General features: G+C 40.2%; 9 protein-coding genes, 1 non-coding gene and 1 pseudogene across 18 annotated transcripts; 5 read left to right on the forward strand and 6 right to left on the reverse strand.

Annotated features, from left to right (window-relative positions):
* Window positions 1-12,610: 12,610 nt before the first annotated feature.
* LOC139622823 (otoraplin-like) lies at window positions 12,611-13,972 on the reverse strand. Its single transcript, XM_071480441.1, has 4 exons — window positions 13,747-13,972; window positions 13,448-13,587; window positions 13,047-13,157; window positions 12,611-12,914 (listed from the first exon to the last, which is right to left on the reverse strand). The coding sequence occupies exons 1-4, from the start codon at window positions 13,859-13,861 to the stop codon at window positions 12,891-12,893; spliced, it is 390 nt and encodes a 129-aa protein (XP_071336542.1). The 5' UTR covers window positions 13,862-13,972; the 3' UTR covers window positions 12,611-12,890.
* A 1,737-nt stretch (window positions 13,973-15,709) lies between these two features.
* On the forward strand, window positions 15,710-25,581 carry gtpbp2a (GTP binding protein 2a). The gene is made up of 12 exons (XM_071480432.1): window positions 15,710-16,136; window positions 17,235-17,261; window positions 17,714-17,898; window positions 18,018-18,126; window positions 18,229-18,426; window positions 18,758-18,932; window positions 21,949-22,168; window positions 22,259-22,394; window positions 22,521-22,579; window positions 22,676-22,847; window positions 23,127-23,291; window positions 23,379-25,581. The coding sequence occupies exons 1-12, from the start codon at window positions 15,939-15,941 to the stop codon at window positions 23,559-23,561; spliced, it is 1,827 nt and encodes a 608-aa protein (XP_071336533.1). The 5' UTR covers window positions 15,710-15,938; the 3' UTR covers window positions 23,562-25,581.
* Window positions 20,062-20,144, reverse strand: trnal-cag (transfer RNA leucine (anticodon CAG)). Its single transcript has one exon. It is a non-coding gene; the product is annotated as a tRNA-Leu (tRNA).
* Window positions 25,582-26,467: 886 nt separating the features above from the next.
* On the reverse strand, window positions 26,468-31,014 carry polh (polymerase (DNA directed), eta). Of its 2 annotated transcripts, none has more exons than XM_071480429.1 (10): window positions 30,741-31,014; window positions 29,830-29,964; window positions 29,468-29,700; window positions 29,168-29,346; window positions 28,955-29,058; window positions 28,693-28,812; window positions 28,188-28,311; window positions 27,978-28,043; window positions 27,695-27,867; window positions 26,468-27,600 (listed from the first exon to the last, which is right to left on the reverse strand). In XM_071480429.1, exons 1-10 carry the CDS (start codon window positions 30,875-30,877, stop codon window positions 26,640-26,642), a joined length of 2,232 nt encoding a protein of 743 aa, XP_071336530.1. In that variant the 5' UTR covers window positions 30,878-31,014; the 3' UTR covers window positions 26,468-26,639. The 2 variants fall into 2 exon arrangements, with proteins under 2 accessions (XP_071336530.1, XP_071336532.1); XM_071480431.1 differs by lacking the exon at window positions 30,741-31,014 and adding an exon at window positions 30,134-30,734.
* A 170-nt stretch (window positions 31,015-31,184) lies between these two features.
* Window positions 31,185-37,218, forward strand: LOC139622821 (polymeric immunoglobulin receptor-like). Of its 3 annotated transcripts, none has more exons than XM_071480438.1 (9): window positions 31,185-31,923; window positions 32,223-32,546; window positions 32,690-33,019; window positions 34,145-34,277; window positions 34,667-34,758; window positions 34,849-34,883; window positions 35,678-35,764; window positions 35,851-35,919; window positions 36,047-37,218. In XM_071480438.1, the coding sequence occupies exons 1-8, from the start codon at window positions 31,875-31,877 to the stop codon at window positions 35,911-35,913; spliced, it is 1,113 nt and encodes a 370-aa protein (XP_071336539.1). In that variant the 5' UTR covers window positions 31,185-31,874; the 3' UTR covers window positions 35,914-35,919; window positions 36,047-37,218. The 3 variants fall into 3 exon arrangements, with proteins under 3 accessions (XP_071336539.1, XP_071336540.1, XP_071336541.1); XM_071480439.1 differs by having other exon boundaries at window positions 35,854-35,919; XM_071480440.1 differs by lacking the exons at window positions 31,185-31,923; window positions 32,223-32,546; window positions 32,690-33,019 and adding an exon at window positions 33,201-33,404.
* A 56-nt stretch (window positions 37,219-37,274) lies between these two features.
* LOC139622820 (polymeric immunoglobulin receptor-like) lies at window positions 37,275-53,351 on the forward strand. Of its 5 annotated transcripts, none has more exons than XM_071480434.1 (10): window positions 44,070-44,402; window positions 48,729-49,049; window positions 49,208-49,507; window positions 49,645-49,699; window positions 49,923-50,029; window positions 50,133-50,167; window positions 50,627-50,680; window positions 51,547-51,603; window positions 51,749-51,820; window positions 52,111-53,351. In XM_071480434.1, the coding sequence occupies exons 1-10, from the start codon at window positions 44,357-44,359 to the stop codon at window positions 52,171-52,173; spliced, it is 1,110 nt and encodes a 369-aa protein (XP_071336535.1). In that variant the 5' UTR covers window positions 44,070-44,356; the 3' UTR covers window positions 52,174-53,351. The 5 variants fall into 5 exon arrangements, with proteins under 5 accessions (XP_071336538.1, XP_071336535.1, XP_071336537.1 ...); XM_071480435.1 differs by lacking the exon at window positions 44,070-44,402 and adding an exon at window positions 47,421-48,483; XM_071480436.1 differs by lacking the exons at window positions 48,729-49,049; window positions 49,208-49,507; window positions 49,645-49,699; ... (4 more) ...; window positions 51,749-51,820; window positions 52,111-53,351 and adding exons at window positions 44,514-44,834; window positions 45,064-45,363; window positions 45,501-45,573; ... (3 more) ...; window positions 47,108-47,185; window positions 47,366-48,649 and having other exon boundaries at window positions 44,081-44,402.
* On the reverse strand, window positions 40,973-42,469 carry LOC139623433 (piggyBac transposable element-derived protein 4-like; annotated as a pseudogene).
* Window positions 53,352-53,610: 259 nt separating the features above from the next.
* Window positions 53,611-56,472, forward strand: LOC139622437 (polymeric immunoglobulin receptor-like). Of its 2 annotated transcripts, none has more exons than XR_011691259.1 (8): window positions 53,611-53,686; window positions 53,811-54,131; window positions 54,297-54,596; window positions 54,830-54,899; window positions 55,113-55,210; window positions 55,327-55,382; window positions 55,459-55,505; window positions 55,648-56,472. XR_011691259.1 is itself a non-coding variant. In XM_071479752.1 (8 exons), the coding sequence occupies exons 1-7, from the start codon at window positions 53,641-53,643 to the stop codon at window positions 55,474-55,476; spliced, it is 885 nt and encodes a 294-aa protein (XP_071335853.1). In that variant the 5' UTR covers window positions 53,611-53,640; the 3' UTR covers window positions 55,477-55,505; window positions 55,648-56,468. The 2 variants fall into 2 exon arrangements, 1 of the variants encoding a protein (XP_071335853.1); XM_071479752.1 differs by having other exon boundaries at window positions 55,327-55,358; window positions 55,648-56,468.
* A 2,460-nt stretch (window positions 56,473-58,932) lies between these two features.
* On the forward strand, window positions 58,933-64,680 carry vdac2 (voltage-dependent anion channel 2). Its single transcript, XM_071480444.1, has 9 exons — window positions 58,933-59,074; window positions 60,342-60,413; window positions 60,530-60,579; window positions 61,199-61,351; window positions 61,485-61,537; window positions 62,347-62,574; window positions 63,122-63,272; window positions 63,374-63,431; window positions 63,677-64,680. The coding sequence occupies exons 2-9, from the start codon at window positions 60,347-60,349 to the stop codon at window positions 63,766-63,768; spliced, it is 852 nt and encodes a 283-aa protein (XP_071336545.1). The 5' UTR covers window positions 58,933-59,074; window positions 60,342-60,346; the 3' UTR covers window positions 63,769-64,680.
* Window positions 64,681-65,836: 1,156 nt separating this feature from the next.
* Window positions 65,837-69,060, reverse strand: LOC139622824 (neurofilament medium polypeptide). Its single transcript, XM_071480443.1, has 3 exons — window positions 68,039-69,060; window positions 67,809-67,933; window positions 65,837-67,511 (listed from the first exon to the last, which is right to left on the reverse strand). Exons 1-3 carry the CDS (start codon window positions 68,927-68,929, stop codon window positions 66,239-66,241), a joined length of 2,289 nt encoding a protein of 762 aa, XP_071336544.1. The 5' UTR covers window positions 68,930-69,060; the 3' UTR covers window positions 65,837-66,238.
* A 1,065-nt stretch (window positions 69,061-70,125) lies between these two features.
* comtd1 (catechol-O-methyltransferase domain containing 1) lies at window positions 70,126-72,749 on the reverse strand. The gene is made up of 7 exons (XM_071480445.1): window positions 72,593-72,749; window positions 72,376-72,494; window positions 71,643-71,748; window positions 71,237-71,355; window positions 70,707-70,761; window positions 70,484-70,617; window positions 70,126-70,361 (listed from the first exon to the last, which is right to left on the reverse strand). Exons 1-7 carry the CDS (start codon window positions 72,747-72,749, stop codon window positions 70,209-70,211), a joined length of 843 nt encoding a protein of 280 aa, XP_071336546.1. The 3' UTR covers window positions 70,126-70,208.
* Window positions 72,750-120,664: the final 47,915 nt, after the last annotated feature.

A 120,664-nucleotide genomic window follows, 5' to 3' on the forward strand; every position in this document is an offset into this window, starting at 1 on the left:
AGTCTTCTAGTTCTGCTATTAAAGACTAATCTATCTCCAAAGCTGCCAGACTAAAGTCACTGTGGAAGGAGGATTTAATTGCAGCTACTCTATAAGCAGATTGGGCTGTAACACTGTGTTGTACAGATCTATTACTTCCATCAGGCCAGCTGGAGAGGCCGATAGCAGGGAGCAGAGGGACACCATGAGGTTATGCTGGGCTTGATGTGCTGTGAGGTGTGGCAGACAGCAAGGCCAACTCAGGTGGAAACACCGGCTCGATTTATCATGGACCACACAACCCGGCACAGACGAAGATTAAATTGAACCCATCACTCATTTTCTACCTCACTCATCCACAGATTTTATATTCCTCTGTCCTCTCTCTCTCTCTCTCTCTCTCTCTCTCTCTTTTCTTCTGCAAATCAGTATATCATTTAACATTTCCTCTCCCCTCCATCTCCTGAAATTGTCATGTTGCCATGTAAGTGCTGTTTACACGCTCTCCCTGCAGGTCTGATGGCGTCTCGGGAAAGACTAGGAAACATTTTAATTCATGTTACCACAACCCACAGCTTGTATTTGTGAGGTCCAGCACTACACTGCTGTGTTGTTTTGATTTCTCTCTCTGTGGGGTGCCCGCTAATATGGACACTATTGATATTCCTGCCTGTGCTTCTGCTTAGCCCTGTGCTAACTTTGATCCTAACAGTACCTCTTAAGTACTGCAATACTTCAGAGAGTCTATCATGTAGCCTATTCATAAGTTGAATAGGTAGCCTGGGTTTTAGTGAAACAGCACATGCAACCTAATATAAATAAATAAACAATTTAAAGTGATTAGGGTAAAAACCTAAAAATGTGAAAGTAAGTTGTGATTCAGCACTAACACTAATATATGTTATGGCAGTTTGTTGTAGTGAAAGTTTTTTTTTAATTGATCGTGCAGTTAAACTGTTCTCCAGCGCTGACATACTTGCATATGTCATATTTTTAATTATTTTTTATTCATTAATATTTGGCCACTTGGGCACAGTAGAAACAAGCTGTAAACACAACACTGACACGTTATCGCCTTCTAACTTGATGAGGTAAACTTGTTAGCAAACAACTGCCTCTTTACTGAGCAAAATTTTAATATATTTGGATGATGTTCACCATCTTAGTCCCAATGTTCTGCTGTTTGGTGCCAAGCAGGCAGGCAGTGTACAGTGGGGTGTGTTTGTTTGCTGCTAGAACAGTTAGAGTGAACAAAAACATTAAAGTTGTATGCAGAGAAACCAAAAGGATGAGCTAAAAAGCTCTGTTGTGGTTGGTTGATAACTCTCTGTGGGTTTGTCACAATGAGTGACATTCACATGTGATCCACTGCAAATATGAATGACACTGAACATAGCCACTTTAAGAGCATACATTAGATTAGAAAGTTAGTGACAATAATCTATATTTGAGATCAAAAACTGTCATCAGTGAGCATTATATTAACCAGTTTATTACCAAACAAACCACGAGCCTAATAATATTAATCAGTATTAAATATGACTACCAGCACAGGGCAACAATAATGCATCAGTGGTTTACTTGGGTAAAATTTAAATAGTATTTAAATCACCTTCAATCTCAATCACATGAATCATACTAATGTGTTTAATATGATTCATGGGCATCACTATATTTACATCTTTTATATTTTGAAAAGCGGCAAACAAATGTACATCCCATCGTAGTATTATTTCACCAGCAGCATTATGTTTTATTCACCAACTGGAAAGATGAAGTATGTGATTGTTTTCCTTTCTAGAAATGAAAAAAACAGTCATTTCTTCTCTCTAGCCTGCTCCTTCTATAAATCCCTGTACAAATGACACGTAAACCCGCTGAGTTCGTGCCAAAGCTCGGCCACAATATGGAGGAAAAAATGTGCTTTATTATTAATAGTCTCTGGAAACAAAGTCCGCCATCACAGCCTGTAGCAGTGCAGTTCTCACACAGCGTTCCTCACAAGCAAGCGAGAGAATGGTACCACCTGCTTTTTTATACAGAGCATATTCTGAATATAGATTTTCTTTTAATTGGAAAAGAAAAACAACTGTGCGGGCAAAGATTATGCGTAATCACAATAATTATTTCCCCCTGTGTGTTACTTATTTGGAGGTGAGTACGCTGTGCTGTCTAATGAATGCACGTATAGGGGGGAATAAAAGGACATGCAAATTAACTTCAGAGATGAATCATGTTCATTGAGACAGAGAGAGGATGAAAAAACATCAAGTCTGATTTGATTAATTAGCAACCTCACTCTGACTTTGAAGGAAATGGCATCTTTCACACTGCTGGAAAATAAAATATCTGCGTTATAACATCTACAGAGACATTTCAAGATAGCAGGGTTTTTACCTCACTTGACCAATTTGTATCCAAAGTGTATAAAGAGTTTGTTTTAGAGAGTTTACTCAACACTATCTTCTTTCAAGAGGTCTGTGGGTAATGAAACATGTCCGCACAGTGTTAGCACCAAGTTGCAATAATTTGATTATTGTCACTGTCGCACACGCTGTCAGATTGGCAGTTCGGAAAATGTGTTTTGACCTTGACTCTGAGGTACAGCATTGTTTGTGCTGTATTTTGAGCAGAGCTCCTCTGCCAGCAGCTACAACTCTGTGTCAATGGGATGATTTGTCAGAAGCACAACAGTAATCAGCTAAATGATATCAGCGGGTGCTTTAGAGTTTACAGTAAGTTTGTGGATGGGCATGGCTCGTCTCTGAGCCAAGCATTCATGCCCAGCATGTATCCAGAAATTATGTTGATGTCATGACTGCAGTGGTTTAATTGCCATTACAAGTGTATCATGCTGAGTGGCCCCCAACATGCCACAATCAAACACCTCAAACACATTTGCTGCTGATGATTTGGATTGGACACTGTGGAAAACATTACCTCAAAGTTAATTTTTCTAATCAAGCCTCCTGAGCTGGTCCTAGTCCTCAGCTGTTCACGGCACTGCCAACTTTCCCATTTCCTTTTATATGCTCATTAAGTCGTCAGTGAAGTCAGCCACCTCCAATCTGATGTCTGAGCAATTATCAGCTTCGGTTGGGCTGTGACGTTTGACGACACAGCATTCAACATCGCCTGCCTTTTCAGAGAGTCTGATGAGACAGCCTGACCTCTGAGGCACAACGGGAAATAATCACCATGTAAGCAAGGTGACTGTCACAAACCGTGTTGAGCTCCATGTCTGAGCGAAAGAGGTCATCCTTTCCATCTGTTTTTGTTAGGTTACAGTCATTAGAAAAAGTGAGTTGGGTGTGTGTGTGCATTCCAAAAGCAAGCACTTGATTCCTATTTTGTCAAAAAATCGAAATAGCCTCTTAACCTAGGAGATTGTGTCATGACTGCACAGCTAAAATTAGCTAAACACTGGGGATGTTGGGAATGGAGTGTAAAATGTTAAATGTCAGCACATCAGTTTGAGAAATGTCCCTGTTTTGCTAAGAGGCTAATATCTGATGGGACTGTGACTAAAGGAAAGGCACAGGCCAAGTGACCTTGGCAGGAGATGATGACAATGGGACTGTATCACGCAAACGGCATAAACAGCATACACAGCAGTCTCTCTGTGTGGGCTCTGATGCTCTTTCCATTTTAAAAGGACATTAGGGCTAATGGTAATGTTATCTTAGAGGTTTCAAAGCCTCTTTCCAGTACTGCCCTATACACTAGCAGCCAAAGAGCACAGTCCATTAAGAAAGCAAACAATGGATAGTTTTCATAGGCCACACAGGGCACTGGGTAAACATGACTATGCCACAAGCAATTAGCAACATGTCATGTGATTTAGCTGTTTAGCAATGCTAAAAAGAAATGCTAAATGCGAAATAAAGTACTGACATTGTTGTTAAATAACACAAAAAGCCAACTAATGAATGAAGGAAGATATTTTTGGAGGGAAACGGTGATAGGAGTAAATATTTCCAGGAATCTAGACACAAGTCATTAACATGACCACTTGACATTTAAGCACTAGTTGCTAGGAACAAAGGTTACAATGGATGCAGAGAAATGCTGTATAAACAAAACAAAAGCAGTCTTTTGTATGTGTGAATATGCATTATGCGCATGGATGAGCATGTTTTTCCATACGTCACTCAGCTGACTGAGACTGAGGCTGAGTGACTCTCACGGAAAGATGGTGTTTAACACCTTTCATTAGATTCTTAACACCGATGTGAGAACCTGCACCATTTGATCCAGCGTGGGATTAGAGGCTGCCACAGTCTCTTTGTGGCTCAGCAACTGCACCGAGTTGACAGGAGCTAAGAGATAAGCCTGCCATTCTGCCTAGTGACTGTGAAGTCAGCACCGCTAATTAGCAGTTCTGTACTGTGCTGATTAATTTATTTAGTGTAGCCTCATTTATTTAATCGAGTAAAAGTAACTCATTTGCAAAGAGTTTAATTGTTTTCACTCACAAGTTTACTAACCAGAGCCACTTTATATCAGACATTATTAAAATCTGTTCACTTCATTATAACCAGTCAACTGTGCACTGGATGATGGGCAATACTCCCCCCAACACCTTCTCAGATCCATACTGCCATTGTAAAAACAGGCTGCGAGCAGAGTGTGTAAATAAACTCCGCACTGCCCGCTCCAAGAGGGTCAATAAAACTGCAAGCTGAAATGCGTTTAGAGATCCTCATTGTTCATTCTGCCCCTGCGAATTTGCAAGGATACCCCGGCCAATCAATACAAGGACCATTAGGCTTAACAAACCTGGTTCATCTATAAACTGCCCACAAGCTCTGCAAAGCAACAACGTGTACTCTAGGACAGCCTGCCTACCTGTAATGGCTCAGAGGCACGTGGTTTGTACAAAGCAGGATGTCATTTTATTCTTACATACTGTATTCTGACACTCATTTGCCACTTAACACCAAGAACATTTCTCATCTCACATTCAGGTGATTCAGCTACATGCAGTAATACCTCTACTGTATGTGTGTGCATGCGCTCTGTTTATACCACACTGTTTGCTATGATTTGACATTTAGCAAATTGAGCAACACATGACCATTTTTTTTCCCCATAATAAAACGTTCTATTAAAGCAGTTTTTTTTTAAAAAAAAACACTGTCTGTCATGTCACTTTCTGGCAACGAGCTTCTGGTGGCTGCAAGACTGAGATATGAAACTTGAAAGAAACAGGACAAAACCTTATAGACGAACCACAGCCTCATGCAGCGTGCTGACACAGTACATCAAGATTTGACATTCAAAAAATAAGAGCTGCTATGTTGATAAAGCCCTACTGTAAATAATAATTCAATGATCAAAAGCTACTTCTGTTAGTGGCAGCAGCACCGCACAGCTTGGAAAAATAAATGTGCACTTAATTGTTATTCAATCACTACTGAACTTTAAATTATTCTGTTTCAGTGGTGTGTTGTAATCTAATGAGTCAGTTAGGACCATTCTTCCTGCTTGTTATGCATGACAATGTCTATTCACTGTAAATATATTGTTTATAATTTAATTAAACAACATCACTTTATGATTACTACCACTATAAAAATGATGTCTGCAGTAGACAGTTTGATTTTAAAAGACCAGGAGAGCATAGAAGTAAAGCACAACACGGAAAATGTTCTAATAAAAAAATTCCCCTCAAGAACTGTTCACGCACATACACGTGAGCAGAAACACACTGAGAAATCCTGCAACACACAATTTTGTTTCACCACTTAATTGCCTTACTTAGCCTCACTGCTTTTGTAATGGGTAATTGGTTGTCATGACAAACACTCAGTCTATTCATAGCTTAGAGGCTTGTGCAAAAACCCCTCTGCAAAAACGTTTGAAGACAGGACGTAAAAATTTTCAGATGGAAGCTTTCCACGCCTCCAAAAGCTGAATGATGAAACAAAATGATAGCCTATTATTTCTCCTCTTCCCAAGTAACCTGTCAGCCTGATGTAGGGAGACTCCTCAGGATAAAATGGACCCCATCCTTTGGTTACATATGAGAAACCAGTGTGACAAAGAGCCTGACTTGTATACAGTACTCTTGTATTAAGAGGGAACTAAATCATTCCGTCTCTGCTGAGAGAAGCTAAGTAGATTTTTTGGTGTTTATATGCAGAAAGAAAATAAAGAAAATGAGCAGAAATACAGTGTCACTCATTGTTTCATTAGTGTTTCATTAGTGTCATTGGTATCACGCTGATATAATGCTAAACAATGGAAATCGTGACTACTGGGATTTTTCAAGTGTTTTTCTCTGCGAGGTGTAGACGATGCCATGACATGTAAGCATCAAACACAGTAGACAGCTTTCTCCAAGACCTCCAGCCATGTGTTACCTAAACACATGAATTATTTATGTTACAAGGAAATTAATGGAGAAGTCTATGAGCTATCTGTGACCTCTCAGTCACAATCATATAACTGAAGGAATGAATAGAGTAGGTCTTTTGTTGACGTCCATCAGCCACGGCTTCGTCGCTTTCAGTTTGTTCAACAAGGTTAGAAGATATGCTCATAATAGAACTTTTCAAAGCTTTGTGAGACCCAGACATGCTTGTAGGATAGCATGTTCATACTGTCTATATCCAAAGAGATATCTTTACAATGGACAGAATAATACCTTGCTTTCTGTTTCAGGAAATATCCACTGGCTTAAGGTTAAAGAGAGGGTGATCTACAGTCGTTCAGTCTTCTGAAAATTTGGAAGTTGCTTGATGACATCAAGATTTTTTTTGAGGCAAAAATGTAAAAATCTTTTTTCAGCTTTTAGTACTCAGACTGTATACCAACCCCAGCAGGCAGATCGCTGGATAGGTATCCAGATAACTGTTAGAATTGCCCCAAGTGCATTATTTGATTAAAAGGTTTAAAATCAGAATCGGATCAAGCTTTAAACACAACACTGACATATCATTTTAAAGTGATAATATACTGTATGTAGTTGGCTATTATTGTGGTGAACATGTTACCAAGCAGTTGTCTAAATATACATTCAACAGACATACATCCATTCGTCTATCCATTAATTATGTATACCTATACTTACCCTGGAGGGTTGCCGGGGGACCCCTGACATTCCCTGCTGAAGCACAGAAACATACAACCGTTCACATTCATTTACACCTTGCATTTACACTCTTGCCTGCACTGGGAGGACATGCAAGTGCCATACAGAAAGGCCTCAGCCAGCCAGCACCCACCCCACAAACACATTATGCGTAACACATTATATTTCATTCGGCGTCATGTTTCTGGCCACTGTTTCTGTGGGTCTAATTCACTCAGGCATGTGCAGAGAAGCCCTGACAACCTCACACTTTTACGTCTGCTTGAAACAGTAAAGCTTTTAGTTTTTCTACAGTATACTCCACTGCCAAGCAAATGAATTTCTGACAAGACAAACCTTAGCCTAATCCTCTGATGGCTGGATTATTTCTTTTCTAGCCAGTCTTGACACACACCATCATTTTATTATTAAAGCTAACCACTTCTTGGACCGCTAATTATGTATTAATCCATGATACATAACTAATGTATCAAACTAGTCTCAGAATGAGGTCTCTAGATTTTCATTTGTTAAAAATTACAGGCTAATGGCCGCATCTAATTTCCTCATGGTATCATTCATTTCCCACCTTTTTCTTTCAGCTCTATGACCTTTGACTTGCAAGAACATCATTAGCAAAATAGAGATAAAGCATCTCTTGAACCATTGTTGAAGGTCTTCTTACACACTGCTAACCCCCCAAACACACACACACACACACACACACACACAGCTACCTTTCCCTGAATCGTTTTGGTAACCATGGTGATGGGCAAAACAGATGGGGGGGGGGGGGGGGGGGGGGGGAGTTGGTTCGGGGTTGAAATTGCAAGAAGCCGTTTATTCAGGTGCGACAGAAATGTAGGTGACTGCTGAGACAAGGGACAGAAGTGGAACAACATGAGAATCATCAACTCACTTCCACCCAGGAAAGATGTTTTTAATTTTTTTCAAACAGTTTTCTTTGCACACACATACACACACACACACACACACACACACACAGACACACACGCATACATACTTTTCAGGAGACATTGGTAGACTGCTCATCAGAGGAGTATACACCCACAAGCACTTTATTAGGAACACCTGTGAACCTGCTTATTCATGCAACTATCCAATCAGTCAATTATGTGGCAGCAGTCCAGCGCATAAAATCATACAGATTCAGTTATTGTTCAAATCAACAAATGGGGAGGAAATGTGATCTCAGGGACTTTGGCCATGGCATGAGAGTTGGTGCCAGACAGACTGGTTTGCATATTTCTAAAACTGCTGATCTCCTGGGATTTTCACACACAACAGAGTCTTGAGACCACAACAGCAGAAGACTACGTCGGGTTCCCCTCCTGTCAGCCAAGAACGGAAATCTGAGGCTGCAGTGGGCACAGGTTTACCAAAACTGGTTAAAGACTGGAAAAACATAGCCTGGTTTGATGAATCTGAATTTCCACTGAGGCACGCAGATGGTAGGAATTTGGTATCAACAACATAAGTTAATAGACTCAACCTGCCTGTGTCAAGGCTGTGGTAGTGGTGTAATTCTGTAGGGAATATTTTCTTGGCACACTTTGTGCCCCTTAATACTCATCAATCCTGGTTTAAATGCCACAAAATATTGTTGCTGACAATGCACATCCCTTTATGGCCACAATTACTTCCAGCATGATAATGCACCACCTCACAAAACAAAAGTCATCTCAAACTGGTTTCATGAACTCCTCACTCGACAGATCTGAAGCCAGTAGTTCATGTTTGGGAAGACTGGCGACATAAATGTGCAGCTGACCAATCTACAGAACTGAAGTGATGCAGTGTTGCCAACAGGGACCAGAATCTCAAAGGAATGTTTTCAACATCTTGTGGAATCCGTGCCACAAAGGACTGAGGCTGTTTTAAGAGCAAAGGGAGGCTCTACCCATTAGTATGGTGTTCCTAATAAAGAACTTATGAGTGTATGTGCTTTTAACTGAAAATGTCAGTGTGGAGTGAAACAAACGGACTCACTATGAAGAGTAACATATTTAACTATTTTTCCATTTAGCAACTTTTTTCCTTGTTCTAAAAAAAAAATGCAGGTTTCAATTCCTCCTCAAATGTCTTTTTTTTTTCCTCTAACAGAAAAGAGCATTAACCCTCAAGTAAGTGATATAATGGAGTGCTGAGCTGTTTGGAGGGTTGAACATACAAGAAATGAAATCAATGGTTTCTTTGTGTGGATGTGTGACAGAGAAAATGGGTGGAATTACACTCGCTTGTGCAATTATATGAGTCAGAGATATAAAACAGACACACATAGCCGAAGAACAAGCGAGTGAGATGGATAAACACTGAAAGAGAGAGAATATTGTTGAAGTGGCACTTTCTTCTTGATTAATCACTTTTCTTTTTCACTCTATCCTTGAAATATGGCAGAAATACACATGACGTGTCCAGTTGGTGACACAAAACTAGAGTGACAAATACAGTTTTAAATGTATAGGATATTAATCAAGTGAGTAGGACACCGCTGGTCCTCAGGCTACAGCAGTGACTGATTCATGCCGACTGATTGATTGATTTAGTTCAAACAAGCAGTGAGCTGGCATTTACTGACACTCTTGAAGAAAATCTGTACAGACAAACCCTATCATTCCAGCACCTTTAAGACACTACCGATTAAGTCAGTTGCCTCAGACACCCACACACTCAGTCGTGCTTAGCCCCTCGTCATGCATGCATAAAGCACAGAGTCTTCCATCACTCCAGAGGATAAGAGTTCAGGTTTTCTGTCTGTCGTTGTACCTTTTCTCATGGGGACAAAGCCCAGAGTTTCCCCATGGAAAGAAAGTAGCTGTTTCATCAAACACATTCACACTGAGTCCTCCCGTGTTCAAGACAGTATGACCGTTGCTCTTCAAATGTTCTTCCAACCTCTATCTTTTTTTTCATTCTCACAACAATTCTGATCAATCTAAGTTTATATAGTTTTTCAGAGCCAGACAAGACAGAGATACGCAGTAAAGTGCTCTGGAGTGTTTTGTTTATCCAGGAACCTCTCTCACACAATTGAAATGATCTTTTGCTGATTATAATTCCTCCTCCCTTTTATAATTGCTTCAAATTTGAAAAATAAATCAAATCCGCTGCAGTTGTGGGTTGTTCTGATTAAGAGCTGTTAGACTCCATTTGTTAAACAGGATCACAATTTGTTGCGTCACACAGACATGCCAGACATGAGTTTTTGGGATGTAAAAAAAAAAAAAAGAGAGAGAATCATGTTTCCCCAGTCTAAAATGTCATGCTCAGATCCTAACCAAACCTGAGGCTGTTGATTTCTCAGCCACGCAGGGTGCTATGCTGCTGGAGGGTAGAGGTGTGGGTGTGACACCGGATGGAAAAAAAAAAAAAAAAAAGAAATGCGTCTGCTGTAGCCTGCATTTGGCAGCTGCTCCTTTAAGCTCACACACAAACATGCATGCACATCAATCTCTTCTGTCACGGTATCCCTGCTTGTCACCATGGTAACACCCTAAAGCTACAGCTGTCTGATGGAAGATTGACTTCAGACAGGAGTAACTTGCTGTGATTTGCAGGATTTTGACCTGCACATACATACACATACAACAACTGCAATTGGCAATCAGAAGAAAAGGTGCTGAGCAAATCACCTCTTTGGGACAATTGTTGGCAATAACCCCTGGATTCAGAATTTAGTTCCTCTGTGCATGATTTTATTTAGATGTTATTTATTCTGAACTGAAATGATTCAGGAAATATTTCTTTTCTTCCCTTCTCTTCTCTTCTCTTGTGAATCCCTGCTTTAACATGCGTCAGGTATGTTTTTCCTGAGCGGCAGTTTGTGGTAGATGTCCACATTTGAAACAGGTTTGTATTGATCTGGGCTAAGAATGGGACAAGAGATTGATCGTAATGTGTGGCAGACCTATTTCCTAAACTCATAAGCCTGCCTTTCTAAGAATGCCTCAGGTCAGACAGAGAAATAAACTAATCAAAATTACCTGTTTGCAGCGGCAGCACAAATCAATGCATGTAGCTGTCATGTCAGAGACTTCCGCAAATGGCAGAGAAATGGAATGGAAGCTCTGAGGAACATTAGCTAAATCACTGACTCTTCCTTGATCCAAATGAAAGGTCTTATCCTTTGATAATCCCCCATCGTAAATGGGGGACGTTTGATTGAGATGTTATATTCACTACAATCCCTCTATCTGGGTGGGTGCGCTGATGCATAAAGAAGAGATACTGATGATTCAAAATCAATCAAAGAGAGATTCAAATCATTCCGTGGAAAGAGTCTTAGCTATGACAATATGTCAGGCCATGTTTATTCATAACAGCTCTCTGGAAGCTGCGTGTGTATGTGTTTGCTTGAGACAGACGTAGGAGGAATTGATAATCTCAGATCTCATATCATTTTGGACGTTTTAAAAACAAAAAATATACCAGACTTATGTGTGGCATGTATACATTAATACAATTTAACTGAAAGTAACATAAATATAAAGTAAATTCATCACAATTAAAATCAAAGCTTCAAAGGTCAAATTACGCTAAGAGGTGGGCTTTTAAGGAGGTCCGGCCTGGAACACTTTGATATACTTCAAAGCAACATGAAACATCTTACCGAGCTTTTAGCAAGACTACAGGTGTATCGGTCTAGATTAAAAAAAAAAAAAAAAAAAAAAAAAAAAGCTAAATTATTACGATTCAGTTAATTGCTGTCTCATATTCTCATATACAGAGAAAACAAGCGTCATCATTTTAAAACGCTTTGAGCAAATTGTTTTGTAGATTGTTGTCATTTCATTTGATGTATGTTTGAAAAAGTCATGTCAGTCGATAAAGTGACATAGAGACGTGAGTCATGAGTCTGTGTCACCTTATCCCTTTTAAGCTTCCTTCCAGATGAAGTCCCACATAAAAAAGATAAAAGTGTCTCTCAGCTTTTTTTTATTCATGAGTGTTTTCCCATTGCTGCTGTAGTCACTAGAGTTACTGAGTTATCTTATTTATCAGTCATAGATTCACCTCAGTGCTACTGCACGGTGTGCCCCTCATTAGATTTATCAGAGTTACTTCAGAAAGGTCTGTTCAGCACAGTTGTTTTTGAGTGTGTCAAAGAAAAGAGGAATAGAGGCATATTAATTGGCTACAAAATATTATTATTAAACTGAAAATGTGTTAGCATGAATAATTCTGGAATTGAATGGATTTTATATGCAAATGTGCTATTGTACAATTATTTCCCCTGAAGATTGCATTCATTTTGAAAAAAAAGAAAAGAAGTAGAGACTTCTTCATCTGCTCTTGTAGGATGAATCATAAATCACTGTGAAATACAGATAGTTTATGGTGTAACAAAAAAGTCTCTTACGACATCAAGAAATCTTTATACTTAAAAAAAATTACAGATGGAATGTGATGATATATTAACAACAGGAGAGTCAATGTTTCTGCAGATATGTGCAATAAGATTGCAATTACCAATCCTGAAACATCAAAGTAATGAGCTGGAAAAAAAGAAATTCTTAGCTATTCAAATAATCAACATTTTGCATTGACATGAAAAAGGGTTTATTGAGCAAAGTGACCTGTAAATACAAAGCAAGGACAGATAGGACTAGTTCACTCAACAGCGGGGTGTCAGACTGCGGACTGCGCTGGGCTAAATGTGTCCAGGTTTTCATTCCAGCTGGAGACAAAACCACAGGATGTAATGGCATATAGTCTGGCACACCGGCTCAATACAAGAACAGTCTATTCTTCTTTATAAAAGCCAGAGTTACTAAAAGCAAGACTTGAGAAGAGAGAGGCTTCAGCCTGCCATGCCTTAATCACAGTAGAAGTCCATGCCCTGAAAGAAAGGAAGGAAAATAAATAAAGAAGTAAAATGAGATACTGTAAATGTTGACCAACACCTATTACTCCAGAAAATGAAAAGAGAATGAAAAAAATGATGTCTTATAAAAGAGATGGAAATACTCACAGTTGTAGGAACCTGAACTGTGCCTTGTGTGAACTTCTGCGTCTCCTTCACCACAGTTGCGGGGAAGTATCCAATAATGCCCATCTGGTCCACATACCGCTCACTGTAAACCTGCCAGAGAAAATAACAGGGCCTCTCTAACAAATTAACGTGCATCACATTATATATGCTGTATGCATTTAACCTTCCTTACTAAACTTGACATGATGAAAATGCTTGCTCATTTCAGATGCAGTGAAATATTAACCAAATGTCTTTCTTGACATTTTGCTCTTGTAAGAAAAGCCGGAAAGTTCACATTTTTTTTCTCCCGGCTGCTGCATATCCTCTGTGCCCTTAGTAACTGATTGCAGGTGTACAGTGCTACACTCCTACATAACATGAAACAAACATCCACATACGCTTCCAGACCAGAAGACTCCGGCGCCCTCCTCTGGTACGAGTTTAGAATACACATAAACCATCTGACCCTTCTTGATGTTGATGAATCTGCAGTCAGGGGCTATGAAGTCATCCAAGGCTGTGGCCACGGAGAGAACATCTGATAAAGCACAGAAAACGACAGAGGAAAGGTAAATGCGTACGATGGAAAGTTAACAAACACATTGCATTTTAATGCCATGATTTTAATTTGTAGGCCTACTACATTTCAGCATACACTGCATGCTCTGCCATGCTTCTCTTTCGTGCTCTGACTTACGTGAGCATTCTGCATCTCCACAAATCTTGTTGTCTGCTAACTTATCCATGATGACAGCCCTCGCAGTCTGGTGCAGTAGTCCCACACAGAGCAGAATCACCAGTGGATAACTCATGCTGACCAAAAGAGCAGAACCAAGGCAGTGTTGGGTGTGTGTGTGGTTGTGAATGTGGACGTTTGAAGGAACTTAAGGCTATAAAGATCGCAAAACACTTCTCTCAGCCAGGACAGAATGGGCTGAGCCCCTACATCAGAGGTCGCCTAGCCAATCAGTGTTGAGTTTCACTCTGAAACTATTCATTTACCCACAGGGGAGTTGGCTGACTTTTTTTTTTTTTTTTTTTTTAACTACTCAAATCTTGGTTTCTTTGCAGGAACAGGCAGTCACAGTTCACCTGAGCTGTGTGTCTTGGGCTCTGTAAACTTCATGTGTATAAACACAATATGGTGTTCCTTCAACAGGTCATTTAGTAAGTCCAATATTTCTGGACAGACTAAAATGTCCTATGCAAGAAGCAGTGCGATAACTTTTATGATATTTTATGTAACTAGAAGTAAAATCTATGGATCATTTTGTGTAAAAGTGCAACAAACTGACTTTGGAAAATGTTGAGCTGAGTTACATTTCGCTCTGATGATTCTCTAAAGACACTCTAAAGGCATGAGATCATTTTAAATAGAAAAAACTGGAAATTGTACACACAGCAATTAAAAAATAAACAAGCCCAGGCTTAAAGAGATGAAAAACAATAACTCTGTACGGGACATGATAATGTTGGGAAGTACACTACTTGAACCTGAAGAGCATAAGAATGATGCCACCATTAATAACATATGTGTAAAGCAGCAGGAGCATATGTGATAGAATGAAGTTTGCTGGCAACAACTATAGTTCCTCTTGAAATCTAGCTCAGGTGTGACTTTAATACATTTGCAAAACAAAGTCTTGAAAAAAAAAAAAAAAATTACAAAACAAAATGGAACCAAATCTAGTCTGAGTAACATTTTCAAAAAGTCTACACAATGTAGAAATGGTTAAACAGACTAATGGAGAGTCTCAAATTGTGTCGAAAACAATGGCCAATTTTGCACTGCAACCCTCCATGTCCTCATCCAAACACCTGATGGCACTCTTATCCCCTAGCTGTGGTCAATAGACCTACTACTACTACTACTCGGGATTTGTTAGTTGGTTGTTTTTGCCAAGTAAAAAAAAAAAAAGATATTATGGCATAACCAAGTATTAGCTATCTGTTTTTGTGGGGATTTCATGGGTTAATACTTTACTGTAATGCTGGATGATAAACTAGATAGAGGCACATTGATGGACAAGCCAATATAAACTCATAATTGAGGAATAATAACTTCAGCCTTTAAGTATGCAATAAATAAAGAAAGAGACAGGGCTTCAGCCACATCAAACTGATGTGCAGTGTCATTTTGTAGGTGAAATAATGAAGCAAAACCTGTTTGGAAATAAGCCAGGTTTTATATAATTTTGTGGCTCCCTGTGTTAATGTTTGTTTTCGGGTTTTTTTTTTTTTTTGCGTGCTCATCATTTTTGTCCCTCTTGTACCACATTGTCGGTATGAAAACACAATTGAAGAGGTATTCTCCTTTAAAGCCTATAAATGCCAACTTATAGGTCAAAGTCTTATTCAAGGATCTATACGTCTAAGTTGGTCACATATTTTTCAGTCTTGTTGCATCAGGTTTTGTGAAGGCTACGCTTTCAAAGTCTACTGTAAACAAACGTGCAATTATTTCCTTTTTCGACTGATGCAAAGCGATGCAAAACTGTGTGTGTGTGTATACGCTGTCGAAACCTACGTGGCTAGGCGGGTGGTGTTTAAATGTACAAACAATCTCGCTCAAGCCAGGAAGCAAAGAGACCCGCCCGCTCGCACTCTGCTGTACTTTAAATCAAGCACACCTAAAATATTTAGGCCTGTGACGTAGGCGCACTGTAAACTGAAAGCGACAGCCTCGGACGGGGCTGTTATTGTTCGGTTTGAAGAGTTTGGGGGTGGTCGGCGCTTTGGTTTTCTCTTAGGGGCTGTAAGCTACCACTGGCGGGCTAATTACACTCAAATGCAAACACCTGCTTGCTTCGGTCGAGGTCTCTTTTAACAGCACAGCATCATATTTATAGGTAGTGTGGTAAGCTAACAACTTAGGTCCCAGAGTAGCTGATGGATGCGCGGGTATCGGACTTATTCGGCTCAGGAAATGGACACGGCTCTGGATCTCCAGGTGTCGCCTCCAGCGTTAAACCTGGAAATGGGTATGGCGTAGCCCCCAGAAAAGCTAGTGCTAAGAACAAGAAATCAAAAACTCGATTCTCTCGCACCTTCAAACCAAGCAATAACACCCCGTATCTACCTCCAGAGGTAAGAAGGAAAGCAGTGCAGCAGTATTATTTACGTTTTAAAGCAATGTACGGTAAAAATAATGTAAACTTAATTGTGCGCTTTCTGTGTTTTGTGCCGAATAACGCAGATGTTTCGTTGCATTTCCTGTCGTCGGAGTTAGCTATCCGAGCCTGGCTCCGGTTTGAACTTGCAGTGACACGTAGCTAGTCGGAAACAACGAAAAATGAATGAGATGCTAACATTAGCAATCAAATATTTGATGACAGTAAACGGTTCCCACAGTAGTTTTACAGCACCGACCCAGTGTGTGTTCAGTGAAAAGCTGCCTGTTACAGCCGGGCAGTGTTTTACAAGCTAGCAGAAGAGGAACAGCTGTGTTTGTAAATATGTAGCAGGGGGGCGGGGGTATACTCGGCCGACCCACCTAGCTAATGTTATTACAGTCTGACATTCACTCAGCCAAGGACTGTTATTACACAGTAACGAATGATTACTTAGCCAGTTTGTTTATAACATTAGTTGCCTAAATTAAAACTCAAGTAAGAGTTCATATGATCATTATTATTATTTTTTTTCGCGAATTGTGTTGACCTCAAGCTAATGAACTTAACCCTCAGTCAAATAAAAGCCATTTAGGTTCAGGATTGAATAGATTAAATAGATGAGCAATAAGCACCATGGTCATAAACTCATGTCTTGTTAATGGACAAGCCTCAACACATCCCATGGCTTCAGTGTTGTTTCAGCTGATCTCCAGCTTTTAACCCGCTCCACTCTCCTGTAGTGATCATAACTGCTTGTATACATTTGAGATATTTGTCCCACTTGGAGGAAACTAGTTAACTTTAAATGTATGGCGATTTTTTTTTTCCCCACACGAATGCGTTTGGTCTTATAACACATTAAGTAGCTGTGTATTAAAGCCAGCAAGGCAGTTAGTCGGTTTGTGTGACTACCTATTCACATAAGTGCACTGACTGCGCATTCAGTCAGATTGCTTTTCTTTGTGTCTTTTAACAAATCAATAGCCTGTTGTTTCACTTCTCTACAGTCTGACAGCTATTGTTTCTGTTCTGTGTCTGTCTGTCTCTCTTTGTTTCCCTCCCTGTCTCTTAGGCTGAAGAGGGAAATATAGAGTACAAGGTAAGCAAATTAGCTGTCATGTCATGCAAGGACACTGTTGTGTTCAAAGGGTATTTTGGTTTCCTTCAAAGTTAGCTAGTTGCTTCATATAACACCACAGCAATGAACAGCTTATGGTTAGGTCAGCCTCTCAGTCATCATCACAATAAGCTTCCAGTAATATGTAGGTAATATGTCAGAATATTTAAGTGCACTCTCACATGGTCTGTGATGGAAAATCAACACCCCACTGGATTAGCGAGAGCTTTTTTAACCTACGGACAGCTGCTTCCCCCTCCACATCAACACAGACTTTATTGAAGACTTTTATTGCCTCAGTCCTACAGTAATCAACTAAAATGCTACTTACTTACTTTGCATCAGAATAATTTAATCATTGACTAGAACCATTTAACTTTCCGTGATCTTGGTTTAAGTTCAGCACTGATGTCTAAAGTCTCTCCCTCCCTCAGCTGAAGCTAGTGAACCCCACGCAATACCGCTTTGAGCACCTGGCAACACAGATGAAATGGCGACTGCAGGAGGGCCGAGGTGAAGCTGTCTACCAAATAGGTGTTGAGGACAATGGCATGCTGGTGGGACTATCAGAGGAAGACATGAGGGCATCACTGAAGACACTCCATAGGCTTGCAGAGAAGTAAGTCCAGAAAGTGTCCTTATTTATTTTATATTTAGACATAGCCCAGTTATGTGTAAATGGAAATTTTGTGATAACACAATTCAGTTTTTCTTTTGCTTTGGTTTTTTTAATGACAGAGTCGGAGCTGACATCACTGTTCTCCGAGAGCGAGAAGTGGACTACGACTCTGATGAGCCTCGTAAGATTGCTGAAGTTCTCATTCGCAAGGTGCCAGATGACCAACAGGTTAGTGAGGCTGCTATGAAGGCACACTGTTTTTTGGCTGTTGTTCTCTTTCTGCTGATCTGTTCATTTTAAATTTTTTTTGCTTTTGTGTTTTTCCTGCAGTTCTTGGACTTGCGAGTAGCTGTCCTGGGTAATGTGGACTCGGGCAAGTCCACTTTGTTGGGTGTTTTGACACAGGGCGAGCTGGACAATGGACGGGGAAGAGCGCGGCTCAACCTTTTCAGACATCTTCATGAGATCCAGACTGGACGTACTTCAAGCATCAGCTTTGAGATCCTTGGCTTCAACAGTAAAGGAGAGGTTAGAAAAGATCCAACACCAGAGAATAAATTATGTGTAAACTTGTTATATACTAAATATTTTGTCAAACATATCAGCATGAGTTAAATATACATAATGTTATGGTTATCACAGGATTTCCTTATCGAGATGTTCCATTAGATCAGACAAGAAAATATGGTTGTGCCAATGATCTAAAGAGGAAAGAAAGTTTCACACAATGTAATATTAATGCTTTAATGTATTACTCACTGAAGTACTGCATCTGGTTGTTTGTAACTGATTTCTAGCCTGACCTATACTTTCAAAGCAATAACTGAGGAATGTGTTTTTGCTGTTGCTTTTGTCTTAGGTCGTGAATTACAGCGAGTCTCGGACAGCAGAAGAGATTTGTGAGAGTGCATCTAAAATGATCACATTCATTGATCTGGCGGGTCACCACAAGTACCTGAAGACCACCATCTTTGGCCTCACCAGCTACTGTCCAGATTTCGCTATGCTGGTCGTGAGCGCAAATACTGGCATTGGTGAGTATTGATTGATGAATTTAATTTTCAGTTTTATTTGATAAGAACTCATGCAACATTGTATTTCAGTTAAAATGTAATCAGATAAGACAGGTTGAAAGTGGCTGTGTCACTGGTGATAGACACTTGTAGGGCCAGTCTGACAGTGAGCCTATGTTTATGTACACCACACCTACAGACTGTAGTAGTGGGCTTGTCCAGCCGTGGTTTAGCACTTTGCAAGCATGTGATATCTGAGCTTATGTAACACACCACCCTCCCAACCACAGCCGCTTTACCCCTCCTCCTTGACCCTGCCTGCTGCTACTAGTCCAAAAATATCTCAAATACCATTCATTCATGTCAGAGTACTCTGACCTACTAGAGGTAGTTCTATGGTTGATCTCATGCAGGTGTGGTAAACCCGACACCTGTAAAGGACTCAGTAAGCTACAGCGCATGTGAGCACTACAACACTTGCCAGTCACTTAAAGTTATTCCCCAAATATTTGCAGGGGTAATCTTTGCATATGAGTAAGGCTTGTTGATTTCTGTAATGAAATACGCTGATTTTTAAAAAAAAATGAAGCAGATCAATTTCGACGGAATTCCACTCAAGAAGTTTTCAGCAGTTTACAGTGTAAACAAGGTTGTTTGGTGGCAGAAAACAGTTCAAAACATACTTCTGGTTCTAGAACTGAAGAGGAAAATGACCAGAAAATTTAAATAATCCAAAGTCCTTCAAAATACAGTTTAAAAAAAAAAACAGTCAATTTAAGTTCAAAATATTTTCTGATAAATTTCAGATTTTCTTCTTTTAAAAAACAAAGTTGCCTTACCTGGACATTATATTTGGACAGCTTGTTTTACTAATAGAGTCTATATTAGTGCATTATATTTCTTCACCACTCCAGATCTTTTATGATAACATGAAGTGAGATAGAATGCAGGAAGCTTGTACAATACTGAGATCCAGGAATGATACACACTGAAACCTGAGCTGTTCAAACTTGTGGGACAGGCTGGGCAGTTCTCTGCTTTGCTTGTGAAGAGGTATTGTTTTATTACTTTTGTTCTTGTGAAAGACAAAGAACTTCTTTTGATTTAGTTCATAGGATTATAGTTTAAAAAAAAAAACAAAAAACATTGTTGTCAGAAGTGGGATTCGAACCCACGCCTCCAGGGGAGACTGCGACCTGAACGCAGCGCCTTAGACCGCTCGGCCATCCTGACATGCTTATCATGCTGCTAGCTCTGCCACATGACCGGGAGGAGGGAGCGGAGGGGGGCCTTGACAGCCAGAGCAAGTGGGCCCAGATAAGAACCCCCTGTTAAAACCGTGTGACCTTCTCTAAAGACTATCTGTTTGTGTCTGCACTTTTGAAAGCAATGGCTGTAAATAACATCACATTATGAAGACTTGTAGTTTTTCTTTCCTTTTGCAAATGGCAGGGAGGCATGTTGATGAAATCTGAGCCATGGAGACAGCACTGGTTACTTAACAATCCAGCACACAGCCTGCTAGAGTTATCAGGCAAACTAAAATCATCTGCTGCTAATGTATGGCTTGTAGTTCTTTTCAAGGTATATTTAAAACATGCACACACATACATATACACACACATCCAAGTTCTGTGTCCCAAGAGAATTTAAATAGGTTTCAGAGATGAAAATATATGAAATTTGAGTGTGAAGCACAACCTGCAATGCTACACATTTTTAAAGCATACTCTTAAATTCATATGCATTTATGGGTAAATTTCTGTACTTGTACTGTAGACATTGCTGTGTTTATGGTTGCCTGTTCTAAAATAGGGCATGCTGGGGGAAATGGGGTCAAGAATGAGGACCACCTTAGCTACGCAACAGACAGAAACGGGACATAGCGTCTGCAACCCAAGAGCTACAGCTTTAATTATGAAACAGAGTAATGGATCTGTGTAATGCATAGGCCTCGTCTTGGGTTGTGTCTGTGACAAGCCCAAAACCCAGCGTGAGGGGAATCACATTGTATCATTATGTAATGCTTTATTAAATATTATGACACTTCCTCTACACTCATCATTATTTACACAGGATAAGGAACTTTGAATTTTCATATACACCGTTACCGTAGATGCACTGAAAATAACACAACTAAAAAAACTATCTGCAGCTCAGCTGACGAGGGGTCAGGGTATTTTGTGTCTCTGTCAACCTTTAAATGTGTGTTATGGGTCAGTACCCTTGAACTCCTCAATGATGTAGGCTGAGTTGAGACCTGTAACCTATATCTGAAACATAATCTGCTTTACATATATATTGCTTTTCTCACGTGCCAGCTTTGTTTACAAAGAAACCTGATCCACCAGGCGTGTATGAGACCACTCAGTTTAGAAAGGGTCTGATTTGGCATTCTGGACAACCTAAGCATTAGTGACATAATTACTGCATGTGGTTGAATATTCCCTACCCTTCTATCCTAATCTACTTTCTCTGATGCCATAATAATCATACGTCATGGGAAATTCTACCTGGCCTTATCAGTTTGCTTACGTGGTTTCTTGACCCTCAGACTCTCAACAGTGTTAAGTTAAGCAATGTTATCTTAGGTCACAGCTGTGCTTAACTGTGGACTGAGGACAGCTATTGTATTTGTATGCAGAATACATTTTCTTTCTCTTTCTCTGACTCAGTATTGTATTTGATATCCTTAATATCATATGAAGCAGTGTCTTGGTTATTGTCTTTAGATAAATATTGGAGGTTCAGAGGTTTGATTCTACCAGAGGTATAAATGTGTGCATCAGTGCTGTCTTTTCTATTTTTTCTATTAATGTTTGTTTAAGTAAGTGACTTGATCCCTTCTTACTTATTTAATGCAAATTTCTCCAGATAAGAGCATCATATTGAATACATCAAATAAACCTGGCCTTTGTGTGCTTGCATGTAAAAGCTTTTGCAATCATGTGAAGCAGAGCAAGGCAAGATGTACGTGATGTGGTTGAATAGACATCGTAGACATAACCTAATTCCTCTCCTTTCTTTCCTTTTCCAGCTGGAACAACACGGGAGCATCTTGGGCTTGCCATGGCCCTGAAGGTGCCCATCTTCATCGTCATCAGTAAGGTGGACCTTTGCACGCGGGCCACTGTGGAGCGCACAGTGCGGCAGTTGGAGCGTGTCTTGAAACAGCCGGGCTGCAACAAGGTGCCCATGGTTGTAAGCAGCACGGACGACGCCGTCACAGCAGCACAACAGTTCGCCCAGTCACCCAAGTATGAGACAACTACATATACATAATTGAATGAGTATATGAACCAGATTTTTGTTCAATGTTTTTCTGATGTTTGTGCTGTTCTTGGCAGCATCACACCCATCTTCACCTTGTCCAGTGTGTCTGGAGAGAGTCTAGACTTGCTCAAGGTCTTCTTCAACATCATCCCTCCTCTCAGCAACAGCAAAGAGCAGGAGGAGCTTATGCAACAGCTAACTGAGTTTCAGGTAGGTCTGAGATGAAGCGAGTGTATGCACGTAAGCGATCAACTGGGTCCTACACGTTCCTCCTCATGTAGCATAAATATATAAAGGCTTTGACACTGTTTGACAGCGGTGTACATCCTATTCCAGGTGGATGAGATCTACACAGTGCCAGAGGTGGGGACTGTGGTGGGAGGTACTCTGTACAGGTCAGTGTGTTGAAGAGCTTACTTCATGTTCTTCCATTTTTGTTAGTTTGTTTAGCCTGAACTCTCTTTGAGCCACTATTCTCTTTGATTGTGCAGTGGTATTTGCCGTGAGGGAGATCATCTTGTAGTAGGGCCCACAGACTCGGGCCAGTTCCACAAGTTGACCATCGGGAGTATCCAAAGGAACCGCTCGGCATGCAGGGTACTCAGAGCTGGCCAGGCTGCCACACTCGCTCTGGGCAACTTCGACCGATCACTACTACGCAAGGTTAGACACTTAATGTTTGTGCCACATTTGTGTAACTCGTACTTTTCCTCCATACTTGTCAGTATACTTTTTTTTTCATGAAAATAAATTTGGTACCTGCTCAATGGAAAAAATAGAAGATATCAGTAGGTAGCATGAGCAGTGTGGCAGACAGAAGGTCAAAAAGGTTTTTCTGAAATATATTTTTAATATTATGTCAGTCATTATAACCAAAGAACATGTTACACACAGAATTCAAATCTATTTGTGTACAATGTTTATGTGTTTTTGCACTTAAAGGGCATGGTGATGGTGAGTCCGGAGATGGATCCTACCATCTGCTGGATGTTTGAGGCTGAGATTGTGCTGCTTTTCCATGCCAAGACCTTCCACAAGGGCTTCCAGGTTACTGTGCACATAGGCAATGTGAGACAGACAGCCACTGTGGAAGCTGTGTATGGCAAGGTTAGTTCATCCACTTGGCTACAATTGTCTGAAGACTTTATTATTCTTAGATGTGTTTTGTTCTTATGATACATCACTGTCCCACAGGAGGAGCTGAGGACAGGGGAGAAAGCAGTGGTTCTCTTCAAGTTCATCAAGCACCCAGAATATCTGAAAGTGGGAGCTAAGGTGCTCTTCAGAGAGGGTTTGACCAAAGGTATTGGCCATGTCACCAAGTTGCAGCCCCTCGCCCAGTACCAGCCATCCCAAAGTGAGGATGAGGAGGCCTAAAGTTTTTCAGACAACCACAACAGAAAACACCGTCCCACCCCAAAACAAGGTGCTTTATAAACCCCTCCTGCTTTCTCCAAAGGCCTCTCTGCCCTGTCCCCAGCACAGTAAACCCCTTTCACAGAATTTTCTTCTATTGTCTCCCTTTTCCAAAGCCTTGTTGTCACTATCTTCATCATTTGTCCTCTTCAGCCTTTTAAATAGCTGATGATAGATTAGTCTGTTTTCTGTCGAGGTTTAAAGAGTGTTGCTTTTCATGGCACTGATAAGAGGAAGCTTGTCAGCCACCTCAATAACACGTTCAAAGCAACATCTACCAAAGTGATATTGAGTGTCAAGAACACACAGCTGCAATGCACAGATCAATAAGTGGCAACTAGGAACACCTATGTTGAAGTTCTGCCTGCACAGTTTACACCTAAATGCACTACCCTAACACACTTCAAAAAAGATGCACACACACTTGCACTGAAACATATATGCCAGTGTTGATAAACAGGACCAATCAAAAGTCGGGACACACTTTCCTATAGTGTGTCCAAACTTTTGACTGGTACTGTACCTTTGGCAGATAATCGTTTACAAACTCGGCAGCTGCAAGTATGAGATGCTTGGACATTAAGGTGTATCCTGTTTCTTTCTCCAATGTCATTGTTGTCATCACCTCACAGCAACTTGTCTGTGATACCAGCACAGTGCCTGACTGATAAGAACAAGCCTCTGATCTCACTATATTTGATTACTCTTACATCATATCCTTTTCTTAGTAACTACTAATGAATTAGGTGAGATATTTGTTAAAGCAATGAGATGCATTTGTGGTTCTCAGACACATCTTGTCAGTCGTATATAAGCTTCGCCATCTTGCTTCAAGCTGTATTGCTGATAAAGGCACTTTATGAAGGTAAAGGAGAGAATTGCGAGGTATGCAAAGATAGAACTTGACCCAGTTTGTATGTCGGCCTGCCAAGCTAACTCACATTGGCAATCACCTTAAAATTGTTACGTGTCTGTGAGAATTATGTTTTGTTTTTTTGTTTTTTTTGTTTGTTTTTTTAATTCACAAAAAATGCCTCACGATGGTGCAGTGAGATGGTAATGATCTCGCTGCCTATCTTTTAAGTGCTTTAGTTACTCAGGTCAGTGTCAATATTGTATTAGACAGCATTCCACTCTCACAGAAGTACTCCAGCGAATGTTTCTGTTGCTGACTTTGGGGGGGAGGGGTGACTCCTAAAGAGATGTGTTTGATTATGCATTATATAGTATGTGAAGCTGCCTACTGATGCAGCTTTGTTTCAAAGCAATTATGTTTGAGGTACTTGATGTCATCTCTTCACTGAAGTTACTGATGTCACTAACTTTGAAGGGGTTTAACACAGTGCCTAACGGGGCTACCATTTGAGTAGCCTTCATTATACCCCAAAGTTTTACAACTAAGTAAAAGAAAACATCCACTTAAGTTGGTGCTACTACTAGAAACAATTTTTGATATCTACAAGACGACTTTGAAAATGAATGTTAATTGCAACTCTGTTCGAGGCTGTTGTTGGCCTTACCATCTGTTTTATCATTGCATGTTGTGATTTCTACACACACTGTTGTCCCACTTACATCACTGATGCAGAGGACAAGTGAAATGTCTGCCCTGTTTTGTTTCACCCCTGTTGTTATGCACAGTTTGTGTGCACTCAAAGAGAGGAAAACTTAGACAGCATTTCAACCAAAATATTTTATAGCATTTATGAAGTTATATCAGGGGTTAAAGTTTCTTTTAATGCATTTGAGAAGTATTTTATAAATTTCTAGTAGTTCTAGATTTTACAATTCACCCAAACACCTTTTTCACTGTTAGTCTTCTTAATTACACCAATACAGCTTCACTTCTTTGAAATCACGTTCAAGACCTGTGTTCCTTCAAACTGAATAGTCATCATTATTTGGGTGAAATGCAATATTTATGTACAGATCCAATTTGTGTATCATGATGTACATGAATAAAACCTTTATTGTCTCTTTAGCAGGTGTTTAATTTAGTTGTCTTTTAATAAACCAGAAGGTTGCTTAATGTTTTCAACCATGCCATACATCCAGTGTTTTGTCTATGGGCTCACATGTCACAGAGCCATGAGTTTCATTTTCCTGCTATAGCTCCTCCTGCTCCCCAGCTGATGCAAGACAACGCAAGAGTAATTTACTCATTCAACTGTCTTTCAAAGCTCAGGCACTTCAGAACAATAGCCATTCACCACTGTAGAGAAGTGTAAACAAAACAGGATGACACGGCTCTGACTGGTGTAATTGTGCTCATCCTACTGGCAATCATAACAGGTCTAACAAGCCGATGGCTATTGTGTGTTATTAAATTGTAAAAGCATCAGGCAGTCATTTTTATATCACAGGCTTTAGAATAAACATTTCTTGTTTGTTGTTTGTTTTTGTGAAAACACGACAGGTTTGCGACTCATATGTTGTATTAGTTTTTTAAAAACTTCAGTCTGGTAGGCAGTTCTGCAGGCGTTATCAGTGAGACTGGTGATCTGTGTATGTCTGATTAGCATTGGTGTCTTGTGACAACCATAAACACTGACGAAATTTTACTCAGTTTTGTTTGGCTCCCAAGTTCTATTTGCATTTAATAGTTTTTCATATATATACAACCTTCTTGTCTTACAAAACCTTTTCTTTGTCTCTCGAGTTCGCTAGAAAATTTCATATTGACATTTGAGTGTGGACTTTTGCTCTATATTAACTGACTAGTGGCATCTGCTGGCAGGTCAGAATACTACAAGATCATGAACACTAGTACTGCTACACAATGTAAAAAGTATCTTTAATGAACTCTGGTTCACAAAGTGGCTGCTTAAAAATACTGCCTTTCCCTTTATTAGAAAAAAAGCGTGATGAAACAAACATTTTCTTTAATATGTACACATTCTTATAATGAGCTCACACACATCAATTATTTAAAGTAAACTCTTACAATATGGCTTTCCATTCTTTGAGCTAATGCTGACATTTACCCGACATTTGTATATTATTTAATTTTCTTTAAAAATGCTATACTAGGGTACATCTTCATTTCCTCTTGAAAAAAGAATCCAGAGTGCCCGTACTGCCACCTTGAGAACAGTGTCTTTTTGGCTGGGGTCCTGACTGGCCTCTGTGTTTTGCTTTCCCCCGGGTGGACTGGGCTGTGCCTGCTGCTCTGAGAGGAGATGCAGAGGAAGAAGAGGAGGTAGAGACAGTTGCTAAACTTGTAGATGAAGAGAGTGAATTCTGGAGGTCCAGGGCAAAATGATAGTCATTGTGTTCAGGCATTTCCCAGACCAACACCTCCTGGCCACAGCGTTCGCACTTTAAGAGGTCTTCTCCGGCCACACTGGGAGGGTGGTGATTTTCCTCTGGATCGACGTCCAGTTCGTCTCTTAACTCTTCACGTGGTGAATGGTGAGATGTAAACTCTGAGCTGGATTTATCCTGCAGGCCTGACACAGCAGCAACAGTGTCATAACAGTCATCCGATCCTTGTTTTTCATTGACAGTCCCAGGCCTGAGTCCTGTTTCAGGTTTGCTCAGTGTTGATGCTGAAGCATGTAGGCTTCTTTCAAGACTCTTCTTGTGGAAGAAAGAGGACATGCCAGAATGGGAGCTGGATGAACCATTTTTAGAGTGAGATGAAGGTGTGGAGGAAGTATTGTTATCTACTTGACTACCAGTTGCAGAGTTTTTGTGAGAGGTGGAGGAACATGAGAGAATTCCTGTAGAGATTCTCTCTTCATCCTCTTCCTCTACCTCTTTTGTCACTTTCTGTCTTTGCTTCCCAGCTGCCTTTTGAAAAAAGGACTGAATGGTGCCAGGTTGATTGCATGTTGAGTCATTTTTCAGTTCAGAGGGCGGCTGTGTGGTGGACTGAGAGGTGGAGAGAAGGCTCTGTGTTGAAGTGACATCACTGGAAAGGAAACCAGCTATCCCCCCTGCTGATGGAGCATCACTGAATTTGCTAGCTGAGATGTGTAGCAGGGTGAGGGGTGGAGTCCTGCAGACACGTCGCAAAAAAAGTGCAGTCAATCACACAGGATTCCCTCGACCCATGACTTAATATTTTACTGTGCTATTGTTATTCTAATTACCATGTAGCCTGGTGGCTTGCTGCTGTGTTGAGACTCTTGATTATGGCAAAGCTGTCACTGGATATTTTGTTCGCTTCGTAGCGCACTAAAGCGCAACAGCGAGAGAAGCTGCTTGGCCTCTTATCCCCAAGCTGACGTACACCAACTGTCAACAACTTAGCCACTCGACCATTCTGTCATGTGGGGAGAAACCAATAATGTGACACCCGGTTATATTTACTGTAGATGACTTAAATGTAAAACCCAGTCGAGGAAATAGTTAACCCTGTTTGTTTTTTCTCACCGCTTCCCTGTCCTTGGTCAGCCTCTCCTCAAGCTCAAGAGCCAGTTGATGAAGCCAGTGCTGTACCTACACAGAGGTTATCAATAATCAACATGAAAAAAATTTTATATTCTTTTTAAATTTCAGTCAAAATGAGCCTAAAAATTAAAGCCAGATTAAAACTTTAATCCCTGATGTACCACAGGAATAGCAGAAAAAAATGGTCCATACCTGATCTTTTGTAGCCAGCGATGTCTTCCCAGGGAAGTTTTTACTGCAGCCGATGGACTTAGGAAGCTGTCTGGGTTTCACTGCCTCAAACTCAATCCCCCGACACAAGTCATACAGCCACTGACTGCAAGGCAAGAGATTCAAAGAGACGAGTGTGCTTCGTAATCAAGTACAAAGAAAATGCTAAATTATTTCCGCAGCACTTTTTTTTTTTCCAAACAGGTTTGTCTTTGTAGGAGAAAACCTTTGCCTGAGCCATTTTATTTCATGATACATGGAGCATCATGTATGCTGTGCCCAGAGACAAAAGGTGAGTAAAAGCGTTCAAGTAGAAAAAATATATATATAGAAGGCCATGTATGTTAAGACTTTGTGATCAAAATGTCAGCTTCACTTAAAATTATGATGGCGTCTGACATAATAGATGCAAATACTAAGCAAGACTTCTGTTTGCCGTCATCTAACGAGACTTTTGACTTTTAAAGGAATATCTGGCTTGTCTTACCCAGTTTTTTCTCCAAAGTGCTGTCCCAGTTGGGCCTGAGAGAAGCGAGTCAGGTCTCCCATGTTCTCTACTCCCAGAGTTTCTGTAATAGAAACACCCAGCTTACCCCCCAGGTTACGGCTGCATGGATGAAATAAGCAATACATGAGTACAGTATATTGTAAGTCACCTTCTATTTTTACACTTTTTTTCAGATTATGCGAAAAAAAAAAAGAATTGTGATGAATGAATCCTTTACGGGAGAGTTATACTTTGAACTCACATCTTGCTGATGGGTAGAGAGTTGAAAAGCTCTGTTACAGAGTCCAGAGGCAGAACAGTTTGTCGATTAGGTTTGTTCAGTCCACAGGCTAGTTTGGACAGTACCTGGAGAAACAGACAATCATCTGTGACCATAGCAAAGATAATTATTGCTCTCTAAAGTAGTGAACTAGCATTATATTCATAGGAATAAAACAATCAGAGGTTTTTCTACCTTATTGTGTGAAATCCCTGCTGAACAGCGGAAACCTGTGTGTTTCTCCACGGCTGCTCTCATTTCCTCGACAATGAGCGCCCCCACAGTTAGTTGCAGGTCAGCAGAGCTCTGCTCCCCTGACAGAGGGCCAGGTAAGGATGCCAGCCACTGCTGGAGACCTCTGGACCTCTGCTCCTCTGGGGACAAACATGACGCTGTTAGTCGGCTACATCCTACCTAGTTTTTCTGGTGTGCCTCCTGTGTCCAGCCCTGAAACAATGACTTGAATAATCAGCAAGTTTTCATTGCAGCCTTTACCTTTATCCAAGACAGCGTCCCCTGAAGATACTTCCACTTCAGGTGAACTTTGTGGGTACCCCTGGATGTAGGTTGCCTTCAGCAGGTGAGGCTCTATTTGTTTGTCGGTCATGGTTTTCAGCCGCTGCTGGACCGCAGTAGTCAGATCCATGTAAGCCTCATCAATGCTGGCTCTTTCAATCACGGCAAAGCGAGACATCACCTCAATCACCTCCACACTCGCCTCTCTGTAACTATACAAGGAGTGAGTAGGTTATTTATCTTACGACTGGTCACAGGAGGCGAGGTATTAAATAACATATACTGTTCATGCCATCAAAGACGGGAAGATGGAGATTCTATAGCACATCATCAGCACTTACTGTGTTAGGTCTGCCTTGCCATGAGACTCACGCACTCGTGCCACCTGGAGATCTGGACACAGTTTCTTTGCATCGTCCACCCACATGTTCCTGGTGACACCATGGGCCCTGGCCTCGTAGCTCACAGCTATGATACTAACAGAGGATGAGAACTGCATCAAATCATGTGTACAAACCATAAGCTAACAGTTAGTCCAAGGTGGTTATCTGCGGGAGATGATGTGGGCGGGTGAGTTGCCAACACAGAGACAGCGATTTAAATGGTCCATGCAACTGAACAGACACAAGCTGGGTGTAGTGTCACCTGTGTGTATACACAGTGTGCGCTGGAGAGAGAAGTCTTTACAGTCACCGTCTCATCTCCTGCTATCACAGCATCTACTGGGAGGTGATAGAGTCATTGACTGAAGGTTGGTAAGCAGCCACATCAAGGAGGCTATTCACATCCAGGTTCTAGAAGGGGTGGTAATGATCCCCTATTAGTTTCATAACTAGGTCATATGATGAGACTTGAATGCTGTGGGTGGAAAAAACTTCAGATCGTTGCATAAGGCCACTATCTCTAAGTTCAAGAATGGACTTTCACGCTGAAGTCCAGTCATTCTGGGCAGATATTTCCCGTCCTGTTATTGATCTTAATCTGCAGATCTTGTTTTGAGTTTTGTTTTTCTGATGTCATTCAGATTAATTTGTCCAATAATACCCACCTGCTACCTTTCAGGAGAGTCAGGGTGCTTTACCAATAGAGTCTCTCGATAACTGCACAACAGCACTGTGTGAAACTAGGAACAGCCTTCTGATACCGAGGGACTAGCGGGGGCAGCGATGTCACCCAGCTGTGGCCCGGTCTCATCGACAGCGATTTCAGCTGCATTGCTCATAAAAACTGTGTCTCTGTGTCAGAAACTCACCTGCCTCCTTTCCACGTCTTGTACTGGGCCACCACACAGGGAGTGCTCCTCAGAGCTGGATTCAGCCTCTGTTCCACCTGGACGTAGAAACAGTCCATGTCCACTAACGCCACCACTCTCTCTTTTCCGTAGTCCATCGCCGAGGAGGAGACTCGGTCAGCGAGGACAAAATACACCCGCCGCGGACGCTCACTGAAGTTGAACCGGGCGCCGAAATACAGGTGCTTCCGCTCCCCTCGCTTTCCATTTCACGCAGTTATTTGAAAGTTACATAAAAACGTCATCAAAAGTCGACGAATACAACGTCACAGATCACAGCCATAGACAGCCATGAATGTGTTACATGGGTGTATTATAAAACCATGGAGACAACAGAGGTTGGCAAACATGTCGGCCATTGTGGTGAGGTCGTCGCATGGATGTATTATAAGACCATGGTCTTATAAAGAAGCTACTAAGTGCACAGCCATACCCTGTAAAACAGGGGCGGGTTTATAAGTGTGTTCATTTGTTATCATAAACACTTGTCTGACTAACTAGTTTACTATACATGGTAGTAAAATACACTTCTAAATATGTAAATTTTTGTATCTGTATATTTTGTACATTATTATATTGTTATTATTTATCTTTCCAAATATTTGCTATTGCAGTTTCTTGCAGCTTTCCTCTTCTCTGCGCTGCCACTTGCTGCTGTAACACTGTGAATTTCCCCACTGTGGGACTAATAAAGGCTATCTTATCTTATCTTATCTTATCTTATCTTATCTTATCTTATCTTATCTTATCTTATCTTATCTTATCTTATCATGGGAGTTATTAGCTAAGTATATTATTTCTGTTTAGGGCAGGAACATTCAGTGTATTGAAGAGGGTACGGATGGTCAGAGTTTAGGGTATTGGTCGGTCCAATTTTTTTTTTTTTTTTTCATTTTGTAATCAGAAGAACTTTACTTTCAGTACAAAATTAGCCATCTGGTGGTTTGTGTAAACAGGGTGGTGTGGGATGGCGTCAAATCCTTCAGTCTGCACCTGGCAGGAACAAAAGAAGTGCTAAAAATGAGGAAGGAACTCAGCTCGAGTTGCCTACAGTGATACTGAAAGAGCTCATTCATTTGCAACATTGATACCAGTATGACTTTGCCATATATTCCTCACTTAATAATATTCACTGGGCTCATGGGTAAGTCAGCAAAGCCTTAATAAGAATTCCATGTATAAATTATAGTCAGATTTATGTTTGAAGCAATATTGTTGTTGGTGGTATATTGATGTTCATTAATACAATTTGAGTCATAAATTTAAAGTGACATCAAGCCACTAGTATTAATCATTAATATTGTATTAAAATTAAGTCATGACCATAACTTGTTACATATATGTTATTTACCTGTGACGCTGAATAACCTGAAGCTGTTGGTGTTATACACAATGTATTTGAAGTCACCGCTATAGAATACGTTTCTGTTGTTGTTTTATCAGCAATTCACAGTGAAATTATGACAGTGCATGAAGTGTCAGTCAAGACTGGAGGCTCCATCTCTATCCCATGTCTCTATGAGCCTCAATACAGACACCATGTGAAATACTTGTGTGAAGGGCGGCTTTTTATGTTCTGCACAATAGTAGCTCAAACACACCAACCACAAAGCAGTTCAGGAAGATTTTCAATCTGCGATGACACAGACAAATGCATCTTCACTGTATCAATTAATGATCTGACGTATAAGGACACTCATTACTGGTGTGCTGTGGAGAAAAAAAAGAGAGATGTCGGACAACATTTTCATCTGTCAGTTACCACAGGTAAAATCCCTTAAGTGTATATCTGACACATATGAAGTCCTTTCTGTGAACTATTTGTTGGGAGAAACAGATGTCCTATTTTACTCACATTTCTCAGATAATGAAATCAGAATACTTATTTTTGTTCTTTTGTTTGTTTTAAGGTATGTCAAGTCTGTATGTGGACCAACAGAGTATTACAGCATTTGAAGGAGGAAGTGTGACTGTTTCGTGCCACCATAAATATCCAGAAGTGGCAAAGTGGTGCAAAGTGGGCAGGAACTGTGTGACAGATGGGAAGAGATCAATAGATGGAACACCGGTGACCATCAATACAAGTGTCCCTAATGTTTTCAGTGTGACTATGAGTGAACTGAGGACAGAGAGCAGCGGCTGGTATTGGTGTGCCAAAGGACACTTACAGATGCCAGTGCATATAACTGTTCATGAATTAACCTCAACTACTACAGCTACAATGAGCCCCAATGCAGCACGTAAGAGTTAACCACAATATAAAGTAGCCTATAAGAAATATCATAATGTCATAGGTCCATGTAATGCTTATTAGTTAAATTTTTATATATAAAAATAAAAAATTGATAATGAAAAATTGAATTGAATTGCATTTTCTAATTTTGGATTTTGCATTCCTCATATCAATGTATAATTAAAACTTTGAAGCTACCTTTTCATATTTTGTATTTGTGGAATGATGGGTATGAAAATTGAAAAATACATATGAAAGCTTTTATTTCTGTTTATCTTGGGCTGCCTGGGAGGGCGGGATCTAAGCGGCCGACTGACCTTATGTCTGATTGGCTGTCTGGAACCATTACATCCATCCGTCAATGACTCCGCCCTTGGTGGTTGTTACGTTAGGTGAGTTGCCTTTCCCCTCTAATTTGGTATTGATGGCAAGCCATGGTTATGTAAATATACAGCATATAACTTATACTGTAACTATATATAGTATGTAGTCATATAAAGTCATTTCCCTTTATTACCCAGGACAAAAAAATCGGAATACAGTATTCTACAGCGTTAGCCTTGTTTTGCAGCGTGCCCATGCTACACAAACACTTGCAGATGCAGCCGCTGCTCACATTGAAATGCTAACCTATTTAGCTTTTTTTATTATCCTGGGCAATACAGGGAAATAGGCTATATGGCTCTCAAGCTATATATTGTATATTTACATAAACACAGAGTCTTCCTTGTGAGTTAGCGTCTATACCAAAGGTGCATTTAGAAGCAAATGCAACTGACTCAAACAACCAACAGAAAAATCAGTGTTCAGCCACAATCTGATGTTGTGGTCCCAGCCGGCCAATCAGACTGAGCTGAGACGGACGCTTAGATCCCGCCCTCTTTCACAACCCCAGGCACAAACAGACAGAAAAGCTTCTCTACCAAACATTCCACAAACAGAAAATTAGAAAAATGGCTAAATAATCTTAATTATACATTGATCTGATGAACAAAAAATCTAAAAAAAGAAAATTTGATAAAATTTTCTAGTTTTCTTTTTTTTTTTTAATATGGAAAATGTAACTGACTGAGACTGATACTCATACTGACTGACTGATAGAGTATGAATAAACAGCTTTTCACATTTATAGGCATCACAGGGACACCTTTAACCACTCACGAGCATTCCTCCGTGCTGATGATTACTGAGCCATATACGGCTCGTCCCATAAACACCACCAGAGCTGAGGCAGACAGAGAAAGCCTGCAAGATGACTGCAAGAGGTATGTATCCTTTACTTTATTTGACTTCAACATATTAGCTGGGTTCAGATCTCATTTCCACATATCCTCCCCTCTCCAGCCTTTGTTCTTCCCTAATATTATACAACTAATATGATTTAAATGCAGTCTCTTTAAAACACTAAAAAATATTTGAGCATGGAAGATTGTCCTCTCCATTCTGTCTTGAGCATGGATTATTATGTTACATATATAAAAGCACATCATTTTCTTCCACTCGAACCCTGTAACCCTGTAACCCTTCATTTTTTTTTTGGTTTTTGCAAAACAAAGATTATACAACAAAAACATTTGAATGCAGATTATTTCTGGCAACATTACAATTTATGTCACATTATTAAATGTACCTTTAATCCACATTTATCTTCTAGTTCCACTAAGGTGACAATTCTCATCACCACCCTGGTCTTACAGTTGTTGGTTGTTCCCGCTGCCTTTTTTGGATGGAGAATGATGAGACATAGTAAGTCTTTTGTAAACTCTGCTAATCGAAATTCAGGAATAAAATATCTGTTATTCTAAAATATCCTCTTCAAAAATTCATGTGTTTTAGACAAGACCAAACCTGATGGGCCTGACGTCACTGCAGTAAGATATAGCCTTGTATTTCCCATTATTAGTTTGGTAATAAATATATGGTCATCTTCACTCTTGTATTTCTTTTCGCTTAACTAAACATTTTACAGTGTATCTGGAGTTGGACTTGGAGTTGTTGACTGTATACGAGTATATCACTGCATCACCATGGTCAATGATAGTATAATTAGTAAGATAAGATCAGACAGTTACACAGTTTCAAAAAAGAAGCATGAGACATGTCCAGGCTGACAGTGGATCTATGGGTTTTACATATTTAGATAATTTCGAGATCAACTCCGCAAACAGGAAAACTGGACTTTAAAATTTAAGCTGCGGTGAAATGAAATTACAAATTATTTTTATAATGGGAACAACAATTTGCCATCAGATTCAAACAGATCCATGTTGGAAAATCATTTTTTTTAGAGGAAGAAGGAGATAATTGTTGTTGATCTGCTTCCAAAGCAGCCTCTATGTGTCCTGAATCCCCAGTAAAATACTTTCCGCCGCTCAGTGCTGTAACAGAACCCAAACAGGATTTTACACATACTGTATATGAGTGCTCCTCAAATAAGTAAAACTCAGGATCATACAGATATAAATAGCTTTACCTACAATATAAGATGGCTTTGCAAGTATTCAGTATAACACATACATACTCATAATGGCAAACTTCTGTAAACAAAGTCCCTTGTACAATAATGTTCAAATTAACCTGCAATTTAGACAGGAGAAAGCAAATAATTGTAACATACCATGATGATAAGATGAGATTAATCTCATATTTGAATTATTCTTTATAGAGCTCACAAACTGGGAGTGATGCTGAAGTGCTCTATGCTACTGTTGGTCATTATCAACCTGTAGCAGCCTGGAAGATGGTAAAACAGGTGAGATAATCTGAGTTTGTTTAAGAGCAGAGTGCCTGAAAACATACCACCACTGCCATATCACTTTGACTCTGTATCTTATCCAGCAGAACCCTATGCCGGAGGACAGTGTGATATACAGTACCATTGTAATAAAAGACAATGTGTAACAAATGGTATGTAACCAATTTTAAACTAATGTAGGCATTTCAACATTCAACCTAACTGTTAATAACTCAGATCTATCAGCATTGTTTTTATGATTTGTACATAATTATTCAATATCTCTTCTCTGGTTGTTAGGCCGGTCCAGGTGATGGAAGTAATATTGAGCAAGATAGGATGAGAGAACATTGATTCTTCAAGTATGGTGACATTGATGAAGTCATTCTGATGTTCACTTTATCACCTGAGGTCACTTTTGATTAATCAATCAATCCTGCATATGTATTGTAATTTAGAGACTTTTGGTCACAGGTATTATTTTGTGCAAAGCTGCAAACACAGACATTAACATGGTGTATCAAACAAGTTTGAAGAGATAAGTTTTTCTCACAAGTACATGCTTAAAAGTAGAGAATACAGAGGGGCTAGAGTGGGAGAGTGGCATTAAGACTGTGATGTGGGGCATTTGTTGCTGTCAGGTTGACTCAGAGCAAGAGTGACAGTTGAACCATGAATAGTTTGGGTAAGAAGCCACTGAAACTGACCAAATGAAGGAAGTGGCTTTGTGACTACTTTGGTTTAATTCATTCTATTCTCAATTATAATTCAATTGCTGCACAAGCAAATATAATAATTATGCTTCTTTGGACAAATAATGTGACACTTTTATGTTTTTGTGTTTTCACTTTCATAACTGTAACAAGTGACATTTTTTAAATGTACATGTTGTTACATACATGTTTACATGTTTGTTTGTCTTTTTATTACTTTTCATTGTAAAATATTTTGCAACTCAGGTTATGCTTTGAGCATAAAGTAACTATGGTTATGTGTGTCGTCATCAAATGAAATTCCTGTAACTACCTTAAAAGGATTTAGCTGCTGCAACTGTATGTTTAGAAAAATCAGGAAGTAGAATCAGTCTATCAATGTTATTTTGTCTGACTATATTCACCGCTATGGCTGCTCAGCTCAGCTTTCTTCTCATCCTCACTGGACTCACAGGTCAGTCACATTTTATATGAACATTCAACATTAAAGCTGGTCCTGTAAGATGATGATGGCAAGAGTCATTTTTGTCATTAAATATCAGTCAAATTAGTAATACACTTTTTTTTTTTTAATTTATTGAATTTTGGGAACAATTATGTATAATCTAAAAACATTTGCAATGATGCAATATTTTCAAAGGACAAGCAATATGACAGAAGAATATTGTTAGCTATATATGCAATCAAATGCTGCATTTGTTCTTAATGCCAGAATTCAAAGCATAATCGAAGTCAATAAAGCGTCCTTGTTATAACCCACCAATGTTTTATTTGCTTTATTCCAGTATGATGAGTATATCTGTTAAAATGCTGTAATGTGTTCTTACTGCAGGAATTCACAGCATAACCACAGTCAATAAAGTGTCAGTGAAAGCTGGAGGTTCAATCACTATCCCATGTCTCTATGGATCACGGTACATGAACAATGTGAAATACCTGTGTAAAGGATATTATTGTCACTCCTGCTCATATGCAGTTAAAACAAACCAACGAGATAGTTCAGGAAAGTTTTCAATCTCTGACGACAAAAACCAAAGAATCTTCACTGTGACTATAAAAGATCTGACAAATAAAGACACTGATTACTGGTGTATTGTGGAGATTAATGGAGGGGAAGATGCTGGGGAGTATTTTCACCTGTCAGTCACCAGAGGTAAGAGCACTTAAAGCCCCTTTAAGCACATTTCAAATCCTTTGTGAAATTTAAACAATTTGGAGGAAAAACACTCAAGAGGGTCTCGTTGTTTGCAATGGAGGCTGATTGTTATTCAAATTCCCACAATTTTCTATTGAATTTGTTTTTCCCCTAAGATATGCCCAGCCTCTATGTGGATCGTCAGGAGATAACAGGATTTAATGGAGGCAGTATAAACATCAGTTGCTACAGTAGAAACTCTGGAGAAACGGGGTGGTGCAGGTTGGGCAGGAGCTGTGTCAACGGGTCTTCAGGATCAATAGATGGAACAAGTGTGACCATCAGTGCGAGGGACCCCGATGTTTTCACCGTGACTATGAGTGGACTGACAACAGAGAGCAGCGGCTGGTATTTGTGTCATAAAGGAGACTTACAGATGCCAGTGCATGTCACTGTTACTGAGAAACCTACAACTAGTAAGTACTACAAGTATTAAATATATGTTCATAAGTATTTCTCAAGCAAAGCTATGTGTAATGTTTTGATTAAATATAGAATCAATGTCAATATATTAATTATTGCCATATTAGTCTACTCATCATCGTCTTCTTTTCTATTATAGCCACACTTGTGACAACAAGACATTTCACGACCTTATCACCCACCTCCGAACCTGTGAATCTCACCCCTGGTTTTGGAGACGAAGCATCTACCACAGTTCAGTGTGAACAACACAAGTGAGAAGTCTTTGTATTAACATACAGTTTCAAAAGTACAGTGGAAAATTCATGGTTCAGTGAAACAATTGCATTTAAGAAATCTCTGTACATGTTTTATGTACATGATAAATAAGATTGACTGGTAATGACTTTGGTATAAGATGGTGTAGTGTTGTCAAATGTGTTTTGAGGATGATGGACAGAATTTACACGATACTGTAACATTGTTTGAACAAGAGAATTCTGTATCCTAATTAATTTGCATTGTGTGTTTTATACATTCATTGGTGCTCTAGTGTTTCAGCTGACCTGATGAGTTTCATCATTTCTCTGAGTTTGTTGATCCTCATTGTGATAGTGACCTTCCTCATCTGGCTCACATTGAAAAAGCACAGTAAGTCTATGCTGGGCTGTGATAAATCCATGTCATTCCAATTTTATTTTTTAATATAAACTACGGTGCATTGAGTTTCACAGGAATGTTTACTGTTTCACATTTAGAGCAGACCAAAGCAGCATCATTATCCATGACAGAAGTAAGATATGCTTTTTTCTTTGCATTTTTTAACAAAAAATATAAATAGCTATAACGATCCACAGAGGTGAATGTGTCAGGGTCAAGAGTTATGTATATGTATATAATAAAGCAAATTAAAAGGGTGGAATAAATAGTCTTCATTTTCAGTCCTCTGACATGCTGTTTGCTCCTTCAACACAGGGTGAAGGGGGAGCAATATACGAGAACACGAGGAAACGTTCAAGAAAGGTAATTCATGGCTGTAAAGATATCAAAAGAAATCAAGTATAACATATTCTGGGAATCTACTAATCCTCTTCAAATCTGCTGGGTTGTACCATTTTCTGTTTGATTTTTTTTTTTTTCCTATGCGATAAAATGCATTCAAACATTTTTGTCACTGAGAGAAAACAGTAATTTCTATCAAAACTCAATTGAGCATTTCTGTGATCCAGCAAGCACTAATAATGTCACTGACTGTCAGCCCAGGCGATCTTCTAAAATGTAATTTGTAGTGCACAGTACGAGTACACTAAAGAACACTTAAGTGCACTCAAATGTAATACATTATTTCACCATTCACAACTGCAAAAAAGACAATTTGAAATTCTTCACAAATGGAGAGTTTCCAATTCTCTCTTTCATGTCTCTCTCTTCCTTACCCAGTCACATGCTGAGGAGGATGTGGATGTCGTATATAGTTCTGTGGTTACTGTAAGGAAACAAAGACTGCAAAGGGTAAGTTTTAAGACAGCAAAATCTCACACTGATTGTCACACACTACCATTATTCAGTGGTTCCTTAACATGTTATTCATGGTCTCAGTGTTGCTTTTAAATTGTCCAAACTTCCCAAAATTACAATTTTTATTTTTATTCTTCCTTCCTTCTTGAAATTTTCACTTCTTTTCCCAGCAGGTTGAAGCAGATGATGGGAATGTCATATATAGCACTCTGGCTTAGAACCTGCACAGCCAAGCATACAATACCCCCAAGTTACCCACAAACTTCTCGATACTTTCTTTAATTAAAACATATATTTACTTTGCCACTCTACTCAGCCCTCAACCCGCTCTGCTGCGGAAAATGTGTGAATTTTCAGTTTCAATTTCTACTCCTGTGAGTCATTGAACCACAACATCCCAGGCTTGAACCTTGCTGAGGACTTGTTGTATGGACCCTGCAGACCCTCCCACACATTGCAAGTTATCTCTGTGCTGTATGTAATAAAGGCATAAAAAAAGAGATTTCATCTCTCAAATTAAGTGTTTGGTTTTATTATTGGCTGGGGCATTAGACAATTAATATGCACAGTGGTATGGTAAATGAAACTTTAATGTGCAGACAACGACAATGATAACACTTTTTTCAATTTTGTGTCGATTCAGTTAACCTTCCTCTTGTGTTAGCTTTTCTGTTACTATTTCTTATGTTAACGGGTCTGTTTTGACTCATGTCTTAAATCATCCATAAAATACCCTAAAATTATATAACAATTATTTATCATCCAATTTGTTTCTTACCTTTTGGTGACCTTGTTACCTTCCTTATACATAAAAAAGATTGGTTTTAATATTTTTGTTTCAATATAAAAAAAAATGTCAAATGAACCTCAAGAGAATAATATAAATAAATAAAAGGTTGTTATGTTACCTGACTATTACTGAGGGATATTAGAACACATCTCTTAAATGTTAAAAAAAAACTAATAATTTTAACTATAGTAACATCTATGGTGTTACGGGTCAGTTTCGACCCATATATATTTACTTCAAGAAAAAGGCAAAAAACAAGTCTTGTTTCTTGTTTTTCAAAAATAGAATTTTAATACAAATACAAAATGAAAAGCAGAACTAGTAATAAATAATAAAAAATAATAATAATAAAATGTAGATTTGCAAGGTCAACAAACAACAACCAATCAAGCAAATCAAACCAACAGAAATCAAGTACTAGTTCCATAAAAACTCTGTGTGCAAGAACATGCATGTGTATTTGTGTATTTTCTAGATGCATGTGTGGCAAAAAGTGACACTAGCGTGTTCTTTGTAGAGCTATTTTTTGCAGTAGAGGCAGAATACGTTTGTACTAGGTCCATAAAAAGTCTCTCTGTGCAAGAACATGCATGTGTATGCATGTGTGTTTAGATGCATGTGTGGCAAAAAGTGACACTTTTAGTGTGTTCTTTGCAGAGATATTTTTTGCAGGTGAAGCACAATGTGTTTGTCTTTCTGTACTTATTACCGGGGCAGTCCTGACACCTCTTTCTTTTAGAATCAGGTGGTTTCACTGGGGTGGTGGCTGTGGCTGTTGTGGTTGATGTTGAGGCAGGGCTGGCTGAGGAGGATGCTGGCGCTGATGTTCTTCGTGTTGCTGTGGGCGTGGACGGAGTGCTTGGTGAGCTCTGCAGCTGTCTGACCAAGGCTGCAGCGGCTGGGTCTCGGGGCACCCGTTCCCTTTGCTCAATGTGCGCCTTGACAAGGGAACTTCCTTGCTCCTCAAGAAACATTCTCTGCTTGTTTTTTTGGTTGAGTTCCACCCTTGGTGAATGTGGGTCCACAACACAAATGCATTGTATGCAGACACATCGAGGATGCTGTAAAACACAACCACTGGCCATCTCCTGGTCATTCGCTGGCAAGTGTGGGTGGCAGTCAGCTTGTCCAGGTTGTCCTCCTTTGTTTTTGTTATAGTCCAGGATGATTATGGGCTTTTTGTCACTTCCTGTTGACACAGCTGCATCTTTGTGAAGGGTGGACATCAGTATCACATTCCGTCGTTTTTTTGGACAGTATGAAACAGCAGTGGTGGTGTCTGTAAAAACAAACTTTGAGGAAAGTGGAGCCCTGTCTTTCACCTGCAACATTTCAGCGGGCAGCTCAGGTTTTTTTTTTTTTTTTTACTGTGCCTACCATGGTGAGTTTCCTCCTGAGAACTTCTTGTCCAAGGTCATAGCTGGTAAAAATATTATCACAAGTGATTTTGTGACCCTGCAGTCCAGTAGTCATATCGAGGACTACACGTTTTCCTTGTTTTTTTTTCTGGGATGCCGCTTGCAGATTTGCCTGTGTAAATCTGTAGATTCCATGCATAGCTGGTTTTTACTTCACAGGCTGCCCAGAATTTTATGCCGTATTTGCCTGGCTTACTGGGCATGTATTTCTGGAAGGGGCATTTTCCATGGAAAGGGAGAAAACGTTCATCTACTGTCACCTCTGGCCCTGGGTTGAACATCAGTGGAATGAGCTGCACCCATCTCTCCCAGACATCCCTGATGGGAGCAAGCTTGTCAGATTTTGCTCTGGTGTCTCTGTTGTCAAATCTGAGGACTCTTGATATCATTCGAAAAGGTCTGAAGTGACATTGTTGCCTGAAAAATATTCCTGCCTGTTGACGCGTCCTAGAGACTATCAGTGGCCTCATTGCTGGATCTGTGCACTCCAGCAAGGAGAAGAACACCAATGTAGGCATCCAGGTATTCCTCAGCAATGTCATTCCACATGTTGCCGTGGACTTTTTTTCCTTCAAGGTTTGTCATAGCAATGATGACTTTTTTTAGTGACAATGGCATAAACAGATCAAAACATGTCTTGATGTCACTTACTCTCGTCACAGCAAACCTTGTGATCCCAGGGGTCATTTTGATGACATTTGCAGCAGCTGCCGTGCCATGTACGTCAGAAACCTCAGAAACCTGCTCATCTGTATTGCTATGCTGCTGTGTGTCCTCTGCCTCATTGTCAGCAAAGATATGATCCAGAGCTTGGATTACATTAAACCTTCTTCTAATTGTTGCAAGCTGTAAACTGGAGATGTGTACTCTGCAAGTCACAAATCTCTAAACCGAATTGGCCTTACAATGCCTGGACATGTCCGTCTTTGAGAGAGAAGCCCCTAACTGAAGCTCAAGTGGTTGGAGGAAGAGCTGGCTGTGGGCTGTTGGCTGATAGTGTGTTTATAATTTCAGTTTTGGCATTTATTATTGTTTTATAATCTTATGTTATAACTGGGTCGCAACTGACCCTAACAACACAAAGGTCATAATTTTCACCAGAGCATTTTATAATTTAGTACAATTAATTTTTTTGATTTTATTTTGTTTAAATAGAAGTTCCTGACAAAGTCAAAAAGTCTTGATGCAATAAACAAATTTATGTAGTACTTTTATGCATTTAAAACTTAAACGGGTCAGTGCCGACCCTAAAACTAGAGGACGGTTAAATACTAATGCCACTGCACTACTCAGCAATGCATAGTTCAATCCCGTGGTAAAAACCCATTGGATGATGGTGCTCAGATAGATCTATACTGCCACCTTCAGGGATATTGTAAATTACCACAGACTTTCCAGGTGAATTTGACCCTCATTTGCATAAAGTTTGAAAATTTTTATTTCCAAACCCAACCTTTCTTGCATTGTTGGTCACCTCAGCATCATGGATTTTTCTACAATGTAAAGTAATGTATTCACTTGAGAATTTTTTTTTTTAAATCTGCACAAATCTCATTAAATCAGAAAAAAACAGCAGAATATTTTTTCCTCAAGTGAATGCATTACACCTCCACAAAGATTTTCCCACATACTGCAAAAGACACAAACCTGGCAACACTACAGAGACCTTATCATCTTAACCCTATGTGGAGTTAAATGGTAAATCATTTGATAAAGTGTATAGAACATTATATGGACGGACAGTTCAATAGCACCCTGCCAGTGGTAGGTGTGTGCATAGGCAATAGGCCTTCTCCACAGTAATGATGATAGCTGAATTCCATTTTGCTGCTTCAGTTTCAGGGTCATGGTATTATTCATGCTGGCTCACCGTCACTCTGTCATGACTTACTGAGACACTTGAATGGACCAGAGCAATTATCAGTAACACCTGTCAACTGAGATCATCTGCTGTGAAAAAGGCCAGTGTTTCAAAGTTATCGACAGGGCTCACAAACTGGGAGTGATTCTTAAGTGCTATGTGCTTTCATTGTTCATAAGCAACATGTAGCAGCCCAGAAAATGGTAAACCAGATGAAATAACAGACTTTCCTATTTTGTCTGAGTCAGAGCTAACATATATGAGTTAACAAATATGGGCAAAGAGCAGATGTTGACAGTGGCCACTGAAATTGATCAAATTACAGAAGTAGCTTTCACCCAACCGCTGCGTTACCTTACTGTCTTGACGGATACGGAACCTCAATTCATCTTCCTCTCTCATCCTTCTCCACATACCAATTTAACAGTAATTCTAAATTTCTTATTTTTTAGATACATTTATAGTGAGTTGAACAACCACCAACTCACTAGATACTGTAATGGATTTACCTTGTATAATGCTCACTTGTAATTATATACCCAAAACACCATGTGGCTTATTTCATCAGCCAACTTTCATAATGCAACTGTTACTTAGGAGGAAGAGAGACTGAAAAAGATGCAATTTCATGTTGAGGGAAATTAGGAAGTAGAAAATCAGTCTTGCAGTTCACCGGTTCTTGCTGGTATTTCCAACTCTGCTCACCCTTCAACATGGCTGTTCATCTCAGAGTTCTTCTCATCCTCAGTGGACTCACAGGTCAGTCACAGGAGTCATGCTAAAATTATTTTAACCCACCAATGTTTTATTTGCTTTATTCCAGTATAATGAGTATATCTGTTAAACTGCTGTAATGTGTTCTTACTGCAGGAATTCACAGCATAACCACAGTCAGTGAAGTGTCAGTGAAAGCTGGAGGTTCCATCACTATCCCATGTCTCTATGGATCACAGTACATGAACCATGTGAAATACCTGTGTAAAGGATATCAGTGGCGCTCCTGCTCATATGCAGTTAAAACAAACCAACGAGATAGTTCAGGAAAGTTTTCAATCTCTGACGACAAAAACCAAAGAATCTTCACTGTGACTATAAAAGATCTGACAGATGAAGACGATCATTACTGGTGTATTGTGGAGATTAATGGAGGGCCAGATACTGGGGTGTATTTTCACCTGTCAGTCATCAGAGGTAAGGCCCTTAAAGCACCTTTAAGCACATTTCAAATCATCTGTGAAATTTAAACCATTTGAAAAAAAACCTAAGAAGAGTCTTAATTTTTGTTATGTACACTTGTCAGCCAAAAGTCATGACAGTAAATGTGGAGTCTTAAGAAATTATTTATCCACCAGACGTAACAACTGTATATGCAGAACACATATCTTTATTATTATATCTTTACAACTTGTTTTCTATTAAGGTACACCAAGCCTCTATGTGGATCATCAGGAGATCACAGGATTTAATGGAGGCAGTATAAACATCAGTTGCTACAGTAGAAACTCTGGAGAAACGGGGTGGTGCAGGTTGGGCAGGAGCTGTGTCACAGGGTCATCAGGATCAATAGATGGAACAAGTGTGACCATCAGTGCGAGGGACCCCAATGTTTTCACCGTGACTATGAGTGGACTGACAACAGAGAGCAGTGGCTGGTATTTGTGTCATAAAGGAGACTTACAGATGCCAGTGCATGTCACTGTTACTGAGAAACCTATAACTAGTAAGTACTCAATGTGATTATAAAAAGTAAATGTATGTCAAATACAACCATTTTAATGATTGGTTGTAGCCTACGGGATATTAGGATGAACTACTACAATATTAATCTTCTAATGATTGTCCTATTTTGAATCATAGCCACAGTTGCAGCAACATTATTTACCATCGCATCAACCTCTCCTGGTCATACCCCTGAAATAGCAGGGCGCAGGTCAGAAGACTTTTCATTTACATGCAGTATTTTAACTGTGGCCATTCAATGGTCAAATAAAGCAGTCCTTATGAGGGATCTCTTTATATATAAGAGAGTATAACTTAGACTTACATGGATTTTAACATTTATTAGTAATAATTTACATATAAAACTATAACATTAATAGATTTTGCATTATATTGAATCGTTGTTTAAACAAGAACAGGCTGTTTATCATAACTGATTTGTATTCTGCCCTCAAAATGTATGCTACAGAGCTTCAGTTGACCTAAAGACCCTCATCATCCCTCTGAGTTTGTTGATCTTCATTGTAATACTGACCTTGTTCATCTGGTTTATGTTGAAAAAACACAGTAAGTCTATACTGAACTCTGATAAATTGAATTCATAACAAATATGTTTATAATTCCTGAATATTTTCACTTTAAGTTTGGATTATTGTGCATTGCAATTGAAGGTTGAGAGTCAGTAACAGGAAATTTCTTGTGTTTAACTTCTAGAGCAAAACAATGCAAAATCATCAGCCATGACAATGGTAAGATATCCAAAGCCATTTCCCCATATGTATATACTGTATATTAATATAAATGTGTGTTCTTTTCTGTTTTACAAAGACAACTATGTGGATTCACAGTATGTAGGTGAAGGGACTGTCATGTTCATTTGCTTCACCAAGACAATTGTAAATGTGAATCATACAGAATGTCCTATTATTTTTTAGTTTTTAGTTCATAGCTATAGGATGTAATTTGGTAAAGATATCTGTGGTGTCCATCCATAAGAAGAAGAATAAGTGTTCATAATAGTTTGCACGCAGGAGTTGAAAAAAGATGATCATGGTGACATTGTCATTGTCAGCATTTTTGCATGTTAGCTCAACACACTTCTGTGATGAAGTACAGTCTCACAGAGCCTCTGGCATGGCTGTCTTGTATAAAGGACTATACAACATTGTGAAACTAAAACCACTGAAACTGAATACATTTGAGATATCTAATAGAGTGTTGAGTGAAAATTTCAGTTTTGCTTCATTGTCTGTTACATTAGTCTTAAAAAGGATTTATCTTTTTCAAAAACACGGTAATAATATAATCAAATGTGAGCTGTATGATGCAAAATTGAATACAGAAGCTGTTCATCTTGGTTTGCCCTTATCTATAAGTTCACAATTTTAGCAAACACAGAAATTCTATTTTTTGATATACTGTAATAGTGTTCCAATGAATGTGTTCCTGAAACTGTGTAAAATAAGGTCTGAGAAAATCCATTGACATGTTGTTTGCTCCTTCAACACAGTCTGAAGAGGAAGTAACATACTGTAATGTTGGGTACATGAGACCAACTTCAGGCCAGGTAACCCTAACACCCTAAACCCCCCAAAATATGTTAAGTTATATAAGTACACTAAAAGCCACACAAGTAGGCTTAAATGTCATATTTCACCAAGTGCAGTTACATAAAACAGTTTGAAATTTATAAAAAATCAAAATGTTTCATTTTCTGTTTAATATCTGTCTCTCCCCCCACACAGAGATCACACGCTGAAGAAAGTAATGTGGACGTGATGTACAGCTCTGTGGTTACCAAAAGGCAACAAACACCAAGAAAGGCAAGTATTAAAGCAGCTGAACTCGACCACACATTGTTTACCGTGTCCTCTGTGTCAGTGGTTTCAAATAATCTTGTGTCAGAAAATGTCCTGTAACTGAGACGCTTAATTTATTTACTCATTTATTTTAATCTTTTTTCTTCCTTCCTAATTGCTTTGTTTGTTTCTGATGTCCTACAGGTTGAAGCACAAGATGATGATGTAACATACAGTTCGTTGGCTCAGGCCCATTAAAGTGTTCAAATGTTTCTCTGTTAACTCTTTTATTTGTCAATTACCATACTGTTTTTTTTTTCTCCTTTCGACTCCTGTGTTGCAATTTGTTGTCTGCAGTTATCATTTGGATGTGCTGTAACTACTTCCTTCTTATTTTTTTTTCAGTTTTTCTAACCATCCACTGCAAAGCTAAAAAAAAAAAAAAAAAAAAACATTACAAAGAAGCATTGACCTGTTTGTTTGCAAAATGCCCAAACACGCTATTGATAAAATGTATCTTTGTTTTATTGAGCTATTTATTAAGCACAAATCTCACACTAATTAATAATCCTGGCCATTTAGATGCTCATAGTGTATGTTAAACAATTTTTATTAGATATGAACTTTAATGTATATTTAGTGTATTGTATTATAAATTACTATAAAGTGCAACTAGAACAAGCTTGCAGTGTATTGAGTATTGCTATCAATGTTACAATAAAAGTAAGAAGAGCAAGACAACAGTTGAGACCTGCAGTGCTGGTGAAATTTTCATCCTCACCTCTTCCACTTCATACTCCTCTGAGGCTACTCAAACAGGTTTTTCACTTAGGTTTTCCACAGTGGTTCGTAATAGTCAAACTTAGGGGCTTTTTCAGAAATCACGATCATTGCATTTCACCAAAACCAAAAACCTAGCAAAAGCCTGCATAACCACAGATATGTTGAATGCAAATAGAATGAAATATGACAAGAGACGCGTAAATGATGTTTTCATTATTTGGCTAAAAGTTGGCACTTAAAGCTCTCTACCACTTAGTTAAGGGAAGGGAAAAAAAGTGCTGATCTTTAATTTTGTATTCACTGGCCCTTAGGTCTACAGTAAACTATTTTCTGAAAGTATGCTGTACATCATCTAACTAACCAATGCAATGCAACTTCCTTACAGTGTGAGGAAGACAGTACTGTTCTATTTATACATTTATAAAACTAAGGAAGTAGCTGATCAGCCTTTCACTGTACTAGTTCATGTTGTTTAGTCTGCTCACTTACCGACATGGCTGTTCATCTCAGCTTTCTCCTCTTCCTCGCTGGACTCACAGGTCAGTAACAGGAATCATTTTATTACTGTGTACATATCTTATGTCTGCAGATGTCAGAAGGTAATTCTAATAATAACACCTATACAAGTGATAGCCTCCAGTACTTTATATTTCATAGATTTCAAAGACAATAATGATCTAATATGTAAAACAACAGCTGAAGCTGAGACATCTAAAATAAATAGATTATATGGAGGAAGAATATTTACTGCTTTATCCAATAAAATTATTTGTTCTTGTTGCAGGAATTCACAGCATAACCACAGTCAATAAAGTGTCAGTGAAAGCTGGAGGTTCCATCACTATCCCATGTCTCTATGGATCACGGTACATGAACCATGTGAAATACCTGTGTAAAGGATATCATTGGCGCTCCTGCTCATATGCAGTTAAAACAAACCCACAAGATAGTTCAGGAAAGTTTTCAATCTCTGACAACAAAAACCAAAGAATCTTCACTGTGACTATAAAAGATCTGACAGATGAAGACACTCATTACTGGTGTGTTGTGGAGATTAATGGAGGGGCAGATACTGGGGTGTATTTTCACCTGTCAGTCACCAGAGGTAAGAGCACTTAAAGCACCTTTAAGCACATTTCAAATCATCTGTGAAATTTAAACAATTTGGAGGAAAAACACTCAAGAGGGTCTCGTTGTTTGCAATGGAGGCTGATTGTTATTCAAATTCCCACAATTTTCTGTTGAATTTGTTTTTCCCCTAAGATATGCCCAGCCTCTATGTGGATCGTCAGGAGATAACAGGATTTAATGGAGGCAGTATAAACATCAGTTGTTACAGTAGAATCTCTGGAGAAACGGGGTGGTGCAGGTTGGGCAGGAGCTGTGTCACAGGGTCTTCAGGATCAATAGATGGAACAAGTGTGACCATCAGTGCGAGGGACCCCAATGTTTTCACCGTGACTATGAGTGGACTGACAACAGAGAGCAGCGGCTGGTATTTGTGTCATAAAGGAGACTTACAGATGCCAGTGCATGTCACTGTTGCTGAGAAACCTAACACTAGTAAGTACTACAATTCTATTAATGAAGTATATATTTATAAATATTTCTCAAATACAGTCATGTGTATTGTTTTGATTTAGAGATTACATTGTCATTGTTGTCATATTATTCTTCTAATAATTTCTTTTTGTTTTTAGCCACTTCATCCACACCTGGCACACATGTTAATCACACTGATGATTCACTTACCAGGTCAGAAGTCTTTGCATTGACATGCAGTATTTAGAGAACCGTGACCATTCTACAGCCAAATAAAAGTCTAATAAATAACCTCTATACATGTTATACGTGTTTTTAAAGAGTTTAAGATAAATTGTATCTGCTGTATAGTAGACTTTAGATGTCTTTGTTGGACTGTTTAAAGGGCATTTTGTTTATTATAATTCATTAAGGCATTGTGTGGTTTGAATTTAAGATGCAGCGATACATGTGTCCAAAATGGGTTCATCATCGCACTGAGTTTGTTGATCGTCATTGTCATGATGACTTTACTCTTTTGGTTTGTGTTTAAAAAAGTAAACAGTAAGTAATTCATTCATTCATAAAAACTTTTACTTTCAAATGTGCACTACTGTAACTGAACACTGAAAGTAAGTAAAGGGAGTTTTCATTGCTTTGTTTTTAGAGCAGACTGAAGCAGAATCATCAGCCACAGCAACAGTAAGATATCCTGAATCATTCCCCAATATGATTTTTAGGTGGGATTGCTGAAAAATCAGTCCCAACTAAAGGTTGTTGTCAGGTAAAAAAAAAATAAAAAATGAAAGGGGACATGCTTTTGTGGCCATTTGCTTAATGAAATGGTACAAGAGAAAACAAGTGTTAAAATTATACTGTACTGTCCCTTTGCAGCTGCAGGATTACAATGTGTCATTGCAGATGAATAACTGATAATTATACTACCTGACATACATTTTGATAATTGATACCATTCTTGTATTTTTAAGGGCAAGACAGTAACAATTACCAGTTAGAAAACTTGATTGAGCATGTCTGTGATTGCAATTTAAGTATTAGGTTTAATGAATGAACCAATTATGGGTATTGTTTTCAAAGTATCAGTGCTGACTTCTGAGGCCATTAATTCTCAGTGTAATGTTTGATTTGTTTTCAACACAGGCTGAAGATGAAGTAAAATACAGTACTGTAAAGCACAAGAGAAAACCAAGCAAGGTAAGGGGCTGTATGAGAATGAACCTTATGTTTCAGATTTCTTTTAATCCAGCAAGACCCAGTAATTCATATTTTCTTTACATGCTCCCCTTGATGTAGACAAAACTGCAAAACCCTTCCCCCTTATTACAATATGGAGTTGGCACAGCTCATTTCACCATTGAAAACAATTTAAGATTCTGTGCCCCATTTCAAACCTTAGCATCTAATGTTTAAAAAAGAATTGCCACAAACACACCAAAAGTGTGATGATTACCAAAATGTTGAAACTACTGGTGAGGAACTTGAATCATATTGGATTCTAAAAACACGCAACATTACCGTGGTTCTGCTTTCATGTATGATGCAAAGTAAAGTAATGGGGAGCCACTGAAGGCTTGTGAAACCATGCACGAGAAAAATACTAATAATGTTAAAAATCCATACATAGCTGTGTTTTTCAACACAGATATTATTGCTATCATTGGTTCAAAGGTTAATTGTGATAACAAATAAAATAAAAGACATCCCTGATACAGATTAAGGACTGTTGTCCCCTGCATATGATATGACAAACTCTCTCTGCACTGTCAGTATAGGCTGCAGAACTGTACTGTACCATTGCGGATGGACATGAAATATTTGTATGACATCTTATGTAATTTTGACTCTGTGGATTTTAATTGATGTGAAAACAATAACTATTACCAGAACTCAATTCATCAATATCGTTAGCACGCTTATGGTTATTCCTCTGATCACGTGTTCCTCTTAAAAGGGAAGTGAAATAGTTCATGTGTACTATTTTATGAAAGGTGGTCACGTTAATGTAGTCTGTGTTCCAGTAAAAATGACTCTAAATAACATCTGCTTTGCTTCTTCATCAGTCTGTAGAGGACGTAACATACACTTGTGTTAAACACATGAAAAAACCTTCACACAAGGTACCCCTCAACTTCTAAAATTAAAACTTACACAATATAACTATAATTTCTTATTTTTGCTGTGCAAATTTGTAAATGAACAAAGAAAAACAGGTGAAACTGTTAAATTGATCTCTGTTTCATATGTCTCTTCTTTCTTACCCAGGGGTCAGATGCCCTGAGTGATGTGGAAGTGATTTACAGCTCTGTGGTTAGGCCAGCTGTTAAACAACAAAAGGTACAGACGGTAAATTTTAAGAGCTCCAAGCCCAACCTCACCTAGTCAAACTTTTTTGCACATAGATTGCAAAGTCAGTCAGTCAGTCCACCACTTTTGGTCCAAACTGAAATAACATAACAACAATTAAATGGATTACCATGAAATTTGGTACAGGCACTACACATGCCAAGATGAAGATTTCTAGAGACTTTGAATTTCTCCAGATTTTTTATCTAAAGCCATCATGATGTCATATTTTGGTGTCTCTTTCTCTCTAATTGTCTTTCTTCCCTACTGTTCTCCAACAGGTTAAAGTAACAGCTGAGGATGTTACATATAGCAGGTTGGCTCAACAACACCAATACCTGTAACTGTTAACCCATAACTAAATCTGACCCACCTGTCTATCACTGGAGGTTACTTTTAGCTGGGCCGCAACAGCAGGGCCAGCCCTATAATCTGGAATGTCCCTGACTGACTGAGTGATCATATTTCCACCACTGGCCAGCTTAATGCCACGTCACTGACTTGGAGTTTCTGGTGCAAAGCACAGACTGTATATAGAAGAAGTCCAATTGTAAAAGAAAAAGTCTGATTGTATTGATGTCTATGGGAAAATGACCCTACATCTCACTTGATTTCCTATTTCAGTTGATGCTTTCCTAATGAGTTTATGGTCTCAGTTGGTGGATCCCAGACAGAGGCTGTGCTCCGTGTGAGAGACAAAATAATAATAATAAGATATTCTTTCTCGTCTAGCTTCCTCTCTGAGTCATAATTTTACAGTAAATACAGCTGACATCACAGCAGAATCTTTGTTTTATTCTAATTTATGTTTGGTAAATTTTGTCAAACCACATCCGCAGATGTAAAGTCGCTCCTATATTATTTTGTAAGCCTCTCAATGGTAAATAATCACAACTTTTACTTTAAGGATGTTAGTGTGTACTTGCTCTGTGTTTGTAGTCTGTCTTAATGTGTATTTGCTCATATTGCATGATATAAATAAATCATTATCAAATGTAAATGAAAAAGGCTAAAAAAAAACAAATTTGCAGTGTATTGTGTATTACAATGAGCAGGGAAACACACACACACACACACACACACACACATACACATATATGTAGACTTTTGGGTCACGGCAAATCTGCACACATATGTATCAAACAAGTTTGAAAAGATAACATTAATATATCATGTTTTTTTTTCTCACAATTACATGCTTAAAAGTCAAGGATTCATATGGGCAAGAGTAGAAGAGTGGTATTTTTTGCTGTGAAATTGACAAATTGAGTCAGAGCAGAAGCAGCAGTTGAACCATGAACAGTTTGCACAAGAGACCACTGAAACTGACCAAATACAGGAAGTGACTTTGTGACTACAATGGTTTAACTCATTCTACTCTGAATTATAATTTAGAAACAGTGCATTCAATTACTGCATAAAAGATATGATTTTGCTTCTTTGGACAAATAATGTGACACATTGTATTTTGAGGTTTACCTTTCATTACTGTACAAATAAAATCTAACCTTTTTAAAATATACATCTTCGTAGCTATTATTTTATCTAAAGGATTTTCTCGATGTTTGTTTATCACTTGTGATATTTTTAATTATTATAAAACATTTTGGAACTCTCACAGTTAATTAATTTAATCACTGTGTACATTGCTTACGTGCTCAAAGCATAATTATGATTATATGCGTTATCATCAAACCAAATACATATAACTTCCTTAAAAGGAGGGAATTTAGAAGCTGCAACTGTATATTTAGTAGAGAAGTTTAGTAGGAAGTAGAGACTCAGTCTATACCCTCAGACTACTCACTGCCATGGCTGTTCATCTCAGCTTTCTCCTCATCCTCACTGGACTCACAGGTCAGTAACAGGAATCATTTTATTATTGTGCACATATCTTATGTCAGAAGTTGATGCTAATAATAACACCTATACAAGTGATAGCCTCCAATTTATCCAATAAAATTATTTGTTCTTGTTGCAGGAATTCACAGCATAACCACAGTCAATAAAGTGTCAGTGAAAGCAGGAGGTTCAATCACTATCCCATGTCTCTATGGATCACGGTACATGAACAATACGAAATACCTGTGTAAAGGATATCATTGGCGCTCCTGCTCATATGCAGTTAAAACAAACCAACGAGATAGTTCAGGAAGGTTTTTAATCTGTGACGACAAAAACCAAAGAATCTTCACTGTGACTATAAAAGATCTGACAGATGAAGACGATCATTACTGGTGTGTTGTGGAGACTAATGGAGGGCCAGATACTGGGGTGTATTTTCACCTGTCAGTCACCAGAGGTAAGAGCCCTTAAAGCCCCTTTAAAGCACATTTCAAATCATCTGTGAAATTTTTGCAATATAATACACTATTTTAAAAGCTGAGGAGCGTCCTGTTGTTTACTATATAGACTAATTGTTATCATGATTTCCACAATCTTGTCTTGAATTTGTTTTTCCCCTAAGGCACGCCCAGCCTCTATGTGGATCGTCAGGAGATCACAGGATTTAATGGAGGCAGTATAAACATCAGTTGTTACAGTAGAATCTCTGGAGAAACGGGGTGGTGCAGGTTGGGCAGGAGCTGTGTCAACGGGTCTTCAGGATCAATAGATGGAACAAGTGTGACCATCAGTGCGAGGGACCCCAATGTTTTCACCGTGACTATGAGTGGACTGACAACAGAGAGCAGTGGCTGGTATTTGTGTCATAAAGGAGACTTACAGATGCCAGTGCATGTCACTGTTACTGGGGAACCTAACACTAGTAAGTACTCAAAATAAACTAAAAAGTACTCAGTGATCAATATTAGTTAATTTGTCAGAGCCATTTGTACATGTTTTCATTTGATTCTGTCATTGTGTGGCAATAAGAATTGACAAATACTTAAGTTAAACAACCTCTTCATCTAACGCTAATGTATTATCAAATTGATGTTTGAGTTCATTATTGTATTATTGATATTCCTCTGGAAGTCAATGTGTTCTTTTGAATTATAGACACTCACAGGACAACACAGTGTCTAAGTGTGTTTGCAAGCAAAGATCCTACCACAGTTCAACAGCACAGGTCAGAAGCCTTTGCATTAACATTTCATGATTAAAAAACAAAGTTAAGGCATCTTTTTTGATGACATTAGATGATATGTGTTGATATTTTCTAAAACTATTATAGTATAGACAAGATGAACAGACCCTGGACAACACTGTAGGACTGTTTTTAACAATGGCAATTTGTTTGTCTTAATTCATTTGCATTGTGTCCTTTAAATTTATGCTGTAGTCTTTCCATTCACCTGAAGAGTTTTATCATCCGCCTGAGCTTATTGACCTTCATCGCAATTGTGGCCGTGTTCGTCCGGTTTATGTTTCAACGATACAGTAAGTCTGTGCTGAACTTTAATATATCAAATTCATGTCAGACATTCTTACACATTTGTCTGAAATGAATGACCAATGTGTTTTTGTTTTTTGTTCTTTCACTATTTCATGTTTAGAGCGAACCAAAGCCGAATCAAGCACAGCCGTAGTAAGATATGCTAATTGATTAATGGTAATAGAAACACCTGTCTACTCTAAAATAATTGTGCTCCACTGTAAATGACATTTGCTTTCCTCCTTCAACACAGGCTGACGAGGACTCGTGACACAGTAATACTGAGAAATACAGTATTAGGTAACTCTAAATGTACACTTAAACACACATATTCAAATGTTTTTAATTCTGTTAGCATCCACACTGCTCACCAAATTAAACAAATTCTAAATTAATAAAAAGCAGAAACCTTCATATCTGTTTCGTTTTTTTCTATCCACAGGTTACACTCAGAGTGATGTGCAAAGAACATGAAGTTTTGTAATTTAAGCAACAAAGTGTATTTTTTTACGCAATTTGAGCCCAGACACTTTTCCCATAAAGCAGCTCAGTATTTTCTGCCAGTCATTTTGTTGTTGTTCTCACCAAGTCGAAATGTTGTTCTTTAATTGAGTCATTTAATGTTTTGTTAAAATGTTTTTTTTGTTTGTTTTTTTTCAACTTCACCATGCTTTTATATCCACATCTGATTAGTTGAAAAATATTACAATAAACTAAAGCAATGATAAGGGCTCATCTGTACTAAATATGGTTTTCTGTAACAGTGCTGTACGACCCTGTTTCTGTAGCTCCCACAGAACTAGACTTCGTCTTTACTAGTAAAATCACCAACTGATTGCCTCATGTCAATTTTAGTAGTCAGAGTCTCTTAGTACAAAAAAAGATTCATATCATATCTGTGTTTAAAGTGGATCCATTTTTAGTTCTGAATCAGAACCTTCATTGTTAGAAGCACAAACCCTGTCCAGGACCTTGACTCATGTTTGCATATTTTAAAGTATTGGATATTCCTAGCTGTGTCTTACAATATATGCATTTGGTATAGTCATATTCACAAAGAAAGGCGGAGTAGTTGATATTTGATGCAGTAGGGAAATTATGTCTTGTAAACGAAAACGCAAAGACCGACAGTGCAGAGGAATTAGTGAGTGGGCTTCAATTTTCAGTCGTTGCAAAACAGTATGTGATAGCATTTTTTAAAAATGTGCTTGTGCTTGTAATAATACATAATAAACCATGACAAAATATTATCAGAAGTGAAAATGTTATGTTGGCTTATTGCCTGCTCACCTGTTCATGTGCTTTATCAGTGGTTGCAATCTGTGTTTTGTGTTTCTGAAATATTTCTTTTAGATAAAATGAATAGAAAGGCCGTGCCTGTGTCCAGCTCCACCTTAAGACAGAGGGCCCCGTGTAGGTGTAGATAAATGACTTCAACAAATATGGGATGACTGCACAAATTGTTGTTCAGTTACTACACTACACTGGGGGAAGCCCTGGATTAATAATGTGGGCTATAGATAATATTTGACTAATCACCTAATTTTTTCAGAACTTCTTGAAACAGTTAAATTTCTGTCATTAATGGTGCTGGTTGTTTCTTTCCGTCTTTCACTATTAAGAATGTTTCACTTAGTCGAGTTCCCGATCAACAAAACAGTAGCAGTGGTGCCGTACAACTGGTGCAGCGACAGTGTCAGCTACTGGCCAAAGTCCAGAAGTGATGAAAGAGTGGACAGGGCAGTGAAAAATGCAGAGGAGCCTGCACCTGACTGGAACATATATGATGTCAGAGTTATTAAATCATGCGGTATACTAGTGTAATTTTACGGAGACAGTTTCTTTGTTATGTTTGAGTTTCTCCAGATCATGTTAATGTGCTATCAAAGGCAAAACTCTGAGTGGAAAATATTCTGAACATACCCCCCACAGGATCATCATGGCGATCTTGAAAAATTACACTAGTTTACAACTTGAGTTCTTTATTCAGTGGAAATATTTATGGTATTACCGATAAGGGAATCTGCAAATCAATATCCCATTATGTTGAAAAATGAGTATGGTTATTTTTCCAACCCACTTTCTTCTCATTTCATTTCAGTAATTTCTTTGGGCCCTCCGATGATGACAGTCATCAAGGTCATCTAAAAAAAAGAGCTAGGTGTCCAGCACAACCCTCATCATAACCACCATCTCCTACTATCCCACCCCCACCTTGCCATGTGCCAAGTAGCAGCACAGTTGTCCCTCCTCCACCCACTCCTCCACCTCACTGTCTGCAGATGGAACGTAGGAGACCAGCAGAAGAGCAAACTCCTTCTGCAAGCCAGATCTACAGACCTACCTGTTGAGGGGGGAGGTGTTGATCAGACACCATTGCTTGCTCTGGTGGGCAATACCTCAAATGGCTATGAGATTCAAATTGAACTTTTATATCATTCCACGTTTTAAAATGTTAATGATTGCTAATTACATAATCCATATACGACAGGTAATAGACATAATGCCACACTGAATCCAAGAGATATTCAGGGTTGGATATTACTGGAATTGCATTATTTCAAGTCTCAACTGAATTCCTTGTTCCTATTATTGGCATGCAGTTTGAACCAGAACATAAGACATAAATGAGGAGATATTTTGTTATTCTTTTGCATTACCCTTAACATTTCTCAAGACCAATTGCCAATTAATAACTAGAAAACATTACTGCAGGTGTGACATGTTAGTTGCAGTAATCGAGTGTGTTGTAATACAGTAAATGTGTATAAGATGAACTTTACCAAAACAAGGTTTCTTTGTGGCCTACAATTTACACATGATGCTTCCAGAATAGAATTCACCTGTAGATAAAACTGCAAAATACCTAAAGGAAACTATGCATTTATGTTCCTAGGTGTAACTGTTTTATCTGAAATTTTATCTGATAAATCTTACAGCCATAACAGAGCTGTAGTGTAGTTACAACAAATACAAACCCATTTTTCCTACTTCATCTGCTTTACAGCATTTGACTGGAGAACTGCAGGAATAATGTTTTATTAATATTAATTAAGGCATACTGGTTAAGTATTCAGGCTTTTATGGAGCAATCTAGATTTTGGTCAGCTAGATTTTCGGTATTTTATCAGCTAGTTTTAGGCAGATAAGCCATTTTGAATAAGGGCTCTGGACTGAAGGAGTCATTTCATGAACGGATCCGGGCCGGATGAACTGCTTCGGGTGGATACGGGTATGGTCTGGGCCAGATCTGGTCTGGATCTGTAATCCTCATCCGTTCAGGAGCCGTCCAACCGTGAAAGTGGACTCCGATCCGGACTTGTTTTGTGGATCATGATACCTCCCGGACGGCTCCGGTGCAGAGTCAATTTGTTATCAGGGTATATGCATGGATGTATTATAAGACCTTATAATATATAAGACCTTATAATACATCCATGCTCCAGCCCCGTCGCGACCCTGTGTGGAAGCCTGGAATATACTTGCTTTTAAGTGGAAGAATGGATGGATATTATTTGCAGATTATTCAACTCTTAAATTATTTTGTCCTTTAAAATATTATCTACACTGTTACAATTATGCACACAACTATTTGTTTTCTCTCCCCTCCCAACCTACCCCGGTTGGCGGGTATCCTTACAACCAGCACCGTGACGCACTCACCCATGCCATGACGTAAAAACATTTCTACTCAGGCACATTTGTGGCCGCCCCGGGTCCTGCGCCGGGGGTGTGATAGGTCTGGCTTTCGTTGCAGTGCAGTCTCCTTCAGCTCGCCCTCCAACCGGTGACGCCTGCCTCGGCCGTGTGGTGTGAGGAACATCTCTCTGAAAGTCGCTTCAGTTTACCGCAAGCCCCGTCTCCTCCCGGTAAGCGGGCCCTTTATTCAGTCTGACACTGGTAATAAACTCAGTAACAAGCAAGAATCGGTGTTACGGCGTACTTTACACACACCGGCTCTCTGCAAGCTAGCAGAGTTAGCTAAGGTAGCTCCCGTCGGCATGCTGCGTCTGACACATGTCAGGTTAAAACAGGGCAACTTATGTGTTATATAACACGTTCATATGCAGCTGAGAAATAGGCGTGTGTTTTATGAAGCTACTCTGAGAAAATGTGAACAACTTAAAACTTTTATACTGGTGAGCTTTTCGTTAACCTGCTTAAGGCCTAGTTAGCAAGAGTGAGCTGGTAATGCGAGTGAACCGGTTGATTAACACATCCCGCTAATTGGCACCGGTATGTGCCCTGCCACGCCTAGCTTTGCTTGCCAATTCACGTTAAGGAGTAGTTTTAATAAGAACCAGGCCTGAACTGAACACACACCAGTGCGGCAAAATGGCTCCTGTTTTACTCAGTAACCTTGTCCATTGGCTGTCGGATACTTCTGTCTGTGATTACCTGTAACGCTGTGACTGTGCCAAGGGTGCTAAATGAAAAGTGAAATCGATATTATGATTGTCACTTTGGCATGTGTAGACATCGGTACTTGGACCTTCAACTTGGAAAAATGAAACTATATCCTCTGTCAGATGAAGGGGTGTGACAGTGTTTCCCACAGTTTTGTACAGTGTGAGTTGATCAGCACAGAAGACACAGATCAGGGTGTGCTGCTAGAAAGGGTTTTCAGATTATCAGCAGGACAGTAGTGACACATTGGTTATAAATGTCAAACTCACCAGTGCAAGGCTTGCTGTAGCTTTCCTCTCAACAGATATGGAATATATACATGGTCTATATTAGCATATACTCTGCAAAGATCTAAGAAGTATTTGGCCTGAAAACAAATTAATATTGTTTGTCTACTCATAATTCTCACAATATGTTCATGGCTTTTGTATACTCTAACCTCACAATACAACACAATACATGAGGGCATGACTAAGACACTTGACCAGTAGCTTGTCACTGAGCAGTTTCGCTGGCAGACCCAGCGTTTTGTGCTTTTAAATCAGTGTTATGTATGTAGTCACAGTTGAAGTGAACTGTTAAATTGATCATTGAATTCTGGTAAAATCATACATATATTCTTAGCCCACAGAATTAGGCGTGGGTTTCTTTACAATTGGACACAGATAGGTGGAAATGTACTTAAGGTGAGAAGAATGAGTTGAGCATTTTATTTGCTTCTGTCTACAGATACAATGGCCGTGCCTCCCTCATATGCTGACCTGGGAAAGTCTGCCAAAGACATCTTCAACAAAGGCTATGGTATGGTTTCAAACATTATCAAGAAGTCATGTGATAAAGTTTTTTTGTGCTGCCAAGTCTAGTTGATATTGTAGACAAACTCTGAAATGTATGAACTTTACAATTCTTCTCTTCAGGATTTGGCCTGGTGAAGCTTGATGTCAAGACGAAGTCAGCCAGTGGAGTGGTAAGGATAGATAACGAGAAGTTACTTCATAGTTTACAGCAAGTTAGGTTTATGACATTTCCTGGCTCTGCTTTGAAAAGACTTAATGGGCATTGTCAGCCATAAAGGTAGCAAGCTTACACCCAGAATAATGAAGTCCATTCACAAGAAATGTGTCAGGGATAAATAGTGATAAATACCCTTTACTAGTTCCTGAAACCCAAGCATAAATTGTTAGATTTTTCTGTCCAACAGTTCTAAGCCCAATGGCAATCAATATACAGTGATACCAAAGAGAACATTTGAGAAGCTGAAAGCTTTGACTGTGGCTTCATGAATCACCTGATCAAACTGCTAATCTATTTTCTGTCACTGACCAAGTTGCTTCATCTCCATGGATTCCAGTTTTTTTTTTTTAAACTTCAGATCAGTGATTTTTTTTTTTTTTTTTTTTTTTTTTTTTTTTTTAAAGCTTTCAGGACAAACAAGAAATAGTAGTAGCCCAGCCAAGGTTCGACTGACTGCCAGATGTTATGAGAGAGCACTGAATGTGTTTCTTTTCATTGATAGAAATTAATCCAGAGTCACTTGTCTTTAAGAGTTTTGTAGTGATGGTCATCTCTAAAATTGTCTCTTGCAGGAATTCAAAACATCTGGTTCCTCCAACACTGATACCAGCAAAGTTGCAGGTACCCTGGAAACTAAATACAAGAGGTCAGAATACGGTCTGACTTTCACTGAGAAGTGGAACACTGACAACACCTTGGGAACCGAAATCACCGTTGAAGATCAGGTTAGGAAAAGAGTCATACATTTTCTGCACCTGTTATTTAACAACAGGTGCCAAAGCGTCTATGCATTGCACATGACAGGACAACACTCAATGCTTTGCATGTCAAATGGACCATGTTCTCTGTTTCTCACAGATTGCCAAGGGACTGAAGCTGACTTTTGACACAACCTTTTCACCAAACACTGGGTAAGATCACAGTGATGATAATCTAGTAATAAAAGTTAGTTTCATGTGTATTTTACTTGAACACTGAAACAAATGTCATCTGCTCTGCTTATTGCCTCACCAGACGAGTAATTCTGGAAACCTGATCTGTGCTGCACATGCTTCTGACAAGTGTAGTTGCTGGCCATGTGACTCCAGCCCCAGTATGCAGTTAGTCTGTTGTAACACAGTACTGCGATTGGCTGTTGAGTTTTGCACATTTGTTTGCTTTGATTATGCATTGCAGTTTGTTGTTCTCAGGGAGGAATAAAGAAATTAAAAAAAAAAAAAAGTTGTACCAGTGTGCCTATGAGGAAACACATAAGAACTATGGCACATGGCCCAGAGGGTGCATGTCCTCTTTCATATTGAGTGTAGGAAAGTTGATGAGGGTGGACTTGTGTGGCTGCATTGAGACAGCATGTTCATGGCTACAGTGTCATTCTCAGACAGGGAAATAAACACCAGCAGCAAGCCAAGTGCTGGTAAAAAAAAAAAAAAAAAAAACAAGAGGAAGGGTTAATCAGACGTTAGAGTGATAATGGTTGAAGTGGCTGATTATTTTTCTAATATTCAGAGATGTACCCTTTTGAGAATTTTTTTTATTTTTTTTTTATCCTTCTTGCTACTTTGTGTGAATGTGAATGTAAAGGCTTTGCAGTCATAAATGAATCTTATGGTATACTGCAGGGACCCTGAACCTCTTACAGCCCTCTGTTTCTTTAATTACTATTCTTACTTGATTGGGATTTTGGTTTGAGATTGACCAGAGCCATGTTTCTTATCAACAGCAAGAAGAGTGGCAAAGTTAAAACCGCCTACAAGCGCGAGTACGTTAACTTGGGCTGTGATGTAGACTTCGACTTTGCTGGCCCCACCATCCATGGAGCTGCTGTCGTTGGCTATGAGGGCTGGCTCGCTGGTTACCAGATGAGCTTTGACACTGCCAAATCCAAGATGACCCAGAACAACTTTGCCATTGGCTACAAGACAGGAGACTTCCAGCTGCATACCAATGTGTAAGTAAAAAAAATTTTCAGTTTGAATTTCTACTAGACTCATCACTCACAGGATGAAGCCTTCAGTTACAGGCCACATAAAGATGAAACTTGAGCTAGTCTTTTTTCCATTTATGTATAAACAGCTATACATGTGATGTGTTGGAAACATTCAAAAGATGTAACACAAAACAAACCAACATAGCTATCTGTAGGTTGTTGGATGACACAAAACCCAACAACTAACAATCTGAGGAGCTTTAACAACCTGAAGGATGGCACAAATAAGCAAAGGCACTGATTTTTTTTTTTATTATTATTTTCTCTTTTAATCAACATTGTTTTCCAAATTGATGAAACACTTAATCCGCTTGAATGGTGTATGGATGAATAAAGTCATCACCTTTCATACAAAGCTGCAGTTTTAACAGTAAAATGTGGAGAGTTTATTCAGGACAGTTTTATGCTATCACTGCTAATATACAATGCATTTAGAATAACTAGACCCTTGCAGCAATCGACAAATTCCCAACAATAGAAACATTTTCTTTGCTTATGATCTTTAAAGTAATGATGGAGCTGAGTTTGGAGGCTCCATCTACCAGAAGGTGAGCGACAAGCTGGAGACGGCAGTCAACCTGGCCTGGACCGCTGGCAGCAACAGCACACGCTTCGGTATTGCAGCCAAATACCAGCTGGACAAGGATGCCTCCATCAGTGTAAGTCAGGCTTTCACAGTGGGGTGGATGAAGTAAAACAACAATGAGATAGTTAATTGTCACCAGCTGACTTATGTTTTGTTTTGTTTTTTTCCCCTTAGGCTAAAGTGAACAACAATAGCCTTGTTGGTATTGGGTACACCCAGACTCTTAGACCAGGTAAGTTGGTTTCCTACAGGTTCATGGACAGCTGAAGAATGTAATTACCTCTATTTTTAGCACAAATACTGCATCACACTTCTACACTCCAGTCACTGCAGTCCTTGCAGTGACTGCAGTCCTAAAGGAGTAACAGCCTATGTTTTCAACCAACTGTCATTCTCAATTATACCCACTAATTGAAGAAAAGAAATGCTGTGTTTGCACATGTAATTTGCTAATGTTGGTTCCTCTTGCCTGTGCAGGTGTGAAACTCACCCTGTCTAGCCTGGTCGATGGAAAGAACATCAATGCAGGAGGCCACAAGCTGGGTCTGGGCTTGGAACTGGAAGCCTAAACTTTCCTCATATTGCAAGAGACTAGGGAATATCAGAAGAATCTGGCCTTAAATGTATGTCCAACTCAAACCAGCAAGGGAATATCTTGGGAGAGATTGATTCAAAGGCTACGACAACAAACTCTAACTTGTACTACTTCAAGTTGGTGCTTCTGTCATTTTACCTTTGTTGCTTTTTACTTCATAGCTGCATCTACTCAAGAGACAGTTGGTGGCGTACTATTTATAAATCATGTCATTGTTCCTGTCCAGCACTGCCATAATAATGAAATCCAATACAATCCCTTTGCCTGTCATCTACTCTGTGTGACTTTATTGTGATAATCCCAGACACTCCGTTTTGTGTAAGAACATCAGGTAACGGTTTTGTGTGGCGAGCGATGTCATACCTTCTCTCTGATTTTACAATCATGACCATCTGATATTCCTTTGTCATCATTTGCAAACCTTGTTAAATACACTAGGCTTTTTCTGCTGTTATTTAAATACTGCTGCACCCTTCCTTTTCATTTCATGCACACAAGGACAAACTAAAGCTCTGTGATGTTTTGTTTTGTGTCGGTCATCAGGGTTTGTGATGTTCTGTTATAGCTGCACACGTGACCTTCCCTTAAACAAGGCAGTTTTTGGGTTGGTTAAAGTTGGGTCCGTACGTTTAATGAGGGAAACCTGTACACTTGGCTGACCAAGCAAAATTAGTTTTTGTTTATTCTGTACTAACAGACATCTGGGGGTCACATAATTAATGTTCACAATAATGCCAAACTATCATTGTCCAAAAGAGGTGTAACTTAGTTGCACGCATGCACTCTTGGAAAGTGCTTCCCTGTACTGGGCAGAGACGGAGCCCACAGGAAGTCTTGGAGGTCCTTATGTGTATGTATACATTTTCAATAAAGTCTTTGAACTCCACAGATGGATTTTTAATATGTGATATTGAAGTGTCAGTAAAAAGAACTAAGACGCCTGAATCAGAGAGGGGTGTGATTACTAGTTAAATGGAACTGAATAGTCAGTCGTCATTAGTTACTTTTACCAGCTTATCTGACATGTTTAAGTAGCTTTTTTTTTTTTTTTTTTTTTTTTTTTAAACACAGTGAAAACCAAGTTTAAGACCCCAGACCAGCTTCAGAAGTTTGCCTTGTGAATTTTCATTTTTTTCTGGTGCAGTTTAAAAGTTTGTTTTGGGATCTACTCACCTTACATCAAAAAGAAAACAAAGCAAAAAAGCTTGCAACCTCGTCATATTGTACATTTAGATTATCCAGTTTTTTGTTCCACTGACAAGTTCCTGCCTTTAAGTCTATGCATTGTGCACTTCTGAATTTAAGCAGTTTCTTCCTTGCAAATCATCTCGAGCTCTGTTAAATTTCAATGAAGAGCATTAAGGTTCACATTTTCACCGCCTTTAAATGTGGCTGCCTTAAAGTTAAGGTCCTGCTTTGAGTGCTAGGGGTTTTTTAAGTGATATTTTGGGAAGGAGGATGTTTTTGGAGTAGTCGCTTATGTACATTGGTGAGAGAATGTTTCAGAAGCAAAACAAGACGGTCGACAAGAAAATCAAGAGACAAACTGCCATGAGCAAACCATATTTCACTGGGAGTGAAGAGACCAAAAGACAATACAAAGAGATAGGAAGTAAATGAGCCTAGTCTGTAATATCAGTCTATCCACATCACCCTCTTTTCTAGATTCATGCAACTGAATGACAATAAACCTTTCAGCTGATTCTTTTGCCCACATAGTGAACAAAGAAATTCTGTATCCTGACTCCTGCTGCAGCAGCCTGCTGAACGTTGTCACAAAACATTTGATGTGCTGCTAAACTTGTAAATTCTGTGTGTGTGGATTGGCGCTGCCCTTGGTCCATGTGTAAAATAATCATCATTGTGATTCATTCAATGATCCGATGGTGAATTACAGTATTGACAGAGGTTGTTTGGATACAGTGTCACCAGGGTATGGACTTAAAGAGAGAACTAACTTTAGTTTAGTTTAGTGAACAGCATTTCAGCGGAGTTACCCTTTGCAAAGACATTGCAAGAGTTCATTCACAACATCATTTGGATTCATATTGCATTTATTTGTCAGCACATACCAAAGCAGATAAAGACAAATGCATGTTCAGAATTCACCTTGCGTCATTTACATTCATTATTATATTTGTGTGCTGAGTCCCAAAGATTTTAATACACCCAAAGCTGAATTGAGGTCAAAGGCAAATCTGTTGCAAACAGAAGAATCATGCTCCCTCTGAAGAGAAATGACAGCAACAGGAGATCTCTTCTCTTTGCTTGGCTCAGTAAATGCTCTGAATTTGTATCTGCATCAATAAAGCCATTCTCCATTTTCAGCTTCACTATACCTGGTATTTGCATATCAACCACTGGCTTATTAAATTTAAGCTGGAAATGTCCTTTATACTTGTATCCTCCGCAGCCTCAGATATCCCCTCTGTTTGATTTTTCATTTATTTCTCTGACTGACTACTCTGTCCCTTCTCAGGTTTACCTAGAGGATGGTTTGCTTTCTCTGAGCCTACGGTCAGCTCTGGTTTCTGAGCCTGGCTGCTTTCTGCTACCTTCTGATGTAACTCTTTGATTTCTGCACCAGTAGTTGCCTTTTCACTTGGCAACATAGCTTGGTCTGTTTCAGTTTCATCTCCACTGTTTGTCTTCTGATCCTCTACTTCGAGGAGACTTTTCACATTAGATGAAGATTCTTCATCTTGGCTTTTATTGCTATCATGTTGAACGTCTTCAATGCTTTTTGCTACTTTGTCCTCACCCTCTGCAGCTTCAGATTTATTGATTTCCTTTAGGTCTGCATCAGTGTTTTCCCTTTCCTCACTCTTGAGTATTGGGGTTGCTTGACCCTTTTCTGAACGCTCTTCGGTCTCTACAGAAAGAGTGTCCTTTGTCTCTGTTGTAAAACCTGTGGTTTTCTTATCTTGCACTTGAAGAGCACTGCTCAACTCTTGGGTTTTGTCTGATTCTTTAGACACTTTGGCCGAGGGCTCCTCAACTGGCCTATTCATTTGAACTGAGATAAAACTACCTTTCTGAGCATCTTCTTTGTCACCCCCCACATTGACCTCTGGTTTTAAAGCATCTGCTTTTGGAGAGAGATCTTTCTGAACTGCATCTTCTTCCTCTTCTTTTGTGTTTTCAGCTGCTTTTTCCTGCTGCTCATTTTCCCCCTCATCAAGGCTCTCACTTAGTAAAACTTTGCTTTGAGTATTTTTATCTATGGCACTCTCTCCTTTAGCATCAACTGCTTCAGTCTCTTCAGACTCTTTTCTTTTTTCACCTTTTTCACCATCATCCGCCTCACTAGGACTCCCTCCATCCCCATCATCACCTCCATTCACCGAATCTCCTCCTGATGCTACTTGATTCTGCTGACTGTCAGACATCTGCTCATTTTCCTCCTCTCCACTGTCTTTATTGTCTTTCTCCTCCTCACTGCCCCGTCTATCCCTTTTGGTACACTCCTGCTCGTCTTTTCCTACTTCTGTCTCCTCCGATCCAGTCTCCTCAAATTCTGACATCTCAATTTCCCTGGTGGTCTCCGTTATGATCTCCTCGACAAACTTGTATTGGGGTTCTGCTCTTCTGTGTGGGCCGCCTGGCCGGCTCAGGCAGGGGAGGGTGTAAACAGGTGACTGGTGGTAGATGTAGGGCAAAGACATGTGGGTGTCTGACACTGTGGAAAGCCGAGCTTCTTCACCACAGAGAAGTTTCCTGCAAGATAGGAGACACAGATTTTATCTGCACTGACCAGAGAACAGTACTGACATTTATCTTAATGCCTGTTTATGACTTCAATGAATTCCATAGTTAAACACTATGATAGTTAGCAGCAGACATGTACTTTTTTTAATGCAGCATTCGTGACAGATCATGAAAACAGAAAGTGAAAAGTGTGGCTGATAAGGAAAGCTATGGAAAACTAAGATTTTCAACAATCTTTGCGCCCCAAAAATGTCTCCCGAGAGCTGTCACTTTACCTTAAACCCATCTAGATTCAGCGCACCTTACCTGTAAGACAGTATCTCCACATCCAAAGCCATCTTCACATTTAAAAGGTCCTGATACTCCCGCAAGTAACCAGACATGTCAAATTTGCAATTTATGAGCTCATTTTCAAGCTCTTTGATTGTGTTCTGAGGCAAGAGAGGGGAGAACGCGTGTTAGTATTGGATAGCATCTGCTCTTGAACGTCCAACAAGGCTTTTTTTAAGCCGTTTTCTTACAAAAAACAGTCTTACCTGATAGTGGATGATTTCCTCCTTGTGGCGATCTTCGACATCATGCAGCTGCTTCTCCAGCGCTTCCCTGGCGCCTTTAGCGCAGTCCAGTTCGATGTTTCTGGCCTGCAGGCGCCTCCTGTACTCCTGAACCTCTTGCTGGGTCGCTTTTAAAGCCTCTCTCTTGGACTCAGCTGCCTCTGTTAATCTTGCAAACTGAGATCGGAAAGTTTCTCCTACCTGCTGGACGTCGGTCACAGCATGACCTTCCAACTGTGCCCTGATGTCCCGGAGTGCCGCAGTGACGCCGGGGTGGCCAAAGTCATGCGCCGTGACGGTCACCTGCAGATCCTGGATTTGGTCAGACATCTCTGACACCTCGGCCTCATGGTTTCTCTTGAGGAAGTGGATTTCATCCACGAGAGACTGCGCTTTTTTGTCCAGCTGTAGTTTCGCCTGATAGGCGTCACTGATGTCCTTCCTCAGGACCATAATGCTGCTCTCGGCATCCGATCTGCTGCGCGCCTCCTGATCATACTGTCTCCTCAGGCTGGATAGTTCTTCCTCTAAATTCTGATGCTCGATTTCAATCTGATGCTTCTGATTACTAATATCCTGAACCATCTGTCTCAGTTTCCTGAGCTCTGGTCCATACTCCTCCTCCAGGCAAGATGCGGGCTTCGCTTTCCCTCTGATCTCCTGGATTTCTCTCTCCAGCAGGTGATTCTGGTGCTCCAGCTGGTGCACCTTCTCTATGAACCCCGCAAGCCGATCGTTCAAGCCACGCATCAGTTCTCTCTCGTCAAACTTCCCAGATGACTGCACGGTCAAATTCATGGCCGTGGACGTTGGTCTCGGCTTGTCTTGTAAACGCTCATACTGAGTGACTGTGCGCGGCATACTGCGACTCATGCTGTCGGTGTGAGTCTGCGGTGCAGAGACCCTCCATGCGCGCTTTTATAACCGCCGCCATCCGCTCGGTCTGCGGAACGGAGCTGTCCGCGGTGCTGAAAGGTGAAGCATCAGCTGATGAGTTAAACGATGAGGGCTTCACTATTTTGTCGCAGTGAGCAGTGACGTGGATCAACCGACTGTAGATGTCAGTCTCCGAACAATTCATCGTCATCATCATCATCATCACCATCATCGTCATCATCACTGTCAACATTATTATTGTTATTTTTATTATCATTATTATTAGTATTCACGATCAACCTGCTCCACAGCTTTTAAATGATGACGTCATTTAAAAACGCCACGTCTCAGTCCTTTAGACTTTTCTCACTAGCTAGGCCTGTGAATATTCTCATTTGTCCTGGACTTGGTTATTTGTCTCTGAGTTGGACCAGTCCCAACCTGGTCAGGTGCGAGAAAGAACTGATGAAGCCTCTTGGATGAGAGGTGAAACGTCTTCCTAGACAAATAACCAAGTCCAGTTGCTTTTGATTTAAAATTCCTTTGAGATTCTCACAAACTAGTCAGGCGGATTTCAACTCGCACCTTCTATATCTTTACTGTGCAGGGATCAGATCCAGAAGAAGGGACTGTGCTTCTTCCAGCAGTGTGGGATTCACTGACTCTCTTATTATAACATATTTATCGGTTGTTGAGTTTTCAGTGGTTGTATACAACTAAATGCATGTACTAAAATATTGCACTTGTATATTTACATTTACATGTTGTTTTACTTCCACTCCACTGCATTTTGGAGGGAAATATTTTCATTTTTACCAGTGGTCGCAGAAACACTCACTCACTACTTGGCTAACAACAGTGCCACTGTGTAAAAATACTCTGTGACAAGTTAAAGTCCTGCGAAATTTCATTTAAGTAAAAGTTCAAAAGTATCTGCATCAAAATATGCTTATAGTATGAGTAAAAGCAAAGCTAAGAAAATATGTCTTGACAGGAGGAGTTATAACAAATATTGTGCATTAGTAAACACTAAAAGAGCTTAACTATAGCTTCTTTAAAAGGTTTAGTCTTTAGTTTCTCTTTAGTCCACTTGCATATTTTTCTTTTCTTATTTAGCACTTTTGAGAGTGATATAGAGGAAGTTGTAATATTTACTCCCCTGCTGGATGGGCCAATAAGTACAGAAGGCAATGTACCCTGCACATTATGTTTTATGTTTGTATTCAATATCAAAACAAATGCACTCTGAACAAAAACGCTTTTTAAACTAGTGATTTTAGCGTTTAATGGCAACGGTCAGTCCATCACCCACAGTGAGCATGCTCAGGTCAATCCTCTGGTCCTTGTGGAGCTTCTTATTGAGAGCATCCAGAGTCTGGGAGGTGATATCATCGGGAGCAGGATTCACCACCCTTCCGCTCCACAGCACCTTCAAATACAGTAACAACAGAGCTGCTTCATTCTGTTCACAGTGACGACATGCTGCGCTCCTCTCAACACCTCTCAATACCACAGCGTAAAGCGTGACATGCTTGTGTAAGCTGTACTTACGTTGTCAATCGCAATGATGCCCCCTTTTCGTATGAGCTCAAGGGATTTTTCATAGTATCCGTCATAGTTGGATTTATCAGCATCGATAAACACAAAGTCATACGTTCCAGCTTCCCCAGCTGCTATCAGGGCATCTGATGAAGCAGAGATCAACATTAAAATGCCAAGATGACCGAGTCCATTTTCATCAGAAATCATGACTGAGATTCATAAAAGCACTTACTCAGTGTCTTCATGGCAATTTCATGCCGTACATCTATCTTATTTTCAACTCCAGCCTATAGAAGAGGTTAAATCATACAATTTAATTAGTTGTGCAACTTTTTTTCTCCCCTTAATTGTTTTTTAAAGGGAAGGCTTAAACAGGAATAGATTTTGCTGCTTGGCTTTGCATCTTTATTTGACACCGTTTCCTGAGTAGACACCTTTTTCCTCTCCAGCCTGCAGCAGTTTGTGAAGACACACTGACAGAAGGTGGATGTACAGTCTGCTGTCTGCTGCACAATTTTGCTCTGACAGAGGCAACGATCAGTCTCACTAAACTTGCAAAATGCCACATCCAAATGTTGCACTAGTGCCAGGAATTGGGCATCATGCACCTGTGTAATGTAACCCTTTTCTAGTTCTAGGAGTTAAGATTAAACATTTTATTAACAAATCCTAACTTTGACACTATTTGCTTTGATCTTGTGTAGATGACATTTTATGGATGGCTCAGTTTAAGTGATGCTGTTTAGAAAGACATTTTCACACCTCTTTAAAAAATGGTTTGGCAATGTTCACGTAGGTGTCTTCTATTTCGCAAGCCACCACTCGTCCGTTTTCTGGCATGGCCAAAGCCATGCTCAGTGCATTGTACCCTGTGTACATCCCTGCAGAATAAATACAGTGTTAGTTGAATCACCTTAGACTTATAGTTTTAGTCCTTTCAAGATGATTAATTGATAAGATTCTCCTGTTGTGACAAAGAAAAGCTTTATATGGAATTGAATCTCAAAATCAACCAAATACCTTCTTACTGGTCATTTACAGATCTAAAAATTCTATTCAAGTCGGTTACTTAAAATGGTTCAGTTAACAGTCCCACCCATGGGACACTTGGTATTCAGATGTTATTTAGGGTTATTTCAGTGTGTTTGTAGGCCTAATGTAATCTCACCAATTTCAATGGCTTTAGTTCCATTGATCAGTTTAATGAGATTTGCCATAAACTGGGCTTGTTCACTGGCAACCATCATGGCACTCCATGGGTCCTCAAGGGTTCTCTGAAATGAAAATGTAAAATCATTTAATATCTATACCATAATACTGTGTGAGCATTTGACTAAACAACATATTCCTTTGTACTGGAGTTGACACCTTGTTAGACTTTGTTGTCTTCTCTCAGACTGTGCAGCCCTCTAGTGGTCAACATTGGTACTGCTCAGATCCTAAACCAGTGGTAATTCTTTGCAAGTTTATTGTAGTGAAAGTAAAGTCAATGAAATTAAAATGTCACACAAAAGCAAAAACAGTCGCACACTGTGCCACAGATGTTAAATCCAGTGGCAATGAAATCCAAGTTTTAGATACAACAACTTCAAAAGCACAGTCATCTTTAGTTTTTGGGCTGGAGCACAGGATGACCAACCAGCCTTCCTCTGACCTATATAATCTGCTGGTGGCTTCAGTATGTAGATTAATGTAGGAACGTGCGCATCCATGCGAAGGCATAGGTGATCAAAAGAATCCTGAATTCAATTTGTTAGGGAACAAGAGGAACAAGAGGCTGAGCAGCATAACACAAATGCACTTGTAAACAACACTGGGATGTATTACTAAGAAAAGGAACAAATTAACAATAATCAAACAATAATCATCTTCATCTCCAAATGACACTCTGACTAACTTACCAGTCTGAGTTTGGTGAGGATCGGGTGCTCCCTCAGTGAATTGTTAACCACATACTGTAGCACTGGATCATCCTTTCCCTTGCTGTGGCTCTTCCCAATGAAGGCAGACTGTCCCACGCCTGACCAACAAGAAACAGAAGAACAACTACCGTTACCACCAATCCCACAGATCTCTGCCACCAACCAGATTACACATCCTTCCTCAGTCTTCTCATACCTGTCAGTACAACAGCCACTCCAACACAAACCAGCATTTTAATATCTGCAGCCATTATGTCCTGGGCTCTGGACTTTGTGAAAGGAAAGGTTGAACTGCTTTCATTGAAATATGCTGATTTGCTCTGTGTCCGTCCTTTTGTACAGTAGCCTACCATCCGTGTTTGTTTTGCTTAACCTTTGAGAGGGAGGTCCAACTTATTGATTTTTCAGTTATATTACAAAGGTTGGGGTATTTTTGTGAGGGTTACTCATTTTGGAAAAACATGGCTGAAGACATTTGGGATAAAATGATTGAAAATGATGGACAAATATTTTTTTTCTATAGCAAACAAGAAAGTTAGCCTCAATATTTTACTTTTTTAAACAGTAACTTGGAGAGTCCCATGACAAAAGTCCCTCTTTTTTAAAAGGCACCAACACTGATACAGTTTTTGTTAGGTGAGGCTGAAGTCTTTATTTGCTGAAACCCTAAATCTACTGCAGACAGTCAGTTATTTTGCAATCCAAGCAAGCACACTTTGAACTGTTTTATGTTTGTTCTCATCATCCTCCTACACTGTTACCTAGTGCTGTATATCACTGCCATTCATGTGTGAAATGTGAATTATTTTCAAATGTCCATGTGTTTTTCAAGACAACGCTGTGCTCACTGTGTTGTTAATTACATCACATTTGGCAAATGACGAGCATGTGGAGATGCAGTTTGTTTTAAATGTGCTCAGTAAAAAATATAATCAACTGTAAACAGTAACTAGAGACAAAAATGCCAGAATTGGAGCCTTCTTATAAGCTGTAGCTAAAAGCTTTAGAAAGCATCCACAATTAGTTCCAAGTTAACACTTAACCTAACATGCTGAGGATATGGAACAGTACCATTATTTTTCAGTAACTTACTATCTCACAATGCTGCCTCCCAGTGGTGGAACAGTGAAAGAGGTTTTTTTGTTTTGTTTTTTTCAAAAGAAATTAGTTAACAAAAATGAGTACCAGTTGTCTACTGTACATTCAAATTCCCAGAGTTTTACTGCCAAACACAGGAGGTCTTTGAGAGCGGTGCTCGCAAACCAGTTATGTTTGATATAGAAACTAAAAACATAGCTAGAGAGAAAGAGAGAGAAAGAGAGAGAGAGGGAGGGAGAGAGAGGTCAAGAGGTCAGTGTGGATACTTTTTCTGCCAGCAACAGTGACGAAGGAGTGAGTGAAATAAGTTGAGTGGTGTTTCATTTAGTCAGGACTGCGCTCACAACTTTAGACCCTAATGTAGAACTACAACATCTGTGGAGGGAGTGAACTACAGAGACAAGCTTTCAGACATGAAGTACTGTGAGCTGAGTGGTGCTGATGGTGACTGGAGTATATTCAATCTGTGACAAATGATCAAAGGTTAGGGCTGATAATGTCCCCTCCCTTCTAATTTTTTGGCTCATACAGTTTGTAGTTGCATTTGAGTTCACTTTCACATCTCCAGCCCTCTATTCCCTCAGAGTAAAAGTGAAATTGTGAAAGAAAAAACCTCCTGCCAAAGCGCTCTGACCCCTGACATCACTGACAGACTTTATTGCAATGCACCAATCTTGACAACACACCCCATAGCAGACCCCACCTAACATGATGGCTCTCCAGAGGATCAGCAACCAGCACAGCAAGTCCAGCCTCACCACAAGATATCAAGCCACGGCATCCTAAATAAAGTAGAAACCACATTAATTCATGAGAGAAGTATGTGGCAGAAGGTGTCTGGATGATCAGAGTGGAGCAGAATAATCCTCACACCCAAACTAAAGGGTTGGCGGTCTGCCCCACCCTCCTATTTTAGCCAAACACATTTCATTGAGAGTTCAGCTATTTGAAGAGCACTCAGAGTTTTATGTAAAAATCCACTTAAAAGGAGTTGCTAATCTGAATTTGTTAAAAGTTGATTAAAATCAGTTTTAAAAAAAAATCACATGGTGTTATTGTAAGTAAGTATAGAGATGTCAGCAACTGTGAAGGATCTTAGTTTTGGTGAAGAAGGTCGTCAGCCTTCTTTGAGCTGGACAGTGTTGCTTTACAACCATGTAGCATTTAAATAACATTATTCCTCAATTTGGCAACAAGTTAGACAATCGACAGTTGTTCAGATGTTACAGTTATCTGAGATAGAGAAGATAATGTTGTTTCTGAGGTCCTCCAAAGTCTCCGTTTTCCCTCAGTCTCTCATTTCATCTCCTCCATCATTTTATTGTAATTAGGTTTTAATGAAGTTTTTTTTCCCTCCACAGTCTTGCCACTGCTGTGTTTTAAAGGCCATGAAATGTATTTTCATAATTGCCTTTTTATTAAAGATGATGGAATTATACACCAAATTAAATTATGTAACAAATTTGGAAATTGTGCTGATTATTTCAAATGAAATACTGTTGCATTGTTCTCACTGGTTATATATTCAGGACAGGTATCCAATCAGAATTTAACAATATAAGAATCAGAAACAAGAGTCTCATCCCAGTTGCTTGGTTGTTTCTGGAAGTTGCGACTAAATCTGGTCAATCACACAGTTCTGATCAACTCATCCTCTTAAGTCATCATGTCTTGTTCTTGTGAAATTCTTCTTTGTGTTTCCTGACACAGACAAACTGTGTTTTCTTGCTGAGCTGTGGTGAAGCGACAGCAACAAAAACAGGGAAATGTTGTCCTAAACACGCAGTAACCTTGATAGATGCTGACTTGATTTGACTAATTCAGACCAAACAAGTGGAACAGAACTGGGGATTTATCTTCCCTCTCTTACAGTGTATTCATACTGGGTGTCACTTCACAGGCAGTGTGGAGAGGAGGAATGATTACAGTTAATTCTTATGAAGAAGTATTGTAATGTATTGTATTGAGACTTTAAAAAATCCGAACCTATCCTTTAAGATTTTAAACTACAATTCTTGCTTCAACGGTGGTTCTTTTTTAACTTCTTACATATTCTTTGAGCTCATCTGCAGAGCAAGTAAAGTTTAATGAGCAGTGTTTGTAGAGCAAGACTGGAAGAGTGTTTTCATGAGCCACACTTCAGATCATCTCGTCTTGCAACTTCAAAAACGGGAACAGGGAAGACGGTAGCCAGGAATGTTCAAAAAGGAATTTTGGGGATGTGAGTGGGATGCGAGGTCTCTCCAAGGACAAGAGCTTCCTCTGTCTATTCCCTAATTAAGAATGCACAGATCCAAACAAAAACACGCCACCGACAAGAACCCATCAATTAAATGAGCCGTGACACGGACTGTCTCTAAAAAAAATGTTTGAGACGTGATGAGGAAAGGAAGGGGATGTCTCAGAGTGTGCACAGCTCTGCTAAGGTCCTCTCAGTGAAAATGAGATACCATGTTTTTCCACCATCGTCTCCCTCTCTCTCTCCCCCCGCTGCTTCGGGCCTCTGCTTATGTGACGCTAATTGTTTCTGCTACTTGTGCCAAGTACCTACTCTTCCCCAGCACATTCTACAGACAGGCCCTGGTCCCTCAGCTGCTTTTTGTGTCTGTTTAAGGAATGAAAAAATGTGTGCTGCCATCTGCAGCGAGCACACCACTGTTCCTCCTCCCGGCCGTGACTGTCAGAGTGCCACAATGATACACATTCACACACTCTCTCAGAGGTGGAAAAAACTATGTGGTGGAGAAACAAGAAAACAAAACTGACACGTACAACTGCTAATATGAAACAAAATAATTCAAGAGGTTCCTGTTTTGATGCATTTAGCACGTGGGAGGGAAGCCACTGCACATCTGAAAAAGCCTTTTGAATTTTGCAAACCATGCAGAGAAGAAATGTAGGTATGTGGTAAATTTAAAACCAAGGTTGTTAAAATGTATGCGCTGTATTTGGTTTTTGAGCATTAACTGGCCAGAAAAACTCCTGATAGAGGACCACAGAAAATACATGCGAGTTTTTAGGCCCTTCAACACACAAGTTTCATTCTGGCTGCATTTTCCCTTTATTGGGTTTTTTAGTACCTTAATGTGACCAGCAAGTGGCAGTGTTGTTTAGCTAATCCACAGTCTTTCCCACGCAAACACAAGCTCATAGCACAAAGAGAGCCAGGCCTTCACTCCCTTGTCTGAGAAGTAATATCACTTTCCTGTTGTTGAATTGACCTGTGACACCATCACAGAGCACACGGGCGGCACATATTGACATGCTTGTAATGCCACTTGGCTGTTACATCATCCATGTGTTTATCACAGGGAGACTGCGTGTGATGCACTCTAATAACAGCAGTCAGTTTGGCAGCGTCTCAGCAGTCAGATAAGCACGCATGAATATTAAGTGATGCTAATCACAATGGAGAGACCAGCGTCAGGACGACTGACAGACATTTCTCAGCATTCAATTGACATCTTCAGATTTGTCCTCTGTTTGACAGCAGCGTCTCCCAACATGACAAGTGTGTTTAAAGCTTCCGGAAGAGGCTCGCACACGTGCACGTTGCACCAGAACGCACGATTAGAGATGCTCTGACACTGATTTTACTCAAACTGGGCCACTGTGCTGCTGTGAAAAACCAAACAGTGTGTTTCTCGACACGCACACGTGCACACAAGGAGTATCAGTTTATGTAGGCCACTCACAGGGCTGCAGAATGTAGATGAGGATATAACAAAAAATATTTATTAAAACCGCTTTTCAATCATGGAAGTGTGGATTTATCTCTGCTATATTAAACTACAGTGTATTTTGAGGTGTGAATGTTGAGGATAAGCCATTCAATTCATTATCATCCGCTCTTTGTGTATTCAAGCCGTACAGAACAAAACAGTGGATCTGCCTCTGCAGAAATAATAATAATAAAAAGGAAAGGAAAAAAAAAACAGAAATGAATGGCAGGTGTGGTTGTTTGACTTTCAAATCACTTAGGCATCTATTCTATTAACCTGGTGTGTAAATAAATGCAGAATTCAATTTCCATGGAGTCACGCGATAAGTTGACAGTCCTCAAAAAGATCAAACAGGCTGTTCTGGGGCTCGTGAGCCACCGTGAAAAAATCTTGGGTATATGAAAGGTGTTGACACCTTGAGCAAGCCACAAAAAGAGACAAATGTCATATCCTCGGGAACAATTACTCAGTGAACCACTGGTTTTTAAGCCAGCAGGTCTGCAAGCTATATTATTCTTTATACAGTCGAGCTGCTCACACAACACCTCACAGTGGTTGTCAGTCAGTGTCAGAGCAAAGATGCTCTCTCTTTGTACCCATACTGAATACTAATATTTTAACTGCCCATTTCCCCCTTTACAGTGCACTTCCTATAGTTTGGTTTACAGGAAGTCTCATTTTTATTTGCTCATCTCCACAAAGACAAATCAATCTCTGCCTCTGTTCCTGTCCAGAGTCACTACATCCTCGCTTCCTATTAGTGTCACTCTCATCTGACTGCCGTGTCCCATTGTGACCGCACTGGAGGCACTAATGATAATGCTATAACCCAGACCAATTTGCCATGGCAATCAGACTCACTTAATTGAGCTGATTATAAGCTCTCTGTCTGAGATGACCCCTCCAGTCTCAGAAAAAACGGAGCAGAGAGAGAAGGAGGGTGTGGATGGATGAATGGAGGGTTTCTTCAGGCGTTCCGTCACTGCGCAGGAGACACATGGGATATGACTGTTTGGAGGCATGAGAAGAGGCATATGTGCATGTGTGTGTGTGTCCGTGACAATTCTTCATGTGTGGGGTGTTGGGAGATGGCGTGCAGGGCAGAGCAGGCCTTCAGGGAGGTGTAAAGGAGGAGAGGGGTGGGACAGTGACTAGAGGAAGAGTAAGGGGCGGGGGGGGGTTGGCTGGGGTAGCTTGGGCTCCGGGTTCGAAATCACAACACAGCCTCTGTAATAGACCCGGACACACACCACATCTGAAGTTAATCCAATCAGGGAGAAGCATGGCGCTCCCATCCGCTCAAGACACACAAACATAAGGTCAAGAGCAGCTTGTATTAGCACCGTGTTGTCAGGGAGAAGTGGTGTAGATAATTGACTTTCTGCATGTTTTAAAAGGCTAAGAGAGAGATAGAGAGATGAAGGAAAGCAGTAGCAAGTCCAGCCAAGCGAATGTAAAAAAGGCCAAATGAGTCAGTATCTTACAGCAGGTCAAAACCGACGTGATGGACTAATTTTGACTGTTCCACCCTGTGAGGACTGGATATCAAAGCTCACTTCTGTGGTACAGAAGTTGCCTAAATAAAACAAACATTTGGATATACATCAGGAACTACATAATCAAAGTTCTTAAACCACAGCATTTGTTTAAATATTGCTTTAATATTTATGGCCTGTTCCTAAATAACAAAGAAATAGCAAAGAAAAGCAGCTAACAATAATCTTGAGTAGCTGAATATTGTTTTCTTTCATATTGTACCCTGGTGTTATCCTTCAGATTCTTCTCAACGCCTTCAGTGGGTCGCTGAAAAAATACAGTACAAAGAGATACAGTGCTTAGACTTCTACCTCACTGTAAAAATTAGTAATAATTATTATTATAATTCAACATCGGTCTGAGAGCTGAAACTGTCCATCCAATGTCATTTTGCTGAAGATGCTTTGGTTCATTCAGTTGCGTAGTATATATGCATAATACACCTCTACATGCCACCATCTGCCACATTGCATAGCCTACAGTCCCGCTTTAACGCTAACACCAAAGGTACATAAATACGCAACGTATCTGAATGTGCAAATGCTCGTTCGGAATATAACAATCGGGGACAACCATGGCAGAGCTGCGCTGCGAATTGTTTTATTTACAGGGCGCACTAATAAGGGACACAAAGCACACTGCTATAATATCTGGGGATGGAAAGCAAATGTGCTTTTGAGAGCCAAGTATACTGGTCCCTTTCATAGGCGACTTGGTTCCACCCATGATCGAATGCAACATTCTAAAAGGACTATTTACTCTTTTCATTTCCTCTTGTGTATTACAGACGAAGGAGCGTGTGGCTTGCTGTATGAAAACAGGGCCTGGCCTAATGTTGCATGAAGACCATGGTGAATTCATATTGATGGGAAAGCAGCCTCTGAAGCCCAGCAGCCATGATTTTTTCATAAGCCACCGGGAACAAGAAGTCAGTCAGCTGACAGGTGCTAACGCCGCCAATTGTGCTGTGGATAAGAGATGGGACATGGAGAAAAGAGGGAGAGAGAGAGAGAAAGCGAAGGCAGCAACTAGCTCCTCTTTTCTAAGCACTTCTGTGTGCAGAATGTGTACGTGCTGCGTTGTGTGTGCTCCCTGCACCCTGTTCCCTTCTATAGCTGGAGAGGATTTTACGGAGGAGACTGTGTAAACACCAGAATGCATGTCAAATATGATGAGTCTTGATAGCTGTAAAACATACCCAAGGACTGCTCCTCACTTATTATCTACAACCAGAGCCCTGGAGCTATGTCTGCATCCTTCTGCTTTCCCTCCACGCATGTCGCGCCACAAGTCCCTCTCTGGAAAGCATTGATTATTTTGGCATGAACCAAGGAGAAAGAAAGGTGTGATTTCTTTTGTGTTTCCTGAAGAAAAAAAAATCAGCAAAAATAAATATTTTTGAGAGCATGGTGCAGCCACAAGAAATATATGAGCACATTGGGGAAGAAATAAAGATGATGGATTTGCTAGCTGACGTGTGCGTATGCTTGTGTGCCTTGTGGAAAAGAGAGAGTGTGTGTGCATGTGTGTGTATGTATGTTTGGGCTCTGCAGAGTTTTTGGCTGCTACAATTGGTGCATTGTTTTTGTTCATGTGCATGTCATTTTCTGAACTGTACATCTAGAACAGTATTATCTGTATGTAATTGTGCACCTCTGTTTGCTGTGTCTCTTGAGTTTGTGGTGTGTATGTGAAGGAGGCAGAAAGAGCACATGCTGGAGAGAGCGACCGAAGCTGCAGGCAGTGTGAGGCTCCGGGGAACCACTTGAGATTGCAGGCAGAGGGACTGATAAGGCAGCTAGCCATTCATCAGGCCAAATGAAGGCAGTAAAGTTGACTGGAGGAACCCAGGCATTGCCCCAGGATGGCAGTCGGCCTCTCAGCAGAGACCTGTGACTAACACATGCGAGCAGGCATACATGCATGTACATACACATACAAATAGCCAAAGAATTGGGAAAGAAGGGAGAATGAATGGGCTGGGAGGTGGTACAGGATTCAGGATTGGGGCTCGGGAGAGAAGGAGGATAGAAGTGTATTGGACCTCCAGGAGCAGAGGCCTTGTCTCCTCAGAGCTACACCCAGCGACTGAGGCTCTCGTCTGGAGTACACGTGGCCCTCGCCACTCAGAAAACATCCATCAGACAGATACTACTGTAATCCAGAGGTGATACATTAGCTTGGGTGCCAGGGGGCCAGTGTGTGCTGGTGATGGATACCTCTAGAGCTCCCTGCTGTTGTCACAGGGGCCTCTCAGAGAGAGAACTGCTGCTGCCCAGCTCAGCACAGCGAACGCTTTCCTGCTTTATGTCACTGTTTGAATTTATTCCACTGTAATGCTCTTTGTATTTTATTCTTAATCACACTACCCAGAGGATGGAGACATATTTCCACCAAAGAAAGTGCTACGAAGTTGCACACTTATGAAAGCAATACATTACTTAAGCACTTAGGCCAGCCAAGGAGGAGAGATGAAGCTACTTCAGAGTGTTGCTGGTGTGTTTATAAGACTATATTAGTGTCTCACTGGTGCTTTGATAGAGCTTGTACCATCAATTTGCACAAAGACTCTATCTTTGCTTACATAAATCCCACCTCGGGGTTATTATGAATCTGATTTATTTGCTCCGCTTATGTTTATTATTGCATTTTATGGTTTATATTCTGTGTTAAATGGCATCAATAGGACTGCAGAGCATGTGTGTCTCATCCTGCAAGGGATGAAAATGGTTTATGGAGCTGTGAGTGCCAATAAACAGGCAGCCACAGCCTTTTGGATGTACATCTTTAATGTTTTATGCATGATGAACTCAATAGTTAGCACAGGTTCAAGGCCAAATGGTAAGTGCTGACAGGACTTCCCCAAGGCAGCTACATCCTACAGGCACAGGACACAGATTAAGCTATGTGCCTGAGTAGGGATCTTGTCATATTTTTGTTGATCTGTCTGTATGTGTAACTGCCAAATGGACAGAGTGAAGCAACCCACGAGCCAAACAAAACATACATGTTTGGCAGGAGAGGCCAACATCTCCTCCTCCGCCTCCTGTGTCCAGTTGTGGTCCAGTCATCTTGACACAGTCACTGCGTTGCTGTCTTGGACCAATAAAGAGGTGCGATGTGGGAACTGTAGGCTATGTAAGTGATCCGTCTCTGGCTAGATGAAAAGCAGACAGTCCGCCAAGGACAGCAGGACAGATTGATGTTATCAGCAAAGCTGTGCAGTGACACACACTTTTCAAAATGCTCTGTTGCAGGCAATAATAAGAAAATAAAGGCAACCAGTGTGGCATTTTCTCTTAATAGATCACTGCCCTGTCGATCACGATATCGACCATTGGAAATATACGACTGCACTGCTTTCTATTGAAATGTGTGCCCTGCTGAAGTACTTGAGGTGCATGACAAACTGGTCAAACCTGCACTGAAGAATGATTTGTCATTTAGAGCTTCTAAATCTGGCCAAAGGCAAACAAACAAGTGGTTAGTCATTAGGACTTTTGTGTGTACTGAAAACAGTCATGATTTATTTCATGACTATTTTATGTGTATCCACTAATTTCTGATTAAACCTTATACAAATGAAGCTTTTACTGACTACATGAATGTAACTGGTATGTAACTGGTATCCCTCTGGTATTTATTAACGTATTAAAGGCCAGTAAAGAGAGCAACATTTAGTTTTCATAGATGAAGTCATTTTCGAACGCAGCCCATTTTGTAGTAGAAGCACCTTATACCAATGTTTTACCTACATTTATGGCTGCATTTATAATCGAGAATAAAGTGAGGCATGAGAATGAATCAATTACTTTTTAAACCTAAACCTTTGATGTTGCACCATGTAACCAAAAGCGCTAAAATAATCAAAATAAAATGGACAACAGAGAATGCAGTCTGAACTGAAATCTTTTTCCCAACATTTATTAATACTCATGTGCAGTGCACACTCAGGACTGCCTTTTCGTGTCAACATATTTATTGCTTCAAGGCGAGGTGAGAATGATCGGCTCCATCATCATTCACAGACCCAGATTTCACAAAGTTTACAAGGTGTAAATGAGAGATTGTGTGGATTTCCGCGTGTTTCCACCCTAGCGCCTGTCTCTGCTGTGAGTGAGTCTTTGATAGCTGTTACACTGTGAGACAGACAGGCCTGTGCCAAGTCGATGGCATCAAAAAAGCAGACGATTGACAGCTACTGACAGCCATCTTCCTCCTAAACACACTTCAGGTCCCCTGCGCTCCCTCTCCCACCTCCCCCCTCTCTCTGTCTCTTCTCTCTCTGTCGGGGGAAATTGAGGAGACTCAGAGATAAAGAGAGGGATGTCGTAAACTGGCACCTGTCATCATGTTTTGTTTTGGTCAGGGCACAGAGAACATTCGTAAAGTTTTAAAAGACATTTTGAAGGATTTAGTACTTTCACAGCTACAATTTGAATCTCAGGTGATCTGCACGGCCCTTCACACTCGTTTATATTATCTTCAAGTATAAGGTGATGGCTGAATAGAAATATATGCGTGCAAGAATTCATACTAGCTCAAAAGATGACAATTTTTCATGCAAACAATCAAATAGCAATTAATTTTATGACATGAATGTGGCTCAATATGCTAAGACACAGTATTTACTGGAGGTATTTAGCCCTCTTAGCTTTGTTTTCCAAGACATGCCACCTCTATGTGAAATGCTGTCACCCAGACCGAGGTGCCTGACATGAAACACAAAGAAAGTGAGATCTTTGGCAGACAGATGAATGTACATTCATGCACGCACTCACACACAAACACAAGTGTTGCATTCACGCGAGCACATGCGCAAACACACACTTAAATGACTGCCTGCATCTGCGCAAACACACAGATAAACATGCACGCACCTGGATTTCTCAGGTTGTTGCTGTGTTTCATCAGCTTCAGTTGGAGCCGGTGCTTCTCCACCATGTTCAACCTGTGGAGCCATTATCTCCTGACGCACTTATCCTCCTCTAAATGATTTCTCTTCATCTTCCGCAAGTCACCTAATCAAAGTTGAAAGCTTAATGCCATTCAGAGATCCCACTGCTTTCAACCGCATTCACTGTCATTATGAAAATGAATGGCGGCAGCTGAGAACTCAGATGTTCTTTCACATCTTGACGGAGTGTCTCTTAATGTGTCTTGTGATCTTTACCGTTGCTGCCTTTGACTGAAGGCCTTGGTTGGGGACTCGACTAATCACATTACACATCTTATACATTACATTTGGTTTATGTAGCTGCTCTGTGTCTCCTTTTCTCACCTGCTCTCCGGCTCACAAGCATATGTGCTGCTCATTGAGATCATTAGTGCATGTTGAAAGGAGCTCAGACAGAAGGAAAATATAAAGTTTCACTTAGCTTGAAGCTGGTGGTCTTGTCACATAAAGGCAAGGAGTCTAATAAGATGAGAATCATTGGACAGAGGAGGAGGAGGAGGAAGGAGAGGACTGAGGAAGAGAGGTAAATGTCTTTCTAGGCACAGATGTTCTCCAATGTTACCACAGTGTTGCGTGTCAGCACTGAAAAAACAAAATCAACAGTAGCCGACAGAAGTGAAGTGACTGGCTTATTTTGAGCCGTTTACAAGGATTATCTTTGAGGTTTTGCCACGTTTCTAGAGTGTCCCATAAATAAGATGATATTACACTGAAGTTAAATGTTCTCAATATAAGCTCAGTGTGACACATAATTAGTTTCTGAGGTCATCATGTTTTTGTTGAACAGAGGTGTTGACGATCCTCGGGGCGCCTCTGTGAGTTCGTCTTTGGGTTGTCACTGCTGTAGTAACTACTGCACATTTATTTGGAGACTTTTTTATTGAAAGAACCCATCACCAGCTGTATTTTTTGTCAGAGTTATCTTCCAGATGTGCCATTGTGAGGACGGGATGACATCCTCATCTCACCCCTAATCCGCAGCCGTCTGCTTGGCCTGTTTGCTTAGGTTTTATAGGTGTTTACAGAGAATGTAATTACCTCTTTTAGACATGCAGCTGTTAGAAAAACTGATTTTATGGATCATGGCCATTGCCAAAAAACGTAAGCTCCCTAGGCTTAATTTGTCAATTATTAAATCATGATTACATTTTCTTTAAAGCCATTAGCTACAGGGCTTTAATAATCATTTTGTATTAGGCGGCTAACTTTTTCTGTGCTTTTCACAAAGAAAAAAATAATAATTTACATCTCAATGATGTGTCTGGATTCTTTCCCCCAATTTAGCTAACAAAGTGCAGGGATGATTCATGGCAGATGAAGGCATACTTCGTAATTAGATTACAGCTTGATGGACTAGAATTTATTAACGACGAAGACACACACACAGAGCCTTTAATGTGATATTTCTCTACACTTCCTCTTCTCCCCCCGACTTCATCGGCACATTGCTCACTCATCTGTAGTCAGCTGCTGGGTCGAGTTACCAAGTTGTGGTAACACATTGTTACAACAAATTATGCACGAGCATGGACAGGCCAGCCTCTAAGTGATGGCCGCAATATGCATTTGCCTTTAAAACTTAAAGGGTGGGTTTAATTTATCGAGGGTGTCACATGGCAGGAGTGAGTAATTATTCCCAACACCCCTGTGGACCACAGTGGTTAATGTATTCCAGGGCCCTAGGGGGAGCTGTCAGGAGGAGGACACCCTTGCTGCTGCTCTGCTCACTGACCATGTTGGATGGTTTAGCACAAGATTCTCAATACACAACCACAAATCACTCTCTGAAGGTGTGTAATTGTCCTTTTTTTCCCTCCTAAACCTCTTTCCTGGTTCTCAATTCCTGTAGCTCTGCATCAGCACTAAAGTATAGATTTTATGTTGTTTGGGATATGCATGATAAAGTTTCTAAGAGACACTTAAACCTGCTTGAGAGGCTCAGGCTTACACTCCAAATGCTGGAATCATTCAGAGATGTTTTAGTAGGTCTGCCTTTGTACACATGCATTGTCAGTGAGGGAAGCTATTATAGATTTGCTGTTGGTTTTGAACTTCTGAGCCATCAAACGTTTGTGTTTATCACTTGAGAAAACCATTGTTTTGTTGACTTCCTGTCTGCTGTTGAGTGTGAGGTTCTGGCAACTGGTCATTTCTTGTCTGAGCAGCTGTTGACAATAACTTATCAAGCAGGAGAATACAAACGTTTCCCTTTGATCGCAGCATTGTTTGGGGAGATGGTCAGTAACTGGGTCACACTCTGCTTGCGAGTATAGGTCGGCTTTTCTTGTAACCCACTTACTGTGCCAAATGGGATGGGTTTAATGCTGAGTGTAGAGTTTCAGCAGTATCTCTTTTGTTGTTTTTGTCAGCTCTCTTTGTTGTTTTGTTCTTGTTGTTTAGCCTCAGCACACATACAATGTCTAATAATCATGCATTTTGCTATATGACTATGAAAAGACTATGTCTTTTCACAAGTTTAAAGCTGCTATGATCAGTATTTGTATGTCATCATGGGATCCAGTGACCATGTGCATGTGAAAGGTGTCAGTCAGTAACAAACGCACAGGTAATTTGATCACCCATCTCAGTTCCTTGTAGCTCTACTGATCATTTCAGCATCTTTCAGCCTAGTGTTTTGGTTTTATTGCTTGACTTGATTTAGCTCTGATAAACCCACTATACACTACCTGAGCTGTGCCATACAGCAGACAGACTGGTGAACATAGTGGAGCTTTTAACAAGAAAAGAGCCAGATATTTCCCTCAGAAGTTGGTAGAGACCAAAAACAGCTTAAAGACAGTGAATATTAGACTTGCATTCATTGATTGTGTGATCAGAAAGACAACGCCAAAGAAATATTATTGTTGTCCCGTGTCTGCAGAAGGTGTAAATATGTAACTGTTTGCTAACATGTTTTTTATGTTAGTGCTGGGTTTCCAGCTTGTGTCTGCTGTGCCAAAGTAGTAGAAAATGTAGTAGAACATGTAGTTCACATAGTCAGACAAATCTTTAGTTACACTTTTTTACATTCAAGGAGGCGCTACAGTTCATAAGAAAAAAGTGAAAATGTTGTACTATTTAGTCATTTCAGTGAATGTTTGAATCCTTCATCTGCACCAAAAGTAAATCACTTGTACATGTCTAACCCAAATTGTACTGAAATTTCTTCAGAACGTTTAGAGATATTCTGCTAATTGGCAAACAAATACAAAACTCAGACGCTCCTTTTGTGAAGGGGGCGACGGATTTTAGTAAAAACGAACAGTCTCAGAGAAGCCGCACAAATCAAAATTCACCATGAGCCCACGTCCTCCTCCTGCACAAGAGCTTTTTGTTTGGAATCAGGCAGTAATAATAAAGTTTTGTTCATTAAGTCATGGAGCAGTCAGTCAGTTTAGAACATGATGTCGGGGGCATGTGTTTGGAAACACTGTGAAACCACTTTCAAAGGGTTCAAGCAAAGTGTAACTTTTATGTGCAGCCTCCACACTAGCCATGAGTGTAACTTGAAGACAAATAAGAGGCCTTGCACTTTTAAACAGCACTGATAATAACCGTGCCTTTAGCATCCATGAGAAATCTCCCATTATCTATTGATTCAGTCTCACCCTGTGTCTCGGTGACTTACGCCTCTCTCTAATTCCCATTACCGGGAACACTGTACCCTTATCAAGGGAAACAATAAGCCACTTGTCAGCACAGCAAGAAAATATGAGGAAGCATCTGCCCTATCCAGAGGAACTCATGACTCTGTGGTGAAAAAGTGCCCCGCCTCCCTCCTTCTGTCTGCCCTCCCTCACCTCAGCCCTCCCCCTCTGTCAGTCCTCCCTGTGACCTCTAGGAAGCTGTGGTGGCAGGGTGGCAGCGGTGGTGTGCAGGCAACTGAGCAGCAGAGTAAATCTGATCGTCAGAAATTGAATTTTGCTCTCTCTCTGCGGGGGGCGGGGTTGTCGTGTGGTGCAGTTTGGGGATATGTGTGGGGAGGGGTGGACCAGTGGGTGGACTAGTGGAGGGGGACACCCACGCTTTCTCATCTTCCACCCCCTCAAATAGAAGCCCTGCTCCTGAGCCGTTAACCTGTCACAGAGATGTGTCTCTGTTGATGATGGCATCTGACTTTTTTTTTTTCCAGCCGCCCCTGTGCTGGGCTGTTATCTCCTTCCTCCCTGCTATGTCTGCCTGCTCTTTAAGACAAAGGGTAATAAAGCTATAAATTGTGTGGTCTGCGGAAGGTATGGACATTCTGTCTTGGAGACGCTGTAAGAACTGCCATAAAGCACCCTCAAAGTCATAGCTAAAGATTTACAGTTATTTAACATCCTCCTCTTCCCCTAAATCACAGTGATAAGAGAATTAAGTGATGGCTATAGGTTCTTTGTCCTTAGTCTATTGATTTTCTTCGCCCCTCAGAAGGATCCTGAACATTATAATTATTGAGCCCTGCAGTTTGATGCAGGTTTACAGAGTAGGAGAGGCGCCCTCAGTTCGATTCTAACATGTTTAAAACAAAAGGTACCCGTTTTTCAATTTGGTAATGGGCTTCCAATTATGCTTCATTTACCTTGCTTGGCCTGAAAATGGTTTATCTGAGGCCTCTGTGCTATAAACAGCTTTTTTTGTGCAATGACAAAAACCTCAGTAACAGCTCTATTTATCTTGAATCCTGGGCCCTGCTTCTTCAGCTGTTATTCAGCCGTGTGGATAGAAGGTTTTTTGTAGCACATTTTTTTTTAATTAAGGATGTGTCTCCTGTTATTAGTCACTTTCTTAAAACAATGATTGGTGGCATCATGAAAACATCTCTTAGATAAATAAATAAATAAATAAATAAAGATTCCCACATTACAAAAGCTTTATCTTCATTACAAAAAGCTTGTCTGAAAACAGAGCATAATGTTGTCCTCCTGCCTGTTTGTGTTTTCAGATACTTTCTCATCTAAGACATGGCCTTATTCCTCCTGAGGTGTTGACTCTGATTTGTGCTCCAAGTATATTTTTTCCCAAGAACGGCAGCTTTACTCACCGTGGACAATATTGTTTGTCACTTTAAATGTGCTATACATAACTATTTTAGTGTAAAAACGTTAAAAGCTTAAATTCAACAGAATGTGAAGAAACAGCAATATTGACATTATTTCAAAGACGTCTACGAATTGTGTTGCTAAGATATCTACTGAAATTAGCATGCTAACTATCTAGCCCTGCCCCACCCCATCTAGCCCAACATTAAAGGATGAAGAAGTAGCGACAGCCTTTTCAGAAAAATCAAATAAAACACTCTCTCATTTGTTCTTTCATTTTTGTCTATGATTTAGCTATATTTGGTATTTTGGTATATCTGGTAGATGTGTAAACAGACATTAACATATTCACCATATTAACTTTGGAAAATAATAATGTATAACGGTTTCCAGCTTGCTTAAGTTCTCACAATTGAAACTAGTTGGTTACTGCTAGGGAAAGATCAAGGTTGTGGTTTAAAAAACACAATGATGACTGGTAAGAGAAGAGATGTGTAGCCTCTGGTGTCACAGTCAGACCCTTTGTACACCCAAGAGGTTTAGTGCTGTAACAACGTCACGCTGCTTCTGCTTTTTCGTTCTGACAGAGAACAGTCTGTTTGACTAAAAGAGGTCACTTGTCAAGAAAACATAAACAGGCTGTTTTCAGTGTCTGAAGGAGTGACAAATTGTGTAGTGTCTCTGGTGAGGACAGTCTCAATCCAGCAAATACACTGCCACAAGCTGGTTCTTTACCCAAATACACTCTCTCCCTCTCTTTTTTCATTGTCTTTCTTTGTTTTTTTTTATGTAAAAAGGACACACACAGAAACAAAAATACACACATTCTCACCAACACACACACACCCCTCAGGCATCACAGAGGGCCACAGCCCCACTTACCACTGCCTGACAGTTGGCTTCTTAACAAAGACGCAGGGAATATAATTAAATCATTTACCTTTGATACCCAGCCAGCTTTGTAATTAATTAATTCACCCAGGGTGTGCAGGAATTACATTCACCAAGAGACGAGGGAGGAAAAAAAAGTCTCTCTCCTGCATACTTTGGGGACAAAACCCAACACTGTGCCCTCCCTTTCTCTCTCCCTCGCCTACCTTGCTGCAGCAGTGTCCTCAGAGACTGGGAGTAAAGAAGTTAAGTGCTTCTCTAGTTGAAATAATGACCCTGTGCTGATGTTTAGGCCTCATCAGCCAGAGTGCCTGAGGCCAGATCAGACTGTGGCAGGAGGACAGGCCTTGCTTACACATCCCTCTCATTTGGTCTGACCTTTACGGTGGCTGTGATGTGGGAAGGCGATTGCTGTCAACATCATCAGTGTCACACGGCACCAGAAATAGCCTCTGTGAGGATCAGCAGTACCTTTTGAAAGAGCAGGGCATAATGAACACTTACACGGATACAGGTTATGATGTAAAATCCAAATATCGTGTCAAATGTTGCGAAGTCTCACGGTGAGCAAGCCACAAGCACAAGTGACACTATCTCTGTGTGGCACTGCAATCGATGAAACATATCACCGTCATTAAATTCAAATTAATAGTACCATTAACTTGTTTCTACAATAGAAAACTATTGTGTCTGCAGGTAGATTACGCAACACGTATTCATACCAGGCTTGCTGTTATGAATAAGTGGATTTTTATTTATTTATTTTTTTTAATTGAAGTGTACTTTGCACTGTCTGTTGGCTGTTTGTCTTGGGTGTGTTTTTGTTTAAATGATTATTACGTTTTTGCACTGGATCTGAGTCAGAGTACCTCTGTATCGCACTCCATAAGACATTGAGAAGGCAGCCCGAAGCAAATTCCTCAGTGTCATCATTTTGCCTTTCCAAGAACATCAAGCATTTGAATCAATGAGCCTTCATCAGCTATCTAATTTTTTACCCCTCCATATCGCTTAGCTACTGCGCTGCCAGTCAACTAGAAAAAATACAGCAGTGCTGTTGTCATTATTTTTTTCCCCCTCTCTGTTTGTAAATTACTGCCACGGCAAAGTTAAAAGCATCTGAAAACCACTTCTGTAAATTATTGTCGATAAATTGTAATGAATCATATGGACCTGCGAGAAGTTTGATTTATAATTTGGGGCTGACTGAGTGAGGATATATTGCCCTAAGAGCTGCTGGGAGGATTTGGTGGGATCCATAGGCACATTCATCATTCTATACTGGAGCCATTTTTTTTTTTTTTATGTGTACCACTATTAGGCCTTGTACTGTTCTACTTATAATAGGACCATATACTGCCTCCTGACTGTCAGCTTTTCAGCCAGCTGTAATTTCTATAGTGTGTATATAGTGTGATGTCTTTTGAAATCAGTCAAAATTCAGTTTATTTTAAGATACCTGGTGTGTCTATAATATGTGGAAAAACTTCCCTTTTAATATATTTTTTATCGTATGTTCAAGTTTAAGAATGAACCTCCATGCCCAATCTTCCATTTTATTTCTTTTAACTTGTCAAAAATATTGGTAAGACTTTAAGACTTTTTTTCCAACCCTATCCAGCAGAATAACCATTAAACATTAGCATGACAACCCAATTTAACATAGCTGTAAGGACATTCAAGGATATATTTAATGTGTTTATACATGTATTTATAAATTGTATGATGTCATTATAATCACCTAGTTCTCAGATCCTTTACTTAAGTAAAAATGTCTCTACAACGATTTAAAATCTAATGTGCTGCCTTAAAATTTCCACAGAAAGATCAGCAAAATGTACTCATCCACGTATTCATCCACAATGTACTTCTCCATGAAAAATGCCCATTTGATTTATTATCATATATTGTGTGATGAGGTTGTTAATACTGATTATTCATTGCAAACTGTAAGTAGCATTTTACTGCTGAGGCTGTTTGAGGCATTGCTGGTTTTAAATACTGTATGTACAGTTACTGTCAACATTTTAGTATAATGATCCCTAACTTAGACATTAGCCCCCTCAGTGGATCATTTTTGGGGGGGTTTTCTGAGAAAAAGAGATCATTTTAACGATATAATACTATATTTTAGGTTATTTCTAATCTTATCATAGCATATCATTCTTTTATACAACATTTTCAGCTGAAAATTAGCTATACTAATCAGCCTATATCATAACTATATCAGCCAAATAAATATAGCGGAGCAAAAATTATTTTTCCATCTGAAATGTTGAGGAGAAGAAGCCTAGGTAGCATCAAATGGGCCGTAAAAGTAAAGTACAAGTACTTCTGAACAGTACTTTGGTAAATGTACTTAGTTACTTTCCACCACTGATAATCACACATAAGGATATGTTTCTTAACAATCTAAAAAACCCTGATTAATTACTGACCATGCCATGAGATGGAACCATGCGATCATGACAGTCAACAACCTGGAGAACTGAAAAAAATCTTTTTTTTTTTTTTTTTTTTTTTTCTTTTTCAATCACAGTTGAACTGTAATAGCTACAAGCATTTTTCCGTTAGAAAAGTACACACTCCTCCACCCAAGCCTCCAGGTCAACATATTGCATGTATCAGATGGTTAAGAACGAGGGCTTTCATGTCCTGTGGCCATTAGCAGACCAAGGACAATCATGTGGTGACAGTATTTACATCCCTCTGAGATCTAAAGAGCATTTACCCAAACCATATGCTGCCTTCATAATGGTTAGTGATATTTGTGTGAACGCACCCAACAATTAACAAGAGAGAAATGGGGCTGGCGTTAACCTCTGGGTATTTGTTCGATGTTAACACCCCTCTCCCTGAACCTCATCTCTCTCTCTGCCTGCCCTTCTCCCTGCTCCCCTCATCTAACTCTCTCCATCCATCTCATCCCCCACCTCCATCCCTCTCCTCCCCTGTGCTTGAGGTCCAGTGGAAGTGATTTATCTTAGCGTGAAAAGACTTGTGATGACGCCGAGACAGGAGGCCCCAGGCCCTTGGCATTGAATGCTTCGATGGCGTTTGCATGAAGTTCACGGCCCCGGAGCCACGATAAATGTCAAGTGCAACAAACGTCCTGTAAATAAGATAGAGCACTGCCAAAGCCACAGTCTGCTTATTGACTGCCCGAGCAGAAGGTGGTGTGTGCGTGTGTGTGTGAATGTATAAACCCAACCTTATCCTCTCCCAGAATAAAAAGCGACAAATCTTAGATTTCATAGACACAGGCTGTACTCTCAGAGCAGTTATGAGGGTTCCTCTGCAGGGGTTTTATTCAACCGCTATGTAAAAGTGAGGAAATGTTGAAGGTGAGGACCATTATAAATGTGTCATTAAAACACTGTGTCCTGCACATTGTTCAACACAAAATCCGCCTAAAGGAAAAACCTGAATAAATAAGTGGAGCAACATAACAAATGCAGATGCTTCCACACAGGTGCACAGATGGCAGGAACTTCAATCACATAGACTGCTCAATAGTGTGGCAATAGGAACAGGGATTAATCTATGGGAAAGACAGTAGATAGATCAGTCGACTGTGGTTGACATCATACATTTGATGACTGTGATCTTCGTGTATTAGTGCGTTTTGAAAGGAAAAACATAACAACAACTCTTCCTCAGGTGACTGACAATGAGAATGTCAATGCAGCACGTGATCAGACTGTGTCAGCAAAAACAGTTCGTCAATGGTTACGTAGACAGGACATTATAGTAGAGTTGCAGAGCATAAACCCCTCATTACAAAGATGAGTACACATCAGCTGTGCAAAAACCAGAGGCATTGATCTATGACATATGGAAAACAGAGATATAGTTAGATGAGCCACCCTTCACTATATTCTCCACAAGTGGGTGAGAGGATGTGTTGCATACACCAAGAGATCAATACAGGCCTGAATGTTTGACAGCTACTGTGAGGGGATCTGGTGTCTCTGTTATGCTGTGGGGGCCATTTTGCTATCGTGGTTTTGGTTCACTTGTCCCCTTAAAGAGAAGGGTCACTGCAAATGAACACAAAGATGTTCAGAGTGATGGTCTTCATCCTCTGATGAAACCTTTCTATCCTGATGGGAGTGGTCTCTTCCAAGATGTGAATTCCCATAAGGATACGAGTGGTCACTGAATGGTTTGATGAGTATGAAAATGATGTGAATCATATGCTATGGCCTTCACAGTCATCAGATCTTATCCTAATTGAACACCTATGCAAGAATTTGAACCAATGTCTTGGAAAGCGCTCTCCATTACCATCATCAAAAACCATATGAGGGAATATCTGTTCATCCCTCCAGTAGAGTCCAGAGACTTATAGGCTCAATGCCAAGCCACACTGGAACTGTTCTTACAGCACGTGGTGGCCCGACACCTTACTAAGACACTTGATGTTGGCTTTTCCTCAACTGTCACCAGTTAGTACATCACTAGGATGCTATTTATTCTGTATCACATATGACAGAAAACTGCTGTAAGACATGTTTCCCCCCTCCTTGTCATGAATAGCAAGAGGTTAATCAGTTTACACTTGATTTGTGAAAACAACACACCTCTTTCAACAATATTTTTACAGAAAACCCTCCAATTGTAGGTCATGCTCAGTGCTGCCATCCAGTGGATCCCAGTTGGATTAAATGTAACTTGGCGAATAAGGAAAATGAAGAAAAAGGCGCTCACCCATGAATGCATTCAAATTACAATAATATACTGTAGGGGTATAAATAAATAAGTCTCTGAGATGTGATATTTGTTGAAAAATTACTGCATGATACTGCCAGTCCCGGACATGATGTAGGCCACATACAGTAGGAGCTTCATCTGTTCTGCACAGTAGAGGACACACATACTTCTACCATGTGCTCATCCTTTCTACACAAGCACTCATGGCCTGAGGCCAACAGACACATGTTAGCCTTGGCTATAATACATACCACCGTGGCTGTTCTTTTATTGCGCAACACTCTCAGATACTGTCAGTCCACACTTCTCTGGCCTGTGTGTGTCTGTGATAGACTTTCATTTGTTAAACTTAAGGCATGAAAAAAAATTGTTCTTCAAGAGAAGACACCTACCAGAAACAGAGGCTGCCCCCTCCTCCTTTTTTTTACCGAGATGACAAGGTGCCTTTATTTAATTCTGAGACGCTATTTGAGGACTTGGCGCCGTCATCGTGGGACTCAAGCGTATACTTCAAAGTATCATTTTATTTGATCATCTTCTCCGACTTCAGGAATTTCCCTGTTGGTTGAAAACGAGGAACAGAGCAGGAACAGGGCTTCATGCTATTAGAGTTATCTGGGGAAGTACAGTCCTGCATATATCACCTCTGCCGGTGTCATCCCCAGTTGATAAACTGCATTTCCTGTCAGTAGAGGACACTGAAGGTTACAGCTGAGATTAAAAAGAACAAAACACCCTCCCGTCTGGAGTGGTGACACATTCTACCTGCTGGGGCTCCAAATCATTTTGATAATTCAGATGTGCTGGAGTGTATGAACCCTTGATGAATTCTCCAGTGGTCCCTAAATATGGATGTAATGACAGCTTTTAACATATTTGAGACTTTGCACATGAGTGAGAGCATCCAAGCAAGGGGACATGTGCTCACGCATTTACATCTGACATAAACCATGCAGCAATATGCAAACATTTGCCTACATGCACTCAGCTGATTAAATAGATGCATAAATTATTGTTCCTTGTCATTTTTTGATATAAAAGCATTGGGTTGCTCCTCCCTCTGTTGAATTGACTCACAAACATCACTAGCAGCACTCAAGAGTTGGTTCTGCCCAGGGAACGTGGCCTGCTGTATATCCACTCTCAGCAGTGACCATAAGCTGCGTTTGTTCACCAGCTCCAGACACACTAGGGCAATTTATGAGCCTCTGGCTGCAGGCTGATTAGAGCAGTGCTTGTAAAATGTATTTTGGCATGTATGCAGGGTTTTACTGGAGCTCCCCCTGTCACACATCACCCATACATCAGCACTGAAAGAGAGAGGTGAAACAAGAGCAGCAGTGGGAGGGCGGTGAAGTCAGTGTCGGGTGAGGGCATTGTTTAATCCTCATGGGCCTCCATTTTAGAAATGGTTTTCTTAAACTCTCAGCAGCTCATATTTTTGTGGGAAAACACTAGATAAAGTTTGATAATTATCGATTACCATCACAGTTCTTCAGTTTTAAATACTGTCATGTTTATTGTTAACACGGGTTGTGTATAGATCGGAAGATTGTAAAATATATCTCTTAAAACATCCCAGATTATCTCATAGCCCTCCACAAAATCAATGCTTCCTATTCGCTATAAATCCTCCCTTTGAAATCTTCCACATCCTCAGCAAGGACTCTGCAGCTCTTGATTTTCAACCAGACAACACAACAGCATGTGCAGCCAATCCCTGGCCTCTATCCAAAACTTGTCTTAGCTCCTCGGGAAGTATCCATGAGCTCTGCTACCTGTCACCCAACTTTCAGCATGATTTGTGACAGCACCGTCTGACCAGAACAATTGCATTAACAAGCGCCAGAAGGCCCTGCCTGTCAGGCTCCGCTGATACCATGTGAGATCTGTATTAAATTACAATTATGGGACGACAAATCCTCTCATTGTTCCACCTTGTGGACCATGCTTGGACACGTGCCACTGTCACATGAACACAGGGTGAGTCATTTCTCAGGAATGGGTCTTTACCCATCTGGCGTCCAGTCCTCCATAGCAACAAACCTGCTGGAAAAAATATAAAGTGAGTACATGGTATGTCGAAGATAATTATATATAATTATATATAGTTATATTTGTAAGGGAAGAAAATTCATTTTCTTAGACTAATTTATTTCTGCAATCCCATCGCCTTGTACGCTACTTTTTCATCTGTGATAATTTCCCTTTCAGCCAACTTCAGTGAGAAATTAGATCAATGTGATTGTCACAGCAGACATTTTGAGTAGTTCCTGGTCCCTGGTTTTAAGCTGGCTCACTGTCATTACTTCCTGGGACACCAATCGAACCAAGCTATGCTATTAGTAACACCTGTGCTTTTCCTGCTGATTAGTCAAAATGTCTGCAGTTGCTGTGAGCGCCACAAATAAAGGGATGACAAATGTTCACCAACACTGTGTTAAGAACCAGTCAAATGTTTGGCCTTCAAAATCTTGACTCATATTAAATGATCAAATATGAGTGAAAATAGATGCTAACTGCCTGCCGGTGTTTGAAGCTAGCTAGCTAATTAGCTTCTCTAGCATGTTAAAACAAACGTTATAAACCAAATCATCAAATTACAGATATTGCAAATAAAGATATAATAATATATATATAATATAATATAATATGATTTGATTTTAGTTAGTTAGGGTGTGTGGAAAAAGACACTGGAGTGTCAGTGCTGGCATCAGATATGTGGGGGACATGTGTGGCATAATTAACCACTGGGTAGTGTAACAAATTGGATACTTCACCATCCACCCTTTTACCCATTAAATAAAACTTTCTGGGCTGGCCAAAGAGGTGGCGTACTGGCCAGAAGGCTACTTTCACCCCCATCTCTGTGGTAGGATGTAGCACAGCATCTTCTAAGCCAGGCTGTTACGGACATGTTCGCAAATTTCCCACAGCTAGCCAGTATCCAAATAGCTAGCTGAAAGTTTCTCCACCTACTGATATTGATTATAGTTTAGGAATTCAAGTTTTAACATGGACACAAGTTAATACACGTTTAGAATCAATTTAAAACACAGCCTGACAAATGTGGAGCACCTGAACAACAAGTACTAGTAAACTAAAGTTCTCACACAGTCTGATGAAATTTCAAGCCAGACATTGAAGTATTCATTAGCAATACTGTCAAGCAAGTCCACTACGAAGCAAACAAACAATTACTCTCACTAAACCACCTTGGTGCATTAGCGTTATTTATGACCCTTGTGTAAATATAAATTGAGGTGAATAGGAAATGAAGTCCTCTCTAGGGTGTCATTCAAGTCTGGCAAGCAGTAATTCTCAGATGCAGAAAACAATTCTGTCTGCATATGATAATGCCTCTGGTGGGTAAAATATGCCTGGTACTTGGCATGTGTGTGGGCTGAGGCAATCACATATCCAGGGACGCAGCAAGAGGCTCCAGAAGGATCAATAAAATGCATAGGATTTGGGATTTATGATGACGTCCTATCGATCAATTAGAAGCTGACTGTTAGAGGCACTCAGAGATGCCAATGGGTATTATAACTAAATCAGAGGTTAGACAGAATTACTGTATAACAGAAGATAAACTGCAGCATTTTACTCTGACAATTACTGTCGCACCTTTTGAGAGGCTGATGAGTGTAGACAGAGACAAACTGAGTGTGATCCGGCACTTTCTGCTGAAGGTGAAAGCCACTTTTTGTCTCCACAAGTCAAAAAAAAGTTTTTATTCTTTCATGTAAGTTAGTAAAATGTGTTAAAGGGTGTGATCCAAAGCTAGATCTAAACCATCAAAGCTGAAAGTCATTGTTAACCATATCTTAAATATTAAACATGGATGTCAAGTATGTAACATGAATACCTATGTTGCATAATATGCATATCTTGATTTAAGATTTCTTCTACTCATCTTCAAGAACATACCTACAAATGTCTGAGAGAGAGCCAGAATGAGATAGACAGAGATAAAAAAAAAAAAAAAAAAAAAACCCTCCTCCTGTGACTTCTCTGGGGGAATGGAGTCATTTGGTAGATTTTTCACCAATGCGCCTATCACTCAAACCGAGCTGCTTTCACCACAGAGCTGATAATCATACATATTCTATGCGCCAGAGCACCATAAATCTGTGTCCCTGTTTCATCCCTCTGTCATTCATCAATCACGCTGGGAGCAGGATGAAACACCGCCTGCCTGAAAATATATCATATTAGTACCTGGGATGTTTACCAAGATAATGTGAGACAACAGCAGAGGGTGAAATATAGCACTGCTTCATTCCTTAAATTAAAACCACTCCTCCTCCCCTTCAGACCACCCTCTGCTGTGGGAGTTTCATGTCTACAAGGAGTGCTGAAGACTGCACCCAAGTGTCCTTACCCTTCTCTCACCTTGATACATAACCAACTTGTGAGAGGAGACTGAAGCATCTACCGTAGTGTATGGTACACAATATGAAGCTTGTGTGCCGTGGTGAATATAGGGTGATGTTTTGGTTAATATGTGTGCAAGACCCGGCATATGTTGTACATAAACATGAGATGATGTAGAATCAAAGTAAATCATAAAACACTGATGGAAGATGCAGAGAAGTGTTTTAAAATATTTGAATATTTTGTATTAGTTTTTTTTTAAGTGTTAATGGTTTGTGACCATGTTGGTGCCCCATGTCAGGCACTCATTTCAGAGTGCAATGGCTTACAATAAACCAAGAATGAGAAATAAATTTGGCTTCATAAAGCCAAATGATAGGAAGATTGAATGGTTCAGTGGACATCCCTGTTCAATGTCCTTGTGCCACACTTGCCATTAGTCATCAACATTTCAGTAGACTTTGGATACTGTGCATTTATAATTGACTCCTCTTTCCTTTCTTCCATTTTCTGTATGGCTCCCACAATGATTATGTCTTTTTCTTTATCTAGTAACTTGAATCTACAGTTTCACCGCACTTTAACTTGCTTTCACGCCATCATTACCTGAAAAGAGTTGTAAGTCACTTTGGATAAAAGCTTTTGCCAAATGAGTAAATGTAAATGTAAATAAAGTAGTCTGTCGGTGTTGAACTGCAATATTGGACTGCAAGTAACCTGCCCAAGTGCAATCTGTACAAGTTGCTTCCACACCCACATTAGGTGTGTTATAGTAAAGAATGTATTAAGACTGTAAGTGCCCTATCGCTGCATGAAGTGCTTGTCGGATTGTTGTCAGGCACTTCAGTTGGAGCATGCCAAAGTGTGTAACCTGTAACATCACATTTACCTACAGGTGATGTAATAATTTGTCATTTGCTGTGGTTATTGTTATTAAACATGACAAGTATTGCTACAAATACTGTCCAGTTACAGATGATTTTTTTTCATCTGACCCTTTACATTCTTACAAACAGTAGTCATTGTTCAGTTGATGTATTGTGATGGTCTAGCAAGTGGGAGTACTTACTTTGAATATGCTCACACGACAAGGAGCTACACTGAGAGACAGGGACATTTGACATATCTACTGAGTTTGCCATTTACAACATTCAGTGCACACTGGCAAATACAGATCAGGAACTGTGGGACTCCTGTCAGACACTGTGAGCAGGAGTCAGTACTCTATTGGTATGAAGTGTGATAATGTTATTATAGTTTGGACCACGAACAGACTGAATATCCTCCTTTTTGGACATATTTTTTGCCTTTCAATCCAGTGAGGAATTTCTCTCTATAAATGTTTATAAGTATATATATATATATATATATATATATATATATAAATGTTTTTTACCATGCAAGCACCATGTTAGCAGAACTTTTCTATCCACAGTTGACAACTAATTCATTGAATCATTACACTGTATTTTGTCTCTCATTAACAATACTTACACTATTGAATATCCATTGGCATATATCATTCATAAAATCATTAGCAGCAATGACCTTTGGCTGGCATATCTTAGGTAGTACTCAGCAATGTGGAAAAAGATGGAGATTGACTGTATCACTCTGCACTGCGCATCTTATGTAAAACTGGCCGAAGATTGACTTAACTTTAATTTAGGTAATTGTATGTATTAACATTATTCTAGATTACACAGTGCCTTGTTTCATCTGAATTTTTGAGGAATTGAGAATATTGATTCTTTAGATATTTGGGATTTTGCACAGGTCTGTCTGCACTAGAGCATAACCAGGACAGTAAGCTACAGGCTGTGTATAATACTCCACTCACACTGAAGGTTCTTTCCCTCCTCTAGTTTATCCCCTTTTTAAATTAGAAATGTAATTTGGGGAGATGAATGCATTCTATTCCAGTTTGCTGTGATCAGGAGGACTGCTGTGCGGAAAACAGCATTGCTTCCCGATTATTGAATTTTTATGGCCAGGTAATTAATTGCAGATTCCCTGTTTTGTTCTATTTCTTCCTCTGTGACATTTTAATTTCGACAAAAAGCCACGGTCTCCATACGGCCCTTCTCTGGAGATCCTAATGGCCTATAAAACATGATGACTTATAGATATGGCAGGGACTTCACTTCGCCAATGATTGTTTGAAACCTTGCTGATCACACAGAATTTAGTCCCCCTCTTGCTTCCTCCCTCCCACCATCTCATCCCTGCCTTTCCCTTCCAACCTCCTGAATTCATTTCTTGTCAATTAAACTGCAGCTACAGTGTCCCATCTGAAGAATAGGAATCTATCAATGTGTCATCGACCGGGAATTCATTATTGGATGCGGCCTGGTAACTTTTCAAAAGCAGTGTTCGGGCCATTATTCCTTAAAGACGATTGTCATTACTTGACCAGGCAGGCGAATGTCCTTGGCTTGCATTGCAAGCACTGCATTTAAGGGCAAGGGGGAATCAATCGTAGCGGAGGGTGACAGACACCATATCTCAAGGCAGACAGGTTTGAATGCTTATATCAAATCAGAATCCTTTGCTGGCACAGGGAACATTAGTTACCCTGATGTCAGGAGCACATGTAGGCCACAGCCAGCCATCCAGGAAGAAAGAGGGGGAAGGCGGTTTGTTATTTTATGCAGGTCTGCTAAAATGTCCTGAGATATTGATGAGCTACTATGAATCATTATTCTCCTCTTGCATAATAAAAGCATATTTAATGCTTTGGCTTCTGCAACTTGTGTTTTATTTTATTTTTTAATAACAGAGACTTGGTTTTATATTAATATACTGTATGTGGTAGCAAGAACTGGTTTGCAAATTTGAAAAAAAAATTATCTTTCACAATAAATTGGTAAAATGCTGGGTGCTATAATGCAAATTCAGCAAGATTATGCAAAGGCTATGGCTCATTACATTAGGCACTGAACAGACTGTATTAGCATTTAACAACAGACTCCCTATTGCAGTAAGATACAGAGGAAAGGTTGATATTAGTCCTTGGTTGAAACACTATCTTTCTTGTGCTCCCCGCTACTCCAATATATGTCCACAAGATATGTATCCAGGAGTATTTATTTATCATCCCACCTTTCCTTCTTGCTTCTTTCTGCTGTCCCCTCGTCATGGTGCTCTTTTCTGCTGTGTAAGCACAAGTCCACACAACACATCACTCCTGGAGCATACCCCCTCCTAACCTTCAAGAGTTCTCCCTGCACAATCTCCACAGCTCTGTAATGGCTGATGCAGTTACCATATTTCAGCCCTAATTGGGTTGAAGCTACAGAGCCAATTTGAGAGGGTAGTTTGGAAAAGAGTTCCTCTGCGACATTGTTAGGCACTGGGATGTCTTCTGTGTTGCCAGGTGTGGACTGTAATTGCCACTGAATGAAAAGAGCACCTCAGGAGTGGAGGGCCGTTGTGGTTTGTCGGGGGTATGAGGGCGCTCCATCCACAACAGTGTTTTCCTCTGCTTCTGCTCAATAAGTCAATACAGACAAGATGAGATTGGGTGACTTGTCTTGTTTACATCTTTTAGGTTTGTTTTTGGAGAGCTCTGTTTCCCTGAGAGAACAGCATTTGTTCTATGCAACCAAGATGCGCACTCATCAGAATGACAAATTACTTACAAAGCACCCACTGTATTCTATTTTCTGCCTTCATCCTATTTTCTCCTGTGTAGCAAATGTGCTATCTCGTCCATGAAGCATTGCTCAGAGATGAAGATGCGTCTCACTGTCTGACCTTACATGCTGCTCCTCAGAGTCAGGATCTATCGCAGCCATTTTCTCTCTAGCCAGTCATGAAGAAGCAAGAGATGTAAATGTCAGTCTGTGTCTCCTTAACACTCAATAAAAGGCTGGGATTGGGCCCTCCGCTCTGCCAGTCGATTGGCGATCTAATGAGGAGAGGCCTTACCATAACTCTACAAGATTCACTACTGTTTGTGTTTCACCAGAGGCCCTAGCACAGTAATAATTCCAAGTGGATAAATGTTTTCCCGATAACAAGCTGAAATAACCTGTCGGGCTGAAGTTGATGTAGACAAGAAGAATCACACAATTAGCGATCAGTGGGGATTTATCCTGGTAGCAGGAGATAGAAGGCAGGAGGAGCTTAGTCCTTTGCTCTATCTGGCAACTATCAAGGCTACCTCGCTCAGATGTGCTCTTTCTTCTATATTCCCTCAACCTACGTGTCATCAGTCACAGGCTTTACCTTTGTGGCAGCTCTCTGTGTTTTTACCTCCAAATGCCCCCTCACACAAGCATTTAGCTTGTTAATGTAATTGAAGTCACTCTGAGGGAAGGTGTTATGGATGATGCTCTTGCAATGAGACAATGCTCCCTAATCTACGTTTATCTAGAGGCTACTTCCCACCTTGAAAAGGAGCGGTTGCACGGAAATCCATTTAGATTTGTTGAAACGATAATAATAAGGATGGTTTTAAATCAAAGACATCAGTTATTTCAAATTATGTAAATGGTTCAGCCTGCAACCATTTTTTGGCTGCGTTTCGATTATGCAAAAGCAGACGAAACTGTCTTTCATAGCAGGTTATTATTAATTTTTGATTGCGTTTGTTAATTGCCACTTTCTCTGCAATAATTTTCAAATAAAGGACTTATTTAAGTATCCTAAAAAGACAGAGATTACATTGTGTCAGGCCATTATACCTTTCCACATCTTATAATGTTACAAAGCACTCTCAAGTTGATTAATAACAACCAATTTCATCATAAAGAGGTAGGACTACTGTAGCTATTGTAATTAACCTTTAAGTGTGATGGACTTTACCGTATATTGCCCATTTCTATTACTGACCCACATATATCACCCCAGAATATGCAGCCGTTCCTTGCATTCAAGGCCTCCCAGGAGCCTCAGCGTACACTATGTGTCCGATGACATCATATCCCCATGGGAGTGTGAATTATCTTGTTTTCACCAGATCTCTCATATGTATTTTCTCTGCTGTTCTTGCACAAATGTATCATTTAAACCATTAGCAGCACCTAGCTCTTTCATTAGAATGAACTATATCATCCCCTCCCCAGAGGCACCCGCAAGCCACCAGACTGTGAGAATACATTTCACTGAGAAGGAATATTGAAGGCGGCAACATGCCTAGGTAAAGTATTACTTAATTTATACTGCTAATGTATAACATTGATTCTCTGTGGGGAAAATAAAGGACAACATATTTTCAGGGCCCACATCATTAAGGTTTAATAATTTAGACCCAGTTAGCGTGATAATAAATATAGTGTGGGGACTTAAGTGAGGGTTTTGGTGATGAATGCAATTAGGAAACGTTGCACTTACATAGAAGAGTAATATGAATGGGGTGTAGAAATTAATTGGAGTTGGAGCAATGGTGTGGCCTACGGTGTTTCATGGGAGGGATAAAAAACAGCCTATTTTTCCAAGAGCCCTATTCAGAATACTAACTATCCTCTGCATGCTGAGCTTCCTTATCGATATCTACTTAACTAACAAATAGCTGCCTTGAAAAATGGGCTCCTGCTTCTCTTTTCCAAATGCAGGTTTGCTCTCTGAAATTAAAAGACAGTGATGATGTGCATGTGGAGCTCTGATGAAGCATTTCATTTTATTGCTGTTTGGACACATGGCTCTATACATTACCCAACGTAGTTCTAGTATATCATTCACTGTGGAATAAAGGGATAACAGTCACTGCTGCATATGCAGACCCTAAGATTCTGATAGCTCTTCATATCTTTTTAGTATGTTGCACAGTTTCAACTCCTTATAATGAAGGTGCTTCAAAGTTATAAAACTTCAAAATTATTAAAGCCAAAGTCCAAATTAAAAGCAAAGGGTTTAATGGAAAATGGTTAATGCTATTTTTCTCTCTTTTAAACAAATCATTAGAGTTGCTTCGACTTCAATCTACAATTGTTTATTTAACATCTGTGAAACAAATGCCATCACGTCAAATAGGGTCATTTAAATTAAAATGAATTGCAGTCCTAAAACAATGTGATATATCTCATAAAGTGTTTTCCTGACAAACGTGAATTAAGACTCTATTCAAATATTCACATTTACACAATGTGGTCTAAAATGTAACATTTGAGGTCACATCTCAAAATGTTGGTAAAATTTTGTTTCGTCATGGCTCTCTGTATTTTTGTTATCTCTGCTGTTACTGTGAGAAACATAAAAAGGCATTATATTGAAAGGTTTTTAAGCTTGTCTGACTTATTACTTTACATTTTCAAATAAAAAGCATAAACAGTCATTGCCAAAAAAGTGATACAAGAGTTATTGTTATAAAATTCAGCTAGTTGAGGCAGGTGCCATCAGTTCGCAATGCTAATATACAAATTCCTGGTACCACTTTATAATAGGGAAGAGTTCATGAAGGATTTAAAATTCATTATTTATTTATATTTTAAAAATATTAATCAGTGCTTTACAGATCAGTAATGAGCCCAGGTTTTGAATAATCTTTTTTGGGCTGGTATACATTCTTCTCTACTGTAACCTGTTTTGACTTTTTGCGAAAGAAATATCAAGGCAAGCACCATCATGCATTATTATTACACTGCCACTGAATAAAACATTGAAGGTTTCCCAGTAATAGAGGCTTTAATGTTCTACTGTGCATAAAAGGGTTGAAACTTTATGTTATTAAGAATATGTTGCAGATTATGGTTAGTCATGTTAACTCAGTGGCTAGTCCACACCAAACAGGCTCTTCCAAGGAGACTATGGTATGAGAAGTCATAAGCATGATATAACATTGATAATATTCCAGTTAAAGACCCTCCCCACTGAAAAAAAAGCAGGAGAGCTGGCAGGTTTTTGTGAGCTTTCCATGAGCCAGTTTTACCACACCGCCAAAAGATTAATACTACGCCGCCCTTGAAAATTGAAAATCAAAGATATCAAAAAGCTCCTCGGGATTATAGCCAGGGAGTCTGATATCAAGCCCAGTTTACTCTTTATGATGTCATTTTCTTTTTATGGGGGAAGCAGGGGGTGAAAGCTCAAAGCAGATATGGGATCCAGGTTTGGGGGTAATCTCCCATATACCACAGTGCATAAATCTGCCCCATTGATCTCTGGAATCATGCTTCTATTGACAAGAGTGAGTCTCTCTTTTTGAAAAGTGATAAGTGCGCAGGGCCGTCCCACTAAACATTTATGGATGTCATTCCTGCCTTGGTCTGGGCCCCTGCTCTGTAATAGCTTTTAGCGTCATGTAACACTTATACGTGTGAGTGAATGCACAAATGTGTCTGAGACCCTGCTGAGTAAGTTTACACTAGCCGTTAATCATTGTCTGGGCCAGCTGGCTGTAGCCACTGGGCAGGTGGACCTGTCAGGTTGGCAGCCTCAATCATGCAGCACTGAAACCAGAGCCCTCAGGGACAACCATGCCCCTGGTGTCTCTCAAGCCCCACATCAACTGGTGCTTACCAAGTGCTATTTTGACTGATACTTTAGATAACAGTCCAGTGTGTTGAACTTACCCAAGCGCAGTAATTAAATCCCAATAAACAGGCACATAAAATCGAAAAGGAAGACATGTTGTTTTTATTTTGTCTCTTGTTTCGTAACAGTGAAACATTAGTTGGATTCATTCCCCAGCCCATGGAATTGGATATCTTTCCCCTGTACTGTAAATGTGGTCTTGACAGAGTGCTGTACTTTAAAGGGAATTTCCTGTATTTGTCAACCTGGCTATTACTCTTGTATTTTTGGCCATTATGAGAACGGTTCATGAAAACATTTTATTCCATTGTACAGAATTTGAAAACATGGATTCAAAGAGAAATGCCAACAGGGAGTTATAGACTCAGTAAAAAAAAACTTTACCTGCTTTACCAAATGCTTTGTGGGTTGTTTTTGTATTAGCTTGCATACAAATAGAGAAGTTGTAGCAAACACAAGACATTGGGTTGAATCAACAAGTTTCCAGATTACGAAGGCAAACACATCGTACATTGGATGTTACTCGGCAATAAAGCTGTGGCTAATTTCTTTACTATGCAATTGCTGTGCGGTTTGCTACAAGAGCTACATGGATATCAGGGGCACTATCTGTTTGTTTGTATTTTCTGTCAGATTCAAAAACAAGTGTCTGAGATAATTTTTTATATAAAATAAAATCTTTTGGATCGGGATACCTATTCATCATTATCTTCACTAAAGTCAGCATTTCCCAAATATCCAGAACAAATGTGGTGAGCAAACTGTTATCAAGATCAATAGTGATAATGGGCAAAAAAAAAAAAAAAAAAAAGAAATACTGAAATTTCACATTAAAGCTACAATATGCAAGTTCTGGAAATCAAAGTGGACCCCTTTGTTCCTCCCGCCCCACCCTCTCACTCTTCTGTTACACTCTGCCCAGCCAACTCAGTCTCCGCTAATGCAGGAATCGGGAACTTGCTAGCCTGCAAGTCAGCCATAGCAACGTCTTCCTGCAGCTAAAGAGCCCAAAGATTCCCTCATGTAAAGGTCCTGTTCTCAAACCACTCTGACATTTAGCTAGCTCATTGATGGACAGAGGGTCAGGGGTGTTTAGCATTTTCCACTGTAAGTTAACACTGAAGGGAGGGAGAGCACTATGCGACCTGTTCTTCCATCCATTGCCCTGAAGCGGCTCTGACAGGCAAGCATCTGTGCCCCCAGGAGCTGACAAGTGTTCTGTGAACCAGAGAGGAATGCTGGGGCCTCGGATTAGCACTGTAGCCCACGATGAGGATGTACTCTGGGCTGTGAGGTTGAGGACAGTTTGGGGCACTGTGGGTTAAAAATGGTCGGAGGACGGGTCTGGGTTCTGTCACTTACATTATGTCCCAAGTCAAGAGTTTAATACACACCAGACTGAACTTGATTCTGATTTACCATTCACGTTGTTAATTTAAATAATATTTTTTCCAAAGCTCAAAAGCTGTGCTAGTTAAAAGGTCTATGTAAATACATCAGAGAGTAGACTGTGGATATCTTATGTCTTGTCTGTTTTATCCATACACAAAAAGCAAAAATGTAAAAACAAGCCAGCTTTTTTGGGGGGCTGCACACTGAACTATTATTGGTTGGGCCCAGTGACTTCTGGCAGTCTTGTTGTCATTGTGAGGTTGCCAGGCAATCGGTGACTTCACTGCCACGCTAGGTGTTTCCCTCTTCTTGCAGTATTTATGCTAAGCTAGGCTAATTGCCTCTTGGCTGTAGCTCCATTCTCAACAGACAGATATGACAGTGGAGTCAATCTTCTCCGCTAACTCTCAGCAAAACATAGAATTATTTCCCAAAATGTCAAACTGTTCCTTAAAAACAACCAAGTAAATGCTCTGTAGCATTTGTGTGCTACTTCACCTGTTATACTCCTTCAGCAGGCATATGCATGGATACAGTAGCCCACACAAACACCACTATGTAACACACATGAAAACTCACTACTGTGTTGTGTTGTGAGCAATTGCAAGATGAGTGATTTAAGTCGGCAATGAATTAGCAGCTCCAGTGTTCTGGGGGCATGTTGGTACAGTTTATAAACGGCTTGAAAACAAACCAGCTTGGCCTTTCTTGAGTTTCACACGGCCATCAAACTGTCAGGTCCAGGAACAGACATCTACCCTTTACTATCTCCTCATCCCTTGCTGTGCCAGTAAATTCTCTAAAGAGCAAAGACTTCTTTACTGCAATCTTTTAGCGTTACACTGACAGCTATCAAAGCCCTCCTCTTTTTCTCAACTTACATGCATATAGTAGCTACTCTAGTAAATCTTTAAGAGGCATTAATTAAACAGTCAGGGATAATGTGACACTCACTTTCAGTACTTTGTGTAATTTTGGTTGAGAACGTGGTAAAAGACTCCTAAAAAACACGTAGGAGCTTCTTGCTTCACCCACATTTCAGCATGAATTCTCGGCAGCTCACAGCAGTTATAACTCACCCTGGGCTTGATATTATCTCCTGAGCCCACTTTGGCTGCGAAAGTTGCACTGAAATTTGTGATCCTGCGTAATGAGAGTTGAGGGTGCCACAAGAAATCACAGTCATAAAGTTAGGCACTGTAGACTATATTGACAGCATGCACACATGCACATTGCACACATATTCACATCAGTCACAGCTCTGTTTCCAGTCTCCTGTTTGGAGCTGCGTTCCTGCGGGCAAGATTTATAAAAGCGCCTGTGACAACACATCCTAGTTGGCCTTTAAGACCTACATAAGTGGTGCTGTGCTGAGGCCAGCTGGGTATTAATAGTTGGCATGGGAAACATAAATTATTGCTCTCTTACCAAAAATGTCATTCAATGCGTACCTCTATACTTGTCAGGCTTGTCCTCTTGAACTGCTCAGTAAATCAAACCAAATGTTCCACCCCAAGATATATTCCAAATCCACAGGCTCAGAAAGTGCCAAATCAACTTATCGATCATAACCCATGCCTTTCAATCTGAGTAGAGGAGTAATGGTCTTCTAAAGGGGTCTGTGTCCTCCATGCTGTCCTCTGGTCTGTAACCAGCGTCCATTTTCTCCAACTATTTAATAAAGACACTTAGTGTCTCTGAGGCATTCATTAGTTGCCACGTCCTGTTGTCCAGCCTGTCACAACACCAGTGTTAAAAAGAGATACCCGGTGCCTATTTTCAGCTTGGATGACCTGGGGGCCAGTTGAGGATGAGGGCAAAGTGTGAAGGAAAGGACTGGCATTGTGTGAACATCAAATCACCATGCGACTAGCATGGCCTCAGCTGCAGCTCACGCACTTGGCCCTTCAGTGATTACAGGCCAACCTAGTACATGAAAAACATCACTGTTGGAAGTATATTCAACTTAAATCAGCCAGTTTGTATGTTTTTATGAAGCCAAACTGAAACCAGATGTTAGGGAGGTGACCCAAATTACTTAAAGATATATTTTCTAACTTACTTCTAGTTGTTGCATATTGTGAAACATACTATATTGTGTTTTCTTTTTTAAAGATTTGGTGAACCCAACCTTTTTAAAGTACAACTTCAATGAAAAACTAAGTGTAGTTGAATTGTTTTGTTGATACTTATGTTCATTCATTCAATCATTTTATTTATTTGTAAATAAATGAATGAATTTTATTTATGTGTAAAATGTAAAAGCCGAAAGCAGAAATAATCTAATTGGACAAACTGAGGAAGAAAAAATGGACAAAGCAAAACCTTTATTTAAAAAAACAAAACAAAAAACCAAACATTAATTTTAATGTTTGCTGTAAATAGAGGAGATGTAATTAACTAAATTGCCATCGGTTACATTATGAGAATTTTCTAAAACTGGACCTATGTCTGAAATTAGGCATGAAACACATTTTTCTGAATAAATGCAAAATGTCAAAATAAAAATTTAAAAATACATGGAAAACATGGTCTTATCCACCTTATGACATCACAAAGGTTAATATCTGCATCCCACATGAGCCTCTGTTCCCTCCAAACTGTTTTTAAAGATCCAAGCATGATCTGGTCCATGGGAAATGAGGGGTTGTTTTAAATGCAGTTAGCACTGATGACACCCTGGGGAATTCTTTACCTAAACATGATTTAGTGATAAATGAACTCAAATGTGACGTTGTCCTCCGCTCCATGTGTAAATCCTCTCGGCATCATCGCTGAAGCGGTCATGAGGATAGGTATGGATTCCCTCGCTGGCCTGTGAACATCTGCTGGGCCATTTAGCCAGCTAATAGATCAGCCTGGAAAGAGAGAGAGAGAGAGAGAGAGAGAAAGAGAGAGAGAGAGCAGAGGTGCAGGTGTTCCTGGCCAGAGCCAGTAGACATCAAACCAAAAGCCCAGGCCAAATCCACCAGAGCACCAGCTGAATGACTCACAGCCTCTCACAGATAATAAAACAAGCATAAAGTTTGCTTAAGGTACAGGTGGGGGTATTTTGCACCGTACTCAAGAGAGACCAGGCACCAGCCCGGTACAGGGAGAAAGGTAATTGGATGCATATGGGAGGAGGTAAATGAAAGAATTTTGAGAATATCTCTGTGGAATACCTAATGGGGACAGGACAGAAAAGGAAATTAAAAATTATTTGAAGCAGATGGACTGTTCTTTGAGTTTTTCAGGGAAATTTATTAGTGCCGTGAAAGAAATGTGTCTGTTTATTTTGTGCTGCCACGAAATGAATGGCCTGCTGAGTTGTGCTTGTGTTAGTTTATGACTGCCTGGTCATTATTCATAATTTAGAAGGCATTTGTTATCGATTCATGATGTAGTGTGATTTATTGGTGCATGTCAGGTTTCATTCAAAACTCCACCAGTTTTATTTCAGCAGCAGGCCCAGAGTTTATGAAAAATATAAACAAAGTTGGGCGATATGCGGATACAGTTTCATTTGTACCTTATTACATAACAGCCTTGGCTGGATTCAAATGGTGCTTCACTGTAATTCATTTGTTCCTGTTACTTCCTTATTGCCAACAACAATAAAATGAAATGTTCTAGAATACAATATCAGTCAAGAAACACTTTGTAATGGAAATGTTGATGGGAAAATGTCAAAATCCCTCCAAGTTCAGACACTGTTTAAAGTTCAGTGTGGTCAGGTAGGAACATAATATTAACAATTGATCAGGAACAGCAGTTATGTATTATGAGCCTACCCCAAGAGGATTTGTTAAGAAGCTGTTTTGTTCCTACAGCAAGCATCGTTAAATCTGCTGGCTCTGGACGTCTGGGAACATAAAGGTTAGCACTGATATTAACCCAACATATGGTTCAGATTTGAAAGAAATATCTCAAGATTAAAAGTCTCACAATATAAGAGGGTCAGCTCAATCTGTTCTGTTGTAAATTTAGCCCTACTTATGAGCTAACCTTTAATTTCCCCAACATGGCTGAATTGTATTCACTCTCAAGTCAGTTCTGCATTGTTTCTTCATGAAGATGAACTAAAACAAACACTGTCAGTGATTCAAAGGAGCCAAAACCAGGCTCAGCCAATATAATCAAGTCCCAGATCCAGTAGTTTCACAATTCTTGCTCAAAATCAACCAGCCAGCCAATGTTGAGAAAAGTAAAAGCTGCAGCAATTTCAAACTGTACCTACAGACGAACCAAAGGATGCCATCTACAGGCAAGGAAAATAATACATGCCCCAAATTAGGCACTGGTGCCACCCGCAGGCAAAGAGTGTTGCAGAGTGAACATCTGCAGGTTGGCGACCTCAACATATCTTGATTTGTCTTGAACTGCTGCTTCCTTTCCGGTGGGTGCTACAGGCACATGTAGGACTGTTCTAATAATAGGTCTTTTTCACAGCCGAAACTTTGACTTAGTGAAAAGCACAAGTGTCACAACTAACACAAGGGATGGCTCTGCTCTCTTCAAGTGTCCCGGTAAGCCACGACAGTATGACAGTGAACCAGCGGGCGCAATACCAGCACCCTGAAACTGAAGCATCTAAATGTAATTCAGCCATCTTTCATTTTATTATTTACAATTGTGTTTTTCCTACTGTGACATGTCAAAATGTCTCCTGCGAGAAAGGCGCATGATTAAACCGCTCCCCTTGTGGCGAACCTGCAACCTGCTGAACATGAGTGAGTGAGTTCATGAGTGACATACAAACTCTAACTGCAAACACGTTTGAACTGTGCATTGTGCATCAAGTTATGATGGAGTTTGTGTTGTGCTACTCTTTTCTTTACTGTATTGTAAGATGACAAAGAGATAGTCTAAGCTCAAGATTATGCCCTAGAATTTGAGGCAAGTAGTGAACCAAAAACTACTGCACACCTTTGTTAGGACCAGATGTACTATTGGCAGTATGAGACCATAAAAGACTTTTCATTTCTTCAAAAAAAAAAAATGGACACACATAAAAAATAAGAGACAGGCAAAGATGTCTCAGTCTGAATCATTCACCCCCTCTTCATATGTGCCCCTTGGAGCTACAGGCCAAGAAGGGAGATATGTTGTGAGAATTGTGAGAACAAAAACAATTCTCACCTTGAGATAAACAAGAGGCATCACCGAGGCCTGCTCCCTTCCTGCTGTGCTCAGCAAACAGTACCATCCAGGACAACCAGGAATTAAACCATGTGGAGTTGTCAGTATAAATAAAAAACTAGAGCCAATGAGTTCTGAAAAAGCCGTGCGTAATGGGATTTGATGTCTGTGGGTGTAGATGAGAAAACAAAGTTGGAATCAGAAGAACAAATAAAACAGATATTTGAAGTAAATATCAAAGAAAGAAAGAAATCATAAACCTTTTTGCATAGTTGAAGAAAAGCTTTGTTCTCTTGCAAAACAACAAAATCATCCAGGCGTTTTTTTTTTTGGTGAGGCCCTAAATGTCACAGAGCCTGAAATAGTTATGCTCTTAGGAACAATTAGCATTTCACTTATCAGACCCAAATTAAGTTGGGTAAATGTAAGGGCAGGCACAGCCCAGCTGTTTGACCTGTACGATTATGTACTTGTGCGATTATGCCCACTATGTACAGTAAGCAGACACACGCTCACATCACTGGACCGTGCCTGTTTCATCTGGATCTAAATCGAGCCGTACCCTTCAAGTCTCGCATCGGCACAACTGACGGAAACAAACAAAACCCCTCCTGACAGCTCAAAAGCCTTTCTGTGTCTGTCTGAGGTTAGTGACGCTCCACGAGCTGACACATGGTAGAGGAAACAATTGCTTCATTAACAAGAGGTGAAATAGTTTCAAAAAGACTTGGTTTGCTGCGCTGAGAGGGAATTAATAGGCTGAGGATTGCTGCTTCAACTGAAGCAAATTAAGTTCATAGCCGACAAAATCATTTGTTGATAGAGCTCCGTATTTTTAAAGGTCTTTGGCATTGCTGACTGAAAGGGCAGCGTCTGTGATGTGCTTACTGACCCCCATTACAATGTAAAATGATGAAAATTAGTTCAATTGGGGGCAACGCACTAAGGGAGGTGTCAAATCAAAAAGTGTGAATCTGATCAGACAGACCAAATGTTAGTACACTGACACTTACCGTGGAACAAATCTAATAATTACATTTATTATAATTACTCACTAATGCCAAGAGAGGCTCACATGGATCTGTCACAATATAAAAAACATCAATCTATACTATTAAATTATTATTAAATTAATGTTATTGTCCTTATTTTTATTATTTCTAAACCCATTTTTTGCATGCATTGTTCTTGCTGTTACCACCAGTAACCACAATCAACCAGAGTTGAAACTGCCTGACTATGTGTATGAGAAAGATATTACTCATAGTGACAAGCCCTCCGAGAATTATGACCAAACTCAACAGTTTCCCTCAGCTCAATGGCCCATTTTAGTGTCTTTCAGCTCAGTATTTTGGTTTTTTGGCCTGCATCTTTGATGTTTTGTTTCAGTCTTACCACTCTCATCAGTGTTTCCAGCAAAAAAGCTCACATGTTTAGGCTGGCTTTTCCTGGTGCTTCATGAAGTCTACACTATGTATTTATTATTTTATTTATGGATATGCTGCTGCTGTTGCTTTTATCTTATGTTCTGAATTACTTACTCAATTTGTAAAGTGTCCTTGGGTGTATTGGATGTATTATCAACTCACTACCTGCCCAGCACTGAATGGAAAACAGACACTTAGCAGCCAGCTGTTGAACAGAATGGAGCATTTAGCAACTAAAAAAACAGATATTTCCCCCAGGAGCTGGTGGAGACCCAAACAGAACTAAAAGGAGAGTGACTATTGGACTTACATTCAAGGTTGCAGGTTTAAAGGGGCTATTTGTAAGTTTTCTCTGTCACCAAATGTGGTTTTTGCTGAGAGCAGGTGGTGGTGATTGTTACTTGACAAGGGCCTCTGCCATTGTAGCGTTTACAAGACAAGAAATTATAATAAGTCCTCTGAGCAGTGCTATGTCTTCAGGGCAGATTGGAGGGTGCAGTGAGTCACTATCGGAAAGTGACGGGAAGAGCCGTGGCTGGCTGGTTAGCTTGAGCAGAAGAAAACATGATAGAGACAAGAATTAGATGACTTTGATGCTGAACTTGCAATTATTTTTTCTAGACAAGTAAACACCTGTTAGTGCTAACGTTGGCTATGTAGCAGTAGAAAAAGTTACTGATAGCAAAGGAAGGATGACAACTCTCATGTCATTTAGCAATGACACACAACTTTTTCACCACTAGATATTCTTATGGGGCACAGGATATTTTCAAACTTGCAATTTTCCAAACTTGAACTCAAACAGAAGAGTGTGACAATGTACTAAGAGTATACCAAGCATCAAGTTAAGAGTTAAAGTTTCATCAGGAAGGTTGCAATTAGTTACAGTATGTGCCACCCCCCATTCACAAACACAGCCATCACTACCCAAGCTTCCCACTATCCCATAATGAATGAGAGGCTTGCTTGAATTGAAGTGGCATGTCAGTGGGAGAGCAGGGCTTTGTCACTGTAATGGCTGCCAACATACTTAACCCCACCATTTTAGACATTAGCTTCCACCACTGGAACTCCAGAGCGGGCTGCTTCTGGAAACACTTTTCGTATCCAGCCTGCTTATAGCCTCCCCCCCTCAAACGCTTGGCAGAGAGGAAGATCTTATGATTATAGCAGCTTTTGTTTTTATCCTGACTATGCTTGGATGGGTCTGAATTACTAAGAAGTTCAAGATGTGGCAGGCAGACAGGGAGATAGAGAGACGGAGTTAAGGTGAGAGGGAAAAGAAAGCAGAGTAGAGAACAATACTGTTTGAACTGAAGAGTGTAATGCAGTCAGGATGGAATCTGTCACTCAGCTTATTGCATGTTGATGACTCAGGGTAGTTTCAGCTGTAAGCAGCTCCTGATTTATGGACAGTCAGTGAACTCCTGCGGGCAGCGAGGTAGGGAGGAGAGGGAGATCACAGCCCCACAACTGCAACAGGACCTCCTTTTTTTTCAACAGAGCAGAGAGAGAGAGAGAGAGGGGCTGAGAGAGAGAGGCACGGCCTGCATTTTCCCCCATCATGCCAGACTGCTTTGCACGGCAATTAGCTGTGTCCTCATTTAGTTTGCCCCGTCCCAAAGGGTAATGAAAGTCGTACATCATCTTCAGGGCCTGCTAATTATCCAGCTCAGTTGCAGGTAAGCTTTGTAACCATGAGAAGGCCCTGTCGCCCAGATATTTATTGCTCTTCCAATAAGCGGGTAAAAAATACTCTCTTGAAAGGTTGCCTGTACCAGGCACCTCACATCCTTGACATACCTTTTCGCAAATGTGCTAGTCAAAGGGGAAATGTCTTCATTCCACATAAATCATCTCCTCTGGTGTGGCAACAAGATGTCCAGCCAGAGCAGTGTGCAAGTGCTGGAAACCGGAGAACATAAACATTTTGGGGGTCAGCTTGTCTGTGTTGATTTACATATGGATGGCTAATGGAGGAAACACAAGTGAAATACTGTACTCAGTAACAGCATGTCTGGTAGGCTCTGCCTGCTGTTTCCATTATTGAGCGACATGTATGTTTGGATTGTGCTGCTCAGCCCTGAAGTGCAGTGTAGTTTCCTTGTCACATTTAATGTGCTTATTTGGATAACAAAACCAAATATGTGTATGCAATCTTGACTTGATGCTAATGAAGACAAAATACTACAGAACATATTTAATCCTGACACACCTTGATTTAGTTTGAATAACTGAGTATATGCATAAATACATTTTCCACACATCTGTGGAATATTTCTTGTCTCCAGATTTGTTCAAAAGTAATGAGCAAAGTGAAATATTCTCATTATATCACTGGCTTCTAAATAGCTAAACGGATACAGTTAGTCGCAGACTAAATATTTTTAGTCATTCTATACCATATAACACTGAACTAAATAAAGTATATCCACGGGGGGAAAAAAAGATCTTGTACAGTGTCACAATATTTGTGCAAATTAGACCTGGTATGACTAAGAAAGACAGGCAGGAGATGGTGAATGAAACAACATCAGAAGGCGGAGTATTCCCTTCCGTCCTGGCTAAGACGACAGTACAAGATCCAGTGTGATGCCCTGACATGTTTGGATGTTTGGGCCCACATCCTCTGTCACCTACATGTACAGATAGGGAATCTGTCGTGGTCCATTGATTGTGGCCTTCATTCCCTCCTGCCTTCCTGGTGTCATCTTCACCCCGCCATCATATCCACCTTGAGCCTGGCAACCTAGTGCAGTCTGGGTATTGGAGTCTGGAGAGCGCAGGGTGAGCGCCAGAGGCAGAGAGGAGACTAATTGTCAAGGTTATGCCTCGGAAGATGATTGATGCCAGGCTGGGCTTTCCTGTCAGCCTGTCAGGAGGCAGGAATGTTTAATGTTCTCATTATTGGTTACGCTGTTGTGTATATTTCTCTGTCAGCGCCGCCGAGCCATCTGAACTGCCAAAGCACTTCAAAGGCCTGCAGGTCATTTATCTTCCCCTGACGCTCCCAATGCTCAGCCTCAGCTGAGTGCCAGTGATTTGTTATGACTTGAGAGCTGGCTGACAGACAGGTCCTCTGTACGGAGGGGGGAAAAAGGAATCCTTTTTGTCACACTGTGAAAACATCAATGTTCCCGTAATGGGCTACAACTGTCAGTGGAGGCCAGCACCTGACAGTTGTGTGGCCTCACTAATTTGCAGTCCCAGTGACTTGCACTCTTCCCAGTTTAGATTTGGTTGTGGTGTCACATACAAACAGGCCGCCATCTGTTGTTCGCCGCCACAGGGAGGGCAGAGGAGAAGAGGGAAGGCTATGCTAATTGAAGACACCTCGTCATTTCGTATTAATCATCAAGCCTGCCCATCCTTTCTTTTGAAGTCAGGGCCGAGCGATGAAGAGAAAAACAACTCTGTCTCACAAGAAGACAAGGAGGAACATACGGCTCAGGAACACTGTCCAGGACATGGGTGGAAATAGAGGAAAGAAGGCGGAGGATAAGAGATAGAGGAAGGAGGTGGGGAGGGGGGAGGTCTTGCACAGGGGATGAGGGGAGGCTACGGGGGAAGAAAAGGAAGAGGTGAGGAAAGGGGAGGGGCATGGATGCAGTGAGAGAGGGAGAGTGAGAGAGAGAGAGCGGGAAGAGAAGAAAATCAGATCTTTGTTTCCTTTCCCAGGCCATGACATGATTAATCGTTTTCTTCTGATCTAATTTTGGAACATGAAAAACAGCACATTTGTCTTGAAGAGAAATGATGTGCCGCACTGTGCAGATGGAAATTTCAAGCCCTGAAAAAGATTAAAGTGAAATTCCACTCCTTAGACCTAATCATGAGTTGTACATTATACTGTCGTCTTAACCAGATGGTGAGTTTGATTCCCCGGACCCTTCCTCATATTAATGAATGCTAGACTGTTATATTTGACTTTGGTAAGTGAAATGTCTATCAGGCCTAATGGACTGCCAGCCAAACTAACACACGCTGCACCTCTTTCTGCTCGTCCTGCATTTTTCATGCTGTAGACTGGAGCTCTATGTAGAACATTGTGCTTCCCCTTCCATTTCTCACAGTGTTGTCGCCCACCCTGCCTGCTAAATATTTTCACACAGAGGGTGGAGAACAAGAACAAACTTGTGTCCACAGCTAATTTCCTCCCATAGGTTAGGGCCATAACTCTGGACTTACAAGCGTCACCTGGGGCAAGCAGGGACGGGAACTCAATAGTAATGTGATTAAGCTTCCAGTCAATATGACTGCATACACGGCAGTATGTTAACCAACCTAATTATGAGAGGGGTGATAAAAGGAGAGGAGTGGGTGGCCGGGCATTTCATCTCAGCACACATGCGGGTGCCCTGTGGCACTGTCCTTTTCCTACCAGAGACCCTCACACACACACACACGTGCACATACACACACAAAGAATCCTGTATTTCATTTCAGGTGGAGCCCATTTCTCACTTGCCACAGACAAACTAGGTTGCGCAATTAGTGTTTATAGCAAACTACGCACCGCAAAACCAGCTCCTGTCTCTAATGTTACACTTGCAGATAAGAAATGGACACATCTGTTGCATAACATCTTGTTATGATAATTTTTTCCCATCAGAGAAGGATGATGACAGCGCACAGTATTTATTAAGTAACACTGATACTAATTTCAGGATCTGCGAGACTCTCCAAGCTCAACTGCAAAACAACTGCAATCAGCTTGATTTTAATGTTACTATCCATTATTCTTTTGCTCCATCTGTTTACCTTAGGGGAATAGTCCCACCTCATGAAAACACAAAAACCAGACTTTGGATAGTTGTGGGTCATTTTGGCTGTTGGTGTTTTTACATTCTTTTCATGTCTTAGTAAACTGTGCTTACATTTTGTGTCATGAGATGTTATACGTGTATAAATGCTGTCCACTTTTTGGTCCCACTACAGCTTTCTTGTCTGTTTCCGGACAGCCTAGAACTGTAAAATCTGGTAATTGACGAACTCTTGTGGCAGGCTGCCACTCTCATTGTTCACTAATATAGAAAATGCAAATGCTCTGAAGAAAATCTATGAACAGGGAAACGAACCAGGGGGAGTAAAGGGAGGGAGCCAGCACAAAACTTTTTATTCATGAATATGCCAGACGCATACTCAAAACAACAGCCCCCTGAAACTTGGACGGCGTCGCAAAAACCACGAACATGAACGGAGGGAGACAGAGAGAGCACAATGCCAATATGTCACACGCTAAATAGTTTTAAATTAGAGCCTGTATACGCCTGTTGGAGACTACATTCATCATACTCAACCTTGGTCTGTTTCTTGCAAACCTGGCAGTAAGAGCTTCCACATGCCAGTGTCGGCGCTGGGGAGAAACAGAATCGGGTTATCAGCAGAAGTTTACTTGTCTTTAATCAGCCTGTAGCTAATTACCAGGCTTCCACACAGCGTGGCCATAAGTCATTAATCATACAGGGCGTCTGGGAGCTCTCAGCTTTGTCCTGGACCACTGCAGCAGACAGGAGCTCCCTTTTCCATGATGGAGCTCTTTCCCTCTCTCTCCTTCTCTCCCTGTCTCCTTCAGAGCAGCGATGCCTATAGCAGCAATGGCGTCGCCCATTAGGGTGTAAATTACAGGCCTCGTCGTATATACCCTAAACAAAGGCCATCTGTTGTACTTCCTGTTTCTAATCCCAGCGGCTTTCTGTATGCCTCTTTTACAAAAGATGACTTCAGCATGACTTAAACAAAACTCATGGTGAAATGCATGGGCACACGGCAAAATGTGTTGCGTTTGTGCGCAGTCGTTGGCATGTTCAGTCAAACAACAAATCAGCACTTCAGGGTGATGTCGCTGTTTTAGTGGCAGGTTAGCTAGACTGACGTTGGGTTCGATCAAAAGTTGCCATGGAGAAAAGTGTGCTGATAATATTTTGCAGCGAAAGTGGAGGTGAGAAATAAAATTGTCATTTAGCCAGACCAGGTGATACATCATTCTGTCTGCACTGCAACACCCTCGCTCACCAGTGACTAAATGGGCCAGGGCTGTTTTCAAATTACAGCACAGAGGTGCTAAGGTCTCCTCAAGGATCCATCCATGGTGCTCTGACGGCAACATTTTTAATCTGCCGTCCATACAACTGAAAGGTTCATCTACGTGACAGTCAGAGACAGAGTACTCTGTTGGAATGTTTCCAATGATTACATCTAACCGGCCAACACCATGTGTAAAATAACAGGACAACAAGAATGCGAGGGAGAAGGAGATGAAGGACGTTGACAGAGAGAGAGAGAGAGAGAGAGAGCAGAGAGGATGTCTTCTTCCATCACTCTGATCCCTCGGACAGCTCCATTCACCGTCCTCCATCACTCTTTGACAGGGGATATTTCCTGCGACCAGGCTTTTTTTCCGTGCTACTGAAATTCCACGCTCAAACATACACACACACGAGCATCGTTCCAAAGAAAAATATCTGAAAGGAGCCAGCAACTGCAAAGTGAAGCTTTCAGCTGCTTTTCATGCTACTGCATGACAAACTCCCATGG

This window comes from Trachinotus anak, unplaced genomic scaffold (assembly GCF_046630095.1).
Source record: "Trachinotus anak isolate AG129_WGS33_773 ecotype Australia unplaced genomic scaffold, CSIRO_AGI_Tana_v1 ptg000007l, whole genome shotgun sequence".
In the NCBI taxonomy this organism is placed as follows: domain Eukaryota; kingdom Metazoa; phylum Chordata; class Actinopteri; order Carangiformes; family Carangidae; genus Trachinotus; species Trachinotus anak.

Bases quoted from the DNA above. Each gene is read 5' to 3' on its own strand.
- LOC139622823 (XM_071480441.1), bottom strand. From the start codon at position 13,861: ATGAGTTATCCACTGGTGATTCTGCTCTGTGTGGGACTACTGCACCAG. The intron at 13,588-13,746 runs GTAAGTCAGAGC...GTGCTTTATCAG, and splicing joins TGGAGATGCAGAATGCTCAC to ATGTTCTCTCCGTGGCCACA. The intron at 13,158-13,447 runs GTATGTGGATGT...TTTCTCTGGCAG, and splicing joins GAGTCTTCTGGTCTGGAAGC to GTTTACAGTGAGCGGTATGT.
- gtpbp2a (XM_071480432.1), top strand. From the start codon at position 15,939: ATGGATGCGCGGGTATCGGACTTATTCGGCTCAGGAAATGGACACGGC. The intron at 18,933-21,948 runs GTGAGTATTGAT...TTCCTTTTCCAG, and splicing joins GAGCGCAAATACTGGCATTG to CTGGAACAACACGGGAGCAT. The intron at 22,395-22,520 runs GTAGGTCTGAGA...ATCCTATTCCAG, and splicing joins AACAGCTAACTGAGTTTCAG to GTGGATGAGATCTACACAGT.
- polh (XM_071480429.1), bottom strand. From the start codon at position 30,877: ATGGACTACGGAAAAGAGAGAGTGGTGGCGTTAGTGGACATGGACTGT. The intron at 28,813-28,954 runs GTGAGTTCAAAG...TCATCCATGCAG, and splicing joins TCTCTACCCATCAGCAAGAT to CCGTAACCTGGGGGGTAAGC. The intron at 27,601-27,694 runs GTAATTAGAATA...ACGTGTCTGCAG, and splicing joins GCAAGCCACCAGGCTACATG to GACTCCACCCCTCACCCTGC.
- LOC139622821 (XM_071480438.1), top strand. From the start codon at position 31,875: ATGACTTTGCCATATATTCCTCACTTAATAATATTCACTGGGCTCATG. The intron at 32,547-32,689 runs GTAAAATCCCTT...GTTTGTTTTAAG, and splicing joins TCATCTGTCAGTTACCACAG to GTATGTCAAGTCTGTATGTG. The intron at 33,020-34,144 runs GTAAGAGTTAAC...TCACATTTATAG, and splicing joins AATGAGCCCCAATGCAGCAC to GCATCACAGGGACACCTTTA.
- LOC139622820 (XM_071480433.1), top strand. From the start codon at position 48,674: ATGGAGGAAGAATATTTACTGCTTTATCCAATAAAATTATTTGTTCTT. The intron at 49,700-49,922 runs GTCAGAAGTCTT...TTTGAATTTAAG, and splicing joins ACTGATGATTCACTTACCAG to ATGCAGCGATACATGTGTCC. The intron at 50,030-50,132 runs GTAAGTAATTCA...CTTTGTTTTTAG, and splicing joins TGTGTTTAAAAAAGTAAACA to AGCAGACTGAAGCAGAATCA.
- LOC139622437 (XM_071479752.1), top strand. From the start codon at position 53,641: ATGGCTGTTCATCTCAGCTTTCTCCTCATCCTCACTGGACTCACAG. The intron at 54,132-54,296 runs GTAAGAGCCCTT...TTTTCCCCTAAG, and splicing joins TCACCTGTCAGTCACCAGAG to GCACGCCCAGCCTCTATGTG. The intron at 54,900-55,112 runs GTCAGAAGCCTT...TTTATGCTGTAG, and splicing joins ACCACAGTTCAACAGCACAG to TCTTTCCATTCACCTGAAGA.
- vdac2 (XM_071480444.1), top strand. From the start codon at position 60,347: ATGGCCGTGCCTCCCTCATATGCTGACCTGGGAAAGTCTGCCAAAGAC. The intron at 60,580-61,198 runs GTAAGGATAGAT...TGTCTCTTGCAG, and splicing joins CGAAGTCAGCCAGTGGAGTG to GAATTCAAAACATCTGGTTC. The intron at 62,575-63,121 runs GTAAGTAAAAAA...TGATCTTTAAAG, and splicing joins TTCCAGCTGCATACCAATGT to TAATGATGGAGCTGAGTTTG.
- LOC139622824 (XM_071480443.1), bottom strand. From the start codon at position 68,929: ATGAGTCGCAGTATGCCGCGCACAGTCACTCAGTATGAGCGTTTACAA. The intron at 67,934-68,038 runs GTAAGACTGTTT...CTCTTGCCTCAG, and splicing joins AGGAAATCATCCACTATCAG to AACACAATCAAAGAGCTTGA. The intron at 67,512-67,808 runs GTAAGGTGCGCT...CCTATCTTGCAG, and splicing joins GTGGAGATACTGTCTTACAG to GAAACTTCTCTGTGGTGAAG.
- comtd1 (XM_071480445.1), bottom strand. From the start codon at position 72,749: ATGGTAGGCTACTGTACAAAAGGACGGACACAGAGCAAATCAGCATAT. The intron at 72,495-72,592 runs GTATGAGAAGAC...CTTGTTGGTCAG, and splicing joins AGTGGCTGTTGTACTGACAG to GCGTGGGACAGTCTGCCTTC. The intron at 70,762-71,236 runs GTGTGAAAATGT...CCTCTTCTATAG, and splicing joins CCAAACCATTTTTTAAAGAG to GCTGGAGTTGAAAATAAGAT.